Below are 144,179 nucleotides of genomic sequence, written 5' to 3' on the forward strand. Positions count from 1 at the left end.
TTTACTGATAAAATGGATACAGGATGTGTTGTTTTCAAGGAATCTAACGAGTCCTGACCTATCTCATAGTCATTTATAAAATGTTTTTATTTATTTGCTGTTACACCAACAATATTAATGTCTGACCTTATTTACATCTACATGTATAAGTTCAATAAAAAGATCTACCTACCTTTCCTAAATATCTTTAGTAATACCCTAAACACCTAATTTATTTTTTCACAAAGCAAACAAAAACAGAGCTGTGCCAATAGTGTGACATCACAATTAATGAATGTAGATTTTTAAAAGACAGAGAGAATAACAATAATAAGCAAATTTTTAATATTATCCTCAATCTCTTTATCAGGTTTCATACAAAAATACTTTGTACTTTTCAAGTTAAGGATCCTTAAAATTTTATGGGGCAAATAAACTAACTGAGCTTCTGACTGATGCAGAAAACCCTACCATACCCTCTGGTGACACAATGGCAGGGTAGGGGACTAATAAAATATCACACAAATGAAGCTCCTGCAGACATCTTAACATTGTACAAAGTTTCAGCAGCATAAATACATAGTAAATCTGTAGAGACTGAATAGTTAGCACTCTTAACTCTAAAAATCGGACAAAATATGGGCTGTGGGCCTACCTGTATAACTGAGATAAATCTTTTTCAATAATAATTTGCAGCAAATTCTTGCATTTTTATAAAACTCTTCTCTAAAAACACCTTCCATTTCCATAGATAAAAATGAGATCAACATAAAAATACAAAATGTATAACTACATGCAAAAACTGAGGTCACTAGATTTTGTATTGAAATAATTGGTCCATCAAATAGAATCAAACTGTCACTCTCTATCAACTGTAGTCATTGATGGCATTTTTTAGGATAAAGTTTGACTAGGCTGGGAAAATACCCAATGTCGAAGTAACTACACAATGCAAATAAGAAAATGAATCCAAATTTGGTTGTGATATTGTTCATTAACAGTGCAAACTTATAAAACTGTGAAGATTATTCCTACAAAACTTATACACTTCCTTGTTTAAGGGACATGCCTCCAGATCTACATCATATCAATTTTGTTTTAAAAAAAGAGACGGCAATATCTACAACTTAAAATCAGACCTGTATAATATTACTTATGTTCTGTTGGGTTTGACGTCACACCAATCCAAGTATATGTCATATAGAGACTTTTTAGCTTTTAATTGTAGAGGAAGCCCACTGGTGCCCCTCTGTGCATTATTCCATCATGGTCAGGCCCCTGGGTAGAACTACCAGCCTTCCTTAAGCCAGCTGGATGGCTTCCTCACATGACAAGTTGAACTAAATTCCTTCTACTGTACCTTTAATTGTGAGGTGCTTTTCCTGATAAATTAACAGAGACATGACCTAACAAAATCACTAAAAGAGTTTACTTTTCTCTTATTATAACAAACAAATTGAACTTCTCTTACTATATCTGAGACAGATCTGAAGTAGTCCCTTTTAACGAAGACACATTCACTTTGTACTATACAAACATATTCTTGATTATGTAGCTACACAATAAATTTTAAATATGTGACATTTCAGCCATTGCAAAAATTGGTATAAGCCAATGCGTGTATGCTTCAATGACATGTGAATTATGATCACCGTTGTGCAAATGCCCAGGTGACATTAAGAAAATTGTGAAAGTTTACCCTTATCATGCTGGACATGATTGATTCTGTCTTTGTGGCCAGTGTAGATCATGATCAGCATGCACATCCATGCAGTCTGATCAAGATCTGCACTGTTTGCCATTCAGTCAGTATCTTTTTGGTAAGCACCCCCTTTTAACAGTTAATGGTACTGTCCAAATTGAAAGGTGAACAAGTTCATTACAGAAATCAAGCTGGGTAAGGGTTAAGAAAATGGTGACAGTTAAAGAAGTTATGGTTGTGAATCTGCAATGATAATCAGCAATTTCCGTTCTATTACATATTCTATGTATGCAATTAGACTTCTCATGTCGATATAGAAATTCTCATGTAATAGAAAGTCAAGTGTTACATAACAGAGTACAAGACACTGTAAAATCATTAATATTCGTGGGGGACTAATTTTCGTAGATTTCGTGGTTGAGTCAATCCACGAAATTTAATCCCAACAAACAAGTAAAATTCCCATTCATTATATGTTCAAATGTTGAAATCCATGAATTCATATCTCCACTAAATTGCTGTTTTGACCAAAACCACAAAATTTCATGCACACGAAATTAAATGATTTTACAGTAAATCACTGGCTAAAGCTGCATAAAGTAACACAAACAAGAGCTGTGCGTAAGACAGCACGCTCGACTTTTCTCAATGCTTGACTCTGAATTAGAGCTTTGCCAGTAAAAAAAATTTTAAGTTAAAAAGGGACATAACTCTGTCAAAATTCAAATCAGAGTTATGGGAATTGTGTCTCCTGGTGTAGACTTTGATAGTAAATAACTATTTTGAATTACACGTCAAAAGCTTTAACAGTAACAGAGATATTTGACTTTTAACAAAAAAAAAGTTAAAAAGGGTCAATATTCTGTCAAAATTCAAAACAGAGTTATGTTGATTGTTTCTCCTGGTGTAGACTTTGATGGTAAATAAGTATTTTAAGTTTCAAGTCAAACGCTTTGATATTAACAGAGATATTTGACTATCAAAATTAAAAAAAAAAAATCTAAGTTAAAAAGGGGCATAATTCTGTCAAAATTCAAATCAGAGTTATGGGGATTGTTTCTTCTGGTGTAGACTTTGATGGTAAATAAGTATTTTAAGTTTCAAGTCAATAGCTTTGATAGTAACAGAGATATTTGACTTTATCAAAAACTTTAACCAAAAATTCTAAGTTAAAAAGGGGCATAATTCTGTCAAAATTCACATCAGAGTTATGAGGATTGTTTCTCCTGGTGTAGACTTTGATAGTAAATAACTATTTTAAGTTTCTTTTGTTTGTTTTGGGTTTAACGCCGTTTTTCAACAGTATTTCAGTCATGTAACAGTGGGCAGTTAACCTAATCAGTGTTCCTGGATTCTGTACCAGTACAAACCTGTTCTCCGCAAGTAACTGCCAACTTCCCCACATGAATTATCAGAGGTGGAGGACTAATGATTTCAGACATAATGTCGTTTATCAAATAGTCACGGAGAACATACGCCTCGCCCGAGGATCGAACTCGCGACCCTGCGATCCGTAGACCAACGCTCTTACCTACTGAGCTAAGCGGGTGGGCTTATTTTTTAAGTTTCACATCAATAGCTTTGATAGTAACAGAGATATTTGACTTTATCAAAAACTTTAACCAACACCGACGCCGATGCCGGGGCGAGTGCAATAGCTGTACTTTTTCTTCGAAAAGTCTAGCTAAAAAGCAAAGGAAATTACGCATTATCATTACAGATATATCAGTGTAATTTACAGTTACAAAACACACACAGTGTGAAATAAGAGTCTATTTACCTTGTGACTATATTTAGAATAAATATATATTTACTATATAATACTCATAACATTTATGTACACATCTATCTTTAACAAAAACAACAATAACTCCTGTCCAACAAATGAACTGCTAGATTTTCAATGGTTTTTCTATTCTTTGGGTATAAATGTAACATAACAAATGTCTTCCCTTAAAAAATCATTCACCAAGGCTTAACAACTTCTGTCAATACCCTGTAATTTACTTAAAATACAGTTGCTATAGAAGTGCCAAACTTAAAAGAGCATTTAAGAAAAAAGAGTTGCATTTCAAATACAGAAATTACATCTGAAATACAATGTCATAAAATTTAAGTACCACTTTCAAAGAGGCTGATCAGGAACACATTACTTGCCAAAAAAGTTATTGTTAAACAAGAGCTGTCACTAATGGTGACAAATACCCCCCCATGAATAGTTATGGCCGATGTTAGAGTTTAGGACCTTTGACCTACGGACCTGGGTCTTGCGCGCGACACGTCGTCTTACTGTGGTACACATTCATGCCCAATAATTTTAAAATCCATGCATGAATGACAAAGATATGGACCGGACACGCCCATCAATGCACTATCATGAAATATGACCTTTAACGTCTAAGTGTGACCTTGACCTTTGAGCTACGGACCTGGGTCTTGCGCGCGACACGTTGTCTTACTGTGGTACACATTCATGCCAAGTTATTTGAAAATCCATCCATGGATGACAAAGATATGGACCGAACACGAATGCACTATCATGAAAAATGACCTTTAATGTCTAAGTGTGACCTTGACCTTTGAGCTACGGACTTGGGTCATGGGCATGACACGTCGTCTTACTGTGGTACACATTCATGCCAAGTTATTTGAAAATCCATCCATGGATGACAAAGATATGGACCGGACACGAATGCACTATCATGAAAAATGACCTTTAACGTCTAAGTGTGACCTTGACCTTTGAGCTACGGACCTGGGTCTTGCGCGCGACATGTCGTCTTACTGCGGTACACATTCATGCCAAGTTATTTGAAAATCCATCTATGGATGACAAAGATATGGACCGAACACGAATGCACTATCATGAAAAATGACCTTTAACGTCTAAGTGTGACCTTGACCTTTGAGCTACGGACCTGGGTCTTGCGCGCGACACGTCGTCTTACTGTGGTACACATTCATGCCAAGTTATTTGAAAATCCATCCATGGATGACAAAGATATGGACCGGACACGAATGCACTATCATGAAAAATGACCTTTAACGTCTAAGTGTGACCTTGACCTTTGAGCTACGGACCTGGGTCTTGCGCGCGACACGTCGTCTTACTGTGGTACACATTCATGCAAAGTTATTTGAAAATCTATCCATCGATGACAAAGGTATGGACCGGACACGAAAATTGCGAACATACAGACAGACCGACAGACGGTTCAAAAACTATATGCCTCCCTTCAGGGGCATAAAAATCTTACCTTCTGTTTATTTCACTGATTGTCATACTAAGAGGTGTGACAGACCTATACTATACTTTAGAAATAATTTACAGAAAAAGAGTGCTTTAACACTATTTATGTACGGAGGGTGGTTATACGTCTGGCTGCGTCCTTGTGAAATTATTTGTATGACATTTTACCACCTGAGTGTATAAATAGTGTTAAAACATGATTTTGCTATAAATCATTTCAATTATAAAATGCCTTCAATCTAAAAGCAGTAGGTGAAATATAGTAGCGCTCTTTCTTGGTCGCAACAAAAACTTTGACCTTACTGCACGTTAGTTAAATCATTCTAGCGAAAGCATGTTTTAACAGAAAGCGTATTAGAATTCTTCACTTTTTACTATCAACCTAAGTTCCATTTGAAAGCTGATCACGTTTGCATATGATCTTTTTTACAAAACTGAAAACAGAATTTGTAACACTGAGGAAATTTGTCCACAAAAATCTAAATTTGTATTGCATATTTTTTCCATCTTGAATTGCAAAATATACACCAAACTGATTTGTAGTAAATTCAATGAGATAAAGCCGGCTATCTCTTCTGACTGCACTAATATTTAAGGAAATTTTTTAAAGGAAATAAAATACTGGAGCTGTGTAAGAATGAACCAAAGAAAATCTAACAATAAATTGCTTAGTAAGTTCAATAATACATTTTAACAAACATTTGACTTCAGTATTAACAATATCAAGAATCACCACCCGCATGATTCTGCTTGCCACTTTTTCTGTCTACCAACGGAGTAAACTCCCCTGATGTAAACTCATCCTCATGGTACTGAGAACTATCACATTGCTTACTATATTCACACTAACATCATCTGTGGTTCTCTTACCTCCATTTCTAGTTCTTTCATGATCAGAACTTTTATGATTTTTATCTGAACTAGAAGAATCAACTTTCTCGGTCAATTTTTCTTCATCTTCCTTTGGCGTTAACTCTACTTGCTCCAGATCACTTTCCGAAGTATCCGCCGGTTTTTCCGAGGTTGAAAAATTCCAGCCAGAGTCTTTACTCTCTGTTCTTTTCAACACACTGATGCTGCTTTTACTAGAAAAGGAGCGGTTTAAGTTATCTTCTGTCTTTGCATCCTCTATCTTATTATCGGTTGCATTGTGGATGTCGGCGGAAAATGTGTTCTTAGCATTGTTACACTGGTTGATTTTAGACAGATGTGTCCATTCCTTTGTGAACGCTTCGTCATCCATCATGGCAATCTGCTGTGACCGACCCATCATCGTGGCTCTGCGTGCTACAATGTACTGAGGGCGCGTAATTCGCAGGAATAGAAGGTTGTCTGTGGCCTTCAGAGTGAAATCTGGTATGTATGGTTCGTGTTTGACATACATACTGTCAGTGCTAGATGATGGTGACAACACCTTGTCACTTATATCTGGAAATACAGAATGGTAAAATACATGAATAGTAAAGTTGTGTATCACCTGAAATCAATGACATCTGTCCTGGCTTAGAGTTTAGATCCTAAATTTTCTAGATCCAAAACTTTTAACTGAGCCTGGTAAAGTGCCATGATGGTCTTTCAACAACCTAAATTTTTCAAGGATGGAAGAAAAAAGATTATTCTCTCAATGAACTTGAAAGAACACCCGGTACAACAAACCTCACCCAGTACAACAACCTCACCCAGTACAACAAACCTCACCCTGTACAACAAACCTCACCCAGTACAACAAACCTCACCCAGTACAACAAACCTCACCCTGTACAACAAACCTCACCCAGTACAACAAACCTCACCCAGTACAACAAACCTCACCCAGTACAACAAACCTCACCCTGTACAACAAACCTCACCCAGTACAACAAACCTCACCCAGTACAACAAACCTCACCCTGTACAACAAACCTCACCCAGTACAACAAACCTCACCCAGTACAACAAACCTCACCCAGTACAACAAACCTCACCCTGTACAACAAACCTCACCCAGTACAACAAACCTCACCCAGTACAACAAACCTCACCCTGTACAACAAACATCACCCAGTACAACAAACCTCAGATTTTTTGCAAATACAATATGAAAATGCATTGTTTATTACCAGTTCAATGATCTATAATATATCATGTGATGCATATCTGTTGTAACTTTATCTATTTTGCAGAAAGTACATGTTTACAACCCACTTTGTTAAATCACATGAAATCCCTTACCTAACTGACATGTATGCCTCTTATAATTATGCAACATACGCCTGGCTTGTTAGTGACATATATGCTGCTTATAAGTCATATATAAATCACATAACATCTTGTGTAAGTCAGTTGTATGTATAAGCTGTCATTTTTGTTCTCTCTGTCTTTAACATACAGGCCACTTATAAGCTACATGTATGTCTTCTTGCATTTCGCTACCTCTAACCCTATCAAGTACTGATAAAATTTCAAAACAAGGACTATTTTGTGCTGGCTTGTCTGATACTAGAAATTAACCAATGCAAATAAAAGATGTAATTCAAAACAAAAAGTAATCCAAAACTTTCCTGCTTTTTTTTCAAGTTTTATTTCAGTGGTTATTGCAAATTGTACAAGTAACTAAATGGATAAGTTTTCCACAGTACATTTTTTGTTTTACAAATATTTTAGATGTTAAATTTCAAAGTAAAATTGCATAATTATGTGATAAAAGATTGCCCATGAATATCAACTAGAATGTGTCTGTAGGACACAGGGTGTGCCCCCCACTGGTACATTTGTCATTAATGAGGGCCAATAATTCAAATGTTTGCAGTCGTAATGGGGTATAGCCTCAACAAACATTTTATGAAAAGGACTCATTATTCTAGGCCCTTTACTTTTTGAGCTATGAGCATCACAAACAAAAAATCCATTATTTTGGTTATTTCACGGGCCATAACTCTGTAATAAGAGCTAAGATTCTCAAGAGGAATGCCAAGTGTGCAAGTTCACATCACGATAAAGACACCAGCAAGGTTTCCTGAATTTACATCTGATACTTTTTGAGCTAGGCACATAATTAGGTGAAAAAGTGCATTTTTTTACTATTTCAGGGGCCATAACTTTAAAAATAGGGGGTGGAGCCAGCCAAAAAATTAGAGGTGCGCAAGTTTATATCATGATAAAGACTTATGCAAGTTTTCAACCATTTATATTAAATACTTTTTGAGCTAGGTGCATCACAAGGTGAAAATGTGTATTTTTGACTATTTCAGTGGCCATAACTCTAAAAATAGGGGGCGGACCCAAATGAAAAATAGGAGGTGCGAAAGTTCATATCATGATTAAGACTCATGCAAGTTTTTGAGCTAGGCGTGTCACAAGGTGAAAATGTGCATTTTTTACTATTTCAGGGGCCATAACTCTGAAAATAGGGGGCAAAGCCAGATGAAAAATAGGAGGTGCGCAAGTTCGTATCATATTCAAGACTCATGCAAGGTTTCATGTATCTATATCAAATACTTTTTGAGCTAGGCATGTCACAAGGTGAAAATGTGCATTTTTGACTATCTCAGGGGCCATAACTCTAAAAATAGGGGGCAGAGCCAGATGAAAAATAGGAGGTGTGCAAGTTCATATCATGATTAAGACTCATGCAAGGTTTCATTAATTTATATCAAATACTTTTTGAGCTAGGCGTGTCACAAGGTGAAAATGTGCATTTTTGACTATTTCAGGGGCCATGACTCTGAAAACAGGGGGCGAGAGCCAGACTAAAAATAGGAGGTGCGCAAGTTCATATTATGATAAACACTCATGCAAGGTTTCATCAATTTGTATCAAATACTTTTCGAGCTAGGCCGGTCACGAACTTCGGACAGACAGACGGACAAGACCAAATCTATATGCCCCCACCACTCACGGGGGAGCACAAATTTTCAAATTTAAACAGGAAGTGCTTTGTTGGAGCCAATTTTTATTCCACAGAATGGAGTCATGAATGGAGATACAATATATTGTCACTGAAACATTTAGCTGCCGTATGTTTAACATATCATACATAGTTTTCATGTTGTGCTGAGTTTTGCTTCTGGGGCTTAAATTATTGCTGGTGTGATCAGACATTTATCTTTATAGATATAAAACAAAAATATCTATAACAATCCTGGGAAGATTTTTACAAGAGAAGTTTACATTTTCAATAAAATGTTATAATCAAATTTAAGGATGAATTTCATGCAGTTTATAAGTGTAAATGAACATGTTATATAAAGATTGTTAGTTTTACATTGAGAGTTATACACCCTTTCTTTCAATAAGTAATATTTTATTTCTTGTGTTGCAAAATATCTCTGCTGCAGAACTCATGCATATTTCTCCAAACAAATCTAAGAACCTATAATACAAACTCCTGCCAGACTAACTAGGTGTCAAATATGATCTTACCTTGACCTCATGACCCCAAGAATAATAAGGGTCATCTACTGAGCACAAATAATCATCTTATGAAATGTGATTGTCATATCTATAAATGTTCACCAGCCATTTCAGTCTCAAGGTCACTGCAACCTTGACCTTTGATCTCCTTACCTCTGAGCCTATGAAGTTTGACCATTGTAGGTTCATGCGATCTTCAATTATTGGTCAGAAATGGTTTTTGCTCTCAAGATCATCTTGACCTTTGACCTTCTGACCTCTAACACAATTAAGATTATTCATCTGCTGACCAGAGAGAATCATCATATGAAGTTTAGCTGTTGCAGGCCAAAATGTTCTCTACTGACCAGAAAACAAGTGTCTGCAGACAGACAGACTAACATGAGCAAAACAGTGCTGGGAGAGGGAGCATTTAGCTGCACACTGTGCTTATGAAACTTACTCAGAGCTTTGATTCCATAGTAGGAGAATGGTCCACCTTGGAAAATCAAGTTCTCTCTACCAATATAAACTTCAACATGACCTGAAATATTGTAATTTGTACAATGTACATTTATCTTTTTTAAAATGAATCATCACCCAGTAGGATATAATTGTATGTAGAAACAGTTAATACAAAAGATTTGCACTGACATAATGCAATGCACATACAGTTATGATCATAATAAAATTAAGTTACATTTAGGTTCATAAACTAAAAGCAGTAAAATTTATATATACTCTACATAAATTTGCCTGAAATTTGTCTTTATTGTCAATACAGTAATCTGCCAAACATTCATAATATGTAAATGAACCAGCAATTAAAGGTTATTCTTTCTGATCAACATAGTTGTAACAAACCTTGGAGGATAAGTACAAAGTAGTCACATGGGACTCCTTCCTTGATGATGCAGTTGTTTTCACCACAATTAGGATTCAGTTCCACCACAATATTCTGTTTGATCAGTTTTCGCAGGACAGTCTCAGATATAAACTTTGGCAGGAACGATTCCACAGCTGAAAGAAAATCATAGACAGTGTCAGATATAAACTTTGGCAGGAACGATTCCACAGCTGAAAGAAAATCACAGACAGTCTCAGATATAAACTTTGGCAGGAACGATTCCACAGCTGCAAAAAAATCACAGACAGTCTCAGATTTAAACTTTAGCTGCCAAAATAATCACAGACAGTCTCAGATATATACTTTGGCAGGAACGATTCCACAGCTGCAAAAGAAAATCATGGACAAGATACCTGAGAAGGATATATGTTTAGCTGCAAGAGAGTTATAGACAAGTCTCAGATATAAACTTTGGCAGGAATGACTCCACAGCTGCAAGAAAATCATAGACAGTCTAAAATATATAACTGAGAATTACAGACAGGTTCAGATATAAACTTTGGCAGGAAAGACTCCACAGCTGCAAGAGAATTATAGACAGGTTCAGATATAAACTTGGACAGGAAAGACTCCACAGCTGCAAGAGAATTATAGACAGGTTCAGATATAAACTTTGGCAGGAAAGACTCCACAGCTGCAAGAGAATTACAGACAGGTTCAGATATAAACTTGGACAGGAAAGACTCCACAGCTGCAAGAGAATTACAGACAGGTTCAGATATACAATTGGCAGGAAAGGCTCCACAGCTGCAAGAGAATTACAGACAGAGTCAGATATAAACTTGGGCAGGAAAGACTCCACAGCTGCAAGAGAATTACAGACAGGTTCAGATATAAACTTTGACAGGAAAGACTCCACAGCTGCAAGAGAATTACAGACAGATTCAGATATAAACTTTGGCAGGAAAGACTATCAGCTGCAAGAGAATTACAAAGAGAATTACAGACGGGTTCAGATATAAACTTCGACAGGAAAGACTCCACAGCTGCAAGAGAATTACAGACAGGTTCAGATATAAACTTTTACAGGACAGACTACCAGCTGTAAGAGAATTACAGACAGATTCAGATATACACTTTGGCAGGAAAGACTACCAGCTGCAAGAGAATTACAGACAGGTTCAGATATACACTTTGGCAGGAAGACTACCAGCTGTAAGAGAATTACAGACAGGTTCAGATATACACTTTGGCAGGAAGACTACCAGCTGTAAGAGAATTACAGACAGGTTCAGATATACACTTTGGCAGGAAGACTACCAGCTGTAAGAGAATTACAGACAGGTTCAGATATACACTTCGGCAGGAAAGGCTCCACAGCTGCTAGAGAATTAGAGACAGGTTCAGATATAATCTTTTCCAGGACAGACTACCAGCTGTAAGAGAATTACAGACAGGTTCAGATATACACTTTGGCAGGAAAGGCTCCACAACTGCAAGAGAATTACAGACTGGTTCAGATATACACTTAGGCAGGAAAGGCTCCATCATGCATAATAAGCATAAACAAGAGGGCCGTGAAGGCCCTGTATTGCTCACCTGACCTATTGACCTACAGATCATCAAGATTAATATTCTGACCAGGTTTCATTAAGATATGGTCATAGATGTGGTCTCTTAAAGTGTTAACTAGCTTTTTGTTTGATTTGACCCAGTGACCTAGTTTTTGACCCCACATGACCCAGATTCGAACCTTACCTAAAAATCATCAAGATTAATATTCTGACTAAGTTTCATGAAGATAACATTCTGACTAAGTTTCATGAAGATATAGTCATAAATGTGGCATATAGAGCGTTAACAAGCTTTTCCTTTGATTTGACCTTGTTTTTGACCCCACCTGACCCAGATCTAAACTTGCCCTATAGATCATCAAGATCAACATTCTGACCAAGTTTCATTAAGATATGGTCATAAATGTGGCCTCTACAGTGTTAACTAGTTTTTCCTTTGATTAGTTCTGGTGACCTAGTTATTTATCCTACATGACCCAGATTTAATCTGGACCTTTAGACCATCAAGATTAACATTCTGACAAAGTTTTATTAAGATTAGGCCAAAATTGTGACCTCTAGAGTGTTAACAAGCTTTTCCTTTGATTTGACCTGGTGACCTAGTTTTTGACCCCAGATGACCCAATATTAAACTCGTACAAAATTTTATAGAGAGTAACATTCTGACCGAGTTTCCCTTAGATTGGGCCAAAATTGTGACCTCTAGTGTTAACAAGCTTTTCCTTTGATTTGACCTGGTGACCTACTTTTTGACCCAACATGACCCAATATTGAAATCGTCCAAGATTTTATTAAGGGTAACATTCTGACCAAGTTTCATTAAGATTCGGCCCAAATCGTGACCTCTAGAGTGTTAACAGTCAAATTGTTGACGACGGACGAATGACGACGGATACGGACGACGGACACAGGGCGATCACAAAAGCTCACCTTTGAGCACTTCGTTCTTAGGTGAGCTAAAAAGCTTAAAGAGCTGACCTTAAATAAACCTTTGACCTCTGTGACCTTTTTGTTGAATGTAAGGGTATAGGTCTTTCAATCTGACTCAAATACTTGATCTTCTAAACGAAGATCTGAGAACGACCCATTCACATACGTCTTCTGTATATTTTGGATTTCCAGTATTGCTATATTTACTTTAACCAATCAGACGACTTGTTCGAATGTCAAAGAGTAAGAAAAATGTGTAGTTCTTCCAGGGCTCGAACTAGGGACCCCTCGCTTACAAAGCGAGTGGCCTACCGACTGCGCTAACCGGCTATCTGACACACTACCATATAAGAATTGTAAATATCAAAAGTCAAGGCTACAGGTAGATTTGCAAAATGTTGTAAGTTAGGCTCTGATTTGCTAGCGAAAGGGTCGCCAGAACAAGGCTATGAATAGGTCGTTCTCAGATCCTATGCGTAGCGTAATAGGAGATGTACTTCAGTCAGATTGTAGGTCTTTGACATGATCTGTCCTGCTATTGTGATCATTTGTGACAAGTTGTTTCAAAGTGTGACATACACAACAAAGTAATAGACCAGACAGGATTTTGTCCACAGAAGAAAGGATGATGGACAGGAATATCGCTATATTACAACCCTCCACCCAAATTTTGATGATCGGGCCATAAAAATTAAAGTCAATGTACTTACCAGCAATTTTATCAAAACCACAGATATTTTTTCCAAAATTCATTTGAGATCTACTCCTACCCGAGATTACAGCTTTGCAATTTGTCTTACTGATTCCAAGGGATCTCTCAGATGTTTATTTTACCATTACTACATGTAATTAATACCAGCAAATCGATAACATAACAAAAATATCAGAAAAATCTAAATGTAACAGCATTATATAATATTGATTAAATTTAACAAGAGGATATACCTTAGAACTGAGACATGGATAGCTAAATTTAATTTGACTGCATATCATATAAAGACGTAAAGAGTGATCAATACTGCATCTATAATGAAATATTCTATTCCTGAGTGAAATCATTATCATTTCATAGAGCAATATATCACACAGCATGAATATACAAAACTGAAAGAAGTGCAGGCGTTGACATAAGTTTTTTGTTTGTTTAAATTCACATAACTAGTTGTTTAGAAAAAGAAATTGAGAAACTTCTGAATCAGTATCCTCTGTTGAATATGTATTTGTCAGTTGAGTGTGATCAGGTGTAAGAGAAAGTATTTTCCATGAACAGCCTGAAGGAACGAGGTTTTTCATAAATGACATTATTTTTATTTCCCTCACAAGAGTGAGCAGTGGATTTAAACCTTGAAAGAACAACTAGAGCTATCACTTATAAAAGATAAAAGGTAAGGGTAGATTTCCTGGAAGCACAATGCACCCAAAACATAGCCATAGACACAATTAATACTCCAAGATACACTCTGATACAGGGAAAGTAAAATTTTGTGACCATGACCTTTGACCTTCCAAGTATGGCCTTGATCTTGGCCCTGGTAATGTAGGCAGTACACTGAGCAAATCACCCTGATTGATGCTAACCTTTCAGAGGTTTAGAATTAAAGCTATCTGATCTCTGACCTCTGTGACTGTAACAGTGAATTCAGTGACCTGTTTTAGACAATATGGAATCTACACAAAGTTAAGCTACCTGACATCTGACCTTCAAGTGTGACCTTGACATTAGACCTAATAATCTGGGTTGTATGCTTTTCATGTCATTATGAAGTAAATAACTGATGCTTGTTATATGAAAATCTTTCCAGCAACCTTGATCTTGACCTAGTTACATGGATTTAACAGGGATGAGAATGGCTTTCATCAAAATCTCTGAAAATTTATGCTGGGGGTTTGGGGGCCACATAGGCCCCCAGTCAGGGTCCAGGGGTGAAACCCCGGTGGGGAACCAGGTGGCGAAGCCCCCTACAACTATAGGGGTTAAGGTCTTTTCAACGCATTTAAATGCTTCTCCTGGCATTTACAACTCTTTCACCATATGCAATTAAGCTGTCACACAATGTACACAGAGCTTTGCCAGGTATGTCAATTTTACTAACGATGTCCAAAATTTTGAATTTTTTCCCACAATTGTTCACAACAATAACAATTTCTCTATCCATCCAACCCCATACAAATTTGTTTTTAACACTGCTTTCCACATCCTTGATCCGAACTTCGTCACTTAGTCAATATTTTGTACGACATTTTGGTGGATTGTTTATTTGTTCTTTTTGTTCTTCATGTTTTCGATTTGTTGAAAATTTTCACTTCCGTAAGATATCTGACTGGTTTACAACATTGTAGTTATTTTCAATCAATCTGTGGGTTCAAAGGTACTCAAACGCAAACCAGTTAAGCACCTGCTCAAAGGGTAACAACTATTAACATAACAAGTTGTTTCCCTTTGAGCAGGTGCTCAACTGCCGGAAAATACGACTTCGGCAAAGGAAATATTGCTAATCCTTTATCGACTAGGGGGTACCCCCCACACACACACCCAAATTTTCTCCTTGGATTTATACTGATCTCAAAAATGGTTTAGGGCTTCATAAAAACCATGGAAATCCGCATGTCCGCTGAAAATTCTTATCGCTGATTTAACCCTGAGACTGCATGTCTTCTTGATGAGGTAAATAACTGATATTAGTTTTATAAAAAATTTTCCAAGTGGTTTTATCAATATGGAGATGTCAGGAAGTTAAGCTGACTGACCTCTAACCTTCAAGTGTGACTCTGACCTTGGACCTAGTGACCTGTGCTGTGCAAGTCACCTAAATGAAATTAACTATTGATGCTAGTTATCTGAACATTTTGCCAGCAGTTAAGATGATACAGAGTGGACAAAACAGATGGATTGCAAGACCAGAGAAATCCAATACTGCCCCCATATACTTTGTACCTTGGGGTATAATAACCAACTTGTTTCAGATACCAGAAAAAAAATCCACTTTCAGTTGTTCTGCAAAATAGGAACATAAGTTCTGCACATTGTCTTGATTGGATAACATTCCATCGGGACACAGTCTATCTTCCAATAGGGAAATCTGGTAACTATAACATTTAACCTTTTTGTTAAGGTTTTTTATGGTGCAGAATATCTGAATATTTAATATAATCTAAATTTTAATATTGCCAGTTATTTATGGCAGTCATTGTGCTGTAGTCTTTTGTTCAAATTTTTTAATGTACTTATCCATACCCTTCCTCCAGCATTTAATTGGATCAATAATGTGATATCTTAACAAGCCCGCCTCATGCTGTGATCATGACTGCAACTTTGGTTGAAAAACCGTTAAAGTCGGGTGAATGAAAGTATGTTTTATAAAGCTGACCTAAAAATAACTTGAAGCAAGTCCAAGAATTCCTTCCTGGTTGCAAGATTATAAGGATCTTACATGCCTGCCTGTATAAGACCGGCTTTTCCCTACCCGAGGCACAGTGTGGAATGAAAAACCAAGCGAGTTAGCGAGGTATTTTATCCAAACTGTCCCGAGGGTTGGGAACACGGCTGTCTTACACAGACAGACATGTAAGATCATTTTTCTTGCCTATCACGTTTAAGATAGATCATGGTGACAAATAGATCTGAGTATTTTCTTGCATTATTTTTGTAGTTAATGACATCATAATAGTGCTAGTACTATGTGAAGTCACCAAAATGCACGCTATTTTAGACAAGGTTTTTCCCTATGGAAAGACAGGAATATCTATCCCTGGAACGTGCTCAGACAAATGTATACTTTCCCCCGCTAGGTAGGCAAGAAATACATACCTGACTGTATTGTACTCAGTCTCTAATTGGCTGGCTGACACATCCCAATGTCTTTTGTCAGCATACGGGCCAATACACATTGATAGCTTGATGAAGTTAGAGAATATACTAAAATTGAGAACTGACAACTGTGCCATTAATCTATCATCTTTAATTAATTGGCACAGCATCTCCAAGCCAGATATCAATATTTTTTTATAATTTGAGCTACAAATTATTGAATATCAATATGTTTATTTCCGTCTTTTATCTATAATTCTAACAACAATGTATGATTGTAGAATAAATACTTACAAGTTGACAGAAACTGGAAAGCAGCAACAGTCAACTGAGGGGATAAAACATGTTTGTTATCATCATCTGGTTGATTGAACACACTGAAGTCCTGCCTTGGTAACTTTCTTGGGGCTTTCTTTATATTGTCCGCTGAAAAACAAGGAAACAAATGTTTATAAAAACCCTTTGAATTATTTCCTTTAGTATAGTGCATCTTAATCGACCTGGCGGGGCGTTGTTTCACGACAGTCCACTGCATAATATTATTGTGCAGGATGTGTAGTATAATCGGCAACCTGATTTCACTGGCCTTCTACCTTACACAGTGTAACCATGTAGCGCTACCTATTTTGCTTGTTTTTTTAGATTACCATTATTTGCAGAGAATAACTCCGCCCTGCCAAGTTGAATAAAATGCATTAGAACAGACATTAAAGTCAAGAGATCAGTATCTCTGATCTTCCTCAATAACTCTCTTTATCTATATTCTGTTTCTTCTATTTGAATAAGGAACTGTTTGTACAAACATCACTGAAGCTATTTTACTGGACACACTCTAAATTTGGCCATAGACAAATTAATGGGATAATGTTGAAGAAAGTACTGAAGCTTCCACTTGGCATAGCTCCCATCTTAGACAATACAGATCCACAGGGACAGACATTCCATAAATAATATATACACCATTAATGACTTTCTTAAAAGTGCTGACAATGGTAACATAAGGCAAACAACCTGGTCAGATTTGGGCAAATGATCTCAGTTACTGTGAAATACTGTCATATATCACGTAGGATCTCAGCCACAGTGAAATTCAGTCATATATCATGCAGGAATTCAGCCACTGTAAAAATTCAGTCATATATCACGTCTATGATCTCAGTTATTGTGAAATTCAGTCAAACATCACATAATTATGATCTCACTTACTGTGAAATTAAGTCATATATTATGCAGGATCTCAACCACTGAGAAATTCAGTCATATATCACGTATGATCTCAGTTACTGTGAAATTCAGTAATACATCACATATGCGTAATCTCAATTACAGTGAAATTCAGTCAAATATCGCATACGATCTCATTACTGTGTAATCCAGTCATATAGGATTTCAATCACTATGTAATTCAGTCATATATAACATAGGAACTAACAATAGGAACTCTTTTACTATGAAATTTAGTCATATATCATACAGGGTCTCAATTACAGCAAGATTTAGTCATATATTACATAGGAGCTCTTTTACTATAAAATTTAGTCATATATCATACAGGGTCTCAATTACAGCAAAATTCAGTCATATGTCACACAGGATTTCATTTTTGTTAAAATCCAGTCATATAATTATCACCTATGACCTCAGCTTCTGTGAAATCTAGCCATAAGTTACACAAGAACACAGTTATAAATCCAGTCATATGTAACACTGGATATCAAGTCATAAATCACATAGCAGATACTATGAAAGCTTGACACTGCTATTATTGTGTTGTCTGTACAACAGTTTGCTAATTCAGTGGGGTTTTTGATCTACTTGGGCCAACCCAATGATAAATAGTATGTTTTTTCCCCCAAATTTACGTTTAAAATTCCCAACTGAAAGTTGATAAAAATGCCTGAAAATTTTAACATGACACGAAAATTGGGGTCCAAAATTCATTACGTTTATGTTGATATTACTGTATGGTTTTGGTTCTGCAAACAGGAAATTATAATTATCTGTTTATAACATAAGCGTCTGTTGATTGTAAGCATGCCGTCTACAGTATTTTTAAAGAATTATACAAAGAAAATCAATAAAAATGAAGCTAATAGTACAGCAAAAAATGATGTTTTGTTCGTCAAACTGACTGATGGACTCAGACAGATTCATCTACTGCCTAAAACGGCTATGGCTAGTCAGAAGAAATTGAAAGTAAAAATATAGAAAAGCTAACAGTAACAGCGTCAATGGCTGGAATCTGCATAAATGATTCAGACAACGATGTAAGTGATAATGAAACACAAGACACAGTTATGTCTATTGCGAATGTCTATACATATCTCAGAGAATTATGTGTTTGCTTGAAGAATAATAATACAGCTGTATGTACGATAAGTCTGCTAATAGTGTTGTGTGTACGATAGTCTGCTAATAGTGTTGTGTGTACAATAGTCTGCTAATAGTGTTGTGTGTATGACAGTCTGCTTATTGTGTTGTGTGTACAATAGTCTGCTAATAGTGTTGTGTTTACAATTATAAGTCTGCTTGTTGTGCTGTGAATATCATAGTCTGCTAATAGTGTTGTGTGAACAATAGTCTGCTAATAGTGGTGTGTGTACAATTATAAGTCTGCTTGTTGTGCTGTGAATATCATTGTCTGCTAATAGTGCTGTATGTATGATAGTCTGATTATGGTGTTGTGTGTATAATGATCTGCTAATTGTGCTGTGTGTAAGATAGTCTACTTATTGTGCTGTGAATATTATAATCTGCTAATAGTGTTGTGTGTACAATAGTCTGCTAATTGTGCTGTGTGTATGATAGTCTGCTAATGATGTTGTGTGTATGATAGTCTGCTAATAGTGTTGTGTGTACAATAGTCTGCTAATAGTGTTATGTGTACAATAGTCTACTAATAGTGTTGTGTGTACAATAGTCTGCTAATAGTGTTGTGTGTACAATAGTCTTCTAATAGTGTTTGTGTGTACAATAGTCTGCTAATAGTGCTGTATGTACGATAGTCTGCTAATTGTGCTTTGTGTATGATAGTATCTATTTATTTATTTATTCATTTGGGTTTTACGGCGCACCAACACAGTATAGGTTATATGGCGCCAAACAGGACTACAAATTTTGGTTTCACATCTCATCTACATTGAAATAAAAACATAAGTCGCCTCTTACGATGCAAGGGTAAGGCAGTGGTTCCAATTATAGTCTGCTAATTGTGTTGTGCGTATGATTGTCTGCTAACAGTGTTGTGTGAACAATAGTCTGCTAATAGTGTTATGTGTACACAAGTCTGCTAATAGTGCTGTATGTACGATAGGCTGCTAATTGTGTTTAGTGTACGATAGGCTGCTAATTGTGCTTAGTGTATGATAGTCTGCTAATAGTGTTGTACGTACAATAGTGTTGTGTGTACAATAGTCTGCTTATAGTGCTGTATGTACGATAGTCTGCTAATTGTGTTGTGTGTATGATAGTCTGCTAATAGTGTTGTTTGTACAATAGTCTGCTAATAGAGTTGTGTGTACAAAAGTCTGCTTACAGTGTTGTGTATACAATAGTCTTCTAATAGTGTTGCGAGAATGACAGTCTGCTAATTGTGCTGTGTGTATGATTACATCTGCTAATTATGGTGTGTGTATAGTAGTCTGTTAATTGTGTTGTGTGTATAATAGTCTGCTAATAGTGCTGGGTGTATGAATGTCTGCTAATTATGCTGTGTGTATGATTACATCTGCTAATTGTGCTGTGTGTACAATAGCCTGCTAATTGTGCTGTGTGTAAGATAGACTGCTAATAGTGTTGTATGAATGATTGTCTGGTGATTGTGCTGTGTGTATGATAGTTTGGTAATTGTGCTGTGTGTATGATTAAGTCTGCTAATTGTGTTGTGTGTATGATTAAGTCTGCTAATTGTGTTGTGTGTACGTTAGTCTGCTGATTGTATTATCTATATTATTGTCAGCTAATTATGTTGTCTGTATGACTGTCAGCTAATTATGCTGTCGGTATGAGTGTCAGCTAATTATAGTGTCTGTATGTTTGTCAGCTAACTATGTTGTCTGTATGATTGTGCTCACCTTCTTATTGGTATGATTGTAAGCTAATTATGTTGTCTTAGCTAATTGTGTAATCTGTATGATTGTCAGCTAATTGCGTTGTCTGTATAACTGTCAGCTAATTGTGTTATCTGCATGATTGTCAGTTAAGTGTGGTATCTGTAGGACTGCTAATTGTGTTATCTGTATGACTGTCATTTAAGTGTGGTATCTGTAGGACTGCTAATTGTGTTATCTGTATGATTGTCAGTTAAGTGTGGTATCTGTAGGACTGCTAATTGTGTTATCTGCATGATTGTCAGTTAAGTGTGGTATCTGTAGGACTGCTAATTGTGTTATCTGCATGACTGTCAGTTAAGTGTGGTATCTGTAGGACTGCTAATTGTGTTATCTGTATGACTGTCAGTTAAGTGTGGTATCTGTAGGACTGCTAATTGTGTTATCTGCATGATTGTATGACTGTCAGTTAAGTGTGGTATCTGTAGGACTGCTAATTGTGATTTCTATAGGACTGTCAGTTAATAATTTCATCTGTATAGTTGCTAATTCTGTTGTCTGTATAATGTTCTGCAAACTGTGTTGTCTGAAACAAAAATGTTGTTTTTCTTTGGTAAATGTTTACAGTTGTAAGGCACAATAAGCTATCAGCAAATGATTAGACTTCAAATTGGAAATTTTAACTTCTCTGCTTTTTTACTTTAACCAGGTATCACTTCAAACCAACCTTTCTTGTTAACTAATTAGTTTTTAATCTATTGAGACATGAACCCATAATTGTATTAATATGACATAATAAAAAAATTATGTAACTTAAACATAACAAAAGTTTTTAAAAGACCTGATATCTAGAAAACAAAAATACACTATAACCTTTAGCCATCTCTTTCCCTTTGTATGAACAAGCTATCTGGGAAGGGAGAAAGTTGACAGCTCTAATGAAACACAGTTGGCCAGTTGAGAGACCAATAAGACAGAAACTTGGCACACTGATCCCAAACTCAAGTAAACTGATCCATAACTAAATGAGCCACTGTAAACATTGATTTCCTATAGCTGAACTATCAGGCACAAGTCTATGACCTTTAGTAGATTTCCAATGGAAGTAGATAGAGCAAAAATAATCACAGTTCCTATTTTTCTAATTTTGTATTTTCAGTTATACAGAAAACATGAAATAGACAAAAAAGGTTCATTACAAAGCCTCAGCAGGAATTGCATCTAAGGTATCAATCCCGCATCTGCATAAGTTTTGGAGTAACTTGCAAGCAAAACTTTAACCAGGTTCTTCCAAGTCCAATAGGGGGCATAATTTGCCCAAAATACATGTCAAGAGTTATGGGACTTCATCCGGTGAGGTTGGTAATTGATCTAGAAAACAAAAAATAAGTTTCAGAGCTATATGCCTTTAAATGATAACCATACGCTATAATAATATCTATATGTACTTGCATGCAAAACTTTAACCAGGATTTTCAAAGTTCAAATGCAGGCATAATTTGACCAAAATAAATGTCAAGAGTTTTATGACTTGACCCTGGGACGTTGGTTATTGACCAAGAAAAAGGAAAATAAGTTTCAAAGCTATATACCTTTAAATGATATCTATATGCAAAAAAGTCCATGAAATAATTCATATTTCTATCTCATATGATACTTTCTGTCTGCAAAAATGACATCTTCAGATGTGGGTAGGAAAAGAATGCAGTATATACATTTCTTTAGTTTTTCTAATATATTCCACTCTTAAAATTTTCAGATGCTTACAAATTATATAAGGCTTAGAAACTTTTGCTTCTTAAGTGAATCTATGATAATAATAAGGCAATAATTTTTTTATTCTTCATTTTACAAACCCTCCTACGACAAAATAAATTGGGGAATTTTATTTTTCTGTCAATTTATTTTTATATTTCCTCCTGAGTCTGTCATTATTCTTTATTTTTTACTCTATACTCCTTTCCTACAGTAAAAAAAACATTGGGATCTGAAATTTAATTTTTTAATTTTATTCCCTCGATTTGAAATTTTATTTTTAATTTTATTCCCTCCTCCTACGATACTTGGGCAATTCTACGGTTTGTAAAACTAACAATCAAAAAATTAAGGCCTAATTACAACTTTATTTATAGTGACCCGATAACATATTTGGCTGAACCAATTTACAATATGGTCCTATAATAACCACAAGTGGCCTCCCTTCATCAATGTTGACAATAAATAAATTATCCACAATATTCTATAAATTTCTCAGACATTTCCTGCTCAGGAGTCATGCAATCATGGACAAATATAGCGTGTAAACACAAGGTTCAATAATACTGGTAATCCCAAGGATATAAAGATAGATATGAGAACAATAAGTAGCTATTTCCTTTTTTCTAGAGCTCTTCAAGTTTGCTCTAAGGAATATATATATAGCATTGCTATGTAGACTGTGACCACTGAATAATGTAACAGATGAGACAAGCTGTGTATCAACCTTAGCACATGTATAGTGATATGAAAAATTACAGATGTTCTAAGAACAGACAGAAAATAGTGTAAAACAGCAGTAAAATGCATGTAAAACAATCATGTATTCTATATAAACAACAGGATGAACTTTACAGCCGAGAGCTGTTTGTAAAAAAAAATCAAGAGCTGTCCATAAGGCAGCAAATGCTCAACTATTCGAATTATTGTCCCAGAAGCAGGAAAATGTTACCCTAAATGTTAAAATATTTTTAAAGTTTCAATCCAGTATCTGCATTAGTTTTGGAGATAGTAACTTGCATGTTAAACTTTATCCAGGATTTTCTAAGTCCAAAAGGGGACATAATTTGCCCAAAATACATGTCAGAGTTATGGGACTTGACCCAGTGAGGTTGGTAATTGATCTAGAAAATGAAAAAATAAGTTTCAAAGCTATATGCCTTTTAGAAATAGCTGTATGTACTTGCACACAAAACTTTAACCAGGATTTTCTAAGTCCAAAGGGGGCATAATCTGGCCAAAATGCAGGTCAGAGTTATGGGACTTGATGCTATCAACTAGTTTTATAACCCCAAAGACACATGTAAAGTTTCGATTCAATATCTGCATTAGTTTTGGAGATAGTAACTTGCATGTAAATCTTTAACTAGGATTTTTTAAGTCTAAAGGGGGGCATAATTGGCCCAAAATACATCTCAGAGTTATGGGACATGACCCAATTAGGTTGGTAATTGACCTAGAAAATGAAAAAATAAGTTTCAAAGCTATATGCCTTTTAGTAATAGCTGTATGTTCTTGCATGTAAAACTTCAACCAGGATTTTCTAACTCCAAAGGGGGCATAATCTGGCCAAAATGCAGGTCAGAGTTATGGGACTTGATGCTATCAACTAGTTTTATAACCCCAAAGACACATGTGAAGTTTCAATTCAATATCTGCATTAGTTTTGGAGATAGTAGCTTGCATGTAAATCTTTAACTATGATTTTTTAAGTCTAAAGGGGGTATAATTTGCCCAAAATACATCTCAGAGTTATGGGACTTGACCCAGTGAGGTTGGTAATTGACCTAGAAAATGAAAAAGTAAGTTTCAAAGCTATATGCCTTTTAGTAATAGCTGTATGTACTTGCATGTAAAACTTCAACCAGGATTTTGTAAGTCCAAAGGGGGCATAATTTGGCCAAAATGCAGGTCAGAGTTATGGGACTTGATGCTATCAACTAGTTTTATAACCCCAAAGACACATGTGAAGTTTCAATTCAATATCTGCATTAGTTTTGGAGATAGTAACTTGCATGTAAATCTTTAACTATGATTTTTTAAGTCTAAAGGGGGTATAATTTGCCCAAAATACATCTCAGAGTTATGGGACTTGACCCAGTGAGGTTGGTAATTGACCTCGAAAATGAAAAAGTAAGTTTCAAAGCTATATGACTTTAAATGATGGCTGTATGTACTTGCATGTAAAACTTCAACCAAGGTGAGATGCCGACGCCAGGGTGAGTAGAATAGCTAGACTAATAAGACTAGACTTCAAAAAGTCGAGCTAAAAAACATTTGCCATTGTTTGCTTTTATGAGACTGGCTTTTGATTCATTGACATTAGGTATTATACTGCTGACTACATGCAACCATCTTATAAAGCTGAAGGTCATTGGACCAAGCTGCCCACAGACATTAGGTCTGCAACAGTCTCTAGATCACTTATGACATCTGACGTAATTATTACCTACCTCTGATAATCATCCTAATATGAAGACTGACCATACTCTAGTGATTGGTCAAAATCCAAACTAATGTTCAACAAACTGACTGGCTTACCTACCATTTAGTAAGAAACCAACTGTTCTATTCTGATACCGTATAGTATTCCACAGCAAATATAACATCTCATTTCTATTAAAAGTAGATATTTTGACAAATTGAAAATGTGATAAGCAGTATACTGGCTGCTGCTGTCATGTGAATTACTGACAACAGAATAATTATTCAGATAAATAAAATATTTACAACAAGAAATGACATAATTTCTTGAGAATCATTTACATAAATTATGAATGACCAACTGCTCAGTTGCAAGCAAACAATTACCTGTCTGAATTAGTTTTACCTGCAGACTGTGTACCTGGCCAGCAAGTATTTCAGGGCATTCTTTGGTGTTTCAAGCTTGCTAACTTGTTAAAACAATAAAATACTTATGCTTCAAACCTTAAATCACACTTTCTAAAGATTAAAACACACTTAAAACATTAAACCTTAAAACATACTTAAGATCATTTTGACAACATTTCATTATTTCAATAAACTTTTATTCATCAATCTGTAAGAAGATCCTATAGGTCACAGAAGAAACAAGAAACAAGAGCTCGTCGAACACGAAATGCCCCCACTTGATGCATTCAGTAATTACACAAGGAACCGAAATTATTTGCTCACTGTAAAAAAAAGGTTCTACTGTTCTGGTTCAATGTGACATTGACCTTCAACCTATTGACCTCAAAATCAACAGGGGTCATCTGCTGGTCATGATCAACCTCCCTATTAAGTTTAGTGATCCTAAGCCCAAGTGTTCTCAAGGTATCATCCGGAAAGGGTTTAACTGTTTCGGGTCAATGTGACCTTGACCTTTAGCATACAGACCTCAAAATCTATAGGGGTCATCTACAGGACATGATCAATCTCCCTATCAAGTTTCATGATCTTAGGCCCAAGTGTTTTCAAGTTATTGTCTTGAAACGGTTTGAATGTTCCGGTCACTGTAACCTTGACCTTTGACCTACTGACCTTAAAATCAATAGGAGTCATCTGCTGGTCATGATGAACCTCTAAATCATCTTTCATGACCCTTGGCCCAAGCGTTTTCAAGTTACTGTCCAGAAACCGTTTAAATGTTCCTGGCCAATCTAACCTTGAACTTTGACCAAATGACCTCAAAATCAATAGGGGTCATCTGCTGGTCATGATCACTCTCCCTATCAATTTTCCTGATCCTAGGCCCAAGCGTTCTTGAGTTATCACCCAGAAACCGTTTTACTGTTCCTGGTTACTGTGACCTTGACCTTTGAACTACTGACCTCAAAATCAATAGGGGTCATCTGCTGGTCATGACCAACCTCCCTATCAACTTTCATGATCCTAGGCCCAAGCAATGTTTAGTTATTATCCGGAAACCGTTTAACTGTTCCGGGTCACTGTGACCTTGAACTTTGACATACTGACCCCAAAATCAATAGGGGTCATCTGCTGGTTATGACCAACCTCTCTATCAACTTTTATGATCCTAGGCTCAAGTGTTCTTGAGTTCTCATCCGGAAACCGTTTAACTGTTCAGGGTCACTGTGACCTTGAACTTTGACATACAGATCTCAAAATCAATAGGGGTCATCTGCAGGTGATGACCAACCTTCCTATCAACTTTCATGATCCTAGGCCCAAGCATTCTTGAGTTATCATCCAGAAACAGATTGGTCTACATACAGACCGACCGACCGAAATCTGCAAAACAATATACTCCTCCTTCTTCGAAGGGGGGATAATAAAACAAGAGGGCCATGATGGCACTATATCGCTCACCTGTTATCATTGCACTTGAGGACAAGAAGGTCCTCAGAAAAAATATCTAAGTCAAAAGGACAGGAACAACAAAGTAAGAAATTTAACCAAACAGAAAAACAAAATTCTTACAAGGTACAGATATGTCAAAATACACCTAAAAATTGAAGGTACCATCCATGTTGTACCACAGAAAAGTGGTCTCGGGTTTTCCCTACGGCCAATAATAAAAAAGTTACTAAAAATAAGCTATTTATAGTAACATAAAAGTGAAGTAATCAAAAAGAAAATTATTGTAAGTGAACATAAGAAGGATCTGCCAAATAAATCTGTTGACATAAATGAAATTTCAGATCAGTATCTTCATTAGTTACGGAGATATACCCATTTTAATTTGAAATAAAGGGAGGTAATTTGACATAAAATCAGTCCATAGTTATCTACCCTGATTGGCTCAGTCCAGCTAATGACAATAATGAAATTTCAAATAAATCCTATAAGTACTTACTGATATAAATCCATTTTCACTACAATCAGGGGAGGTAATCAGATATAAAATAACTATGACTGGATCTGATTTGTCATGGAATCCAAGATTTATTGTTGTTAAAGATATTTTAGAAGTTTGTATCAAATAAAACCATAAATGAAGTCTCTATATGGCTGCAAAAGCCAAAATAGCCAATTTTGGACCTTTAAGGGGCCATAACTCTGGAACCCATGATGGAATCTGGCCAGTTCAAGAAAGGAACCAAGATCTTGTGGTGATACAAGTTGTGTGCAAGTTTGGTTAAAATCAAATCATAAATGAAGCTTCTATTGTGCAGACAAGGTCAAAATAGCTGATTTTGGTCCTTTCAGGGGCCACAACTCTGGAACCCATTAGGGGATCTGGCTGGTTCAACAAAGGAACTGAGATCTTATGGCAACACAAGTTTTGTGCAAGTTTGATTAAATTTAAATCATAAATGAAGCTGCTATTGTGCAGAAAAGGTCAAAATAGCTAATTCTGGCCCTTTCTGGGCCCATAACTCTGGAACCCATAATGGAATCTGGCCAGTTGAAGAAAGAAAGCAAGATCTTATGGTGATACAAGTTGTGTGCAAGTTTGGTAAAAATCAAATCATAAATAAAGCTGCTATTGTGCAGACAAGGTCAAAATAGCTTATTCTGGCCCTTTCAGGGCCATAACTCTGGAACCCATAATGGAATCTGACCAGTTGAAGAAAGGAACCAAGATCTTATGGTGATACAAGTTGTGTGCCAGTTTGGTAAAAATCAAATCATAAATAAAGCTGCTATTGTGCAGACAAGGTCAAAATAGCTAATTTTGGCCCTTTCAGGGGCCATAACTCTGGAACCCATAATGGGATCTGGCCAGTTCAAGAAAGGAACCGAGATCTTATGGTGATACAAGTTGTGTGCAAGTTTGGTTAAAATAAAATCATAAATGAAACCACTATCGTGCAGACAAGAAATTGTTGACGGACGGACAGACGCACGCACGCACAGACTGATGACGGACGAAGGGTGATCACAAAAGCTCACCTTGTCACTATGTGACAGGTGAGCTAAAAATAGCAGGATCTGTTCATGAGAGGTGATGGAAAGTGAAATACCCTCCTAGCAGTGGTAACATGAAAGTACATTAAATGGACTCTATGATAGCAATTTAATTAGTCTTTCATTTAACAAGTTTAAAACTGAGAGAGAGAAAAAACACCAGCTAAAAAATTTCCTGTATTAAACACCAGTGAGATCATATCCTGTCAGTTACTGTTCAGCTATATGCCACTTAAGAGGTGTCAGTTTAATTAAGAGACCGCAATCACCAGCTCAGTATAATATGAATAATTCATGAAACGTGTGTCATTCTCTAGTCAAAATCCACAGTTTATTATAACTTCTATGTTTTAAAGAGACTTGTTCAAGCCTTTTAGGTAAAAATGATTTCTCTCAACAAAAAAAACCCATAAAATTTCCAAAAACAGGTTGCTTGAAACTGCTTATTTTAGGAAATACAAATTACATGCATAGTATCACTCATATGAACCACTTTATAATTTCCTTATATGACAGCATAGAGTTAGTGGAACATGTGCACTGCAAATCAGTAAATCAGACTGCGTGAGTGTGTGAAGTTTCAATCCATTCCCATTAGCATGACTACTGGATCTTACATCCACAAACTTAACAAAATCAGGATGCCAGCAAAAGGGGGAGTGCAGCTCTACCTGTTCTTCGAATAGTGGAGCTAAAAATTGCTTTCTGGTAACTGTGACTTACCATCTTTAATGTTAAATATCTGAACGAACATGCCTACCTCTTTTTTATATAGGACAGTGATAAATCTTAAAGAATGGAAGATATGCATAATGTGACATTTTCTACATACTGTGACATTTTCTAGAGTACACAGAAAAACAATCTTAGTTTACTTCTTCCCAGTTTACAAAATGAAATGTTTCCATGCATTGCTAGTACATGTATTAACCAGAGAGCTGTCTGTCTCAATATCTCAATATATGTGCCAAAAATACTTGTGAATAATATATCAAACATGACAGAAAGCAACTCATCAGTAAAGTAAAACTATGTATAGGCAGCTGGAATGTGGTAGGACTGGACTGGGATCTAAAGTATACCACCTTCTTCAGGTTTTTTTCCCCTTCTATAAAAGAGGCTGTTAACAGACCCCTTCCTCTCAGAAAAATCCTTTATATCATGCAGTTTTCCCCAAAAATTGACCTTACATCAGGTTTTTTATTCCCCTTTGTCCAGACACCGAGCTTTGTTCTTCACCCCCATATGACATGCCTGGGCCCCTTCCCTCTTGGTAAACCCCACTCCCCTGTTCTTAACAATGGTAGTGATATCCATTTAAGTTTTCAACCAAGACAGTATGAAAACATTACATTTTGAATACTGTGAGCATTCAAAACTCTATACATGGTAGAACAGAGACAAGCTTATCTTACTTAGAGTGTCTGTTTCATCAATGATCTCTGACTGAATGATTTCTTCAATAACATCTTCCAATGTTACAACTCCAAGTGTCTCGTAATATGGATCCCCGTCACCCTCGTTGTTCACTCTCCTCACAATTGCCATGTGGGAATGACCTACAACATGCAACACAATGCTTGTTACAATATATATATATACAACAATTAAACTTATTCAAGAAACAGCTATCCCCATCTGTCCAAAACACCACTAGCCCAAATCATCAGAGTCGTAAATTTTTAATCAGACTAGTATTTAAGTAAAGTTTTACTTGCCAAAAATAACAAGATTGCTAAACTGTCACAATATATGACCATCAAAGCAAATAACTTTTGGACTTTTAAAATACTCTACTATTGAGCCGACTAGTTCTCAGTTTTGTCCAATTCAAGACCAAGAACAATTAGAACATTCCACATTGCCCTGATAATATGACTATAAACAAGTCCTGACTAAGTTTGATGAACATTGAATTAGAACTGCTTTGAGCTGACACAGTCAATTTTTGCTATTTTAGGTACATCGTAATTCAAGAACCCTAACTCAAGAATGACTTGGCTCATCCAGCTGGTTATCAAAATGTCTAAGTTGTTACAGTTGCCCATAAATACTGTGGCCAAGTCTGGTGAATATAATATAAAAACTACAGTAGTAAGAGTGCAGACACTTTCAATTTTTGCAATTTTTAATAATCAAGGGCCATAATTCTAGAGCCTCTAGACTGCCCAGGACAATCTGGATGGTTATCAAACCTAGCTAAAATATGCCTTCAAACACTGCCGCGTTGAATAAGAACTGCTCAAGTAAGTGCTGACAACTGAATGCTGCCCTGGTAAAAAATACTCTCTATTGGGACTTTTGCCCATATTAGAATATTTTTCTTGAGCTTTTAAAACGTTCTATATGTACAGGTATGTAGCTATGCACTGCATAAAGACAGATTAAGCAATGTTTTTATCCTTTATGATGTAACTTTCACAAATAATATGTATAATGCAGCACTTAACACACTTCATTATTAATTTCAATCAATTTCACACTTAACAAAGCTGTTTCTTTATCAACATTTTGAACAACATCCAGACACAAACTTTTCAAAGAAATTCAGACAAAACTAAAAATGTTTAAAACATATCTTAAGGGAAAGCTATCAAAAAGCTTGTTTAATTAAGAAATAATAAATATGTGCCTATATTTTATCAGTTAATAAAATATGGGCAGGAGTTCGGATGCGTAATAATTAAATCACGAGTGCGTAGCACGAGTGATTTAATATTCGCGTCCGAACGACTGCCCATATTTTATCAACTGATAAAATTATTGGAACATATTTATTATTTCGATTCTAACCACGCAAATTCTTCGCATTTTACAGCACTACATTTTAGCGCGATATGTCATTCGGTTGGCCATATGCTATTATAAAAACCTTCCCACGAATGGAAAGCGTTACATCAAACGGAATTTTCCGATATTCAATAAATTTTAATTAAATTATTAAGTAGTTATTGCCGTGAAAATGTTATTTTTAATAACATCTAAGGTCGGATATAGAAATCAGAGATAAATACTTAATGCAGAGTTTATATATGCAGTTTCTAAAAATAGTACACGTCACCTACATGATGGCACTGAAACATACACGCTAGGACATTGCGGCGGCATATAAACACGTAAACACTTGAGTCTGGAAGATTGGAACATGAATTATGATTTATTTACTGTCAAAGTAGAATCTAGTTGACATTTGTGGTGCCTAGCTACAACGCAGGAATTGTACACTACACACACGACCAGACATAGATGCACTGGTGTTGAAGTTGAAACTTACCGGGCTGAAACATTTTCTTACGGTAAAAATATCAACAAATAAATTCATCAGTTAGAAATTGTTTGTTTCAGAAAATTTGATGTACTTTTTATTACTACTAGCACTGAAAAATCGAATATTTAGTCGGTATTATACTGTATATAATGGAAGCAGAGTAGAATTTCACAGTCATGTTACAATCGTAGGGCGGAATGGAAGAGCTATATTTTATCGTAGATTCATGTATAGGCGATTTCGCTATATGTTTATATAGCAGCTGCTGCGGATCGTGTTAGAATTTAAATTAATTTACAACCACCTCACCTATAGATGTCATAAATCTAAATTCACTGTAATAAAACTAAATTCACTGTAATAAAACTAAAAAAAATCAGTTTTTGGAATCAATAAATAAACTTTTTATACATGTATGCACATGTCACATGTGTCAAGCTGACAAACTAAGCTTGTTATACAATATTATAAGAATCATTCACTGGTTGAAGGTGCAAATAGAAATATCTGGCTCGAGGGTAACTGTTTAGGCAGTAATGAGGCTCTGTCGAGTTACCACAAAAAAGTTACCCAAGAGCCAGATATTTCCATCCAGGCATCCACACCTCCAGCTAGATTGTTTTTCTTGCAAGTCGTAGTCTTTAATTTATAGAAGAAATGAAGTGAAATCAATGCTTTTCTTTTAAGCACTATTTTATTATAGTAGCGTATGAATTTACGTATGAATTTACGCATTCAGTCATAAAATGCAGCATGTGAGTCATCTAACACCCTAGTGTGTAAGATGCCTTAGACATCAGATACTTCAGTATTTGTGAACTGCTGACCTAGACATTTCACCAATATTCTCAAAATGAATTTCATGTGATAAATGTTGATTCTACAGAAGCTTGAAAGGGTCTGGCATCAAAAGCTAATATATCTATAGGTTAGAAAATAGAAAAAAACAGTGCAACAACACGCACTGAATTACGTCACACACCCGATATGAAATTCAGGCGTCAGTGTATCGAAAAATATTGACGTTTCCAGTACCAGTGTAACTTAACGGGGAATAGAAACGTGTATGTAATAAGTTTTATTATGTTACATGTGTGGGAAGGATACATCCCCTTTGTTTGGTAGGGGTATAAAACTCAGTAGTATATAATTATGTAAACTTACACTATGATCACAAATGTTGTTGTAAAATTTCAATCAAATGCATGAAAAGGTTGCAGATATATTGAAAAAAAAATTAATTTTGGGAAATTTTCCATGTGATAAGGACAGATAAATGCTTGTAATAAAAGTCAGAGTTATGGGACCTGGCATGTGATTTTGTTCCATGATCCTACAAATATATGTTTCAACTTGATATCTGGCCTTGTAGGGACAGGAGGGGACAAGGACAGTGATTCCTATAGAGTCCCCCACAAACAAAGTCTGGGGGTGGCATGAGTAAAATGTTTCTAGGTTTCTATTCAATAATGCTTATTAAAACTTACTAACTTAATAGCTGACTTTTATATTTTTTATTAAGTTCAACTTTTACAAAATACAAAGATATGCCTGTAATACTATAATGTACTGACCTAATTTTGTGTATATATATCTACTACAATTAATTATGTATATGTTATGCAAATTCATGTAAACAAGAGCTCAATTTCATCATGAAATTATTGTTAAAAGTATCCTTTGGGCCATACCAAATTGATATGTCGTTCGTCGGAACTACCGCATCAATAATTCCATTCCCGAGAAAAAAAAATAAAAATTACCCGCCCGCACGTACATAAAAATCTCCGAAAAAAAATTTTTTTTTTCGATTATGCGGTCCAGAATAATAACGGCAAAACAGGTTTTATCGCTGTTTTAATGCGTCAAAGTGATATTGATCGGATTTCATGCGTCCGTAATACATGTAGCTGATGATCCAAACTCAAAAAAGTCAGGAATTATGGTGTTGTTCATCATCTGTTTTAAATCTGGAGTGTCTGTGCTAGTGCCACACATGGCCTTCGATGTGCCGGTAGGTAATGAAATAGGCACATTCTACTTTTGTTCAATACAGTGAAAAGAACGAAGCCCGACTTGTAAGACGTGCACGGGGATGCAGTTAAAATATTTGGAAATATTGTTCAGATATAAGTTTTCAAACCATTTGTTATCAGTTGTTTAATTCAGCATGTTAGATCTAGAGCCCAAAGCTGAGGCCAACTACTAGCTTAAAAAAATATTTGTTCACAAATCCTGACCGACCTATCACATTGTCTCGACCCAAATCTTTTTGAATGTAACTCCTTTAAATAGTACATCAGTCAGATATTCTATCAAAAAGCATTTAGTTAATTTAAAAATTGTTTAGCTTTTCAAATAAGTAGTGTTGATATGAAAATAATTTCTAACAAAATCTGTCCTTTTGTAACCACAGTTTTGCCTGTTTGTACACATGATGCCAGGATATATTTAAAATTGGCTGTAAATTGATTGAACGAAAGAAACTGAAAAAAAAAAACAGACTTCCCCAACTCTAAATTTCTAGTTCAGTCAAAGCACAACAAACAACACTTTTAAGGGAGGTCATATTGGAATCGTTCTTTGTCCGTCTGTTATTATTTTTGCCTGAAATGAATCTCTACCACAAAAGCTTAAGCTAGCCTGATCATGATCTGTTAAAAGATTATTCCAAAGGGATTCGAGCAATGTCTAAGCATCTGTATGCCCAATTCTGTCAGGTCTCACTGGTCAAGTGGTTTATTACTTCCCCTGTCACCTCTATGGGTTGGAGTTCCACTAGGGGCACAAATTTGTTCATGTGTCAAAGCCATCTAACTGTGTTTCAGAAGAAATGTTATTCCACACAATCATGTGCCTGTTTTGTCTTAAATATTCCTCATCCTGTGCCATTAAATAGGCGCGTCTTCAGATTAATGTAGAAAAATCAAAATTAAAAATAAGACACTCATTCCTTAGTAATTAAAATTACAAAATAAAAAAAAGTGATTCAGTGAGTTCTGGCAAGAATTTATTTGCAAAATCATTCATGTAGTCTTTAAAACATATAGAAAAGCTATATACTGTGTTACCCACACTGTAAATATTTGATTTCTGTGTTATTTCTAAAGAAATGTTAACTTTATATATAATCATAACCGCCTCCTCAAGGGTTCAAGCTGGAAAAAAAAAATAAAAAAAGCCCGCTCGCTCCATGTAAAATCTACCCGCCTCTGAAAAAATCAAAATTGAGAAAAAAAAAATAAAATAAAAATTTCGCTTGCCCGCTCCTATTTTTTTTGAAAATTTTCCGAAGAACTATTAATCAATTTGGTATGGCCTTATCTGCTACTAAATACTGAATGGTAAAATCAAATTCAGAAATTGTTTTCTATTAAAATCCCTTTTAAAAGTTAAAAAAAGGCCTGCACTTGCAAACGCCAAAATTCTTTAGTTCAATTTAAAATATCGTTGAAAATGCTTTATCAACATCTCAAGGTACATGTAGCCTTTAATATTGAAAAAAATATTAACAACACATAAATTCTCATAATAAATTCAAACTTTTATTACATAATAAAATGACATTTAATGTTGTCTTAGTATTTCAGGAATTTATATGACATTAAGTGCCTTTAGAAAAGTCCACCCACAGGAGTCTGAAATTTTATCAATAAGACCATAGATGTCTATCTTTACAAAAAAATACCCCTTATATTTTATATATATAGAGCGTATTTTTTGTAAAGATAGACTTCTATGGTCTCATTGATAGAATTTCAGACTCCTGTGGTCCACCTGAAGAACACATTGAAGAAATACTGTTCTCCAATCCTTATTAAGCCAAAATGTAGTATGTACACAATAGCCATATCTTAATATCATAACTACAATATATATACCTGTTGACATTTACAAGACACTTGCATTAATTATGCAGACTTTCATAATTGTGTCTCTTAACCATGTAAGGCTTAATCATATTTCATAGTCCAATGCAGTCAACACTTAAGGCCAAGTGTACACTTGGCTATTTCATCAAAAACATGTTTGAATGAAAGTTATATTTGTTAATTCAATTACAATTAAAGTAATGTTACAGTTATCAGTGCAGCTTTAAATTGTTCAAGTACCCAAACACACAATTTGAACAAATTTTAAGAAACCATAAATTTATGAAATGCCCAAATGACAACATAGTAAAAACCTTTTACCTGTTGCAGATACTTTGGTAAAACAGAACAATATTGTACATGAGGCCTATCATAAAATGATCAAACACTTTTAACTGTATTTCTAAATGTACATTGTATATACAGCTTGTTTCAAAGAATTTTATAATAAAATTTTATTTTGATAGCCAATGTGTCAATTACTAACCATGATACTTTAAACATGCTAAATTTTAGTGTTTACTCTTTTTGAGGAAGTTTATATTGAATTTTAAAGTACAGGCTCTTAATACAAGGCATGAAAATGTTGTTTGTTTAGGGTAACCCAACTCTACCAAGCTTGAACTACCTAAACCAGAGAATTTCTTTCAGTTTCAGGACATTAAGAAATCATTTCATGGGAATGCCATCAACACTAGTGAAATTGGGAAAATGTCTTCTGGCATTGTCAAAATTGGTAAAAACAAGAGCACCGCCTTGCGGGTGCTGACGCTCATCTGATTTTTTTTGTATAATAGAAATATTGTCCTACCCATGATTTTCTAAGTCTAAAAAGGGCCATCACTCTTGCAAAAAGCAGGATAGAGTTATGTTTCTTGATGTACAGTGTCCACTTATGATGGTGAAAAACTGTTGCAAGTTTTAAAGCAATAGCTTTGATAGTTTATGAGAAAAGTTGACTTTAACATAATAGTTAATACTCAACCAAGAAAATGATTTTCTAAGTCCAAAAGGGGCAATAATTATTGCAAAAAGCAGGATGGAGTTATGTTGCTTGCTGTACAGGGTCAGCTTATGATGGTGAACAAGAGTTGCAAGTTTTAAAGCAATAGCTTTGATAGTTTAAGAGAAAAAGTAGACCTAAACATAAAACTTAACCAAGAAATCTGATATTTTCTAAGTCCAAAAGGGGCCATAAATCTTGCAAAAAGCAGGATGGAGTTATGTTTCTTGCTGTACAGGGTCAGCTTATGATGGTGAACAAGTGTTGCAAGTTTTAAAGGAATAGCTTTGATAGTTTAGGATAAAAGCTGACCTAAACATAAAACTTAACCAAGAAAACTGATTTTCTAAGTCCAAAAGGGGCAATAATTCTTGCAAAAAGCAAGATGGAGTTATGTTTCTTGATGTACAGGGTCTGCTTATGATGGTGAACAAGTATTCCAAGTTTCAAAGCAAAAGCTTTGATAGTTTAGGAGAAAAGTTGACCTAAACATAAAACTTAACCAAGAAATCTGATATTTTCTAAGTACAAAAGGGGCCATAAATCTTGCAAAAAGCAAGATGGAGTTATGTTTCTTGCTATACAGGGTCAGCTTATGATGGTGAACAAGTATTCCAAGTTTCAAAGCAATAGCTTTGATAGTTTAGGAGAAAAGCTGACCTAAACATAAAACTTAACCAGGCAACGCCGACGCCGACAACCGCTCAAGTGATGACAATAACTCATCATTTTTTTTTCAAAAAATCAGATGAGCTAAAAATGAAAAATATGTTAGTGTTACATATAATTTATAATTAATTAATAGTAAAAAGACATCTTTTTCGAACAGTATTTGCAAATGTGGGATGGCATTTTTATAATTGTAGTAGGAAAACTATTACTAACTTTGCAAAGTAATTGTTAAAGTTGAAAATCTATAACAAAATTTTTATTTTCAATTCTGACTTGGGGAAAATTATACTTTTGCTTTTGGTCTGCTTTCTTTGACCAGAAGTGACGTAATTTATAACAAGAGCACCGCCTTGCGGGTGCTGACGCTCATCTGATTTTTTTTGTGTAACAGAACTATTGTCCTACCCATGATTTTCTAAGTCTAAAAAGGGCCATCATTCTTGCAAAAAGCAGGACAGAGTTATGTTTCTTGATGTTCAGTGTCCACTTATGATGGTGAAAAACTGTTGCAAGTTTTAAAGCAATAGCTTTGATAGTTTATGAGAAAAGTTGACTTTAACATAATAGTTAATACTCAACCAAGAAAATGATTTTCTAAGTCCAAAAGGGGCAATAATTATTGCAAAAAGCAGGATGGAGTTATGTTGCTTGCTGTACAGGGTCAGCTTATGATGGTGAACAAGTGTTGCAAGTTTCAAAGCAATAGCTTTGATAGTTTAAGAGAAAAAGTTGACCTAAACATAAAACTTAACCAAGAAATCTGATATTTTCTAAGTCCAAAAGGGGCCATAAATCTTGCAAAAAGCAGGATGGAGTTATGTTTCTTGCTGTACAGGGTCAACTTATGATGGTGAACAAGTGTTGCAAGTTTTAAAGCAATAGCTTTGATAGTTTAGGAGAAAAGCTGACCTAAACATAAAACTTAACCAAGAAAACTGATTTTCTAAGTCCAAAAGGGGCAATAAATCTTGCAAAAGGCAAGATGGAGTTATGTTTCTTGATGTACAGGGTCTGCTTATGATGGTGAACAAGTATTCCAAGTTTCAAAGCAATAGCTTTGATAGTTTAGGAGAAAAGTTGACCTAAACATAAAACTTAACCAAGAAATCTGATATTTTCTAAGTACAAAAAGGGCCATAAATCTTGCAAAAAGCAAGATGGAGTTATGTTGCTTGCTGTACAGGGTCAGCTTATGATGGTGAACAAGTATTCCAAGTTTCAAAGCAATAGCTTTGATAGTTTAGGAGAAAAGCTGACCTAAACATAAAACTTAACCAGACAATGCTGACGCCGACAACCGCTCAAGTGATGACAATAACTCATCATTTTTTCAAAAAATCAGATGAGCTAAAAAACGCAATTTTTGAAGCAAAATTTTCTAAAGTTTACAGTATAAAACAACAGATTTAAAGGGTAATAAAATGGATACAGGATGTGTTGTTTTCAAGGAATCTGTCGAGTCCTGACCTATCTCATAGTCATTTATAAAATGTTTTTTATTTATTTGCTGTTACACCAACAATATTAATGTCTGACCTAATTTACATGTACATGTATAAGTTCAATAAACAAGAGGACCATGATGGTCCTGAATCGCTCACCTCTTCCCACATGACCCAGTTTTCAGTATGACGTCGTTTTTTCTATTATTTGACATAGTGACCTAGTTTTTGAGCTCATGTGACCCAGTTTTGAACTTGACCTAGATATTATCAAGATAAAAATTCTGACCAATTTTCAAGAAGATCCATTGAAAAATATGGTCTCTAGAGAGGTCACAAGGTTTTTCTATTATTTGACCTATTGACCTAGTTTTCAAAGGTACGTGACCCTGTTTTAAACTTTACCTAGATATCATCAAGGTGAACATTCTCACTAATTTTCATGAAGATCTCATGAAATATATGGCCTCTAGAAAATTAATTATCACACTGCTTCCAAACGATAAAGTCCATAAGTTCCTAATGAAGTCAGCTGCTGGAAGTACCTTGATACAGTTGTCAGGAAAGAAAAAGGCATTTCAAATATGGGACCGATTAACCAGTTTGATACATTTCATACAAATGATTAACCGGTTTAAAATTTTGAAATCGTCCCAGCCCTAATCAAACTGGCAGTATGGTAGTAAAACTGAACGTTCTCCAAAACCCTGAAGGACCAGGTATACAGGGTTTTTTTCGGCCATTTTTATAGCCGTTATTCGGCTATATTAATATTCCCAGTGCCAAAAAGTATGTATTTTTCCCAAAATCAGTGCAAAAATTCCCAATCTACATTCTGAAAAAAAAATCATCAAAATTGCACAATCACTGACCAAATTATGGACAATTTTGTAATGGAAGTATGTAAAAGAGTTAGTACAATGTGAAACAAGTGTATGAGAAAGTGCTTTTAAAAACACATCCTTACTATATCCTATGGGACTAAATATTTCCCAATTTGGAACATTAATAATAATAATAATAATAATAATAATAACTTTATTTTAAGAAGGCGACATATTAAGAGTACATTGTACATAGTATATATACAACTTATTTCCAATATGGCCTTCTACATTAATTTTTACGCATCAAAATTCCCAATTTTGGAGGTTACAGGTATAGGATATGTTCCCAAATTAGCTAAAAAAACCTGATATAACAACACTAAATCACAATAAACACAAGGCAGGAAGCATTAAAAGGAAATTCACTGACATTTAATTTAGTCCCTGTAATGAACAGAAATAAAGCTGCTCAAGAGTTATGATGATACAAACAGGCCTTTAGCATTGTTTTGAAACTACATTGTCACCTATGACCTTCATTAGCAGCATTTTACATTTTCAAATCAGAGAGCTCAACATTTCAAAAAAAAATAATTAAATAAATAAAATTAGTACCAAACTTCATACCTTGGCGAAAGTCTTGCAACATCTGGTCCAGTTTATGGTCATCAAAAACAAAGATCAGATGATGTTGGTAAAACTTACAGACGGTCTTCAGTGGGGTATTGTCATCAGGATCAATCAATGCTAGATCTTTTATATTTAGTAAAGCCACAATGTTACTCTTTTCATTCTCATAAACTGGAATCCTACTGTAGCCTCTTTTCATTATGTCCGACATTGTCTCAAAGCTGAGATGATCATTATAATCAAGCACAAAAACGTCATCTATACGTGTCATAATATCTTTCACTGTTTTCTTAGTCAAAGACAATGCACCTGATATAATATTTACTTCATCTTCATCAAGAGCACTGAAATCTTTTGTAACACGTATTAATTCCTGTAGTTTCTCTCTGTTGTATACCTGGCCTATTTCCTCTCCAAGAATCTTATCCAATAACAAGCTAATTGGAAATGACAGAGGAAAAGTTAATACCATAAAAAAGTATGTAACAAATCTTGTCCTTGCTCCAACTGCTAATCCATGACGGGAACAAATGGCTTGTGGAATAATTTCACCAAAAATAACAATGAAAGCTGTTGCTGCAATGACAGCAATTAATCCATTGCTAACATTATCAAGTAAAATGGTCAAACTGTTGTTAACAAGGACATTTCCAAGAAGTAATGTACAAAGTAAAAAATTTCCTCTTTTACGAAGTGGTGAGATAACTTTTGCATATTTCTTCTCAGCTGGTTTGCCACATCTTTCAATAATTTTTAATTCTGTTTTATCCAATGCCATCAAGCCAAGATTCAAACCACTGAAAAGGCCAGAAAGGCAAAGCAGGCCTACAATAAATGTGATCTGGAGCCATAGGGGCAAAAATGTTGAGTCTGCTTTTACAACAGTAAAGCGTAAATAAGGGTCCTTCCCTTGATGAATCCAAGAAATATCCTCACCTATCCTTTCCTTGACACAAATATACAGATACTCTCCTTCAGCAGTAATTTTATCAAACTGCACTTTCAGAAATGCTCTGTGATTGGTGGTATCTGACGAATTTTCAACGTTATATCCTGATGTCATTTGCCCATGTTTTTCACAATGTACCCCCCTCTCTGCACCCCTTGATGTGAAAGCTACAGACGTTTCGACGGAAAAATTCCGACCAACTAATAAAATCGTCTGTTCCGATCCTGTCACGAAAATCGCCGATCCAGTAGTGTCCCTTTTATTCTCAGTTTCAGAAGTAACAATCGCCTCAATTTCAGCGGATATAATGTCTGCATTAATGGCGTGTGTCGATAAAATTACGCAAAAGAAAAATAAACAAAATGTTAGGCGTCCATGATCGGCCATTTCTAGTGTAACGTAATTTTTACTTCGCGTGTAATTTACAACAGCTCACTGGATTTACCCTGCTAAATATATTCTCAAATGCCCATAGGGGCGTTGGGGAGTACATCATTGAAAAAGATGTCAAATGATTTGTTATTATCTAAACAGGTTTAAAATAAAACTTAAACACCGGAAATTTAAAGTGATTTAAACAAAAATTGATGAATATTGGCATTTTACTGACTTTCCAAAAAATTCCTTTTTTTCTGGTGGCGTATTTTTTCTCTTTTATAGTGAATGGGATATGATAATGCATATATTTATTAACAGAGCACTGAACAATGGGCTATACAATAAAAAACCTCTGTGCATTGACCTAACTCGATCACTTCAAGTTAACTTAAACACTCTTAGCGCTGTCTAATGACAATGCGCTCGACTATTCGAAGCCCCTCTACCAGATAATACTTCACACACAAAAAACTTTTGCAAACTTTCCTAAGTTGAAAAAGGACATACTTCTGTAAAAACGTAAATCATCGTTATAAAAAGTGGCACGTGAGGACATTCTATTATACCAAAGAGGTATGAAGAATCTAAAACATTTGGTCAAGTAATTCCTGAGAAACATATGCTTTCATGCAAAATTGTCACAAACCCTAACCCTTAAAAAGGGATATAATTATGACAAAATAAAAACTAGAGTTATGTAACTTGTCCCGGGAGTTCAAATCATGGTGCCAAAGACATGAGCGAAGTTTAAAAGTGGACTAATTTGGCCTAGAAGTTTCTGAGAAACCTGCTTCCTTGCAAAACTTTAACCTGAAATTCTAACTTATAAAGCTACATAATTTTGACAAAATATAAGATAGAGTTAAATAACTTGTCTTGAAATGTCATCTAACAATGTCCAAGACCAGTGTGAAGTTTGAAAGCATTTGACAAAGTAGTTGTTGAGAAACTGACTTACATGTAAAACTTTTGTGACGCGGACGCCAGCTCCGGCGAAAGCTCTACAGTTTCAAAAAAAATATACAGTCGACCTAAAAATAACTGACTAGCTTTGAGTTCATAACAATTTAAATTCACTCAGTTTGTGTGCACTATCCATGAACTTGCTCTCCCTTAACTCACTTGCTTTAGACTTGGTGAGTTCGAGCTTTACTTTAAAATATCACTTTAATCATAAAAAAATTAGACTAAGCAAAAACATCACCACAGAGAGCTGAGTGTAAATACAAATTACAGTTCGAACTTATTCCAACCTTGTGTATTCATAATAAAGAAAATTAGCTATGTGTAGCTATTTACCGACATACTGCGCTGATGGAAATATTTGGCTCTCGGGTAACTGTTTTGCGGCAACTCCATACAGAGCTGGCAAAATTTCACTGGCGAGTATAATACAGTATAAATGGTGCACCAAGGCTAGTAACCACACTCACGGCACCAATGTAATAGGAGCGGGAAAATGTGCAGCTCGATACAGGACTCGAACCTGCGACCTTCTGCTTGCAAGTCAGATGCTTTACCAACTGAGCTAATCGGACAATCGATATCATAGACTAATTATATACATTATATACACACACTGCTACAATCCAATAACACTGCTTGCACATTTGTTATATACAAGATCGAAATTCAGTTTCTACCTAGCTTTAAATTCCATGTCAGCTCGAAGATGGAAATTAAAATGTTCAGAATGATGCGGGGGCATTTAATTTCGAGCAAACGAAAGTTCTCGTTTTCCAAAAGCCGTATTGGACTACCTGGTACTGATTAACCGGAACCTGTAGACTGGATTTCAATCTTTTTAAAACTGGCATTGGATGTTAGGACAGCTTGAAAATCGAACTTCGTATTCTTAAAATGTCGAATATTGAGCATGCATTGAATGTCGAGGTAGTTCGAAAATTTAATTTCAAAGTTTGAAAATAGCATTTCCAGCCAGTCCGAAGATGAAAGCACAAACTACTTTTAGAATGAGGAATATCGAGCTGGTAATGAATTTCGAGCCTGCATGTTTTATATTATACTAGATTTATAATATTATACCAGATTTATATAGCGCTCTTTTCATGATAAATGCGTTAAAAGGCGCTTTACATAGCGCAAAGGCAGCCAAATACCTCTACAAGTACAGTAGCAGAGAGATCTGACCTGAGGGACAGAATGAGTCAGAGAAAAGTCTTTTTAGATACAGGTCTGTCCGGCTAACTTAGTCTAGTTTTTTGCGAATAGACAGTATGGTTCTTTAACGCGCCCGGTGTATAGCCCGATACACGCGAAGTCGTCTTTTCTGGGGAAGAACCACTATTGGCCTCTTAGTTAGATGGGAGACACCCCAGAGCATCCCAGAATTTTCCAATGCCTGGACCGGGATTCGAACCCCGGACCTTTGGATTGACAGTTAAGCGTGCTACTACTAGAACATCGGGCTACCTACAGAGAAGATCGAAACTCTAATATTTAGAGCTGTTAAAGTTTAAAATTTTGGAGCTTCGAATTCTATAATGTTTAAATTCAGATATTAAAAAAATCTGTTTAGCACTGAAGTTCAAGCCAGAGCTCTGGAATATCGAAATGTCAAGTTTTCAAGGAGCGGAATTTCATAAAATAGTTTTACAATTATTAATTAAATAAAATCTTAATAAATCAACGTTTGATTATTTGATGTCCTTCTACGTAAAAAGTACCCTATTGTGCAAAGTGTCGAACATTTCAATATACATTTAAAATCTTTTGTTGACAAAAAGGGAATTTCTTCTGTAAGCACATGTGTTTTGAAAAAAAACTACCCAGAAAGCTAAAATTCTAATTTCATTTTTATGTACTTCTAAAAAGTAACAAATTCTATAAGGAAAGTTCAAACTATGACCCAGACTGACCTAGGACAAATTACATACATTTTTATAGGTGTTGTCAGAAAACAACCTGAGGGGATCATAGTACGTCACATGTACATCGTCCAGACATCAAACAAATATTTATACACAGCATACATTAGGCCTAAAAAATTCTTTGTTTCCGGTAACATGCTAAAAAAGATCAGGGTAGGTAGGTCGGAAATTATTTTTGGGGGGAATTTTGTAAGGAAGACTTTTCGAAAGTTATTTTTGTGTCAAAAATGAATACAAATAAGGGGTTTTGCCTTAAGAGCATACATATGTTGATTTCTAACATCACTGGCCATGTTTTAAGCATAAAACGTGCAGTTTTGCAACTTTTTGTTAAGAAGTTGAAAAACAATATTCTCCAAGGCCATAAAACATTTAGGGTCGGGCCAAAAAATTTAGGGTAAGTCGGGATACCGGAAACAAACAATTTTTTACACCTTAGTAAAGTGGAGACCCTCAGCTAATTGATATATTATGACAGAAACTCATCCTAGTAATTTATCATAAAAATCATGACAGGTATAGTATTATCGAACGAATTGCAAATGCACCGTTGACATGGAAGTTCGTTCCTTTTCGAACGCTTATGTCCGTTCAATGAACTTAATTGATTAATATGCTTATTGACTAGGACAGTCAATTTAATATTTATTTTTAGCGCCAGCCGATTCTTGATCGATTGATTGTTTGATATTACATTGCTTTAGATATAAGATAATAGTTAGATGATTATCAATACATGAAGGGTAAACCTAATTCGACAATAGAATAACGATTATTTAAGCTACGTGTACCAATGACTCTTATTTAATAACAAAAAAGTAAGCCTTCCTTCTCACACTGGATAACCGGCTATCCCAACGCCCGTGGACAAATAACCCCAAAGAATAATCAAAGTACTGAAAGTACAGAAAGGCTGGCTACCACAAAACACTGGATGAAAACTGTGCGGGAAAGATGTTTGCAAAACCTTAAATATTACGGGTTTCCATATCAAAGTAAGGCGAGCATAGGATACTGTTGTGATGAATCATCTTGAATAACTTGAGAAGGTAGTGTAAGGATATTACAGACTATAGATGGTGAAAAAAATACACTGTGTTTGCTCCATTGGGGATAACATAATTAGTGAGCAAAACAGCACATAACTCTCACTTGGGAACCTGGAAGACAAAATATCAACTTCTAACAAAAAAGTCAGGTTCCGAGAACGCAATGCAAACCACAACCCCGTAACAGTGTATGTATTGATTTGTACAAATAAACATATCATGAAAATATAAATGAAGTAAAAAGTATAGACAAACGAGGGCAAAATGAACAATGAAAGGAACACAGTCGGACATCGTCTTGTAAATGTCAGTTCAGTTGCAAACACGTCTCAGGGTAATTTAAACAGGTTTATGCTACGTTTGTAACCTTATCATTGGCCTACCATGGTTTCAAAGTTAACACTAAAAAGCCAAGTTGATTCATTGACTTTAATATAGCATGGACTTGCATATAAATAAGTAGAATCTCATATCAATATACCGTGTTTAGGAGACTATCCTAAGGATAATGAAATTGCTTACAATGTGTAAGTTTTAAGGGGTACAAACAAGAGCAATACAAGACTTTCGTCTGGTTAGGAACATTGTAAACAAAATTGCAGTATTATAAAGAACAATTACAAGAAATGGAGTAACTAAAAAGGAAGAAGTAAAGAATGTGAAAAATATCCTACGTTGCCAAATTAAACCTTTATGAATAAGCTTTCAGCTTTTATTTTATGCTAACTAATGAAATACTGTATTCTATCAGTTAAATATTTTTATATCTCATCACTCACACTGTGAAAATATGAAACCTATATTTTCACACTGTGAGAAATATAGCTCCGCCCCCTCATACATTGTGTATGAATTTAAATCATTTGCTTAAAACAGGATGAAAATTGTAGTCGCACTTTGTTCTATATTTTCTCGATTCAAATTATTTTAATTAATGAGAATTTCATAACGTTACGCAGCAAAAAATAAAATAAAATGAACCTTATGTTATAGATTTATTCTTATTCACTCAAAACAAACAAATATCCTGTATATATTCTGCGATAAACAACTGCTGACGCGCGGACTGGTAAGAGAGCATTATGACGTCAATTATGACGTCAAATTGCCACATGGCGTTCGATACATTACTCCTCGGGTAAATGAAGTCCAACATAATTAAGAAATAATTTACAGCAAAAGAGTGCTTTAACACTATTTATGCACGATGGGCGGTTATACCTCGGGCGTAATAATTTCACGACTTATTACCGCCCGAGTGTATAAATACGGTTTTGCTATAAATTATTTTAATTCTAATAGAAGTCTATGCCTTTAATATAAAACAGTAGTAAAATTATAATAGCGCTCTTTTAAGGTCACAACAAAAACTTTGACTTCACCGCACGTTCACGTGACGTCATTCTAGCGTAAGTGTGTTTTAACAGAGACAAGCATATTATTAGAATATTAAAAATTAAAACATGTCAATTAGCATATCAGAATGAAAACAATCAAGGCCTTCTTGTGATTAATCGTCTAATATTCCACGGTTCATCGTTCAGATGCTTCGGTATCTTACGTCCTCGTGCTTCAATCCTACGCATCTGAACTCTGAACCGTGATAAATTAGACGATAAACCTCTCGAAGGCCTTGATTATTTGTTAAATGATTCCAAGTAATAATTTCATCTGGTACAATTAATGTTTTGTCAATTGATTTCACAACATATTTAAACAACAGCGCTCAGCAAAAACGCTATAGTGTTACCAGTTCCTAGAGTGCACCCTGTGATATGGAAATCAATTCTTGCTCCTGCGCTGAAAATACCGGGTATAAATGTAGTCCAGGCTTCGTGTTTTGGAACTGCAATTGCAGCCTGAAATTAAAGAGGTATTATCAGAAGTCGTCGCAGCCTGAAATTAAAGGGGTAGGTAATCAGAATTCTTCAAACATCTTATCAGCAGTTTCCAACTGACTAAAACTAATGATAAGTCTGTCTGCTTTTATACAATTATATAACAAATAAATAAGATAAAATGGATAGTATTAAATTTGAAATCACAATCAATATTACCGAACCGATGCCTCTATGTTTATAACACGTTAATTTATTCACACGGATCCAATTTCTTATATTTGATTTCATACCCAATGCAATGAAACAGGCCTCCTTTTATATACTAGTACGTGTATGATGTGAAATATAAATTGAGGATTTAGGATCTTGTCCTCAAAGTACGAAAAATAGTACCGGTGGCTCAAATGTTGCTTCCATGCTCATTTTCGTCATATATCCATACCCATCTTTTATTGTTTGATTCTGTCCCCAAGAATGGGACAAACCCACGCACTCAGAAAAACGTCTCGGTACAGTGAATGAGACATGGAAATATTTCAATGATAACTCTCAATAATACACCAATTACCGTAACATAAAGTATTTGCAGCTAAAACATATTGCAATTAGTGATAATTTGTTTTGTTCGGTATGTGTAAAGAGAGGCCCCATTGCCCTACTCTCATAAGTAAAGTTCAGATATTGACAAGCACACAAAAGGAAGAAAAATGTGTTAATAAAATATTCAGACAATCGATACAAGAAAATAGAGGATATTTCTTTGCTGTGTGATATCGAAATATGTCGTCAGCGATACGGGAGACAATTGAATATTTTTACGAAGGCGGAGCCTGAGTGAAAATATCAGAATTGTCTCCCTTATTGATGAAGATATATTTCGATATCTGACTGAAAACGAACAAATTTATTTTTATTTTATGCTAATTGGTAAAGATCAACGAATTTTTTATTTATTACATGCTTACATGTTCAAATACGAAACACTCTTGAGGTACCAACAGTAAGCACAACCACGCACGGTAAGAAGAGTTTTCGCTTTGGTGCCACACAAGTCTGGAACAGTCTTCCAAACAAAGCTAGGTGTACCACAGATTACATGGAATTCAAGCAACTGATCCAGGCTTTGAGTGGTCACAAGTGTGCTTGTTCCATGTATTAATGAATCATACCCAAACTGCTTAGTATTTTCTTTTGCTTTGAAACCCTGCTGTGCATCCTTTTTGATTTTGCTCTATCTTATTTATGTTTAGTTTGTCTTAGCTACATGTTTTAGCGAATGTCCTTGTTATTTTTAGTTTTTGTTATTTTGCATGTATGTATTTTTGTTTGTTTAATATAATACTTTCCTGTTTAAATTCACCCTGAATAGTAGCGCTGATCGTTTAACCTAAACTGTTTTATACAAGAGCATTTTTGTGTTTTACTTTACATGCCTTCTGTTGCCTTTACGTTAGATTTCACCTGACAGGGACAACTTTTACTTACAATGTCTTATGACTTTGGAACAGGGTGGGGATAAGAGTGAGGTTAAGTGCACCATAAACCGGTTTAAACTCCCCAATGGTGGTTTTGTCACTGACCGTTCCAAGGCGGTGCCCCAAATGTGTTCCTGTATTTGTTTGTTTTATCCTTGTGTGTTTGTTTTGTCTGTGTGTTTGGGTGGTGTGCGAGTGTTGTTCGTGTGTGCCTTTGGGGAGGCTGCGTATTTTTGAACGTGGCTTTTCCTGTTGGATATTTTTCTTAGTTTTTTCGTTTTTTGTATAAAAATGTCTTAATTTTCACTGTTTTATAAGTATCTTCTTTAGTACTGATTTTTTAAGTACTTTTATGTGCTTATCTCTATCACTGCAATATTATGTCTTTCAATAACAGTTTTAGGTTTGATACAAAGGTTTAATCTTTAGAACTTATATAATTATGTCTTAATTCTATATTCTTTCTTTATTATAGTCTCATTCTTGCATATACATTCATAAAAACAGCAGTATTTATACAATTGAAATTTGCAAGACCATTCTAAGATAGAATTATAAGAGACTGTTACAATAGTATTTACAACAATATTGCATAGCCTATCTAACTAAAGTTAAAACTAACCTTAATAAGCCTAAAATCTGCAACAAGAAAATAAAATGAAATATGAAGGCAATATTGGCACAAAGGTGCACGCTTTAAGAAATGGTTCTAAAAATCAATTATTACACCAGATCAGATCAGGCGTAAACTGATTAGCACCACCATCTCAAATTATATACTTTAGTTACCAAGATGGTTATAATATTTACAATACAGTATTACAGAAAAAGGTAACCAAAAGAAATGATATTTCATAAAAACCACAGACTGTCCAAAGACAGCGCAACTTGACTTCTTGAAACCCTCCATTATAATAATGCATGAAACATTTCAAAAAGTCAAGCTAAAGAGGTCAGAAATAAAGAAAACTAGAAATGTGTCCATGGGACACAGATGCCCCCACTACATGACAAAGGACACAATCTTTTTCCTAGGTCAGGGGCCATAACTCCTACAATACTGAATGAATCTGGACGTGAAACCCCAGGTGCACATCTTCACATGCTGACCAACATTCCTGTAAACTTTGGTGACTCTAGGTCAAATACTTTTGGAGCTACACGCTACACAACATTAAAATGACAATTTTTAACTAAGTCAGGGGCCATAACTCCTACATGACTGAATGAATTCGGACGCGAAACCCCAGGTGCACAAATGCACATGCTGACCAACATTCCTGTAAACTTTGGTGACTCTAGGTCAAATACTTTTGGAGCTAGGCGCGACACAACATCAAAATAACCAATTTTTAACTAAATCAGGGGCCATAACTCCTACACGACTGAATGAATCCGGACGCGAAACCCAAGGTGCACAACTACACATGCTGACCAACATTCCTGTAAAGTTTTGTGACTGTACGTCAAATACTTTTGGAGCTAGGCGCGACACAACACTAAAATGACAAATTTTTACAAAGTCAGGGATCATAACTCCTAAATGACTGAATAAATCCGGACGCGAAACCCCAGTTGCACAACTACACATGCTGACCAAATTCCTGTAAGGTTTTGTGACTCTAGGTCAAATACTTTTGGAGCTAGGCGCGACACAACATTCTCGGAAGGACGGACGGACGGAGGACGGACGGACAAGGGCAAATCTATATGCCCCCCCCCCCCCCCCCCCCCCCCCCCCCCCCGCAAACCATAAACCTATAGAAGGAACTGTTATTGTTACTACATACACAACAAGTCTTGTAGCAAGAAAGTAGTATACTCATTCAAAATCAGACCTTGTAGACATGATTACTTAAAATGAACAGAAAAAGACCCCAAAATAAGTCCCCAAAAGAAATGACAACCCACCCAATCCGTGTTATTAACTAATTGCAATGTACCCATAATAACGTGTATAAACCATCAGTACGCCTTTTGAGAATAAGAGAGCAGGATTTTGCTGTCAATTTTACCATATCTGGGCTAGAAAGAATAAAATTAAACTTACTGTCATCTGATAGGTTCCGAAACTGATCATCAATCGATAATGCTTTATCAAATGAATCCTTCCTTATAGAATCATAGTTATCTCAAGGTAACAAGACATGTTTTCCATCTTCAACTCCTACTACTCACACGGGACATACTCTTTTGCTAACCTCGAGCCATTCAAATCTGCCTGTTTCCAGTTCACACCTAAATTTCGATAATGCAGACCTATGTTTATATGATAGATTCATTTTAACCGCTCTGTTTCAAAGCTGAATTTAAAATTACGGAAAGTCCTTAATTTGTTACGTCCACTAGCACTGCTGCCATTAATAACATGCAAAGACTCAATCCACTCATCTAAATAATCATTCATTGCATTTTATGTTAACTTCTTACAAATAGAACTTTTACTTAATTTAGATTCAGCATTCAAAAAGTCTAAACAATCATATTTATAAAACAGTTCTTTAATTCTATGATGCCAATTTTTACAACTTCTTCCTGCTTGTCTTAAGCTATAATTAAACACAATACTATTCAAACGAGAAGAGCCCATCTCTGAAAATCTACAACATGTACATGTATTAACAATACATCTTAGTTGTTTAATGAAAACTGGCTCCCAACCCATGTCACCCGCCACAGCAGTATTAGGAGTATATCTTCCCGTCCCTGAGTAAAACCGCATAGCTCGGTTCTGAATGGCTTCAATGCATGAGAAATTTCTAGTTCCCCAAATATCCGCTCCATAACCAATAACTGGCCAAACAAGGCTATTGTACAGTTTAGTGAAAACTTGAAAAGGCATTCCACCTAAAGACTTAATTTTAGCTAAAGCTTTGCCCGCAGCTTGAGACACAAATTTAGCTGATACATTATAATCTAAGTGTTCTTGTAATACTAGACCTAAATATTTATCTGTTATATCTGTCTTACTTTCCTTCGGGATCATTGATTTCAACTCATTTAGATTCGAAGATTGAATACTGCTTAAACCGGTGCTAGGGGGCGTGGGCAGTGTTGCATTTTCCATTACTGCTCATGAACAGACTCAATCAAACCGAGTCTGCAATTTTCACTGTTTGCCTTGTTCTCGGTGCTTCCGAGGGATCTACTTTCCAGATTTTATTTACTTCACAACAGCGGGTGTTAAGTGCTGTGTGGCGGCCGTAAAAAGTCGCCCCGACTTCATCTCAGTGTTGTTATATTTTCTGGTCCTTCGGGATCATTGATTTCAACTCATTTAGATTCGAAGATTGAATACTGCTTAAGCCGGTGCTAGGGGGCGTGGGCAGTGTTGCATTTTCCATTACTGCTCATGAACAGACTCAATCAAACCGAGTCTGCAATTTTCACTGTTTGCCTTGTTCTCGGTGCTTCCGAGGGATCTACTTTCCAGATTTTATTTACTTCACAACAGCGGGTGTTAAGTGCTGTGTGGCGGCCGTAAAAAGTCGCCCCGACTTCATCTCAGTGTTGTTATATTTTCTGGTCCTTCGGGATCATTGATTTCAACTCATTTAGATTCGAAGATTGAATACTGCTTAAGCCGGTGCTAGGGGGCGTGGGCAGTGTTGCATTTTCCATTACTACTCATGAACAGACTCAATCAAACCGAGTCTGCAATTTTCACTGTTTGCCTTGTTCTCGGTGCTTCCGAGGGATCTACTTTCCAGATTTTATTTACTTCACAACAGCGGGTGTTAAGTGCTGTGTGGCGGCCGTAAAAAGTCGCCCCGACTTCATCTCAGTGTTGTTATATTTTCTGGTCCTTCGGGATCATTGATTTCAACTCATTTAGATTCGAAGATTGAATACTGCTTAAGCCGGTGCTAGGGGGCGTGGGCAGTGTTGCATTTTCCATTACTGCTCATGAACAGACTCAATCAAACCGAGTCTGCAATTTTCACTGTTTGCCTTGTTCTCGGTGCTTCCGAGGGATCTACTTTCCAGATTTTATTTACTGTTGCTTTTATTTACAGTTTGTTTGTTTGTATGTTATAGAATAATATGTTTATGTCGGATACAAGCTTAAACCTTCTGTTGTAATTTTTGTTTATAACCAACGTTAAATAAATATTATCTTATCTTAGCGGACCTCAGACTCATTAAACATGACCTGGGGTGAAGCTAAGAGAGCAGCCCAAGGCAGAGGGAGATGGAGAGCAACAGTGTGGGCCCTATATTCCGATCGGAGCGAAGAGGAATAAGTTAAGAAGTAAGTCAAGTATCTTATCTTAAATAAGAACAATACTTCATGATGAAATTCGGATTTATTTAGGCAACAGTATTACACATGATCCATCCTCTAAATTACCATGGACATTTAGGCACATAGATATCAAATATTGGTGATTAGATCCGTGAAGGCATACAGACACTTATTAGGAAAATGGCGCGGAAAAAGGGTACTCGCATAATGGCGGATACAAAAAGTCCTCGGTTTTTTTGCTCTGTAGAGCTATTTTCCTTCTTTTCTTTGCGCTTTTGTTTGCTAAAATCACATGGCAGATCTATGTTTGACATGTAGGTAGCATTTTCATAATGAAATAACAACATGACAAAAGTTTTCATGGAAACTTAGACCATACACCACCACAATAATTTGGGGTCTCATTTTTTAGCTGATTTTGCAGTGTGTGTGTTTGACTGAAAATATTTTTTCTTGTATCAAACATGGTCCCCACTTTTCTTTTGATTTTTATTCAGCACTGACAATATTCTTCAAGTGTATGTATGTGGAAATATGTCAATTTTATATAGAATAAAGAACAGCTATTTAGTGTGTTGTAAACTATAAGGTGACATTGGTAAAAATTGAACTCTGGCTAGATGAGGATGGAAATGCAAATTTGATTAGAATTTGTTAGAAAATGACAAATTAATTTCAGTTTTGTTGTAAATGAGGATAAACCCCCAAAATACCACATTTTCACTGTTTTGAGTGTATTTTTTCCAAAAGCTGTATATTTATAGCCTAAAGATTGCTAATTTCTGTCAATAAGAGGTAAAAATGAACATAATTGTCAGTTTAAATGTGTAATATGTATGCATATCAGAGTAGAAAGTATTAACACAGGGCAAAACAAGGCTACGGTTAGGGTAACTGCTTAAATATTATGTCACAACAGCTATATTTGGCAAAATCTAATGCGTTGTCTTATATTACTGATAACGCCGTAAAACCTTAGAAACTGTTGATATCAAGAGAAAACTTGTATTTTTTCATGCCTTTGGGTTGTTTGTACATTTGATATGCAACTGGCACAATATCAGAGAAAAAAGTTTTTCTTATAGGCATACACACATTGTAGAGCTATTTTCCTTCTTTTTGCATTTGTTTGCTAAAATCACATGACAGATCTATGCTAAAAACACTTTAAAAAATCTGTTAAATCTTATTTACAAGAAATGCACAAGAGAGAGTTTGAAGACCCATTTCTGTATTACTGAATGTGATGTTATCTTTGTTGATCAGTATTAATAATGTAATATTATTTTATTGTCTAGTCATTTTAAGCATGCATACTGAGCCTACTTTGACTCCCGTTTTAAACCAAAATCTTGACAAAGGACTTCAATTTTTTATTTAAGTATAATTATTCATTTTCTTTATAGCGAGCTCGAAGAACAGGCCCGAAGGGCCTGCTCGAGAATCGAGCTTTACGGTAACGCAAGTATACTTCCACACTTGGTGATGGATTTGAAAAGTTTCGTCGGAAGTTCTTAAAAAGCGCACCCTAACGGATAGGTGCTCACAGGAAGTACTTCTTTCCGGAGTGAATACAGAACTTCATTCAATTGCTAAAAAAGTATTCATCACTCAATAATAATGAAAGAATGCTTTCCAGTTGTTTGAAAAAAAAATATTATTTTCATTTAAAAGATCAAGCATCGGCCAGAAAATGGAAAAAATGTCATTAATAAGCAGAAAGAAAACGGGAACGCGGTAATGACGTCACCGTGACACCGGCTTCCCATAATTTTTGCAACGTATGATATTCACTGTTACAGGTATGGTGACACTAAATGTAGACTTTTTCAAGTGAATGGGTTCTCCTGAATTCTTGTGAGTAGGGGATAGTTTCTTTGTGACAAATAAATGATGCATATTATTTTTAGCTAAATCCGATTTCTTTGAGCTCGCTTTGAGGCTTTGCCTTATTTCATATTATAAACTTTGGACATGTCAGTTTTACCCGTTGACCCAATTTGAAATAAACTTTTAGCTTAATGGGTTATCCATAGGAACATAGTACAATTTTTCTTAACTTTGTAACGTAGCACTGAGTCTGTGTACCTGAAGCTTGTCTTGAACACAACACATTACAACAGTTCTAACATTTATTTTCTACGAAGAGCGATGCACAGTAACTTATAAATGTTCAGTCTAATTTCATGAATATAATCAATTTCAATAAGTCTTTTAAAACAGTTCTGTTTACTGATCTATTTAACAACATTTCTTAATTATAAATATATTTCAAACTAGCTCTTAACAAAGCTTATTAAGTTTCAGCTCATGAGAGCGGGACGACATGTCCCTTGCCCGTACCTGGGCACCTCCCTGATCGCAGAGTGTATTGAGTTTATAAAGGATTATACAGGAAAACACAGCAGACACATTATGTCTGACTTGTCAATTTATGAAATGTACAGTTTTCATCTTCTATAATTTTTTAAAATCTTAAACTTCTGAAAGAAATACCCGAAATAAAATACAAAACACCTGAGCATTACAGTACAAATTCCTTCCTTTCTTCACGAAAAAAAAAACAATTAAAAAAAGGTTGAAATGTCTGAATTGAAATGTCTTAATGATCAAAATAAACAGTAAAATTATAGAAGTCTTAAAGATCCAACTAATATGGACTAGCTATTATGTTGTATATTGGGGAATTGAATAATGTGTCAATATAACAGGGCACGCCAATCAAGGAGACAGGAGATGTTCCTTTAATTGTTCGTTCCCTTGCATACATCAATGAAATCAAATAAACAGGAATCCCTACTTGTTTAGGTTTCAGAAATTAAATCATATGATAGATTAACATAGCTTAAACATGCAAATAAGTTATAACTTGAACACAGAATTCATCATAAAAGTTACACAGTAAACATCATTTCATATGTGTATGTAACATTCATTATTCGATATAGTCCTATTCGCAGTCACACATTTGTACGAAATGAAAGTCATTTCCATTCTTCGTATTTAGGAAGTGCCACTTTGCGTAGGGATTCCATTCAAAGTCTGTGTTTTCACGGATATTCTGAATCAATAGGTACAAATACATCAAATTCTGAAATTAGAAAGCACAATTAAAATTCTATTTAACATTGCATGAAACTCAGATATAATGAAAGTTCATTAGTTTGTATGTTAACACATTTTTCTGCACTATGACATGTTTAGATTAACATTTTCTGAAATATTATATTAAGACGTATAAATATATAGTTTCTCAATCATATGCAATGTACTAGTCTAGGATGGAAAAATTCAATTGATAAAATATAACAATTTGTTGATAAAAATAAGTGATAAAAGAAATAAAGTTAAACAAATGCAATGAGAAATTTTCCATTTTGGTGTTCCCAGTTGGCTGGTGGAATTGACATCTACTGCACATAACCATTGATTCGACCATAGTTTGACGTTAAACGACCATGGAATCAGGAGACGGTGGTTCTCAATCCGTAGCTTAAACAAGTCCACTGCCATTGTTCTTTGTTTTGTCAAAAGGTGTCCTTCAAGGAGATGTTATCATGATCGTTGAATCGCCAAAACTTCATCGTAGCATATCCAACTCCATAATCGTGGTTTTCATTCTTCCGTTCACTAAAATTTTCTAAAGTTCTGCGTATTAATTTCATGTAAACTTTCAATTGCTTCAGCTTGTCATTCGATAATTACGTTAATTTTAATATTTATGGTACTGTGCATGCTATGTCCATTTATTACGTTTTAATCTGAATCGCAGTAAAATAACTTCATAGTAAGAAATGCAGTGAAATGTGTCTCCTTTTTTATCAATTTTAAATGTGAATGTTACGTTTATTTATCACTGTTTTATCTGAATTGCCAAGTTCTTGTTATTTCGTAGAAAGCCACTGTTAACGAATGTTGTGTTAGAACTGTCTTTATTTCTAAATCCTTCACCGGAATATTCATATGAACATGTGAGCATAAGCTATCACGCCTTTTTAATCTTCATAGTTCTTAATATTAAGTACAAGCTTGTATCAATTTCTTTAAAGTCTATAGTCTAAAATAGACAACGGAAAAAATCAGTATTTCACACAAGAGAAGAAACGCTAGCAAAACGTCAAATATTATACCGTATGACACCTTACATAGAAATAAACAAATTTGAAAGCAAACAAAACACATAGTAAAAATCAATATTTACACAAATTAATGACAATAATCAGTTATGATTCTACATGCATAACAACGATGGAGTACAGCATCTCTTTTACTTCACGAACAGCTGAATATTTATACCCATGAATGACCACAAACTGTTGTTTTCAATAAAACAGTCTACATACTGAACCTAGTATAGTGGCGATTTTTAACATTCATAACAAACCCCTGAGCCTATTTGTATTAATATTACAAATTAACATGTACTACATGTACAACATAGAGCAAATCAACTCTACACCTAAAGGGATTTTTATATTATATCACAACACAACGTCATCTCTAGACGAGGTTGACAAGCCTGCCTTGAGGCTACGAAACAAATATATCAATTCAGCTTTATAATTAATTTTAAATACTCAAATCGATATAACTGTACTCCGATAAATTTATATACTAGCAATAAATAGTCAATAAAATTGCTACCAAAAGTGCGTTAAATAAACGTGTTCTTAAACGTTCAACTTGTGCGAAAGCACAACATCTCTATAATTTTAATTATTAGTATCCATATCGAAAATGGACACATTATAGAGGATACACCATTTAATACTATTAAAATGGTTTCAAGGAATTTAAGCTTCCATAGCTTTTCTTTTACAATTACAATATAATAATGCACCATTGGGTATCAATAAAATGACTATTTACAGAATGAAATATGCATAAACAACAAAAAATAGGATCTTTATATCATACAAATATATACATTTGAGGTTCCCTTGCGTTTCTTTTATCATTTTGCTATTTTCAGCATTTTTCAGCTAAATAATCGTATCCTAATAAAATTTCTCCATGATTCCTTACGAATCTCAGCTGAATATAAAAGTTTGTCATGTACATTTTTGTTTAATTTCATCTCAAACTCCAAAAGGTGAATAAGTTTAATTTCTTGTTTTTAAAACCGAAAAAGCTTGTATTTTGTAAGAACTATGTATGAAAATAAAGGTCTTACTGTTAGCGGCATCACATCATTTTCAGCGTGTCTTGTATAGTTCGTGGCAGTACTTGCATATTGATCTCGCGACAACCCATTGTAGAAGTCCGACATCCTGGTCACGGCACCATAAAAGCGCTTGTAACGTAGCACTGGGTCTGTGTACCTGAAGCTTGTCTTGAACACAACACATTACAACAGTTCTAACATTTATTTTCTACGACAGCAATGCACAGTAACTTATAAATGTTCAGTCTAATTTCATGAATATAATCAATTTCAATAAGTCTTTTAAAACAGTTCTGTTTACTGATCTATTTAACAACATTTCTTAATTATAAATATATTTCAAACTAGCTCTTAACAAAGCTTATTAAGTTTCAGCTCATGAGAGCGGGACGACATGTCCCTTGCCCGTACCTGGGCACCTCCCTGATCGCAGAGTGTATTGAGTTTATAAAGGATTATACAGGAAAACACAGCAGACACATTATCTAATTTCCCGATCACTTAAGGATACCTACAAGTTCAACAAGCCTTAAGCTACTGAAGATTGTCAAATCTTGTCTGACTTGTCAATTTATGAAATGTACAGTTTTCATCTTCTATAATTTTTTAAAATCTTAAACTTCTGAAAGAAATACCCGAAATAAAATACAAAACACCTGAGCATTACAGTACAACTTTTAGTAGTCATCTCCCTTTTGGTCAGAAGTAAAAGTACGTTATGAACTTAGGGGTTATATGCAAACTGTCTAACTCGTTTTTATTTTTATGATATCTTGTTTAAATGGTGATTCTTGATATTTGCAGCTTTTGTCTGTGATACCTAATTTAATTGTTTGTCTTGTTTGTATTGTATATCGTGTACTATGTCCTAAAATAAATAATGATAATAATAATTTTCTTTTGATTTCTATTCAGCAGGGGTGTCAGACGTTTCACCCCCAAGACTGTTCCTCCCAAGACTTTTCCTCCCAAGACTTTTCACCCCCAATTTGGGGGTGAAAAGTCTGATGTTTTATAGCATATGAAGACTTTTCACCCCCAATTTTTATTATTAAATATGATTATAATGTTTTTTTGCGGGAGGGGGTTGTATAGTTATGAATAATTTCATATGTATTATAATACATACATTAATACATTAAAAAAAATTTTTTTTATGTTTGTTAATAAGGATGACCATAAACTTTAAACATAAGTTATTTACAAGGTTATCTTTTAATCCATTTGTTTGTTCAATGATTGAAAATGTGACTTTGATGATTAAAGGTACTTTTGATAATAGTTACAAAACTTAAAAAATATTTTGATCCCTTTGTTTGATGTAAATAAAAGTACATTTGATAATAATAACTACAAAGTAAAATATTTTATTGATGTTAAAATTAGCCTTGTTGTTCAAGGTTTGAACGTTTGCTATCAATTAACAATGTTGTAACATAAAAAAAAAATACATTGCTAAAAGCCGCTATCAAATAATTTACATCATAGTATAGAAATATATAAATATTTGCAAATTTTGTACAATAAATTATCAATGGTAAAAAATAAGATTGAATAAAAAATTGACCCATTTGTCTTGTTTGTTATATTGTGAGAAAATAAATTATATAAGTCAATCAGGTGTTGATTTGGCTGATTAAAACAAAGTTTGGGGATTTTCGGACTTTAATTAATTTTGTCCAAATATTACGCTGAATTACGATAGACTCTGTAGATTTTGTAACATGAACCAAGTAGAATCTGAATATCATTTTCTTTTGATATGCTCTAAATACAGTGTCTTACGAGTAAAATATTTATCTATTTATTAGCCAGTTAATCCATTTATATTTTAACACTTATTCCTGTCAATCAAAAGGTGTTGATTAAATCACAACACCTATGAAGAGTTTAAAATATTGACTATTTCTGTCAATCAAAAGGTGTTGATTAAACACAACACATGCGATGAGTTTAAAATATTGACCTACAATGAAATGAATGACTTTCAAATTGTAATATTAGTTTATGTATAATACATAAATAATTTATTATTTCAGTCTCATCAGCATACATAAATAACATCACAGTACATACATGTATTACATATAATAACATTAATTAACATATCGAATGCTGCCACTCAATACTGAGTTACCTGAGACTATTTATCTTGTTAAATATATAAAAATATATCATAAAAATAAATTCCACATCATATTGCTTAAAAAATAAAAATATACCCTCTAATTCTAACCTCTAGTTAATATTTACATCTACTATTGTAATCTAAGGCTACTCATATTTTTCATAATTATATTACATAATTAAAACTTTAATCCATTTGAATAACATAGAAAAAAATATAATCATTTAGTAGTCTCAACAATCTGACATTAAGGGTGGCCGATTATTTAGTGTGATCATGCTTCTGGCCAATTTGCTGGAATTAGTGGTATAAAACCTAATTTTCAAATTATCTCCCCTATTTCCTGTCAAGAGTCTAGTATGAAAAACTGTTTAAAAGAAAAAATGAGCGATAATTTGCAATCAGATGATATGCAAGAAGCTGATCTTGGTCTTGGCGATGGACTCAAACCAGGAGGACTCACAATTTTATCAAATGAACCTCACAACCCTTCTGAAGACCGTTTGTTGTCAAAAGTGTCAAATAATTCGGATAGGAACAGTCACTCAGGCTGCAGTTGTTCAGAGGATTCCGAGGAAGAATTTGAGCTCTCATTAATGCCTATACAACAAATACATGATCTCAAAACACAGTATTCTCACTTAGTGCCAAAATCTAGTCGTTGCAGTGAAACTTTTAGTGGAAAGGATGAAGAAATTCTGATTTATGATGAAAGATATTTTTGCGAGAAACCAAAAACTTCGAATTGTCAGGACCAAGGCTCTGAAAAAGAAAGCAAAGCAGAGGAAAAGGGCTCTGACTTTCCATCATATGCAGATGTAACATATGGGACATCTATTCGGCAACAGAAAGAATTGTTTAATCGAAACATTGAAGAAATAAGAAAAAAGATGAATGTCTCAATACCAAATTCAAATATGTCTCCAGAGCAAGATAAAATGAAAGGTTTAGGATTTCATATTGTATTTCATTAATAAGTCTGAGTCATAGATGTATAGTAATAAGATGCACAGAGTAATATTGTCAGTTATACGGGGATATAAGTTAGGCAGTAGCTAGAGAACCGGAATCGGTTCCCTAGACAGTGAACTTATTCGTCCGGAACCGGTTCTCTAGCTGAAGTACCTTGCGTAGGCTAGGGAACCGGAATTTTACTTTTATGCATAAAGCTGCCAAAATTCACTGAGTTTCTTTTGGTAAGTATTATGCATGTTATTATCTTATTAAATTTAACATTTCAATTTTCAGCAAGCAATGCACTTTCATTTATCTGTGTTTACCGTGTCTCCAAAAGTGTACTCGCCGCATACTGTACGCCATATTGGAATGATAAAATTAACTAGTACGAATGAATGCGGAAATAGTCAGCATTGGAGCAAGCCAAAATAAACTTGAAATGTAAAATTAAAAGGTTTAAAACAATAAAACTTCATTAAAAGAAACATTTAAAACAAATTATGTTATTTCTGTTAATTAGTATTGATCACATATCTTTGAACATGAAATGCCGAAGTGTTACAAACTGATCAAAGAATCTACATGGAGTTTTAATGACAGTTAAATTAGTTTGTACATCTATAAACACGTAATGACACAAATACAAATCAGTATTATTTTATATTCAAATAATTTTTACATAGTACATGTTGAAAGCAAATAAAATTTAAAAACCGGAAAGTGAGTTTTCCCGCATTTATTCATATACTAGTTTTTATCATTCTAATATGGCAGACAGTAATCGCAGATAAACGCAAGGACACGGTAAAATTAATTAAGATAACAACATGCATGACATTTACCAAGAAACAAAGTGGATTTTGGCAGCATTATGCATAGAAATAAAATTCCGGTTCCCTAGCCTATGCACGCTATTTTGGTTAGAATACCGGTTCCGGACGAATAAGTTCGCTGTCTAGGGAACCGATTCCGGTTCTCTAGCCAATGCCTATAAGTTAATGCACATAGATTGAGTTTTAAGTTGAATAAGTATCAGTCTTCAAAGTCATTTGCCAAGTTAGCAAACTAAAATCTATTGGGATTTCTGATACTTTTTTTGTCAAGCATGTTGTAGTGGACCATTTACAGCATTCCCATTCTTGCTAAAACTCGGGTAATTCCCACATTAATGTAACTTGTACACAAGTTTTTAAAATCCCCGGGTACAATGTATGTGTAAAAATCTGACAGAAAATACATTGTTGATCAGTTATTCAGTAAAGAACCGAAATTCAAGCAACCCAACTTTTTTTATCCACACACGCAAATTACAGCAATTCAGACTGTTGACAATGTGTTAGGTGTCAAGACAAGTTGAATTTACATGCTGATTGTATAATTTACCACTTCAGGTACTTTTGAGATTTTTGTGAGAACTGTGAGTCTGACTGTGAATCAAATTTTTCATAAAACTAGATGTAATAGTATTCGGCCAATCAGCGATGCGGTTACATCTTTGACACTTTCTGATAATTGTGATGTGTGAGTTTGTAAACAAGATGTTGAATAATTAAGTGGTCAGCTGGCATTACTACACAATTATTTGGTCTCCATTATAAAAGAAAGACTAGTAAGCTGTTAAGATAAGATTAAGATAAATTTTATTTTAAGTCGGCAAGACAGAGAAACAATACAACATAAGCGACAAGCGCTTTTTAACCGACTATATATAACAAAGATAAACAGTTGAAACATATAGTAAGCAAGCTGTAAAATAAGTGATAGGGTTATACAAAATTACATGTAACAGTACAACATAAAGTTAAACCTGTGAAAGATCTGCTGCTTTTGACCAAAAGCCTAAGAAGTACTTAAGATAAACATGAAATAAAAAACTGACAGGCAAAACTGGTGCAAAAAGCTAAATAAAAAATATGCTAAACGAGAATATCACCTTACATCAGATCTGAAATGAACTGAGCAGCAGCTCCTTCACAGTAGCACATAAAACATAGCATGAAAATAAGATGCAATAATGACAATAGCACATAGAGAACATAAAATGCATGCAAATTATTACATAAAAATAATAGAAAAGAAAAGTGTGCAACTAAAGCAACAAAACAAAGAAACCAACTAAAGCAGCTAAACATGGAGAACAAGGCATAGATCTATGTTGACTATACAGGGAAACAAGGTATACAGAAAGTAGGTAAAGCATGCTAAGCAAGACAAGTATTGACAACACAATGCAAAAAGCACAGCAAGTAACTAAAGCAAATAAACATGGAGAAAAAAGCATAAAACTATGTCAACTACACAAGGAAAGCAAGGTACACATACTAATTGTAGCAAACTATGAGGAACAAGGCAAAAACTACCAAGCAAATAAAAATAAAAATATCAAAAATAAAAAAGCAAAAGACCACAATGAGAGTACAAGCATCTCAGAGTTCTGCCGAGGCTGCGTTTTTGCGCCATTGGCGCGAGAAAAATATGAATGGCGCAGCAAATTTCGCGTCGGTGGGCCTTTGGCGCGCCAGAAAATCTGAAACTCGAACCCGATAACAATCGCTAGTTTGCCGGTCTTGCACGGTAGATAGACATACCTCCAGGGGAGATCACTGTGATGGATTTGAAAAAATAATGTGTCGTGATAATTGCACCATGACTGTATCAAAATGGAAGTGTCTAGCCGTCCGGTAACCGGACGCCTAGCCAGCGTTCTAGTCGTCCGGTTACCGGACGGCTAGCAAATCCTCAGGGGATTTTGTAGTCGTCCGGTAACTGATTTCCTAATGAATAAGACATGATTTTATATAGTTTTAATGTTATTTACTTAAGATATCTATACTTATCTGCAAACAAAATTTTGTGTAAATACATACTATAAACATTTACAATAAATCACTGCATTATTCAGCCGATAAAATGGAAGTTTGCCGAACTTAATAATGGCGAGATCGACGTGGCGTCTCTTACTAAAATCTGTTCATCTGGAGGCTTTTATGGGATCGGAATTTTTAAATTTTAACAACTTTTTCACTGGATTTTTCAAAATTAAAACAGTTTTGAAGTACTTTCAATTTTCATATTTTAGTATTCAAGTATTTTTTAATGAATAACTGTTTTAAATGACATCTAATTTCAAAAGCGGCAGCGTGATGTTCAAAACTTTAAGAAAAACCGGAAAACGGGATTTATCCTTAATGTCGATATGGTCAATAGTTAAGCGTTCATAATTAATCCATTTTATTTTGAAATAATTATATTCAAAATTAATGAATGAATTACTTTTTTTAAGCTTTCCATTCTTCAAAAAGTTTGTGTTTTAATAATTAAAGTTTAGGCCTTTAGAAAAAAACATCACTTTTTACAAAATAGCATATGGACGTTCGGCGATCAATGTTTTATCATTTCTAAAAATAGAATATCAACGGATTTGTAAACAAACACCATCTCTTGCGTTTAATCGACTGAAAAATCAGATAAGTATTGATATTTTAAGTAAATAACATTTAAAACTATATAAAATCATTACTTATTCATTAAGAAATCAATTACCGGACGACTAGAAAATCCCCTGATGATTTGCTAGACGTCCGGTAACCGGACGACTAGAACGCAGGCTAGGCGTCCGGTTACCGGATGGCTAGACACTTCCTATCAAAATGGCGGCTGCACCGAAAGGAAAAGCGATTTTGCACAAATTTTTCAGTCCTCCTGCCTCTAAGAAAATAAACCAGACTTTAGTTACACTGGGGAAAGATACAAATAGAAATGATACATTGAACAAAAGCGACGATTCAACTACAAATGTCGCTGAACATTAAACAACAACCCCAGAATCACAGAGTGATCCGACCCCCACCCAGTCAAGTAATTTGAGTAGAGCGAAAAAGTAAGAGTAAAACATCTGACAAACAGAGCTTTCAGAAGAAGTTATTGGTTGAGTATACATGGTTAAGTTATAAGGAAAAGAGAATAAATGGCATGAACTTTGTGTATAATTTTACATTTAAAAAAAAAAATACACTTCTTAAATGCATAAGAAATGTAAAGTCTTTTTAATGTAAAATTGGTTCTTTTTGAATGGCCCCAAAAGTTTCAGAATGGCCCCATGTTTTCAGGGTAGATGGGCCATGGGCCCATCATGTTGAAATCCTCGGCAGAACTCTGGAATCTATATATAAAATTAAACTGGTTGGGTGTAATGGAAAGATGCCATCTGGTCCTGCAGAACAAGCTGCTAAGTATGTTTGCACATTGAACATTTGCAGTCTTGACCATTCCAGTGTGAAATTAAGCTTTTAAATTTATGAAAACTAAAACTTTTAATTGATAAACTTTGTTTATAAATTTTTACAGTCAAAATGACCAGTTGCAGACTGACTTTCATTGGGCAATTTTCTACAAATTACTTTTCATTTTTATGAGTCTGATACAGTTCATGCTAAATTGATGACTTTATGCAAGATACAGCAGCAAAAGATGTAGCGCGCATGTTTCGGATGGTTTGCTTCAAGGTCAAAGATCAAACCTTTGGGCATATATTGCTTTGCATTTATGTGAACAAAAATTCTGTATGAGAGATAATGAACGCTGATTCTGGATTTTCATGAGGCGTAGAAAAGAAGTTGTTTGTTTCCGGTGACCCGACCTACCCTATTTTTTTACCGCCGATCCTAAACTTTTTTAGCGGTAAAATCGGGCCACATATTTTTGCAAATAAGTATATTATTATTTTTATAGCTCTTTGCACGAATGGACTACTCCACCGATCGGGCGAGTGGTTTTTTCTTGGTAACTTTACCAAATTGAGAAATTACATCAGGCAAAATTACCTGGATTGACTGGAATTTACCTGCAAATCGTAAAAATATCAAAACGTCGTGCTGGTAATTTTCCATTCCACAAGCACGTGCACGCTATCGTAATATCTAATTTACATTGCGGTTACTTTACGCACAAAAAACGCGCATAGTGCATTCATTTTTTATATAATCGCTTCAAATTTTCAACACTGCTTGAGAACTAATACAGTTTGAGTTCTATAACAATTTTAATAAGATATCCACAGGAATGTAGGCAAAATTCTTTAAAAACGATCAAATTTTCATATAATGCTTTGTAAAATTTCTAACAGTGCGATCTTGATTATTTACTTCTTTCTTAAAGTAAATAAACGGTACATACTATGGTAATAAAATTCAGACTTTTGACCAGAATGTACAAAAAACACAATTAAAAAATCTTAAATAATGAAAAAGCGGCAGCAATTTAAATACATGGAGTAAAACGATTTTTGGCAAACAGATTTCTGTAAGCACGGCAGAATAGGTTACGTGACCTCGTGAACGTAAATAGAAATGTGGTTTTAAAATAAAGCAGTATGATGTTGTTGCGGATTTTAATAAGTTTTAAATTATTCATTGTACATGTATTTTTTGACACAACACTTCGTTAGATATTCTTTTCAAACAATAATGTAAATTCCTTGAGGGCAAATAGGTAGCAGAGGTAGGCTATCCACTATCATCGTTCACGGTTTGACACATTTACATGTCAGTTTATTCGGGATATTGCACATTCGCTTTAAAAAAAAGATAAAGAAAAAACTTTTTTATTGATTTCTTCTCAACAATTTAAGGAATCGAGAAAGTATGATTAGACAGTGATGTGTCACATGGCGCGAAAACATGACGTAATGCCATGACAATCTCGGGCAACTATACCGCTTTGATCTCCACTTCAGATGCCATAATAACCGACACACTTCTTTTAGCTCTTTGAGGGGGTGTTAATTGATGATGAAAACAAGGCTAATTACTTAGTTTATCATCAGAATAATTACCGATAATTGTTAATTTTTTTTTTTCACTTTCAACACGGGTCGACGTCGGGTGGATGATGATTATTGTGTCCATATTTTGGGACACGTTACAAAATAATCATTTTTCGGGATAACAGATCGCTAGTCTTCCATTTTTAATTATTTTAGAAATAAGCCCTGTTTCTTTGAGTCAATTCAAGTTATGACGTTTGGAGGTCCACTAAAGTATGAGCAGGTCTACTAGATCTCAGCAGTTGGTGGACCTGCTGAAAAAAGTTAAGGTCGAGGCCTGCAGAGGCTTGAAAAGTCAGGTTTTAGATGGGATTTATAGTAGTAGTAAGACGTTGAACAACCACTTGCAGCTTTTATAATTCACAATTTGGGCATACCAGTCAAAACTTCATTGTCTGGCATTTCCAGTTAATCCAGAATTTTAGATTGGGGTAGGGGGTGATGGTATAAATCTCAATGCAGATCAAAGATGCAAATCATATTCCTGGCCAGTGTGCTTTTACTTGGTTTTAGTTTGAAATATAAATGTTGGTTGTTGAATAATATTCAATATTAAAATTATATTATTTAAAGAGAGAATCCACAGCAAGATTTCATTCAAGTTTCACGTTTAATTAAATATAAACCATGTTCTCTGCAAGTAATTGCCAACTTCTCCACATGAATTAGCAGCGGAGAATGAATGATATAGGATACAACGATCCTATGACCACTTGATCCGTAGATCGTCTGCTCTACCTTGAGCTAATCGGATGGGCTTATAAATCTGGAAATGAAAAAAAAAACAACAACAACAAAACGCAAACATGTAAAGCAAATATTTATTTCATAATATTTAAATACACAATCAAATGGCATTTTATATTGCTAAAACATCATCAAAGTCATTGTACATCCGGGTGTAAATCAAACATAACAATAGGATGCATGTTTATAAGGTTTATAATCTCCCTGTTTGAAACTACAATAGTGTTAGGTTAAAAAAAAAAAAAAAAAAAAAAAGTGCCTACCTACCTACTCTATTTTTTTTGGCCATGCCACTGGAAACAAACCATTTTTTTTTATGCCTGAGTTTGTTAATATTTAGAAAACCTACATTGTTATCATGGTTGTAACTTTTGTTTTGTGATGTCGGGCCTTTTGCAATGTAGTTTCAGTTAGACGTTGGTAGTTACAATCCCAGGTGGATAATATCTGCTGAGTGTTAACTTCTATCCCTGTAGAATATAGTTTTAAAAAATAATCACAGGCATGCATGTGTCACCATGGAATAAGTCAGATATCTGTCTACTTACATATGACATATATATGTATACTGTGTAACTATATTAAAAGGGAATTAAATATCAAACCCTTATTTCAAAGTCTTCATTTTTGCCTGACATTGAATAAAAAGAGTGTAACATTTTTAACCATTATTTGTAAGGAGACACATATTTGAAATCATACAGTATGGACAAAGACTTTTTCTGTTCTTGGTCCGATACCGCTGCCTGCAGGAAAAGTCAATTATCAGTTATTTATAATTAGCAATTAAATAAAAAATTCTTTACACTCAGTTGCAGTTTAGTAACTTAGAAAAAAATGAGATGCTTCAAAACAGACATAACATCAAGTTACTTTCTGTTTCAATATCTAATACCAGAGAGAAAAGAAATAGAAATATCTTTGTTAAATGTTAGTTTTACATCTTATTCTGCGCTCTTTTAACACTGATGTTTTTGAATACTTGTCTACATCACAGTTTTGTTTATGAAATTTATGCTGTATTTTTTAGCTGAAAATCACAAATCCAGAAAGAAAAGAACATGTGAGGAAATTGCCATGAAGTTAGCTGAAACCTTGCAGGTTTATGTTTTACATTTATCTATAGTATTGACAGGGCATCTTTGATTTTGCCCCCTTATTTTTATGCCCCGAAGGGAGGCATATAGTTTTTGAACGGTCTGTCGGTCTGTCTGTCAGTCTTTCCGCAATTTTCGTGTCTGGTCCATATCTTTGTCATCGATGGATGGATTTTCAAATAACTTGGCATGAATGTGAACCACAGTTAGACGACGTGCCGCGCGCAAGACCCATGTCCGTAGCTCAAAGGTCAAGGTCACACTTAGACGTTCAAGGTCATTTTTCATGATGGTGCATTCGTGTCCGGTCCATATCTTTGTCATCCATGGATGGATTTTCAAATAACTTGGCATGAATGTGTACCACAGTAAGATGACCTGTCGCGTGCAAGACCCAGGTCCATAGCTCAAAGGTCAAGGTCACACTTAGACGTTAAAGGTCATTTTTCATGATAGTGCATTCGTGTCCGGTCCATATCTTTGTCATCCATGGATGGATTTTCAAATAACTTGGCATGAATGTGTACCACAGTAAGATGACGTGTCATGCGCAAGATCCAGGTCCGTAGCTCAAAGGTCAAGGTCACACTTAGACGTTAAAGGTCATATTTCATGATAGTGCATTGATGGGCGTGTCCGGTCCATATCTTTGTCATTCATGCATGGATTTTAAAATTATTGGGCATGAATGTGTACCACAGTAAGACGACGTGTCGCGCGCAAGACCCAGGTCCGTAGGTCAAAGGTTCTAAACTCTAACATCGGCCATAACTATTCATTCAAAGTGCCATGGGGGGCATGTGTCATCCTATGGAGACAGCTCTTGTTTTCACCAGATTTTTTTTTTGTGATCCTTTTATTTCAGTTTAGACATATTTGTAAAAAGTGATTGAATAATAGAAAAGTCATCTTAGAATGTAAAACTTACGTTACCAAGATCTATAATGAGAGTTGAGATTTTCGACTTTCCTAGTTCAGTTTTTTTTTTTTTTTTTTTTTTGTCAGTGTTAACAGATCAGTATGTTTTCTTTGCAGGAGGTCGAAGACTTGAAAATAGAGCTGGAGACATGTGAACAAAGGCTTGATTCAAAATACAAGGCCATCAATATTCTTAGAAAACAGGTATCATTAGCCAACTGTTTACAGCAATTTTATGCATATATATGACTGTGCATGCTGCCTCAGAAATAATATATCTCATTTAGTGATTTTTCGCTGAATAAATCATTGTTTGGAGTTCAGATGCGAAGGAATTATATCACGAGGGCACAGCGGGAGTGATATAATTATACGCATCTGAACGACAAACAATGATTTATTCAAGAGCAAATCACTAAATGAGATATATTATTTTGATTCTAACACGTTACCAAGGATTTTTAAGTACATCCTTGATGACATTCATTAAATATTTGCCCGTTTTCAATCGGTTTCTTTTCCAGAAAGCCGCTATGCCGTTTGATGCCATGACGTAATAAATGTGACGTCAGAACAGTGATTTGTTGTATAATAATTCACTGTTTTCAGCCTTCTTTGTTTAATGGAACAATGAACGGATCGTGTTAGAATTATGGATAATTTATAAGTTCTCAACTGTTGTTTGATATGTTGACATTGATTTAGGAAAAAGTTACTGAAAACAAAATACATGTAAGCTTGATGGAATAAATAATTATTTAAATACATATGGAAGGAACATTTATAGGTAATTTGTGGGTTTGTTTTTTTTGCAAGTCATATTTTTACTATTCGCTTAATGCACTTTGATCCATAATAATTTGCCTAGTCTTGTGAATCCAAAAGTCCCCGTTTGCTCATATTTGCACTATCATAAATAGTTTATAAACTTTATAGGTTAACAGAAAAAATAACTGTAATTTATATGAATATGTTTGGCAAAACTATACTTGTTGTTAAACATATAAATAGTATGTTAATGTTACTGATTAAATCTGTTACTAAACTGTGGGATCAAGTTTTAATACAAAATTGTTTGTTTAGGCAGAAGAAGCACAAAAACAACTGAAGTTTACAGAGATGTCTTCAAAGGAAACTACTTTAAAATTGTCCCAGGTAAGAATAACTGTCTTAAAGAGAACGATTTCAATCTGTCCAGTGACAGGTTAACACTATACTACTTTAGTAATACTAGATTAGATATTTTAGATTCAGACCTTTGTCACTTCACAATTGAATCATGTAGTACTTACTTATAATTGTTTTGCCCTTGTGGTATTGGTTTAGAGTTTTGTGGGGATTACACTGTTTACACTTGATATCACCCTCCACCCCAACCTCCACCCCCTGCATACTTCCACTATATACACTGATCATTTGTAGTGGCATGATGGAAATTTCTGACAAATGTTTATCTAGGTGCTTACCAGCCATGTAAATTATGCAGGCATTTGAGGTATGACATGCATGTTTTAACATGGACAAAGCCTTGCTAATACACATGATTACAGGCAGCAAGTTAGCTCAAAATTACTGGGAAATATTATACCCTAATGTAAAGTTTTATGAATGATAGCATTTACATGCTAATTAGAAGAAAACACCAACAGTCCTGCTCTTTATGTCAGATAGTTCTCTTCAGTCCTCAAGTGGCCTTGACTGGGTTTGATTTGGCTACTGTAAAAATTTGGTTACGGTTTCTTCACAAGGCTTTAAGTTGGCTAGTTTTTAACTTCACTATTCAAGCAATAAGTCAAGCTGTTGTTCAGATACATTCATCCATTTGTCAACCAACGTCAGTGTCTGTGTCCCAATTTGGTTAAGTTTTTGTTTTGTAAGCTGGTTACTATGTATTGACTAAGGATGGATTTAAACTTCACACACTTGTTCACTGTAATAATCTTACTGTGCACAGGTTTCATTTATTTGACTCTTGTTTTGATTTTTTCTAAACTTAGGTCCTTTTTACAACTTAGCAATTTTGGTTAAGTGTTTGCTTTTAATATCTCATTAACTGCTAGTGCGAAAGGATTGAAACTTCATACATGTGTCAACAGTGATGACATAACAATTTGCAGGTTCTATAACACTATATTTCTTTCTCTTTTTTTTTTACTAAGTTATGCCCCTGTTTCAACGAAGTAATTTTTTGTGTGTAATGTGTTATCTCAATAAGCATCTTAAGAAGAGAAAGTTCTATGACTCAGTATATTTGCCCTGCTTGTACTTGTTTAATATGTCTGTGCTATCATTACTTTAAGTTTGTTTAATGGCAAGACTTGAATACCGGTAGTGAGGCGTTGCTGTCATTCCACAGCTGTTGTTTAGGTAGAAGTAGGTCATATGAGGTAAATTTGTTGTAATGTATGACCAACTTGTGGAATATATAGGACTAAATATAACGGTAACAAAGGGAATGTAGCAAAAATAAATCTTTCACAAAATCTTCTGATTTAACAGTAGTACTGTTATGTTTGTTTTTTATGAAAATCTGTGTGTCATTAAAATTTTGAGACGAGTTCTGCCAGAATGTTTGTAGTGTTACACTAGAAGTGGAATGACTTGCTCATAGCTGTAATCTACTAAGTAAGGAATGACTTACTCATAGCTGTAATCTACTAAGTAAGGAAAATCACTGAAGAATATGCTCCTTTTCTGTCTTACAACATCACTAATATTTCTTCTTCGAACTTCATCATTTCCTCTGTATTTTCTTTCTTTGAAATCACAAGTAGTTATTTGGGCACTACCTTTTGTGGATTTCCCGGTTGAGTCAATCCACAAATTTTAATCCCAATGAACAAGTATAGTTCCCACTAATTTTGTGTTCAAAAGTTGATATCCAAAACCATTTCAATGATTTCGTCAGCTATTTTGGCTCTAACCACCAAGTCTCATACCTGCGAAATTAAATGGTTTCATCTTATATATATATATGTTAATTGAACTGCTGATTTATTCTTGTAAACAATCTTTATTTCCTGTTTGAACTAACATGTTAGAGAATTGAAATAAATTAGTCATAAATCTTTACTGTGATAATGCTCTGTTCAGCTTTTCTAAACTTCTACTATGGTAGAAGTATAGTCAGTATGTACGTGAATGTATATTTGCAACTTACATCCTGTATGTTTACTTGAATGCGCAGTGATCTCTATATTGCATGTTGCATGGTATCAGGAGATATGTGAGTTGCAGTTTGAAGTTGAACGTCAAGAGAATACACTGTTGGATAGCCAGGAAGTGTGGGCTCAAAGATTTGATAGGTAAGATTATTAACAGCTTAGAATCAGTATTGATGTAAGGTAGCTTGAAGCATAGAAAATGTAAGGAAAGCAGCCAAAATAAGCTTAATCTAGTACCATTCACTAATTGGTACAGTTAACAGCTTCTGAGCAGTGTTTTTAAAATGACCAAAGTTACTGAAATCATGTAGTTGCCCAGAATTGAAAACTTCAGTTTTTGATCTGATTTTGGCTAGAATGATTACATCTGATTTTCATCATGGTTAATCAGGGGTCAGGCATTTTTTGATGCAGAAATTTTGACTGTTTCCCAGCACTATATCATGTATATATATATATCAGAGAAACCTTATTGGGCATTTCATCCTTGTTATTTACTGAGAGTATGGGAAGGTGTTTTAGACAAAGCTTTTTATGTCTTGAAATCACAAAATCATTGCAAATAGGGAAATATTTTTATGCCCCCGGCGGGAGGCATATAGTGATTGTCCTGTCTGTTTGTTCGTCCGTCCGTCCGGTTAAACCAAATGGGACCGTTTGTCTAGCGTCAATACCCCTTACTAGAATGACATGATACTAATGCAGATGTAACCTGTGACTATTCCTCATCTTAAGACATCACCTGACCTCATTTTGGACTTAGGTTGCTTTATATGGGCCATCTCTTGGTTAACCAAATGGGACCGTTTTGTGTAACCTGTGACCATTCCTCATCTTCACACATCACCATACCTCAGTTTGACCTTGACCTTGACCTCATTTTGGACTTAGGTTGCTTTATATGGGCCATCTCTTGGTTAACCAAATGGGACTGTTTCGTCTAGCATTAATACCCCTTACTAGAATGAACTGATACTAATGCAGATGTAACCTGTGACCATTCCTCATCTTCACACATCACCTGACCTCATTTTGACCTTGAACTTGACCTCGTTTTGGACTTTGGTTGCTTTGTATCGACAAGGATGCCACCGGGGGCATCAAGCGTTCATTGAACGCAGCTTCTTGTTAATATAGGTGTTTGTTTATACATGTAACTGTACACTAGCTTCATTTTTAAAGCTGTATGATGATATAAACAGTTTTGATTTGAAAATAGAATAATCTACCTAGCTGGTGTCTCATATTGTAGTCAGTTTCTAGGATATATAATAATATCAGGCTTTCAAGTGGCCCTAAAATTCCTAAAAAAGTCCTATTTTTTTAGGCCTCCCTAAAATTCCTAAAAAAACACTCAAAAAGGGCCAAATTCCTAAAAAAGCCCTTACTTTTTAGCTCACCTGTCACATAGTGACAAGGTGAGCTTTTGTGATCACCCTTTGTCCGTCGTCTGTGCATCCGTCCGTGCGTCAACAATTTTGTGTCTGCACGATAGTGGTTTCGTTTATGATTTTATTTTAACCAAACTTGCACACAACTTGTATCACCATAAGATCTTGGATCCTTTCTTGAACTGGCTAGATCCCATTATGGGTTCCAGAGTTATGGCCCCTGAAAGGGCCAGAATTAGCTATTTTGACCTTGTCTGCACAATAGAAGCTTCATTTATGATTTGAATTTAATCAAACTTACACAAAACTTGTGTCACCATAAGATCTTGGATCCTTTCTTGAACCAGCCAGATCCCATAATGGGTTCCAGAGTTATGGCCCCTGAAAGGGCCAAAAATAGCTATTTTGACCTTGTCTGCACAATAGCAGCTTCATTTATGATTTGATTTTAACCAAACTTGCACAAAACTTGTGTCACCATAAGATCTTGGATCCTTTCTTGAACCAGCCAGATCCCATAATGGGTTCCAGAGTTATGGCCCCTGAAAGGGCCAAAATTAGCTATTTTGACCTTGTCTGCACAATAGCAGCTTCATTTATGATTTGATTTTAACCAAACTTGCATAAAACTTGTGTCACCATAAGATCTTGGTTCCTTTCTTGAACCAGCCAGGTCCCATTATGGGTTCCAGAGTTATGGCTCCTGAAAGGGCCAGAATTAGCTATTTTGACCTTGTCTGCACAATAGCAGCTTCATTTATAATTTGAATTTAATCAAACTTGCAGAAAACTTGTGTCACCATAAGATCTGGGTTCCTTCCTTGAACCGGCCAGATCTCATAATGGGTTTCAGAGTTATGGCCCCTGAAAGGGCCAAAATTAGCTATTTTGACCTTGTCTGCACAATAGCAGCTTCATTTATGATTTGATTTTAACCAAACTTGCACACAACTTGTATCACCACAAGGTCTTGGTTCCTTTCTTCAACTGGCCAGATTCCATCATGGGTTCCAGAGTTATGGCCCCTTAAAGGTCCAAAATTGGCTTTTTTGGCTTTTGCAGCCATATAGAGACTTCATTTATGGTTTTATTTGATACAAACTTCCAAAATATCTTCAACAACAAAAAATCTTGGATTCCATGACAAATCAGATCTAATCGTAGGTTCCAGAGTTATTTTTATATCTGATTACCTCCCCTGATTGTAATCAAAATGGATTTATATCAGTAAGTACTTATAGGACTTATTTGAAATTTCATTATTGTTATTAGTTGGACTGAGACAATCAGGGTAGATAACTATGGACTGATTTTATGTCAAATTACCTCCCTTTATTTCAAATTAAAATGGTTATATCTCCATAACTAATGAAGATACTGATCTGAAATTTCATTTATGTCAACAGATTTATTTGGCAGATCCTTCTTTTGTTTACTTACAATATTTATTTATTTTCAATTACTTCCCTTTAACGTTACTATAAATAGCTTATTTTTAGTAACTTTTTTATTATTGGCCGTAGGGAAAAACCGAGACCACTTTTCTGTGGTACAACATGGATGGTACCTCCAATTTTTAGGTGTATTTTGACATATCTATACCTTGTAAGAATTTTTTTTTCTTTTTGGTTAAATTTCTTCCCTTTGTTGTTCCTGTCCTTTCGACGTAGATATTTTTTTCTGAGAACCTTCTTGTCCTCAAGTGCAATGATAACAGGTGAGCGATATAGGGCCATCATGGCCCTCTTGTTTTTAATTTTTCCTAATTTTTTGTATTTTTCTGTCTCAACTTAAAAAAAATTGCACAAAGTCATGCATATAATGAACCAATTAAGTTATTGAAGTTAATATTCTTTAAGATTCATTTACAGAGGATGCTTCTTTCGGTTTCCATGAATTCCTAGGCAACAGCTTCATGAAACATAGATATACTTCACTGAATGATGATGAAAAACAACTGTATATATGGTCAAAGGGCAGGTACTGATCAAAGGTGGACCCTACTGTTTTGGCAAAGGAATAATATTTTCTCAAAATTTACAGCCAGAAACGCACCAAAGGCCACCATTTTATACCAGTATTGCAAAATTTTCCAGATCATCCTTAAGAAGGAGTAACTGTCACCCTCCCCATTATCTCAGAATTTAGACCTAAAAATGCACCAGAGGCCACCATTTCATGCCTGTAATTCAAAAATTTATCGGGGGAGAGCCCCCAGTCCCCCCTAAAATGAGGAGAGTACACCCACCAGTAAATGTACCAGAGCCACCATTTCATACCTGTATTTCAAAATATTACAGGGAGTCAGCCCTCTGACCCCACCATCCCTCCAAATCAAGAGGGAAGTACCCCCTCCATTACCTCAAAATTTAGACATAAAAATGCACCAGAGGCCACCCGTTTAAGCCTGTACTTCAAAAATTTCCAGGGGAGAGCCCCCTGACACCCCTAAAATGAGCGGAGTACCCCCACCAGTAAATGTACCAGAGCCACCATTTCATACCTGTATATCCCCCCTCCTATACCTACCCACTCTTTGGCTGTAGTGCCTCAGCAGTGACGTCTTTGCCCGGACCGTGCCCCAGTCAAATATTTCTGGATCTGGTGGCCTGCTAATTTGGCCCTTATTTTTGGCAAAAATAACCCTAATTTTTTGAAAAAAAAATAGCCCTAATTTTTTGACAAATAGTGCTTCAAGCCTGCAATATGTGTTCAGTCTAGCTGGTGTCTCATGTTATAGTCAGTTTCTAGGTTAAACAATATGTGTTCAGTTTCATATGTAGTAAAGGGAAACAGAGAGGCCACAGTAAAAACTTACTGCTTGAACAAGGGGGATTGACAAAAAGCTTGAGTAACCAGAGTTTTAGACTTTGCAAACACGGGCTATAAGGAAAAGGACCGGGAATTGCTCGGTCAACCCAGGTGTTTGAGTCATTAATGGTTAAGCGAAGGGTGATTCTCTTTCATTCACAGTCTGTACTGTAGATCATCTGGGCTGAGTTAGGATCTTCAAAAATTTTGCATTTTGTTGAATGTCTGTGCCAATAATTAATGTTATGCTTTGTTGAACTTACTACAAGATAATTTAAAAATGTAATACTAACAATTGTAATGTAGATCAATATAACTTGCCAAAAGTTGTATTATTTACTAAATGCAGCCCCTTATTTGGGAACTAAATGTTTATGTTGTCTCCGTCCGTCTAGTATTCTGTTACTTATCTTCTTGTGCATCAATAAGTTTTTTTGAGAAAATCTACACATTGTTAAATATTAAATGTGTCATGCTTGTACATAAACTTTGATGGTCAGTCTTTTCAGGATATAGTTCATGTCTAAAAACATGAACTTATTACTTTAGATTAAAATATGAATTGTGAAAGCTCTTTTATTGAACTTTGCTTGTTCCTATTTACCTCGTTATAGCTAGCCTGGCTTATTCTTTCAAACTTTTATTCTGTACTTTTATCAGTTACTTTACCATATTTATTATGAAAAAATGGAACTTCCTGTTTTTTAAACAAGAACAGATTATTAAGTATACTTAAATACTTTATTTCATTATTTGATGTTCTGTATGATATATTTATTGTTTAAATGTTAACAAGGATCTGTTTAAACAGGGAAAATATCTAATACATTATGATACCAATTTATTTGAATAAATATGGTATTTTAATTTTTTCCCCCTTCTAACAACATGTATTTTTTCTGTTTCAGCTCTGTTATATTATATTCTGTTCTAAATTTATTGGGGGTAAAATCCTTTTTTGCTTACAGACATGATCAAACAAAACAAAGAGTGTCTGTTTTGTCAATATTTGCTTTATAAACAAACATTTATAAATTAACATATATTTATACTGTATTTAATACATTTATCCTGTTAAAGGGTACTTCTTTAGCCATAAAAGCAGAGATTATTGCTTGTCTGCACTTTGTGACCTTTCCATGAAACACATATTTTCCTCGTATTATGATAGAAAGCAGAGTCGAAATCAGTATATTTTACATGGTATTTTTATTACCTCCACTGAGTTAAATATATGTTATTATATACATGTATGCTGTAACCCAGTTTCAACATGTGTTAAAACCCTGGTTTATGTATTTTTCTTGCCCAACTGAGGATATGTACTATTTCACTGTAGTAATTATTTGTTTTGGTGTATTATTTATTTTACTGAGCCAAATGATAAAAAAATAAAACCTTTTTTATCCCCGAAGGAGGCATATAGTTTTTGAACCGTCTGTCGGTCTGTCCCTAATTTTCGTGTCCGGTCCATATCTTTGTCATCCATGGATGGATTATCAAATAACTTGGCATGAATGTGTACCACAGTAAGACACGTGTCGCGCGCAGCCCCCAAGGCCCGTAGCTCAAAGGTCAAGGTCACACTTAGACGTTAAAGGTCATTTTTCATGATAGTGCATTCGTGTCTGGTCCATATCTTTGTCATCCATGGATGGATTTTTTTTAAATAACTTGGCATGAATTGTGTACCACAGTAAGAGGGACGTGTCGCGTGCAAGACCCGGGTCCGTAGCTCAAAGGTCACAGGTCACACTTAGACGTTAAATGTCATTTTTCATGATAGTGCATTCGTGTCCGGCCATATCTTTGTCATCCATGGATGGATTTTCAAATAACTTGGCATAAATGTGTACCACAGTAAGATGACATTTGGGGCGCAAGACCCAGGTCCGTAGCTCAAAGGTCAAGGTCACACTTAGACGTTAAAGGTCATATTTCATGATAGTGCATTGATGGGCCTGTCCGGTCCATATCTTTGTCATTCATGCATGGATTTTAAAATTATTGGGCATGAATGTGTACCACAGTAAGACAACATGTCGCGTGCAAGACCCAGGTCCATAGGTCAAAGGTCCTAAACTCTAACATCGGCCATAACTATTCATTCAAAGTGCCATGGGGGGCATGTGTCATCCTATGGAGACAGCTCTTGTTATTCATCATGTTATGTTTAAATACCAACATATGCACACATGCAGTGGCCAGGATATATTTGGGGAGCATACATCAATTCACTGATTGCTCTTCTTTTGTTTGTGTAAAAGTGATCAGCAGTAAACATACCTACTGTAAAAGCCATAATTTTGCTGGTAAAAATTTCGCGAATTTGAAATTTTGAGTATGTTTATGAGGGTTAATATTCTCGAAACTGGGATCCTTCTTGAATTTGAAATATACTAATAGTGAATATTTATGCGAAGATTAATTTTCGCGAGATGTAGGGCCTTGCTAATATTGTGAAAATTAAACACTTGCGAAAATTTCTACTTTGACAGTATATTAGTGTTGTTTGCCAAACATGGGGGAAGTAAATTTGCCAAAAAATAAGGATAAGCACGGGGTTGCAGCATTTGGAAATCCTGTAGTTTTTTTGTAAGCCTCCCTGTATTCACACTTGTATAGGTGAAATGTAGCTGGGGGTTTGGTAATAGTGATAGAGTACCTCCCTTGTTGTGCAACCAGACCAGGATCTCGGTGCCCTCTCCACACAACTTCTCAAGCAGGGCGGCACACAGACAGAGTTAAAGACGATTCTAAACAAAAACTGTTCCCATAGAAAAATATACAAGGTACCTTTGTAGAATATAGAACAGGGATATTGCATGGACAGTGCATGGTTTTAAAAAAAGCAAAAGAGTCTGATGAAAAAAAAAAATGTGTAAAATACAAAAAATTAACAGTCAAGATAAAAAATATGAAAAGTAACAAAAAGTAACTGTACATTCTTTCATATGGAAAGCATAAATGTTGTCCTAAAAACCCCAATTTGTGTACTGTTTTGTTCTTTAGGAAGTTTGTTCTGATTTATATAGCTAGATAACAAATTTAACTGTATTTGTTAAAAATGTTGGGGGTTTTTCCAATGCCCAACAGCTCGGGCATGCTCTGGTATAAGTTATTTACCTGATATTAAGAGATCTTTTGACTGCTAATTTATGACTACTGAAATTATGTATCATAAAGTCTCAACTTATATAGGAATTAGATGAAGTTATCTTTGGTGGTGGGAAGAATTATTCGTCACATCTTTTATATTGGCAGCTTCCAAATAGGTCTTTGCACTTACTTTTAACATAGTCTCTACATCTGCATTAAAAAAACTTAATTTCATCCTCTGTTCATATAATTGTAAATATTTTACTGAATTCCAACACAATTTATTTTTTCCTAATGAAGTTAGGTTTCCAATTAAGATAGAGATACAAAGTCTGTATGTAACAGCATACTGGTAAGTACTGGCTGTTTTGCCATATTTTAGCTGTTCTTTATCTAATGTTTATAACCCCTGTAGAATTTCCCAAGAAAACAAGTCCCTGAGAAGACGTTAGAGTTGAAGATGGAAGACCTACGAAAAGTTACAGCTCAGAAGATGGGTATGCATAAAGCTTTGCATGAGTTTATTTAAATTAAAAGAAAAGTTGATATTTCATACTTGTCAGAGTATGCATACATTTAGGATTATATACATTTTTGGCTCGACTGTTTAAAATGTTTCAAACAGACCTTTTGTTGTCATCCTTTAGTGGACCTCTGTGTCAATGTCACAAGATTTAACTGACCTCTGTGTCAATGTCAAAGATTTAGCCGACCTCTGTGTCAGTGTCACAAAATTTAGCCGACCCCCTGTGTCCGTGTCACAAGATTAGCCGGGCTCTGTGTCAGTGTCACAAGATTTAGCCGACCTCTGTGTCAGTGTCACAAGATTTAGCCGACCTCTGTGTCAGTGTCACAAGATTTAGCCGACCTCTGTGTCAGTGTCACAAGATTTAGCCGACCTCTGTGTCAATGTCACAAGTTTTCATGTAAGCAGGTATGTCTTACTCTACTAAGCCTAATGCTTTCAGACATCACACTTAAATTTGGCAGTATAAAGTGACCTCACAGGATAAGTTACATAGCTCTATCTTTCATGCTGTAAAATTAGCCCCTTTATTACTTAAAATTTCATGTTAAAGTTTGGCATGTAGGCAGGTTTCTCCACAGACTAATAGGCAAAATGCTTTTCAACTTCATACTGTCTTCAGCATTATGAGTTGGCCTTACGGGCGAGTTACATAACTGTAGCTCTTATTTGTCATACTGGTAATTATCCTTTTTTTAACAAGGAAAATTTTGGTTTTTAAAATTTTGCATGTAAGCAGGTTTCCCCAATCTACTTAACCTAATGCTTTCAAACTTCCCCACATGGCTTGGGCTTATGGATGATCTCCTGATTTGGCAAGTTCATATCTCTAGCTTTTAGAAGTCATGCCCTTTTTCACATGGAATGTGTGACAGTTTTGCATTCAATGATATACATAATTACAATTATGCCTTGGCATTAAGCTTTAATCAGACAGTGCAGACAATGACCCGCAAACAGAAAATAAAACTTTTCTTCCTCCAAATACCACCATTTAGTTGTTCCACAGTGAGGATATGATGCACACATTCACATTCTGACATAATATGTTTTGTAGCTGTAGACAGAGAGAAGATGAGCGTTAGCATTGTTAGATATACAGGAGAGAGCTAAATATGAGAAGACAAGAAGTGTTTCCTCGGAGGAAAATTACTGTTCGTTCTCCAGTACTGAGGTATGTATTTCATAGTCATCACAGTAATACTGATGTTTAGCAAACGCTTTTGTTTAGAAGGAACCTCTGTGGCAGAGTGTTACTGTCATATGTCAACTGTTGGTTGATCACTGCCCGGGTTTACATTAGGAAGCTAAACCCCCTGGGAGCAGGTCTTGGTTTTACCGTGGTGCAGGGCCCCCCGATTTAGCTCAGTAGGGGGAGTGCCGCTCTACAGATCGTGGGGTCGTGAGTTTTATCCCTGCGAGGCTTATGTTCTCTGTGACCAATTTGATAAAAGACTTGTGGCTGAAATCATTTGTCCTCCACCTCAGGTTTATATGGGGAAGAATGGGTGGGTGTGACTGAAAACTTTACAAACCCCCAAAAAAAACCCAACCCAAAACTGGTTTATCAAGAAATGAAGTTACTTAATGTCATTGATAGTGTGAATCTACTCACACTTTTGAAAATAATAAGTGAGGTGAAATAATGGAAAATATTTAGAAATAAAAATAAATTAAGTATACTTAGCAATGTTAAATGTAATTTCAGCTTGCTGTCTTGGAGCATGTAGAGTAGAATTTCTAGTCCCGAGCCTGTGGCTGTGCCCACGCTGCTGCGAAATCTCAAAAAGGAAATTGTCAAAATGAAAGAAGAGGTAGGTTTTCTTTACAGTGCAAATTGTTTGCTGTCTTGCTTATCTTGGAATTCCAGCTATTTCGAAGAAAGTCCAGAAAACACCCTGCACAAAATACACTAAACCCATTCCAATATCCAGAAGCAAAACGCTTGATACCTTGGAATTCGAGATATCAGGTTTCATCTGTACTTCGTCAGGATAGTTTTTGTCGAGCCCGCTTGTGGAAGCGAAGACATAGTTGTCCAAATGGCTGTTCGGTGTATGTGTGTGCGTTTCCCTTCGTGCGTCCGTCCGGATTTGTTTGTCCGGACCATAACTTTGACATTCCTGGAGCAATCTTGTTTATACTTGGCATGAATGTAAACCTCAGTGAGACGGAGTGTCCCTGCGCAAACCCAGGTTCCTATCTCAAAGGTCAAGGTCACACTTAGGATCAAAGGTCAAATTCAATAATGACTGTCCGTAGCATTTCTTCTTCATGCTGGAGGGATTTTAATGTAACTTGGCACAATTGTTCACCATCATGAGACGGAGTGTCCCTGCGCAAAAATCAGGTCCCTAGGTCTAAGGTCCAAGGTCAAAGGATACAAAAATGACAACCCTTTGTCCGGAGCATTTCTTCTTCATGCATGGAGGGATTTTGATTTTAACTTGGCACAGTTTTTCACCATCATGAGACGGAGTGTCATTTGCAAAAATCTAGAATTACTTCCCTTTGTTGTTTACTATAAATAGCTTATATTGAACTTTTTCATTACTGGTCATAGAGAAAAATCAAGACCACTTTTCTGTAGTACAACATGCATGTTACATCCAATTTAAGGTGTATTGACCTATCTCTACTGGTAAGGATTTTTGTGTGGACTTAGAATTTTTTTTTTTTTAACATTTACTTTTCCCTTTTTTGTTTAGATCTGCTACAAATAACTTATATTGTAACTTTTGCAATCTTTTTTTTATTTGGCATAAAAATTTGCCTCAATGAGACAGAGTGTCGTGTGCAACTCCCAGTCCTTTTGACAGCTGACGGGCTCGACATGTTTGCCCGTGGGGATCTAGTTGTTGAATAAAAAAGACTAGTTATATTTTTTGATTTGGGGTTTTAAAATTTCAGATAATATCTGTAGTTATCGCCTTTCTGATTTTCAATGTTATATACAAAACAAAGTTGCTGTTGCATAAAGTAGTCAAGGTCAAAAGCAATCAAACTTTTATTAGCACATGATATTATGTCTGCTTTATAATTAGATTTAACGTCATGTTTATTGGAGATTTTAAGGTGTGATCAACAATTTCTTGCTGGCAAGGGGTCATGTATTGAGATATCAACCAAATTTTTCAGTGGGTAAAAATGCGTGACGCTTTAAGGAGAATATTTATCAGAAATCTAGAACTTTTACTAGCATATTGGTAAAATGACAGTAGAGGATTGTCTAACAATGATTAAGACAAATGAATGATTTTAGATTTAATGAATGAATTGTATTCAGTTTTCTGTAACTTTGCATTTTTGTTTTGATTTCTCTTACCAAAATTATTTGTTCTTACCTACAGCTACATCTTTACAAGAGTCGAGAGACGAGGCGTACCATACAGTAGATGCATATAGGAAAGCCTTTGAAGAACAGTTACAGCGTAAAAAATCCTCACCTCCAACTGGCCCAAAAATCAGTACAGGCAGGAACAGCACAGGCAACCTTTCTGGAACATCTAAGGCTAAACTAGCTCTCAATGGTTAATTGGAAGTTTAAATGATGAAGGTATGTCAAATTTACAGAAAGAATCAGGGCCCGTATTCATTACATTTAGGTCCATTTCAGGCTTAAAATTTCCAAAAGTGCACTTTGTTTAAAAAGTTTGCAGAGCATTTGAAACCGTTTTGAAATTCTTTAAAAGTATGTACATAAGGAAAAATGTGTAATTTTCATGAGTGGAGCCTATTAAGAAATTCTGGGAGGTGATTACAAGGAGTGATTTTGTCTGCACTTTTTTAAACCCAGAACCTGTTTTATAGATGTTCCCCGATGATGCGTCAAGTATGGTGCCAGGGCCTGCCATTCAGAATATGAACTTATCACCTACCTCACAGAAAATGGTAAGTTCAATAGGAGTAGAGGATTTCATAAGTTTAAAGGAAAGAGGTTGTGAAAAATGGGCAAAGAGGGTTATCAAATGTTTTTCCCTATTTATTGGAAAATTTGTTGGGTGAAAAAATCTGTTTTCCAAATTTAAACCCATAAATTTGCTTTTGTCAAAACAAATTTGTGTTGTAGTGAAAGGGTTAATTTATTATTTTGCTCTTCTGATATCTTTGTCATGCATTCCTGTAAAGTACCCCCCAAAAAAATGAGTCTGTAAAAAAATCCCTTTATTTTTGATTGTAGTCATATCATGATTGTCAGTTAAAAAAAATTACGAAATAAAAACTGGGTTCTTACGAATTTTTGGGGAATCATGAAAAACATACTATTAAAAGCGTTTCCAATAATTTTCCCAGACCTTTGTATACGAGGTTGGGTTTAGACAGTAGCATCCGTGGTTGTGACAGAACCTAAACAAGCATTTTTTTCCCAAGTACAGTATATTTTTTTGCAGAGTGAAAAATTTGGAAATTTCCTATAGTTTATGTGGGGAAAATCCCAACATATCTTGTTAGAATACTTCGTAACTAAGGTTTTATTTAAAATTGTAAGTCTTCGCAGGTTAATTTTTTTCTTTACAAAACTAATGACAAAAATTAAGCATATATTCATTTTATCTATATTTATGGTATTTTTTCATTGAATGGAAAAGGAGGTATAGCCCACCAAAAACTTCCCTTCAGACCCGGCTGACAGGGTGAAGGTACTGGAGGAAAATTGTCTTGCTATAAAAAAGAAGACTCGAAGTTTCACCTAACCACGGAGAAAAACTTAAAAGAAAAAAGAGGAAACCCAATGATTGCCTGAAATGGGTTATTCAATACTGCTGATTACTTTTGTGCCCCAGGATTAATCCATGCTGTACCTGATGTCTGTTTTTAGGCCGGAAAATAATTATGCTGCGCTGATGCTTTTTTTTGGTCAGGTTTAAATCCATGCTGCACCCTGATGTTTTTTTTTGTGATCAGGATTAATCCATGCTGCGCCTGTGTTTTTTTTTGTGACGGATTAATCCATGCTGCAGTGATGCTGTTTTTGTAAAGGGTTTAACCCATGTGCAGCCTGATGTCTTTTTTTGTGACGGGTTTACCCAGCTGCAGCCGTTCTGTTTTTAGCCCGGGTTAATCCTGCTGCAGCCTGATGTCTGTTTTGTGACCCTGCCCCCTGGTCTGTTTTTTGTGCCAGGTTTAAAATCCATGCTGAGCCGATTTTGTTTTTGTGATCAGGATTAATCCATGCTGCGCTGTGTCTTTTTTTGTGCCGGATTAACCAGCTGCAGCCTGATGTCTTTTTTTTGTGATCAGGATTAATCCAGCTGCGCCTGATGGGGGGTTTTGGACAAGGATTAATCCATGCTGCACCCTGGTCTGTTTTTGTGACCAGGTTAAATCCATGCTGCACCCTGATGTCGTTTTTGTGACCGGGATTAACCCAGCGCAGCCTGATTTTGTTTTTATGCCCAGGTTTAATCCATGCTGCAGCCTGATGTTTTTTTTGTGACCAGCTGCAGCCTGTTTCTGTTTTTGTGCCAGCTGCACCCTGATGTTGGTTTTGACCAGGTTTAACCCAGCTGCACCTGATGTCTGTTTTTTTTACCAGGTTAAATCTTGCTGCCGACAGATGTCTTTTTTTTTGCCCGGGATTAATCCATGGTGGCCTGGTCTGTTTTTTGACCGGATTAATCCATGTGCAGCGAGTCTTTTTTGGGGCCCGGGATTACTATGCTGCAGCCGATTATTTTTTAGCTCGACTATTCAAAAAAATGGGGGAGTTTCCCCTCTGCCCGGCGTGAGCGTTAGCGTGAACGTACACAAATTTAAATTTTGCTTCTACCCCAAAAATTTCAAAGCCATTGAGATTTGTTTTTCATATTTTCCCACTTGTTTACCCTCATACCCCAGTCTGTGAAAAGGGGGGGTAACCTATCAAGTTTGACTGATTAGGCCCTTTTTGACTTGAATAATGTTAAAGTTTTGGTACCCCCCCAAATTTTTTCAAAGCCATTGGATATTGTTTTTTATTTTTTTGCATACTTGTTCCCCTCAGCCCAGTCTGTAAAAGGAGGGGGCCTTACCATTTTGATGTTAGGGCCCCCTTTTCGACTTAGAATATGCTTTTGTTTTTTAAAAGTTTTACCCTTTATTGCTTTATTATAATAAACACTGGAATAGTGGAGCCGTGTCCCCAACAGCTTTTGTTGTGCCGGATTAATCTATGATGAGTTATTTTGTGAACTGGATAAATCCATTCGGTTTATTTTTTTCGGTTTAATCCAGGTCTAGTTTATCTACAATAAACCTCACAGAATTGTGTTCACTGGAAACCCTTGTCTTTATAGAAAATTTATTAATTTCTTTTTCACGACCTGTGCTACGAGTTGATTTTACTCAAAGCAATTTTGAAGGTTGAGGGGATTTTTTAATTTTTATTAAAAATTTCCTGTACTTTTGTTATAAGTGGGTGGGAGGGTGTTAGAAAGGGTTGGGTTCAAAGTCAAAGAATGAACTTCACAGCATTATTTACTAAAAAATATTACTAGATTACTAAAATGGCCTTTTCTTAAAAAAAAAAAATGAAAATTATTTTTTTTAAAAAAAAACATGATTTTCGAAAATTTTAAAAGTTAAGTTTAAAATAAAATATGGGGCTAGGGGAAAAAACTTTTATTTAAAATTTCAGAAAACACTAATAAAAGATAAAAAAATGTGTTGTAATTGTTTCTTTTTTTGTTTTTTTTCAAAAAACCTCGTAAAGGTTTTAAAAAAATATGTATAGAAGTTATTTACTGCAATAGTAATGCAGAAGAAAATTGTTTGAAAAAGAATTTTTCTGTACTTTTTGATACAGAAAGCAAAGTTTTTTACTTTTTGCTACCCTGCTTAAAATTTATTGTTGATATGTAAAAATATACAAATTTGTCTGATACAGGAAAAGGGCAAAATGTGTAACCTATAAATTATAGAATGTCTGGGATGATTGATTCCACTGTTTTTTTACAAATTTTTATAAATTTTATTCTTTCACAACTTGGAATAGGGATTGTTTTTTTCAAATCCAAAAATTTTTTAAAAAAACCTTTTTAAACCCAGTTGATAGTAAAGTGTTCAAAAATTCTCTAAGCCAAAATGAGGGCACAAAAAAGAGCTGCATAACTTTTTGTGTCGTGTAATTTTAACATGACCAAAAATGGGTCAAAAATTTTTGTTTAATTTTGTAAAAAAAATTAATAGTAATTAGATAAAAGAAAATATAGAAAACTTCCTATTTTAACCAAAGGTTTTATTTTTGGGATGCCTTTTCCTTTACCTTAAACCCAATACAAAAGGGAGGTTTTGTCTCAGTGAAAAATTTTCATTTGGTAACTCCCCTTTTTTAAAACTGTTATTGCAAAAATTATTGTAGCAACAGTTAGTTTTTTTTTATAAATTAACAAGCCCAATGCCCTATTGGCCACCTCTTGATTTTTCACGTTCACTTATATTTTAAATTATTTTTAATTTTTCAAATTTTGGTACATAAAGAAGTGTTTAAATATGTAAAAATTATGTGTGCAAGGTGCCCCAAAAAATTTTTTCTTTGTCCCATACTTGAGTTTGATTATCAAAATTGTCATAATTTGGTCAATGGGGATCCTTAGTGATTTGAGTAGGGTCAGTTCTCTGAGAAGTGTTTGAGGGGTTGGTTTTAGATTAGTAATTTACAATAGTTTAGTGTCAAAAAAAGGCTTTCCCGATAACGCTGTTAGGTTATCTTGTAGGTATTTTTTTACAAGAACTGTTGACCATTAGCCACAGGTTTTGAGATTTAGGGGCCTTTCCCCCAAGATTAAGTCTATTGTTCAATTTTATAAGTGTTCATGTTAAAAAAATTTTCTAGATTAAAATTTAATCCTCTAAACAAAAACAGAATCTTTGTAGTTTTCCAGTTGTTTGCTATGATCAAAAATTTTTGAGTGGCTTGCTGGAAAGAAGACTACCAAAAAGGCAAATTTGGTGGGTTTCGTCCCAAAAAAATAGATAAAAAATTTTGATTATGTTTTTAAAAGAAACAATATATCCATACAATAATATTTTCTAATTGCACTGGGTCAAAAAAAGATATTCAAAAAGTGATTTCCCTTTTAATAAAAACTGCCGCCCCGCGTTTTAAATTCCCTTTCCCTCTGAAAAGCATAACCTTTTATTGGAAAAAATACGTTTTTAGATATTTATTTTTTAAATAAATTTAAAAAGGTAATTTATGAGTTCTTTTTCGTATTTTTACAAAAACTAATTGCGTCTGAAATATGTACAAATTAAACCACTTGCGTCTTGCAGTAAAAAAAGGGCAAATTTTGAGTTGCCCCTTTAAAAAATAAGTTTTGTAACAGGAATTTAGCCTATACTTGTGCTTGGGGGTTTCTTTTTCATTAGGGGGTTTTCTAGATTTGACTGTTCTTGAATGCTGGCAAAATTTTTTTTGTGAAAAGGGTTTTTAATCTGATAATTTGCGCCCTCTTTCTATTTCAATTTTTTGAAACGATCAAATAGACATCTTTTCCCTTTTTGTAAAAAATGATTATTTTTATACATGAATTTACGACCAAATAAGGGAATTGGTTAATGTCGCTTAAAATCCCAAAATTTCTTGTGAGACATGTTGGCAGTCAATTTTGGGCAACTTTGGAAGGCTTGATGGATTTATTCAGACATCCACCATGTTTGGAATTTTGAATTTTCCACCTGGGTTTTCATTGAAAACTTCGTAAAAAACCTGTTTGACAAAAAATACCAGTTTTTAAAACCTTAAAAAAAAAATTAGGGTTTAATACATTTTTAAATGATACAAAAGGTATTTAAAAAAAAAGAAAGGGAAAAGGCTAAATTTCCAAAAAATACTAGAAAAGTTTCCCGTTTTGAAATTTATTTTTTCTTTTGTTTCTTATTATATAACTTACGGATCTCTGGCCCAAGGCATCTAAATGGAAGATGTTAAAGGTTCCAAATGAAAAATGATTTATCTTACCTTATGTTAAACATTTTAGCTGATCACACAATGTTCTGTGACTGTATTTCATGAAGCATATTTCTATAGAGAAATGACCTTGATTTTGTAATGGTAACTTTTCTAGGAAGGGTAATTCTTTTTCTCGGTCTGCTGTTTTTCATTGGGCTATGTTAAAATTGTTCATAAGAATGGAAACAAAAAAAGGCTTATAGTGACTTAGTTTAAAAAGTATACTAGTATAAATGAAAAGAGGGGTTTAAAATAAATTGTTTCTTTATCAAAAGGTTTGGTAAAGTTTGTTCCCCCTTAGATTTCTTCTTTAATTTCATAGTCTTTAAGAATCATACTGATTACAAACTGTTACATTTTGGAAGGGCAATACCATTTAATATTCATTCATGACTTAATTGAATATGTAGAACAGTCCATAAATATTAGTGAAAATGAAACAGTCTGGAATTTTATCAAATCTTCAGTAATTTGTTGATAATTTTTGGTTACCTCCCTTTAGTTGGTATAAATAATGTCATTCAAATGTTTTTCTGACTGCAAATTTATAATATTTGTTTTGGTTGAGAATAGCTTTGCCTTTTTAGAAGATGAATTTAAGCACAATTAAACATCTTCATAGGTGATAAATCTGTATTTGAATACCGGATACTTGTTTGATCCAAAAAATAAAGCATGAAAAAAGTAGAACATTTTAATTCGTAATCTTTTTTGTTTGAACTATGTTTGCCACTTGTGCCAAAAATAAATATAATATGTAAATTTTCTTATGTGCAAGGATATAAAATTGTTTGTGTGTCAAATAAATTTTAAAAACCATATCATTTTGTTTCAATTTTATGTTGTATAATAAAAAGAATATTTTGCACAAAGTTTACACGGCAAGCTATTGTGATTGCCCTGTGTCCATCCGTATCAAAAATCTAGAGGTTCCAACTTTAGCCAGATCTTAATGAAACTTAGTCAGAATGTTACTCTCAATAAAGTCTTGGACAATTTATTTGGTCATTTTGGATAAAAGACTAAGTCACACAGTCAAGTAATAGGAAATGTTGTTAACACTGTGACAGTAGAGGTCTCATTTTCTACTTCGTCTTCATAAAACTCTGTTTGTCTCTATTAACTTGTTCAGCTTTGAAACTGAGTATGAGATCACAAGATCAAATTATAGAAAAAAACTTTGTTAAAACACCAAAGACCACACTTTTACTTGATGTTCCTAAAACTTTATCTTAGTGTTTATCCTTATGAAATCTAGGTCAAGTTCAAAACTGAGATACCTGAGGCCGTAAACTGGGAAGCTGTGTTAAATCATGGAAAAATTCTGGAGGTTGCATTTTCTTCTTGATCGTTGGTACCTGAGGTAAAAATAAGTCGCCAGATTGAATTATGAAAACAATTTATAGCAGTGTAGAGGCCACACCTTTCCATGTGATCTTCACAAAACTTTATCTAAGAAATGTAGGCTAAGTCTGAAACTTTAAAAGTCTTATTCTTAGAAACAGCTAGCATGATTTTGAAATAATTTCACAGAAATAGTAGTGTAGTGATCTTCTACCAATCTCATTCAGTTAATACTGTTACACTAAAAAAAGGCCAGAAGGGAAGGGGCACATCTTTTGTGCCATCCCATTTTTTTGTGGGAATGGGTACTGAGTTGTCCTTGTCTGTCCATCTGTTCATCCTTGTGAATTTGTGTTGCTCATATCTCAGAAAGTATTTGAAGCAGAGTCATCAAACCTTACATCATTGTTATTTAGCATGTGAAGCTGTGCACCCAGTGCTTAAGCTGTGCACCTGGTGTTTTAATTAGAAATTTACACCGCCAGACCAGAGCTCTGGTCCTTTACTTAGTCAAAAACATGTCTGCCTGTCTGAGTTGTGTCGCATGTATCAAAAAAACGAGTTATGGCCCTCGACTTGTCGAAAATATGCATTAAGAGAATAAATGTTTGTGTCCTATGTACCTCAAAAGGATTTTTGATTTTTGACCCTAGAGTCATAAAACATCAGAAGGCTGTTGCACGTCATGTGAAGTTGTGCATCTTGTGTTCTGTTTAAGATTTCACTCGGCCAGACGAATGTTATTGTCCTTGACTTAGTGAAAAAATACACAATTTGCTTAAACATTTGAATCTGGACTCCTTCAAACTTAAAATAGTTGTTCCTCATCATCACCCTCATCATATGGCACAAGGGTCATAACTCTGGCACCAATATTTTATTAATTATCCCCCCATTTTACTTAAAATTTCAGGTTAAAGTTTGGTGCACTTTCACTTTATCCCAGTTATTACTATGGGTTTGATTCAGACTTAAAGTAGTTGTTCCACATCATCACCCATATCATATGACACAGGGTTCGTAACTCTGGCACCAATTTTTCATGAATTATCTCCCCTTTTAACTTAGAATTTTATGGTAATTTTAATGCATTATCACTAGATCTTTGTTATTTCACAAGGGATTTGATTCAAACTTAAAATAATTGTTCATCATCACCACCTACATCATTTGACACAAGGGTCATAACTGTGACACCTGTATTTTATGAGTTATCGCCTACTTAAAATTTCAGGTTAAAATTTTGATGCACTTTCACTTTATCTCTGTTATTACCAAATGGATTTGATTCAAACTTAGAATAGTTGTACTACATCATACATACAAGGGCCGTAACTCTTGTACCAATATTTAATGAATTATCTCCCCTTTTAACTTAGAATTTTATGGTAATTTTAATGCATTATCACTAGATCTTTGTTATTTCACAAGGGATTTGATTCAAACTTAAAATAATTGTTCATCATCACCACCTACATCATTTGACACAAGGGTCATAACTGTGACACCTGTATTTTATGAGTTATCGCCTACTTAAAATTTCAGGTTAAAATTTTGATGCACTTTCACTTTATCTCTGTTATTACCAAATGGATTTGATTCAAACTTAGAATAGTTGTACTACATCATACATACAAGGGCCGTAACTCTTGTACCAATATTTCATGAATTATCTCCCCTTTTAACTTAGAATTTTATGGTAATTTTAATGCATTATCACTAGATCTTTGTTATTTCACAAGGGATTTGATTCAAACTTAAAATAATTGTTCATCATCACCACCTACATCATTTGACACAAGGGTCATAACTGTGACACCTGTATTTTATGAGTTATCGCCTACTTAAAATTTCAGGTTAAAATTTTGTTGCACTTTCACTTTATCTCTGTTATTACCAAATGGATTTGATTCAAACTTAAAATAGTTGTACTGCATCATCATCCACATCATATGATACAAAGACCATAACTCTTCCACCAATATTTTATGAATTATGCCCCCTTTTTACTTAGAATTTCAGGTTAATTGTGGTGCACTTTCACTATATCCTGGTCATTGCTCAATGAATTTGATTAAAACTTAAATTTTTCAGATCGTCATCCTCATCATATGACACAAGGTCAGTCACTCTGGCACAAATGTTTTATGAGTTTTATGATTTTATCCCCTTTTTACTTAGAATTAGTATAATTTTGATGCTTTTTATATCTCTGCTGTTATACTTAAAATGGTTGTTCCACATCATCACTCACATCATACAACACAAGTTTGATAATGCCGGCACCAGTACGTTCTGCGTTATTCCCTCTGTTTACTAATAGAATTTCTGGTTCAAGTTGTGATGCACTTCTGCTGTATCTCCAGTATTACTAAATAGATTTGATTAAAACTTAAAATAGTTGTCCCGAATTATTAGCCGCATGTTTTGACACATGGTGCATTACTTTTGCAGAAATTTTCCATGAATTATGTTCCTTTCATACTGATTTAATTTTTTGAGACTTAAGCTATTGTCCAATATCCTCATCCACCTTGGAGTCAATAAACACTCCAGTGACAGCTCCAGCTTCCTCAGATACCCAATTTTACTATCCAGATACAAATACAAATACAAATACATGGCATTTATATAGCGCAAAAATTATAAAATATTCTATTGCGCTTTACAATTACATAATACACATTTAACATAATATACATACAAAATATGAACAGGATTCTAGAACTTAGATTTAAAGATTTGGACATATATAGATACTATTTTACACCACTTCTGAATATTTTGTATTTTAACAAGACTACACTCATTGTTCATAAAACTGCCTAAATAAATGTGTTTTCAGTTTTGATCTAAAGCTGGCTTCAGACTGAATGTTTTTCAGATAGCTAGGCAGATCGTTCCACCATTTGGGACCAACGACTGCCATAGATCTGTCTGCTAGTTTTGTTCGCCGTCTAGGGATGTTAAAGTTAGTGTCACTTTGTGAGCGAAGTCGGTATCGTTGTCGAGTAGGTACAAACATTTCCCTCAGATATACTGGAGCTGTACCGTTGATGACACGGAAGACTATTACTAAAACTTTGAACATGACTCTAGCCTTAACTGGAAGCCAGTGTAATTCTTTCAGAAGTTCGGTACTTGGTTTTTCATAGGAAACATTCTTGACTACTCTAGCGGCATGATTTTGGACTCGCTGTAGTTTATTGATTTGGTAGGCTGGAATTTCTGTAAATAAACTGTTGCAGAAGTCAATGTGAGAATGAACCAATCCATGCACTAATGATTCAGTTGACTTCTGTGTAAGATGTTTCCGTATAGCCCTAAGGTTTCGTAACTGTACATGAGCTATCTGACACTTTTTCTGAATGTGATGGTCAAGGTTGAGTGTATTGGTCATAGTTACACCTAGGTCTCTGACGTGATCGACGCATTTTACGCCACACCCACCAACGTTTACACTTGTGATGTCCAATTTCGCTAACTGTTGTCTTGTTCCATACATAATAATTTCAGTTTTAGACTGATTCATTTTCAGTTTTGTCATCCATTTTATGATTTCATTTAGACAACTGTCGGGTTGTTGAAGAACAGTTGTCTCATTTTGAGAATTTCCCGCTTGAATTTTTAACGCAATCTTGTGGTCGTCTGCGTATCCATAGAGATCAGCTGGATATTTCTGCACCACTCGGTTAAGAGCCGATATATACAGGGTAAAGATCACAGGTCCGGCACAAGAACCCTGCGGGACACCAAACCTTAGTGGCTCCGTGTCAGATGCTGACTGTTCGACTAAAACTTTCATTGTTCTGTTCGTGAGATAAGATTCTATCCATTTCAAGGGAGTGCTATGTATACCAAAGTCATCTTGAAGGATTTGAATCAGTATCGGGATATCGATGGTATCGAACGCTGCACTCAAGTCGATCATGACCACGATTGTTATTTGATTTTCATCTATGGTTTCCAAAAGATCATTATACATTTTGACCATTGCTGTTTCAACCCCATGATATGTTCTATAGGCACTTTGGTAAGCTGGGAGGAGATTGTTAGCTTCAATATGCTTGTTGATTTGATTTAGTGCAGCTTTTTCAAGAATTTTGGAGAGGAATGTTAAATTTGACACCGGGCGATAGTTTTGCAGTTCAAGTGGGAGACCTTTCTTCTTCAACAAAGGTTTTATCACAGCACTTTTCCATTCATCAGGGAACACACCAGATAGCAGTGATCGATTTACAATTTCTGTCACAACGGGAACAAGTTGTGAAAAATGCTCCTTTAATTTCTTAGTTGGTATCACATCAAGTTCACAAGTTGTAGATTTTGATGCATATACAAGTTTCAAAATATCGTTTTCGGAAAGTGGTTTGAACGCAGTAAATGTATTCATAGTCACAGGTGGATTTGAGTAGGAAGAATTACCATTGCTGGGTGTTTCAGTTGATATGTTGTCAAGATCATTTCTCAACTTGATTATTTTATCAGCAAAGTATCGTAGAAAGTCATTTGCCAAAGATACTGCACTTGTGTGTAATGGAAGCGGATTGTCTTTCGACCTTCCCAGTAAATCGAAATGGTCGAGAACGCTGTCTCCTTTGACAGCTCTTGTTGTTGTATATATCTTAAAGATATTTCATCTATAGTTGTGAAACCATGTACAGTGTCCGGAAGTGGTGGCACCCGTGTCCAATGGACACATATCTAGTCTAACATTTGGCTCTAGTAGAAACTTTAAAAATCTTACCAGAATTTTCTGAATTTCACACAAATGTTCCTTAGTTGACCATCAACCAAATATATTCAAACCAGCTGTGAAATTCAGGTGAGCGATTTAGCACCGTCATGACCCTTTTGTTATAAAAGGTCTCGAGTTCATATTTATTCTAATAGTTCCTTTCTGTATTCTAAACTGAAGCAGAGATATCTGTGTGTTTCTTATTGTATTTTGAATTTTATTGATTATCTTTCAAACTAAAATTAAGATATTGTCTAACCTAATTAACATTGCCTCCAACAGAGATCTCGGAGTTTCGAACAGAACTAGTTGCAAGTGATTGAATTTACTGACAGTATTCTCAAAAAATTAATGAAAATAATAATCATCATTATTGTAAGACACAGAAAGGGGACAATATAATTATGATAGAAGAGAAAGTATGAGTCGGTAAATAGATTTGTGAGTAGATATTGCAGAGATAGAATAAGTCGCGGATAGAAGTAGCGAAAGAAAGAAGGATGAAATGAGACTGTCTCAGGGTAGCTAAAGAATCTCTTACTTTCGGATATGTATGTCTGTACATGAATAAGGTTAAAACTTTTAAAAAATTTCTTGCCAGAAACTACTGGCCCTACTTACCATAATTTTACGCAAATGTTCCAAACAAGCCAACACGCAGGAACATTGTCAATATACTGTTCTAGTAAGGGAAGTCGGAGTTCGAAATATTTCTTTGATGACCCTTTCCAAGAATTCATCGTAGTAATTCATCAAAGCAAAATTTCGGTTGCTGCTGGTTCGATTTTAAGATAGAAAAATCTTCAAATAGCATTTGCTCCTAAACCAGTGGTCTCATTTTTGCAAATGAAATAATTGCACTAATATTTATGTTCCTTGCGTAACCTCCTACTAAAACGGTTAAAATTCATCTTGATTTACCAGGAAAACAACTTCGTGACTATCAGGAGCAGGTCTAGTTTTCCTATATGACTGTAGTCAATTGAAAATTTTTACACTGTTGTGTGTGACCGTTTTCAAAGTGATTTGATAGAAATGTTATAAACGATTAAGCTATAAAACTGTCGAGCGATATAACGCCATCATAGCTCTTTATTATAAATTCATCCGCACAAATAATTCTTAACTACTAAAGAGAATTACAAAATTCTGGTTATACTGACAGACGACATTTGAAGAAAGTGCACCACTTGTCTTTATACATGTTTTTCATAATCTATGTTTTGCAGTACACAGGACCGCAACTACTTCCATTGGTATCTTTTGGAAGTCAAAGGTCAACAGGATCCTATTTATGCGCGTCAATGATTTTTTTTTTTATATTAGAGCTACTCAGTGCATTTTTTCCCATGACGAGAGGATGTGCTGCGCACCATACCCAAACAGATTTCAGCCATTAAGTCCATAGCGTGCAAAATGTCCCCGGGGTGGAGGACATCGGTAAATCTGTAAAAGTTCTTGTCATTACTTTAAAATTGAGGTACACACATATCTTCCCACTCGGAATCTGATGTGACTTGTAGCAACTCTACTGTCTGCTATGAGAGAGCGCTTACGAAAACATACTAAAAATAAAATAGAATGTTTGTCGCAGCCAATCAGGTAGTTTCTTTCAGCGGTTTGTATATCTTCGTCTATATATTCTTAAACTTTAATCCGATTTATTGCATAATAAAATTTTATTCAAAGGGAATTACAAATGTTATAAACTCTTTCCTCTTTTATGGTAAATGTTAACACTTTACTAAACCGGATTTTACCATATTTTGGAATGTTTGCTTTTACATATATTAAGATAATTTTCTTGTTTGATGTACCTAACTTTATGGAATAAATAAACGTACTTACACAATTTAGCATGGAAGTCTGGGACATAAAATTTAAGCACCGCTCAGACATACGATATAAAATTAAATATTTGCTAGAAGAAAAAAAAATAGTTTCCTTTGACGTTGATCCAATAAATTAGGCCGGACAAGAGATTTACTCATTAACCATTGTATACTAAATCCGTCCGTGAATGGATAACTTTTTTGGTCAGCTCTATTCTTTCTAAAAACGATAGAGTACAGTATGTAATGTTTAATACATTTAATTTAGAAAATAACCACATGACATTAATGTTTAAAACATTTGATTGTAATACATTTAATTTAGAAAATAACCGCATGACTTTAATGGATAGGTAGTGTATGGCGACCATACAAAGAAATCATAAATTTTGTATTTTCTTGAATATGCTATGACCTAGCTTTCCTGTTATGACTTGGCTTATTTATAGGTAATTTCTTAACGCTGCAAGGGCTTTAACTCTGGGGTATACTTATATATCTACATGGAAATCATACTGTGGCTGGGCCATATAATTTAGATTATATAGACATATATTGTGAAGATTGTGTTTATGACGGAAGTCTCTATATGTGTTTTCAAGCTCCTTGGCGTGTTCTAGTTGATCCTTTCACTGACAACAAAATGAGTTAAGCGCTCTTTCTTCTTTATGTATACTGTGGACATATGAAGTGTGTATATGTGAGACAATTACTATAACATTTTCTCTCAGTTTGAAAAAAAAATGACACACCACATAAGGTGTACAACAGATGACCAACTGGCTTATGCGGTCAGAAACGAAACAGACAACATACTAATATATATATATATATTTTATAATTTTCACCTGTTTTTTTTTCCTTCAATGAATATTGGAGGAGCGCACCTGTCTATTCCTGTCAGTGATTAATATCCCAAAGTAAATACATACTTACAATGGTGGGAAAAGAAAATATTTTTTATAAATATCTTCAGTTCCTGATCAAATAAGTAAATAAACTGATAAATGTTTATTAACAGAATTAACAAAGTCGTGGAAAATACGATGTAAACACCAGCAGTGTGGCACCTTGTTTACGGTTGTGATAATTAGACCGCATGCTGAAATTTTATCCCGTCGTATTGATTTTACCTTAAGACGCACTACCTCCTTATTTAAAAAAGAAACCTTTTTAACCATCTTGTTTGCCTTTTTCATGTCATTACAAATCTAACAAGCGTGTTTAACTGTAGAAACTTGTATTTTACACTATGCAAGACTAACGCTATTATTGTTGGATTTTACTGGCTATTAAAGGTAAGTTTTTTTTCTTCTTCACAACTTAACATGCTCTTTCTTCAATGCAATGGTGCGCTAATTTGATTGAATAACTTCTATTAAGAATCTGAATATTTCACTATGCTATTTGCATATAAACATTATTTAAATGTAATCCAGATGCATTGACATGTTAATGTCATGAATTACTTAATAACGTAAGCAAAAGTAAACTATAAAGGAAAAAAGAAGACTCGTATAAAACCTATGAAAACGTATTTGTACGAGATGTCACAATTTCAAGTTACGTGTCGCAATGTCGGGCGACCTATATTCTCGAATTAAACAATCCTTTTATTTGGATGTTTATCGAACATTTTCAAGGAATAGTGACAAAATACTTTTTGTAAATGTGCATTTAAACTCGTAAGCTGAGTTTACAGATAAATTAACCACCACGAACCTTCCGTAGTTGAAAATGAGTATCACTTTATTCTAACTTTTCCCTTTTATCCATGTTTAAGAGAAATGAATAAGTTTTATATATTGATATGATTTAGACATGAACAAATCATAAAACAATCTTGACATGTTCTGTCACTATGCTTCCAAGAAAACATCTTCTGTTATGTGAGATCTCGTAATTTTGTAAATGTATACAAAATACATGACATTAATGTTTTGTACAACGAGGTACCTGTGTATGTGTACAAGTCGAATATACTATATTCTGTTCTGTTCTGTTAATATATTATATGATTCAGTTTTTGGTATATGTAATATAATGGATCGGTTGCCTAAATTATCATAATACAGAAATGAACTTATATGACTACTGGCTAGCTTATCGGGCTAAAGTGATCAGAGAAATTTAAATAATATCTTATAACAATAAAACTGCAAACTTTGCCGAAAGGAGAAGGGGTGCAGTTCGCAACTTTCTAATCATCCTTGCTACGCCAGTTTGATTTTAAACGGTTTTAAAGGCAGATTCACTCATACGTAAACTGTGTAAAGTAATGCATGTTATACAATGTTAATTGTCTTTCTGTCAATACCTGAGAGTCTCGTTCAAACAGACGAATATACGTAGAGGTTTATTTGATATCATTTTTTGTTGACTGAATGGATATGATTTCATTCTATGTTACTTTATAATTTATAGTGTTGAAAGATGGAGGAAACCAAAGTTAAGGACAGTACAAACGGCAGTGCAAATTCCGCGACAGAACCGGGGTCCGTTCTATATGGTGTGGAAGATGTGCCGTCGCCTCCATTATGTTTCCTTTTCGGTTTACAGGTAACTATTCCAACTATATTGTTAGTACCTCTCGTTTCAGTTTTATCATATATTCTTTATTGTTATACCACAATAATAATAATAATAATAATAATAATAATAATAATAATAATAATAATAATGATGATAAGGATGATGATGATGATGATGATGATGATGATGTTGCTGCTGCTGCTGATGATGATGTGGATGATGATAATAGAAAAAACAGGCTGTCAGCTTTTTTTTAGGATCATAATGGCTTTTTATAGCGTGGTTACCACATTTTATTTATGAACATTAAATATAATGATTTCTTATTAAATCTTTTTTTTTTCGGTACTGTTTACTCATTTATATTTCTAAGTATCATTAAATCCATTGTTCTATTACCTCCCTTTATAGTTCTAACTGTATAAGTTCATGAGGAGTATTGAAAGAAGTGCTTTTAACGTGCATACATTCAAAAGGACAGCTGTTTTATTGATTTTACCATAAATTTAAAAGTCTTATTGGACTTCAATATAAATCACTTACTTTTTCCAGTGTGAATATGCATACTGCAGCAGTTAAAAATGTTTATAGAGCAAAATATACAATCAAATGTCGTGTGTTACAGTCATTTGTTAAGAAAAAAATTCCAGTTTTAGTGGGAGTTCACATTTATAATGTGCTTAGCTATACTTGTATTAGGTATGTACTACGTTTTCATTTCAAACCTAACAATTAGTAATACATTTGTTTATACATACAAACGTGTCAATTTTATGTTAATATAAACACTATAAAGTAATTGTTCATATTTTCAAATATAAATTTGTGTTTTGTATATCATTAATGCCATACTCCTATGACACCCTGATGGCCCACTATTGAAATAGTACATAGGTCTAAATTGATTCTAAGTTTAGCCATTAGAAAGTGTGGCATAAGCCACATGATAATGGCACACCCTTAAAAAGCCCATCAGTCTTAGGGCTCCGAAAAAAAAACCCACAGTAACCCTACAAATTAATTGATAATCATACTGTATAGCAGATTTAAAAAACAAATTTTGAACTTACAAGCTGCCCTCAAGTTAAAGAATGCTGTCAACATCTCAATGATTTTCAAATAATAATAAAAAGACAGATAATGTTATTTTGATGCGTTTTATCAAAATCTCTCAGAAGAGTGGCAAAAACTTTTGCAACAATTACACAGACCTGTGTAAGTGACATGGACATTTCACACACATACTATCACATCACCCTCCTGCGTGCATAGTTAGGCTGCTTGCTGGATATTAATGAAAATGGCAGATAAAAAGTGGGACAAGTATATATTTCCAGTAATAGTGTGATAAGATAAAATCATAGGCTGTGTTTTTTCAAATGAGAGGACAAAAATAATATAGGAAGTTCAGTTCAAATGTGAATTTGAAGAAAAAAGTTTTTGTTCATTATAGCATTATACCTTTTGAAATGGTCAGTCATTTTGACTTATTGTGTGCCATCTATCTGCCGAATCCTTTCAGCCGATATCATTAGGACCATGATGCACGGTTAAAATTTAGTGACACAATGTATAATAATACAAGAATTTCTCTCTTTTCTGTAGCAAGCTATTATGTGTATTGGAGGAACATTGTCGATTCCGTTTATTTTGTCTGGACTGATTTGTGTGGGAGACAATAATGATGTGAAATCTACACTGCTGAGTATAACAATGTTCATGTGTGGCATTGCAACCATCCTCCAGACGATATTTGGAATCAGGTAAACATGTGCCGACGTTACCATCCTCCAGAAAGTATTCGAAATTAGGTAAACATGTGCCCCGTAGTTACCATACTGAGAAAATGTTTGGAATCAGGTAAACATGTGTCCTGACGTTACTGTCCTTCAGACAAAATTTGGAATTAGGTAAACATGTGTGCCATAGCTACCATCCTCTGACAATGTATGGAATAAGGTAAACACGTGTTCCATAGCTACCTTTCTTAGAAAATGTTTTGAATCAGGTAAATACGTGTACCATAGCTGTCATCCTCTGACAATGTATGGAATAAAGTAAACACGTGTCCCATAGCTACCTTCTTTAGAAAGTGTTTTGAATCGGGTAAATACGGGTACCATAGCTACCATCCTCTGACAATGTATGGAATAAGGTAAACACGTGTCCAATAGCAACCTTCCTTACTAAATATTTTAAATAGGGTAAACAAGTGTACTATTGCTACAATTCGAAAATATTTTTAATCAAGTAGACCGAGCTAGTAGCAAAACCGACTAAATTCATAATGGATTATTTATCGTCACGTTGTGTGAACAGATTGTTCTTACGGACCTTGTGAAATTTTAAATGCCTATATAAAGTTTGGCCGAATAACTGTTTTGCACTTGTAAATATGTTACGCTGTATGCGATTTTATCATGTATCAGTTCATTAACTTCACTCAATTTGTTCATAATAGACGAAACAAACTTTTCTTCTGCATGCATTTGTAGTAATTTGAGCCGCGCCATGAGAAAACCAACATATAGTGCATTTGCGACCAGCATGGATCCAGACCAGCCCGCGCATCCGCACAGTCTGGTCAGGATCCATGCTGTTCACTAACAGTATCTCTAATTGCCATAGGCTTTGAAAGCAAACAGCATGGATCCTGACTAGACTGCGCGGATGCGCAGGCTGGTCTGGATCCATGCTGGTCGCAAATGCACTATGTTGGTTTTCACATGGCACGGTTCATTTGTACATTTTCAATATCGTAATCTAGTGGTTTCCATGAATGAACACCTGTTTATTAAATGTGTAACGTTCGTACTATTTCAGACTGGGTATCATACAGGGAGGCTCCCATGCTTTTGTCGCACCTATTGTCGCAATGATGGCTGTAGACAGATGGAGATGTCCAGGTACTCGCATATACTATATAGTATAGCCAAACATATATAGCCAAACATATATAAAAAGGCATTAAAAGGAATTGCAACACTATGTATGTCTCCCGCCACACAGTGGTGTGAGAGACATTGATTTACTCCTGTCCGTGTGTGTGTGTCTGTCTGTCACAAATCTTGTCAGCGCTCTAAGTCGAATATTTCTCACCCGATCTTTACCAAACTTGAACAAAATTTGTTTGCCAATAAGTCCTCGGCCTAGTTCGATAACTAGCCAAGTCGGCCTATGCACCCGAATTTATACCGAAAATCGGTCTGTATACACTTGTCCGCACTCTTAAGTCGAAATTTCTCATCCGATCTGTACACAGATGCCAGTGATACATGTATTAGTGCATGGTTGACTCAGCTACATTTCTATTCAGACGATTAGGCAGTTGTGGGAAACATGCGCTTTTCTCAAAAGCAGCTCTGGTTTTTATTTAGTATGCTTGGTGCTTTTAGAGTAATGAAGGCCTTGAAAGAATTTTGAAAATCGAATTAAAATGAGAACGTCATTAACATTGTAATATTTGATCAAATTGGTATACGTGCTTCGTTTCCAAGGTAATGTTCAACATAATGGCAAATTAAATTTTTAGATACTAGTATCTATGTAAGCATTATGTCTTAAATCAATAGACAGTCTCGCGTTAAAATTTGTGACTTTTTGACAAATATTACACGTAAAGTGTACAATGATCAGGTGAGGTTACGTTTTTGTAACATAGACAGGAATATATAATTTTGAAAATGAGAAATAGCTGTTGAAAATATAACTATTCTAAAAGCAGCAGCGACCATAAAGGGACCTATGGCACTGTCATTCTTTTCTGATAATGGATATCGTGTAAAGTAGTTTGGTCCAAATAATGAAAACCTTCATTCAGATGTAAAAGAACAGGCACACCAAATACACATCAAATCCTATATTTAATATTAGCTAGATAATTTTGAAACTCTGTCATAGGTCATCCCACAGTTCGATTAGGCTTGCAGTGTCCCAAATCACGCATCAAGCATACATACAATTGACAGTGCCCTTAATGTTTGCTTTCCAGTTTTCATAATTATTTTCATCCTTTTTAATCATAAAACACCAATCAGTTTCTAAAAATATATAAACTGATACATTCCCTCTTAGTTTTAAATAATCATATTTCTGGCAATATCTAAGATGTGAGTTATTGTCTTGCTGTTTATTTATCAAAATATGATTGTGTTCAGGGGACAGTGCGACATCAAATGGCACAGACAGTGACGAAATTTGGAAAAGCAGAATGAGAGAGGTAACTTGTTGAAATATATATTTTAGTATCAATTAAGTACATTACCATGATTAAGGAGAGATCAAAAATCGGGGCCTATATATTTGTAGAAGAACCTTCATTTCAGCGAAGAATGGCATTGTTTAAAAGACACATTCGCGAGTATGCTCTTGCTATAAAATATTCCGAATTGTCAAGTCAAACACTATTTATCAGAAACAGCATGAAAAACATTGATTTACTATAATCAAATACTTATAAGAACAATAGAAAATAGAAGGTGAAGATGCATGTTCGTTCATAACAAAAACACACTTATCTAATACTTGTCAAGAAATCAGTGTTATTCGGATATTCATTTTCATTTTTTATTGGAAGCATTTAATCATACAGACAATGACGCATTATTTTGACCTTATACAATTGAAAGTGAAGTTTGCCTGTTGTGAACAATGGCAAGTTTTTTTTTTTTTCATTTTTCTTACTTTGTTTTCAAACTGGATATCCCGAATAACAATTTACTCTTAACTTTATGTTACAGTGAATATTTGAGGAGAGAAGAATGCAGCTGTTATCTGTTGCAACAGAACACCTGTCCATTTCATTTCACGTATCTAATTCAGATTTTGTACTCCATGTGTGTGCAAGCTAACTTGCGAAGACAGCGACATGTTTTCTCACCGTTTTCAGATCCAAGGCAATTTAGTCATCGCGTAAATCACACAGCTCGTGCTTGGTTGTACTGGGATGATAGGTATCTTGCTGCAGTTTATTGGACCTCTGACCATTGCTCCTACAATATCGCTGATTGGCTTATCACTTACCAGTGTTGTCATTGATTTCAATAAAATTCACTGGGGTGTTGCATTTTTGTAAGTGAGAAATAATGTCATATTTTCTTTCCTTTAAACATTCATCGGACATAGGTTATTGCGTTTAAGTTTCTATCAAATTCCATTTGTACAAAACTTTTGACAACAATATAAGTGTCTTATGGAGTTGATAAAATTAAAGGTAATTGATAACTTTCAACGAGTATTTATATGTTATGTTCATGAGGAAGGGTTGTATAATATTCACCGAATTATTTCAGGATGTTTGGATATGAAGTACATATATATATACATTTCTTACCGTCTCGTTTACAAGTTCAATGGGGGCAAATATAACATGCACTGAATTTATGATACATGTTATTATTTTATTTGAACATGGGCATTAAAGTAGATGCACAGCGAGGAACATTGAAAACTGACGTGTCATGCTCACACTTTGTATCTAGGTAAAATAGACTGAGGAGCCTAGGGGAAATAAATGTAATTTAGCACAATATACGTATCTTTATTTTTTCAGTGCAATGTGTTTGACACTATTGTTCACACTGTATCTTGGCAAGTTAAAACTGCCCCTCCCAGCATGGTCGGCAAAGCGTCATTTTCATATAGTTGGGTATCCAATATTTCAGCTATTTCCGGTAATTGTATATTTTACTGGTTTATCAGAAGTTCATTGCAATTTAGAATAAATTTAGACAAAATACTAAATATGGTAGCAGTATGTATATGTTTTAAAATATTGTAACTGGTCTGGACACAATTTTATCCCAAATTATAGACTTGGTTTTTGCTTGATTTATCATATTGTTTTATATTAGGGTACTTTAACTGTAGCATAAGTGCAGCAAGACAAATCAGGCTTTCGTCACACGTGTACCATGACTGCTCAACTGATAAACTGTATTGATAACATGCGATCTTCCTTGTTCAAGTAATACTTCTATAGGCATACTTTCTTTATGTTTTTTTCTCGGACATGTATTTGAGAGTATCAATGTATTGTCACGCTGTTCATCGATTAAACTAGAAGGATCTCATAAGTAGCTAACCTACAAAAGTCGGCGAATGGTCACACACTCTTTTCATGCTTTCTCGATGAGATTTAGCCATATGAGACTGTGTGTATGTTTTGTGCTGCACAAAATAGTTATGATGTATTTTTCATATTTACTTACAGGTGATACTGAGTATATGCGTGAGTTGGTTGTTCTGCTTAGTACTAACTGTTACTGATGTCTTTCCAAATAATTCAACAGAACTCAGTTACATGGCGCGGACAGACGCACGCATTGACGTACTAGAACGAGCACCGTGGTTTTATTGGCCATATCCACGTACGTATGATATAAAAATATTATTTCTAACATTGCCGTGGACTTTCTACGGTTTAATCCGCGGAACCCGCAAATGAGTATTTTGAAGAATATTGTACATGTATTTTATTAGTGTGTTTAAAAGGAAACTATCAATAAACAGGACACACTCTTCCGTAAGAGGTAAATAAAACAATGATAAAGCAATATTTATAACCTAAATAAACATTTTGTTTTGGTTTAACACTGACACAGTTGAAGGTTGTAAAGCGACTTCAAAGCTTTTAATGGTGAAGGAAGGCCCAATGTGCACCTGCGGGTGGAGGAAGACCCAAGGTGCACCTACGGGTGGAGGAAGACCCAAGGTGCACCTACGGGTGGAAGAAGACCCAAGGTGCACCTACGGGTGGAAGAAGACCCAAGGTGCACCTACGGGTGGAAGAAGACCCAAGGTGCACCTACGGGTGGAAGAAGACCCAAGGTGCACCTACGGGTGGAAGAAGACCCAAGGTGCACCTACGGATGGAGGAAGACCCAAGGTGCACCTACGGGTGGAGGAAGACCCAAGGTGCACTTACGGATGGAGGAAGACCCAAAGTGCACCTACGGGTAGAAGAAGACCCAAGGTGCACCTACAGGTGTAGGAAGACCCAAGGTGCACCTACGGATGGAGGAAGACCCAAGGTGCAACTACGGGCGTAGGAAGACAAAAGGTGAACCTACGGATGAAAGAAGACCCAAGGTGCACCTACGGGTGGAGGAAGACCCAAGGTGCACCTACGGATGGAGGAAGACCCAAGGTGCAACTACGGGCGTAGGAAGACAAAAGGTGAACCTACGGATGAAGGAAGACCCAAGATGCACCTACGGGTGAAGGAAGACCCAAGGTGCACCTACGGATGGAAGAAGACCCAAGGTGCACCTACGGGTGTAGGAAGACCCAATGTGCACCTACGGATGGAGGAAGACCCAAGGTGCATCTACGGGTGAAGGAAGACCCAAGGTGCACCTACAGATGGAAGAAGGCCCAAGGTGCACCTACGGGTGTAGGAAGACCCAATGTGCACCTACGGATGGAGAAAGACCCAAGGTGCATCTACGGGTGAAGGAAGACCCAAGGTGCACCTACGGATGGAAGAAGGCCCAAGGTGTCCTTACGGATGTAGAAACCCACAAGGTGCACCTACGGGTGGAGTAAGACCCAAGGTGCATCTACGGGTGGAGGAAGACCCAAGATACACCTACAGACCTTGTTTCAGACACGGACGGACAGTTGGATAGAACCACCGATCTTCCATAAGCCAGCTTGATGGTTTCCTCATTTTAACTAACAAACAAACAGGTCTCCATACCCGGTACAGTATTGTCCAACAGACAACCCACAAACCCACCAGCACAGCTGGGAGGGATAAGTGATTCGAACTACTCGCAAAAAGAGGCCCGATAAATAACCTATGTGCATATAATTGACTTAATGACGCTTTATATCATACATTATGTCGGGAAAGTTGACCATCAATTTACCTTTTGTATACTTCAGTTCAGTTTGGAACACCAACTGTTAGTGCCGCCGGTTATGTTGCTTTCCTGGCAGCTACCATATCCTCCATTATAGAGTCAATCGGAGATTATTACGCCGCGGCTCGTATCTCTGGGGCACCTCCTCCACCTCCACATGCAATAAACCGCGGTATAGCCATGGAGGGCCTCTCCAGTATAGTGTCAGGATTGGTAGGGGCCGGCCATGGTACGACCTCATACAGTGGAAACATTGGAGCTATAGGAATAACAAAGGTATTATGTAGACCACAGCTCAGTAGATTTCAGATTAATATGCTTCTAAGTAATGCACGAAGGAAAGGCTTTATCTTCATTACTTACGCTTACATTTTTCAGTACTTTGACCGGTATCCAAAAAAAGTAACGTACGTCAGTGTAATAATCATTGCCCGATATGCAAATTTACTGCCAATAGTTAGCTGTAAGCATATTTTGTTTTGACTATGCTTTTTATAGGTTTTTGCTTTTAACAGTCCTTTTATGATATTTATATTCTTTTAAGGTGGCGAGTCGGGCAGTTTTTCTGACAGCTGGGGTGATACTATTAATCTGCGGTGTGATTGGGAAGTTTGGGGCCGTGTTAACTTTGATACCAGATCCTATTATTGGAGGAACACTGACTGTTCTGTTCGGTATGGTGAGTGCTGTGGGCATATCGACGTTAAAATTCATAGACCTGGATTCTACAAGGAACCTCACTATTTTGGGAGTATCACTTATTCTGGGTTTGATGGTCCCCCAGTACATAAACAGTCCAGCAAATGCGGATATAATCAACACAGGTAATGTCAACATTTGATGTGATGATATTCTTTCTTATATACATGAGAAAATACTTATTACATGTAAAACTATTTTAAATGTGAACCCTTACCGCATTGAGTTAATCCTAAACCGGAAGCAGTACCAGTTGAAAAAAAAGCAAATGTGCTGAAATTTATACACAGAAGGCAAAAGTGGAAAACTAAATCTTGTGATCTTGGGGTTTTAAAGTTTAGCTGTTCCTTGTGAAGTTTTGTACTCGTTCAAGATTAGTACGCGTTCCTTGCAATGTTTATTACATTACACTTTACTATTAAAATCTATGTTTCTTCAGGTAATGAGGAACTGAATCAAGTAATAAAAGTTCTACTGGGCACTGCAATGTTTGTGGGTGGATTTGTGGGTTGTCTGTTGGACAATACTGTACCGGGTATGACAATTTCAGCTTATCTTGGAGACCTGTTTGTTTGTTTGTTATTTTGCATTATTGCTATTTTACTCTGTGTATCCCAGTTTAACAAGTGAACCTGGATCTCAGCTATCTTGTTCTATATAAGCACCTACCATATTCCTCACATGAATAATAGAAACTAATAAATGTTTTGGCGAAAGTCGAGCATAGTGAAACAAAATGATTATAAGTAATATATCTTACATTCTAAAACACACATGGCATTCGATTAGTTTCAAGGGTGTATCGCAAAACGGACACAACATTTAATTGTCTCCAAGTTCAAAATTTTCGTATCTACCTGTTTCTGTTCTCATAAGTGAAACTGTATCTGAGTTCTGCCAAACATGAAATCTGAATGAAACTTAGTTAATGCTACAGCGAATTCAAAAAATAATAATAAAATAATATGAATTTTATGAAAATATTGGATTGCTCCTTTAAATAAACGTATTATTATTGTCCCGTATTAAGCTATGTTCAGTACTCACATACCTTAGACTCGACAGTCCTTAGCTTGCATCATTTAACCGAAAGACAATAGTTGCTATTTTTATACAAAAACAACTGTGCTTACAGGGACAGATGAAGAAAGAGGGATATTGTCATGGCGTAAGAATCTCCTTATCAGGTCAGATGGTATAGATCCAAATCAATCTATTGAAATGTACGAGTACCCGTACGTTACTAAGTGTTTTAGACGTGTGAAATGCTGTTCATATATACCGGTGTCGCCAGCGTTTAATAAAGAGATCACAGCCAGTTGTTCTTGTTGCTGTTCAAACAAAAATCAGAAAAATCTAATGAAAACTGGATACGACAACCAGGCAGCCACAGAAGATATAGAAATTGAAGTAACTTACAATAAAGAGGAAGCTAAACTGTGATATGTATATATTTTTCAAGTAATCTTCGTCGTGTTCTAGAATTTACAGTTGCCGTATACATATAGGGTAACGACGTGAACATTATGCACATCATTCTGTAGAGCTGAAGCTCAGTCTGAAGTTAGTTGACTATTGATAAAAAGCTGAAAATACTCTGCGGTTGGCGGACTAAAACAGTAGTGTTTTTGCAAGAAAAGAAATCACCCAAAACATGTGACAAACGTTTTTACATCCACACAATATAAATACATACTACATCGTCTGTAAAGACAGAAATGCACTGTGCAGACCTTATTTGAAAATGTATGCTAAATTGTAATAATATTACAAACTTGTACAAAAAATGTTTTTACAACTACTAATAACCATCTCCTCCCAACGTGCTCCATCTTTAACAACTATTGACCATCATATTGACGGGCTCCACTACAATAACTACTGACCACCAGTGCGATATAACAACAATTGACAATCAGTTTCACCTTAAAAACTTCAATCAGCCCACCTACAACAGCTGCTGACAATCAGCCCACCTACAACAGCTGCTGACGATCAGCCCACCTACAACAGCGGCTGATAATCGGCTCCACCTACAACAACTTATGACAATCAGTTCGATCTGCAACAGCTGCTGACAACCAGCTACACCTACAACAGCTTATGACAATCAGTTCGATCTGCAACAGTTACTGACAACCAGCTACACCTACAACAGCTATAGACAATGACCTGCACCTAAAACAAATATTAAGCACTACCAGCTCTTCTTACAAAGAAGTCCCAGAACATGAAACACCTGATTTTGTGTTGTTTTCAAATATATGAAGATTCGTCATAATTTGCACTGGTTGTGAAGGAAGTCATGGCGTTTCTATATGAATAGTTAAGAACTGTAATAAAGATAAAAAGCAAGAACAAAAGGGATCTATACCCTCGGACTGAGCCTAATCGCGTTCAGTTACCTCGATACCGTCTACTGAGAACGGTTCGTGCACTTTAATTATGAATCGTAACAAGCAAACACTTAACATTAAGGCAGGCAACTGACTACGGCTGAGAGAGGATATCAACACAACATGGCTAACCCAGATATGCAATGTAAAGTTTTGTTTTCTGTAACATTCTTGGAACGTTCGTCAGTTATGAGTTTTTCTTATTTCTTGTGTATTTTAGGACTCGTATTGTGCCTTTATGATAACTGGAATGTGCGTTCTTGGATATGACTTAGTGTCAATGGTAAATCAGGTGTATAATGTTTTCATCAATAATTTACCTCTTAATATAATGCAGTAACTTCTTCTTGATAGGACACGTGGTGCAGTTGGTAGACCTATCATTTTTTTTGCCTGCGATTGTATACATAGCTGCCGTTCCAAATCATGGCTGGGATTTTTTTTTATTTCAGATCTCTTTCAGCCTCAAGTGTTTAACTACGTCACTGTCAACGTCCTTCAGGAAAAAGAGACGTATACCAGTCCCTCCTTGTTCTTTGATCTGTTGTCGTCTTTTTCAGAAATCTATTTGTATAGTCTCAATAGAATAATAGGCTAAATTAACATCATATCTTTGTTTATGTAATTAAAACGTTGACATAAAAAAGAAATGATATAAATCAGATTTTATCTAACATCAAGCTTGTATTTCAATGGCAGGTATATATGATTTTGTTGCAAACAATGCGCCAGAGAAACCTATTTGTATTACTGCGCCACTAGGGTGTCGTCATCTCGTGTTGTGCATTGCACAATTCAAGCCCGGTAACGATGTGTTATACTAGTATAATAGAACAATCTATAGTGTTGTGTTATGTTATGTGTTTGATGATATATTTGCTTAAATAAAAGAGAATCTCATGAAACCAGTCTAGACTATAAACTACATCATTTGTATAGAACAGAACAGTACAGTACAGAACAGAAATTGTATCTTGCATTTAACAGCATATGTACATCTACTTCTAGACAATAAAAATGTATACAATTGCACAGTGTGTGAAAAAGATGGATGAACGCGCTAAAATATCACATATACGCAAAACAAGTTTACCGAGAAATTAGCTACGTGTTCGAACCTCATGCATAGGAAAATAAAGAAAAATGAAAAAGTAAGTTCTTTTTTTTAATTGCAAAATATAAAAATATATAGAAAGATTGCATAAATCCTTCCATTTTTCGCTTGACATTAATGTTTCAAATTTTCTTATATTCGGCCATCTGCAATAATATGCTTTGAAATATTTTCGTTTCATGTCATTGTACTTCTGACAAATTAGTAAAAGCTGGAATTCATTTTCTATGACATTCATTGTACAGTTTGGACATATCTGTTCTTCCTGAGGAATTCCATGATGTCTGTCTGTCTCGATCGCAATGTTGTGAGAAGAGAGTCTAACTTTGGTCAGTTATATTCTAAATTTCTTTTCATTTATTCAGTATCTGGTAGTTTAGATATTGTTCCTGTTTAAATTCATGTTTATATTATATTTACTACATAAGGATAATCTGCTGGAGCCATTGATATTTGAATACCAGTGTTGTTTATAGATGTCTTACTGTCTGGTTTTGATAACATAGAAATGATTTCTGGGGGCAATGCCCCCAGATTTAACAAACCGTCTTTCAATTTTCTTGTCGAGCTTATGACCAAACTGACAACACACAGAAAACAAGTTCCAAAGTATTTACCAAACATAACTTTCATATTGCATTTTGCAATTATATTTTCGATCCAGATATGATTAAATAAATCTACACAGTTTATATCAACAACAGTATGTGAACTGCATTATAAATATAAATTATAATAGATCTTCTTAAGCGTAAGAATAATAAAGACGCTTGATTTGATCACGTGATCGATTCTGAAACCGACACTTGTTTTGATCATGTGACCTATTCTTGAATCCAATAACTAGGTTCAATACGCTCAAAAAAAATGTGTTCATGATTCTGCGTGAAAATAGCAACTACTAAGGAATTGCAACGCCACTGATAAGTCGATAGATTATTGACTTTTTCATCACCGTGCCTCGACACTATTGTGGATGTGTATTACGGAGAAACTTTATCAGTTTGCGGCGATCAGTACCGTTTATCAGTAGGTGAATCTATAAATATGCGGCAACATCCTATAGATCCCGATTCTAGTCTGTTTCACTGATTTTTTAATATTTAGTATCTAACGCGTGGAAGAGTCTAATCCCGATTCGCAATCTGTTAAAATAACTTTTCTGTGCAGGTGTTATTTCTAAAATATTATTTCAGAAAATAGAGTGCTGAAATGAAATACTTTTCGCGTGTCTAAGAAATATTTTCAAGAGATATGTTATTTTTAAAAATTAATACTATATAAAAGATAACAATAATAAAAATAAAATAAAAAACAGTGGAATAGGTAGAAAAAAAATCATTACTTTTTCGTCAGTTTGAATTTATGACTTATTTGGTTCGTTGGGGGGGATTAATTTGACAGTTTGATTTTTTTTGTAATTATTATCTAATCTAATAATCGTCAGTAGATTTTTTTCGCTCATTGTTCGAATTTGTAAAATCAACTATAAACAGATTACTTCTGCTTCCACTCTCACCTCTTTTGTTTATTTTTTTCGTAAATGACATGTATGAAAATTTGCAAAATGATAATAATGAGGCCTTCACCTTGGATGAATTACAAATATACCTCTTATTGTTTGCAGACGATACTGCTTTATTTTCATATTCTAAGGAAGGCCTACAATTGTTACTTAACCAACTGCATACTTATTGTAACAAATGGGGCATAACTGTAAATGTTGATAAAACAGTCGTTATGGTGTTTAAGTCTGGTAACAGATTAGAGAATGTAGAATTGTATTTTAATAATGAACAATTGAAAGTTGTTAAGGTATTTACATATTTAGGTGTTACGTTGTCGTCGAATGGAAACTATTTTCAAGCTCAAAAATCATTGTCTAACCAAGCATTGAAGGCGTTATATTCTTTGAATACATTGTTTGATAAAGTTTCTTTGAATGTTGAAGAAAAGGTAAAACTTTTTGATTGCATGATTTTACCAATTCTGTCTTACGGATCAGAGATTTGGGGATTTCATAAAGCACCTGATATAGAAAAAATTCACCTCAAATTTTTGAAACAGATTCTCGGTGTACGACAACAGACAACGACTTCAGCAGTTTTTGGTGAATTTGGCAGATTTCCTTTGTCAGTCCTGCGTAAAGTTAGAATTATTAAGTATTGGTACAGGATTACGAAATCTCAAAACTCTTTATTACATAAATTGATGTTTTTAACCAATGCTAATGGAATATTAGTGAATAGTTGGTCAAAAAATGTGAAAAGTTTGCTGTCTGATCTAGGATTTTCCTACTTATGGAATCATAATAATATTAGTATTGTTCAAATAAATGCAGTAATACAAAGAATATTTGATCATTATTTACAGCAGTGGCATTCAGAACTTAGTACATTTTCAAAATTAGAAAGTTATAATGTCTTTAAAAATGATTTTTGTCAAGAAAAATACTTATCATATATTGATAACATAAAATATAGAACAGCTTTATCTAGATTCAGATGCTCTGCGCATAAGTTGGCAGTTGAAGAAGGAAGATACAGAAATATTGAGAGGAGTCAGCGATTATGTACAAAATGTAATATGCAACAAATTGAAAATGAATATCATTTCGTATTGGTTTGTCCTTTTTATTATGATTTAAGGAAACAGTATTTGCCAAAATATTACTGTGTATGGCCTAGTGTTCATAAATTCAAATCTATTATGAGCTTAACTCAAAGAAGTAAGCTTCTAAATTTAGGAAAATACATTTACTTCGCAACGCTTAAAAGAAATGAAGCAGTTGGGTAGCTACTTTTTTGCTAATAGTATTGTAATGAATGAAATGTTCTTGCTTGTTTGTATATTTATTCATAATGCTTAATATGTTTATAATTGATTGTACATTCCACTCATACCATATATGACTCATACTTTTCTGTAATATGTGTATGTACCGCCATATTGTAACTGGCGATGAACATGTATATGTTTTTGCCGAATAAACTTTGACTTGACTTGACTTTACACCAACTGTTAAGAACATTATAAAGCTTAAAGGCATATTTATGTACTTGGTCGGACCGTCCTTATACGTAATTGTTTATTATGTATAATTATATATTCTGATCTCGAAATCAGCTGTAAATCGTTAATCAAAATGTCTTGTCCACAGAAGTTGCATAAAAATTAATTGAATTTCAAATAGTTACTAAAATCTAATACACAATTGCACGGTGCATATCCATATTGGCGGACTCTTTGCGAATATGCGTCGGAACCGGCGGTTCTTTGCTATAAACGGGTTGACAGTTATTAAAAGTCAGATAAACACACCAAATTAAATACTCTATAATGTTTCCAGATAGTCATTAGCCTAGAGACTCTCTGTGTGTAATGCAGAGAGCCTGCCTGTGCATCAAAAAAAAAAAAAAAAAAAAAAAAAAAAAAAAAAATGGTATGCAGAGAGACCGCCTATGCCACGACAAAACCGAAAGTAAGTTGTTTTGAAAAATTCCATTTGCATTTCGCCTATTTACCTTTATTATCCGGAAGAATATTGATAAATGAATACAAATAGTGCGCTTGATATGTATGATATCAAAGCAAAAACTTGTTAAAGACTGTGGAAAAAGTCGGGCTAGTGTTCCATGCCAGTACACCATCAACAAATTTCATCGAGTTGCGAGCAAAATCCTGATAATTAAAATGTAAACACTATAAAATATAGAAAAGACAATCTTATGTTCCGTGCTCTACTTATTTTGAGCAGTATACCTATGATCATGGATGGCAGCTAGATTTTTCGCCTCCTATACCAACCTGGACACTGTTTATAGCAAAAAATAGCCGGTGCCGACGCAAAGAAACCGCCGACATAGCAGATTTCGCAAAGAGTGCGTCGATATGGATATGTACTGTGAACTGGAGAGAGCATCCTGAATATACATGTCATCTAGGGAAGGTTTGAATCCATGGAGATGTTGTCAAAAGTGATGGCATCAGAATCTTGCGGGCATGCAGTAATTTCAATTGGAACTACCACGCCACCGCAAATCAGGAGAGATATTTTTTTTTACTTTTTCCTGAAATCCGACCTCACAATAGGGCCAATAGAAACGCGCTTATTCTGGAAAAGTACAGCATTTCCCAAACTGAACATGTGCCCGATTCTTTAGTCTAAAGATCAGAACATTATGTATATGACGTGTTTAACATAATTATAATGTTCGGGAAATCCTTGAAAAAGGACCGAAGAAAACATTCATTCCCATATTTTTATTTAAAAAAAAATAGCCATATACGCTGATCAAACTGGTATTTATTTATCTGCAGGAAAATTATCGTTTAACGTAAAAAGTGCGCTAAATACTGTTATAATTGCGCGTACATATACGTATTTCATCATTTTTCAGACCGAGTAATTTTTGCTATGGGAGGTAATCCACTACTCCGCGATGATAACTTGCCACAGGTGCCCGTTATATTTTGGCCTCATTTTCTTGGTAATTATCCCTGCAGATATACATTTATGTTACCAGTGAAATGTATTTCATCGATCTGAGGGTGCAAATGGTTTCTGATGGTGATATTCGAAGGCAGAACCACCAGAAATCTTGTTCTTTTTCCACGGGCGTTTCGTATCCTAATTTACTCGAACCTAGCTGTATACGCCAATTTGGTAGGTTCATTGATATGACGAATCACGCGGTTTTCATAGTGTTTAATGTATTTCCTATATCATGATATTGATTGTTTGAAATACAGGTGTACATTAAATAACCTAGAATTGAAAAAGACAATGTTATTTTGATCAACAAACATAACAAACAATATGAATAATAATATAATTATATATCATGTATGTTTTTAAGAAAACAGTTACTGAATTTTAGCAATAGTTGGAATAGAAAAAAAGTAGATCAATAAAAATATTTTTACAGGTGTTTGTGTGTTAACTAATGATGACTCCTTATTAAAATGATGCTTATTTGTAACAAAAAACATTCCTGACTCTTTTAATTGATAAGTATTGTACACATTAGAAAACATAGCCTAGATTTTTTCAATGTCAGTTCAAGGAAATCCTGTTCCTTTAAACTTTCACATATTGGAATATTTTGACATTCTCTCCAAACTTTCATAAAGTATTACAAAGTTTGCTGTCAAGAACACATGACGTCAGGACATAGAGTGCAAACAGAAGTATTGAAGAAATTGAAATACATTGTATAGCTTTATCTTTTTCATTTTATCAAACCTGGCAATGAAAGGTTTTTGTTTGTCGATGAACAACTGCTATTGAACAAGACTAGATTTTTTATCTTTACCTTTTGAACAAAATATAGAAGTGTATTGAACACAAAGTTAATAAATTTAATTGTTGTGCACTCCTAAAGTTGTGACCACTCCATTTATTGCCACGCACAAGTGCATTACATAATGCCTGCATGTACTTCCCTGATATGAATGGGTTACATCAAGTCTTGAAACTGCAAAACATTGCCCCCATCAGTCCTCTCAGAACTTTGATTAAAATTTGCATTTTGGTGTAAATATATATTTGACATTGCTGTTTCAACTAAATAACATGACAACGTGTTATGTATGAATATATACTAAATATAATTTGCCTAAATTTGTTACATAACTGACTAAACACATTACAAAGTATAGAATAACATTACACTGAGTTTATGAAAGCGGAAAAATAGGATGTCTATTGAAACTCGCCAAACCTGTCATCATTACAATTTCACATCCAGACTAGCGGAATGAGCAAAACTTTCTGTGTTATCAAATGCATATTGATTCAAGTTTGCTTCTCCAGACATATTATTACGTTTCGTTTTCGGGCGGCAGCAAGCACGAGAGCACGTGACATTCATGCCTTTATCGAACGTTGGTGACACCGGTATGTAGGAACAAACCCGCAAGCGTCTTAAATACTTTGTTACATACGGGTACTCGTACATGGATAAGGACGCATCTCTTCCAGAGGCGTCGAATGTTGTAATGTTTCTTTTCCGCCACGATAATATTCCGCGTTCTTCATCCGTCCCTATAAACAAATGAAATAGCATTTCTAAATATTTTATGTTTTTAAAAGAAATTTATACGTTTGTTCCTTTTCATCATTTTATAAATTCTTAAAATCCGCATATCCATTTTATAAAGTGTAGTCTCAACGAAAGAGTGGTATGTCTAGCAACTCAAACTGCACCGATATCAATTTAGATTGGACAAGAATATAAGTAAAAATAATGTGTTTTAAACTAAAGACCTTTTTGTTGGGTTTTAATGTCGCACCGACACAATTATAGGCCATATGGCGAGTTTCTAGCTTTGATGGTGGAGGAAGACCCTAGGTGCCCCTCCGTGCATTATTTCATCACGTAGAACCATCGACCTTCCTCACATGAAGAAGTCAACGCCTCGGGTGAGACTCGAACCCACATCGGTGATGGAAAGTGATTCGAAGCCACTGTCAATGACCTTAACCACTTGGCCACTAAAGACTAAAGACCTTTTTCTCCAAAATAAAACAGAAAAAAACATTATTAGAATCCTTGAAAACTTCTTTTGTACACATAAATAGTATAAAAAAAATTTCCCACAGAGATTAATTCTATACCTGAAACAGTGTTATCTAACAAGCAACCGACGAATCCACCAACAAACATTGACGTTCCCAACAAGACTTTGATAACTTGATCTAACTCCTCGTTACCTGTAGTATATAACATGCATACTCTTACCAGTATCAAATCATGGGTTGCAAATATTTCTTTATTACATGCCTTTTTCAAAATATTAGAGTGAAATATATCTATATAGTATGTTCAAAGTCAAAAATATCAAATATATTTTTCACTGGAAAGAAATTAAAGAACTTGATAAATTTAGTCAAAACATGATATAAATAGAAAATGTGTTTGTTTCACATGAAAAATCTAGATATATATCACTCGTGAACAACATAATTTACATTTTCACTCGTGGCTGCGCCACTCGTAAAAAATATTGCATATGGTGTTCACGTGACCACATCATGAAATATATTTTGATCAGATTACTACCAAATAAACTGTAAGCCTCCACAAGTATTCCAAATATAAAAAGTGCTAATCTTTCTCCCTTTCCTTGTGCCCTTACTAAAAGCATCGTGTTTTCTTTTACGCTACCGCGTTTCAGTATGTATCACTTAGCATTCTGTCGAAATCGGCATGTTCCTATCACATGCTAGGTAAAAATGGCAGCGTAAGAATTTAATGTTTTGAAAAGAGAAGTTATAAGAAGCGAAAAGGAGTAAATTCAGCGGGTTGTATTTAACGGACTGTGATTTTCTTATATAAAAATTAACACCCCCTTTTCTTTTTGTTTTTCTAAAGTAGAGACATGATTCTTTATGGGAATTAAGTCCCCGAAAATCTGATATGCTAGAAATTGTCGAAAAACCGTTATAAAGTAAGTGGATTTTATATGAAATAAAGAACAGCCGGAATTAGTGGTGTTCTGTCTACAATAATTCACTGGAGCAAACTGCTTGTCTTCATGTCAACCTAGTACGGTGTGTAGTCACTGGCCAACAATCGGCAACAGTCGTCATCGTGACCATTTCGACTTCATCCTGACGGATTTATTACTTGGGATCATAGGCGGATAATGTACTTGTATTCTGCTAGTCAACTGGGGAAAACTTCTGTAACCTGCTATATACCAGTAAAATAAATTTTCTTTCTTTCATATGAAATTAGATTCTTTCAGGATATACACTCTACACTTTCACTGAGTCCTAGACCTATTTAAGACAGGACATCTATTCATTTGCTTCAAAAAATCGAAAAGAAAAAGAGGTGCTCAATATCATGCAGTAAAATACAAGCCAGTTGTAGTCACAGACTGTCGACCAGTTACTCCTCTATTGCCTAAAGCTTAAAGCGCAAAGTAAATTTAAGCATGAAAAGTGTCCTTTCTTCTGTGAAATACATTCGAGGACTGTAATTGATATAATCTCTTGATCCCAGTTTGCAAGCATATGTCATACAATAAAGATAGGACTTATTTATCGGGGCCTTTTTACACCATTTTTGGCTGAATTACTGTTATTATGACGTCCGATACGTATTATGAGAAAATGCTCAGATCTCGCGAAAAGAGCCTTCCAGATATTATTGCACCAGTGTTGTTTATACGAAAATAATAATATATTTTCCTTTCTGTACAAAGCTCATACTGAATCTAAATATATATTGAGAATTATTCATGAATAGACAAAACTAAACCATTGACTCAGGAAGTATTGACTGTAATATGAAATTGATCTAAAAGGCAATAAATAAATATCTTGTGAAAATATGAAAATATGAAATTAACCAAATAAATCAAAATGACTTAAATACAAGAACAAATATTATTTCAAACGAAAATTGTTTCGAAAATGTGATACATTACTTTGATGGTCACGGTAATTTGAGATTTATTCAATCTGCGGATTTAATAAGGGTATTTATTACTAGTACTTGATTCTGCTGGAATCTGCTAAAAAGCTACAGTCACACATACGGATATGTCCGTGCGTTGATGTACGGTGCGGATGGATTGGTCTGTGGGGGCGGACACTGATAAGTACGGATCAGTACGTCTTAGTACGGGTAAAAATGGTTAGAAACTAGGGACAAAAAATACAGAACGCGAATAAGCACTACGTTGAACTTCTTTTTTACTGCGCCTGGCAACTTGCCTAGAGCGTGGACGGGTCTGCGGTGAATAACGTTGGACTACGCTTAAGTATGGGCAGCTTCGGATAACTACGTTCAGCTACGGATCAATGCGGCAAGGTACGTTTCAGTATGGATAACTACGTTTTAGTAAGTTCAACTACGGATGAATAATTGGGGTATTACTTTATATTGAAGGTGGAACAAGTTTTTCTTTCAATTATTTACGGCGATAAACATTTATGTTTATGCAGCCCTCAAAAAACTGCAATTTGCCACGTTGACAAATTTCAGTTCAGAAACATGTATTACTGCTGATTATTTGTACATCCGTGATTATTCGGCGTATAAGTAAGTCTGTCTCCCAAAACGACAGAAAGCTAGCCAATCGTCTCACTATTTACGGAGGAAGAGAAAAAAGTAATCTTGGGTGTCCGACGATGACAATCTGTATGAAGCGCTGAGATGTATATTGTTTTGATTTTCAATCTATTGTAATTTCGTAAAAAAATGGCATCAAGATATTTTAATAGTGGAGATGATAATTGTAATGTTTTGTAACACATACTTAAAATGAACAAAATAGTACCTGTATCAATGACATTGGCATTTTCGGGATCATTTATATACTGTGGTATCATCAAACCCAGAAAGATTGACGTCCCGAAGACTGTAAGATTTCTTGTCGATTCCAAGTCTATAAATTTCAAAGTGGATATACCCACGGCGACCACCATACCAACAGGTACAATGACAGCTCCACCAACCACCGGATATGGAATTGATGTGAGAAAAGCCCCAAACTTCCCGACAACACCGCAGATTACCATTACAAACCCTGCTGTCATAAACACAACTCTGCTTGCAACCTTTAGAATAGATGGTAATATGTCACAATTAATACTTATAATGTAAATGTATATGGGGCCCGTCTTATCAAGATACTTACGAGAATATTTCTCGTATCTTTCTCGTAAGTTTCTCGTAAAGTTACGATATTGATAAGACGGCCCCATGATTCGCATAGTGGCTGATTTCATTTCTAACACTTAGGAACAAATTCATAGTATAAGATATTGTAAAGGAGAGAAAATGTTTTATTTTGTTAGAAATCTTTGATTACACATGAATTCTTAAATTGAAACTGATTTAAAAGATGCGTCTGCATTTCATTTCAACCAGTCTAGATTATAATGTTGGTGCAGATAGGAATATCCATCTCCATGATTATTGTCTAGTCTTAAGATTTTTATCCTCACCTACGGCCAGTGACAGATTTTTTTTCTTGCAGGCATAAATATAATAAAACAGTTTATAGCACTATTTTTGCTTATGTGAAATCAACGTTTTCAACGGTACACCACATCTGTTAGTTCAAGCGCAGATACGTTATGTGCTTTTGCTAAAATAACTTTTTCTGAATCAAGAAATGTTGTACAAGGAACAGAGAGAAACTATCACGGTGTTTGATATTTTTCTGAATTTACGTAAACACATCATTTACTTCTGGCGTTTCAGCACCAGTAAAAACATCCGCTATATCAGAAATTGATTTTAGTTTATGATGCGTCCGTCGTATTTCGTCACTGACACATAAAATTTTCTTCTTGCCTGACATAAAAGTGACTTTTTAATACATTTCTGCTTTCAAATTTTCATTTGCCAATTGTTATATCTGAAATTCATACAAAATGGAATGTACTCTATTGACGTCTTGTAAATCTTGTAAAGATGCAAGTGTCAGTGGGAACTCTTGATGGAAATTTAGTGACACTTTGGTGACTTTAATTTACAAATCTTTTGTGACATCACTTACTTTAAGTAAAGTCATTATCATAAACAGGCTGAAGATTTCCTAAGGCGTTTATGGCACTGATTGTGCACTTTTAGTTTAAGGAGGCTGCATTACTGGAACGTGGTCTTATCTTGATAGAGTTATTCTTATGTATGTTACCTTTGTTATTCCGATAGCACCGATTACCCCACTGTAAGTTGTTGTGCCAGTTCCTGCCCCGATCATACCAGATATTATACTGGAGAAACCTTCAACAGCTACACCACGATTTATAGCGTGTGGAGGTGGTGGTGGGACACCACCAATTCGGGCAGCGGCATGGTAATCTCCAACTGATTCTATAATGGATGCTACGGTGGCTGCCAGGAACCCAACATATCCCGCTGCACTAAAGGTAGGCATACCAAACTGAACTACAATAAGAAATGTATGAAACATAATATATAGACCGTTAGTAATCTTAAATATAGTGTTTAACTTTGAATATTTCAACTATTGTTATAATGTTTGCATTACATACGCTGTTGCTTTTGTTTTATCATTTTCATATGTTTAATTACAGGCAGACTTTGAGTTTATCGGCCTTGTTAAAATTATCTGTTGATTATGTATGTTTATAAACACTTTGTTTTATTCTTTCTATTGTTTTATGGCAATAATAATATGTTTTTACAAATAGAAGACAAATACCCCGCTTTGGTTTTTTACCTTAATTCTGTTTGGAATTTGCTTTTTCTTATACAAGTAATTACAAATTCAGTATTCTTAAAAATATTGTCTCAGTCGCATGTTATCTTAACAACAATAATTTTGCATTTTAGTCCTCGCGCAGTACTTTGTGGGCGAATGATTATGAATACTGACAATTCCACTTTCAAAGAAAAAAACGTACACGGGTATGGCCAGTAAAAGCATGGAGCTGTCTTCAGAACCTCTACCCTTGCGTCTGTTCGTGCCATATAACTTGGTTTCTCAGGATCATTAGGGAAGACTTCGGTCACAGTTAGAATGTAGCAAATCAACCAACTGACGCCAACGCTTAATAATATCTACGAATGAAGAAGATAATTTTATAAGAGGCATTCAATCATTTGATTAAACAAATAATGAAGGAATTGGCGTTGTTTATCGACAGATTTACCATGAGTCAGGGCCAAGATTCATAATAATTGAACCACAAAGGCGTTCGCCTGAGTGGTGTAATATTTTAGCATCTGAACAAATAATCGCGGTAAATCAAACGATAAACGATAAAGCCACAATTCCTTTTAACATGCTAAGCAAAACAAGATAATAAAATTTTTGCTTTGTCCATTTAGAGGACTTCTTGCGGTTATTTTACGTCATAACTAATATCATAATATTCTCTAACCAGTCCGCGCATTAACTGTTCGCAGAATATACGACACTTGACCTTGACTTTCTTCGTTTAACTGACAGAAAAGTCGAGCCGTGCAAGGCAAGAATCGAAAATAACACGTATACGCCTTTTTAAGGTGTCCTTAATATGGAAAAAAAGAACTGATTGGTTTAGAAAATTGAGGATATGTTGTTACTTATCCATCATTTTTAAACATTCAGAACTATTTCAGCTGACTATCAATTTACACGCTTGTTTAAAGTAGAAACATAAATAAAATAAGCAATTATCACAAGTTGAAAAGCAGAATATACCGAAATCTTTATCTTTCAAAGATAGACTGCCATTTTGGAATATTGTTCACTGATCTACGTTTTTTAATGTGCGTATTTTTAGTCTGAAAAAAAGTACTGTGACAGATCACTTCTAAAAATGAATTGCTTAAGCCGAAAATAAATAAATTTGAGCCGCACCATGAGAAAACAAACATAGTGCGTTTGCGACCAGCATGGATCCAGACCAGCCTGCGCATCTGCGCAGTCTGTTCAGGATCCATGCCGTCAGTCGCTTTCAAAGCCTATTGCAATTAGAGAAACCATTAGCGAACAGCATGGATCCTGACCAGACTGCGCAGAAGCACAGGCTGGTCTGGATCCATACTGGTCGCAAACGCACTATGTTGGTTTTCTCATGGCGAGGTTCATTTGCATAAATTTTGGGGACTCCTGTAAACTTTTATTGTAGACATCTTCACAGACCTTTTCCACTGATGACTCTCTACTATCCTTCTCCATTTTTGTATTGTTTTATGAAAGGTATGACACGTTTTGTCAATAATTTTGTTTAATGTAAAGCGCAAAGATCAAAATTGTATTTCTGACAAAGCTATTTCCTGCCCTTCAGCCAATAGTTCATATTGAATATAAAGTTTAGCTGAACTGGAAAGTTTTAGTATATCTAGAAGGTATCATACAAGAGATAAACCAGTGATACCAAAAAAAGATCCTAACTTGTGTATTTTGCACCATCATAACACAAAAGTTAAAAGGAACTGATGCCATATTTCGTTAAATGTCACTTTTGGCAGTATATATTGAAGAAGATTTTTTTGTACTGATATATGATTTCTGATATGTTACACATAATTTTTTTTTATAATTATATCTAAATTTTAGCATAAACCTTAGATTTAAATAGTCAGGAAATTGATTCCTGCACTAATCCAGTTATAACTGGGGATTAAATATGTACAAATGGCTTGATAGGTCAGGTTGTTTGCAAGAAATAATCAAATAAACAATTTAGCATTGTACATGATCTTGACCTTAAATCTCTTATATTAACACTCAATATTAGTGTTTTGTAATTTAAAAATATAGACACTGTCCCTACATTCACATTTGCTAAAAGTAATACCGTAAACACTTGAAACACTGGAAAACGAACTACATAACAATGTTCTTTCTTTGACCATGCAGGCAGCGGAAGTTTTAGTTTGCCAATGTAAAGACCAAACGTAAGAGTCAAGCACATCGTCCTGAAAAATAAAACAGAAATTTTCATCTTTTAAGTGTGGCCACGACACTGGGATCGTTTTTTACTGTGCAGGCAGCATAAGTTTGCGTTGAATGATGTAAAGAACAAATAACCCTTGTTGATCTAAACATTTTTGTCGCAGTTCTAACATTTGTATTATGTTTCTAAACAAAATGTAAGAAAGTCATAAAATGATATAAGCATAATGACAGGTGGGTTCGCTCTTTTAATAATTCTATGTAAAACTCATCGGCCTGGGAAATTAGAAAAATAGATACGTGTTCTTATTTCAGTAGAGTTCTTTCAAAACCAATAACGATTCATGCATTTTCTTTTAGAAGAAATTAGCAATAAGGGTAAAACAAATGCATCATCTAATACATTGCAAAACCGTCAGCATTAAGTTTTTTTGGATAATAACTTACATGAAAGAAATACCCCAATGTGGTTTACAAAGATCGATCAAAGAACCTGTAAGTGAAATCCCTATGAGGGCAATAGTAGGTGCTATAGTAAGGGGTCCAGTGTACCGCAGTAAGAATCCTACCACTCCAGTGCAGCCAAGAACAATTTGTGTAATGGAGGCAAGAATAAGGTTTCCCTGGATCTTTGAAAATAAAAAAGCAGAAAGTTTTAAATCACAAATGTAAATATCTAATTAAATATAATTTGAAAATTCCAGTATCCTTAATACTTGTCATTACCTTTTAGCAGGTGTTAAAGTCAGTTTAAGTAATGACATGCTGAATATTAATCAAGCCTTCTCAAGGTTCTGCTCTCTTAATCATTCTGGAACCTTAACTGATTTTATTACTCCTAAATATTAAGTCCTTAATATTACGAAAAACGACTGCAAAACTGTCTTTGAAATAGTAAATGGAAAGGTATATATGTGCAAACGACGCAGAAGTATTCACATTAGGCATACTAAGCAAACATAGAAGTAAATACGGATAATCCATGTTTAAAATTGCATTCAGACAGCGTGAAGTGCTATTAAAGAAATCATTTGATGACATAAACCTGCATAATCTGGAGATTAGCTTTGAGCTAGAGGTCTTTAGCAATAAAAAAGTCTGTGACAAGTCCCATGTGTGTATTTCAGTGTTATTATATTTTCCTGTCCTTAGGGATCGTGCTGTTTTTGCTTGGTTTCAAATGATGTTTTTGAGATTTTATTACCTGGCATTAATGATGTAAAGGACCTTAATAGAGCGACATTGAGATTAAAGCGTAATATACTTCTCTCATTCTGATTTTCCAGATTTCGTCTTCGTCCATCTTCAGTTTAGTGGTATTTAGTCCTGTGATTTCTTTATCTGTATATATGGAGAAAGATTAAACAGAGTTTAAACTAATAATCAATGCAAGCATAACACAAAAAGGGCTTTCTTTCAACTAAACCCGTAATAAGACCGTTCCAATATATTATTATTAGAACAAATATATTGACATTATAGATAAAAATACTGAATTATGCATTGGAATTACAGTGATATACAACATATATTAGTGTTATCTAAATTATGTCCCATAAGTGGAGCATTTTACGTCTAAACATGCAGTCAATTAATATTCAATAAAAATGTACTTAATATCTTTATTTTGTTTGAAATTCTATACTTGTCTAGATACTTGTTAATAACAAAACAGCCAATAAAAACAGACAACTGTATTGTAAGGAAAACTGCACCATATAAACATATATTTCTTTGACACATTATATAGCACTTTTACCACTCCCGCGACGTTATTCTTATTTGACCAAGTACAGAAACATAAAAATGAATGTCATTATGTACGAACCATGATTTGGACAGCTCCATTTGTCTAGTGTCATCATTGCAACAATAGGAGCAACAAATGAAAACGATGAGGATTGAATAACACCAAGTCTAAAAATACACATTAATATTTTATGTAATTTGAAATTCTCATTACGTACTTATTATATACATAACCTACGAACATTTACTTTAACTCATTTATATAGCACCTGTAATATGTCGATATAAATTGCACACCACGAGCATTTTCTAACGGCGTACATATAACAACCAGATAAAGTAATGTTAAAAATGGATTTTTTACGAAAGTGATAAAATATAAATGTGTTTGTTATCTTTTTGTAACAATACATTTAATTTTTATATGGTACTTAGGCTAATCAAAAATGCTAGGTTTTTACATTATATACCACGAATATTGAACATCATAGCCTTGCAAATATAAAGACAACTGTCCGTGCTCTATGATATTTAAACTGTTGAAATTCGGTGTTTGCTTCTATTTTCTGTTTACATATAACAATTGCAGATTTAATCATCCATGTTCCTAACTAATCTTGTACCTGAACTATTTCAAAAGAAATCATCCCAAGAACAAAGAAAAATTCAAAACATGTTTACCGTACGCCAAACATGCTCTGTACAATTGTGGCTAACCCAGCCATAAACATGTTGATACTTAGTAGTGTATATGTGACGTCATCTTGACCACTTGCACACAGAAGTCCAGACAATATGAAGGACATTGCTAATGGTCCATCAAGGCACTGAATTACTTGCTGCAAAATAAAGGAAGCAATATACACCACAGAGAACGCATGCATTTTCATCCAATGTAAGTGGAATCATTTTTTAGAAAGTGATTTTTAAAGCCACTCTACCATGTATTTGCAAATAGTGGATCAGATACAACTTTATTCATCAGGCAGACAGCTCGTTTCTAAAGTACCCATACCTTGCACTGGCCATGTTAATACAGTGTTTACTAGCTCATTTACTTCGTCAAATAATGTAGTTGAACCTATATGAATTTAAGTTTTCTTTTGGTCTCTTTGTCTTGAATGTGCGAAGTTGGCTATTTGTCGTATATTTCAATTCTTAAAAGCTTTACCAAACCATTTCGGTTAATGATTAACTTTACATTTCGTCTTCTTTTGGCAACATTGTCCACATGTATACAATAACTTATTAACGTTTGGCATCAATTCTTTTAAGCTTTACCACCTAATTCTAATTAATATTAAATGGCTTTTAAAATCAGAGGACAAAATGGATGACAATTATCCAATTAACAATTTTATTTTCTGTAAAATTGTAATTACCAGCTAAAGCATTAACAAATTAGCTTTGTGTAAAAGCTAGCCAGTGACGCTTTTATCATTCTAATGTTCCGAATAACTGAGACTGAAAGACCTGTCAAGTACTTGTACTGGTATACCATCAAACAGTTATTCAAAAAAGGAAACAGCTTCTTTTACAAAGCGTCTCTTTGGGTTTAATGATTACAATAGCTGGTTCTCAGCTTCTCAATGCATTTGCAATTGCTCGCGCACATATAGCAAGGTGAAAAAACCTCCATGGGGTTCTTTTCGTTGTTTTTAAACAAAACTCCTATCGCAATGCGGGCCGGAATAAGTTGTTTATGTACCTCGCTAGCCACATACTGACATTCAATATTAGAGCTTAGCGGCAAATGTGAGTATTTAAATCTAAATGATTATTCAATATCAAAATTTGCAATGAATTTTAATATTCAGTCGTAAATAACAAAACATATGTATCACACTACAACCTTGATGACTAATAAATGTGTAATCACCCTATGTCTATGTTCTACTGCTTAGTAATCGTTAATGATTATGACTGGCAGGAATAGCTGTTAAAAATAGAGGAAAAACACAGAATTGTGTGCATCACAAAGATAGAGTAAAGGAACAATTTCACAGACCAGGTCAAAAATAAAAGCGGGAAGTTGAATTAGAACAGATAGAAGGGTGTTAGCTGCCCAGCAAATATTTCTAAGCTAGGACTAGCTTGGAATGACACAGGGAGACAGTTCCACAGACGTATACTTCTGGAAAAAAGGAGTTTGCATGATAGTGTGTCTTTGAATACGGTTTCAAATAGTTCAGGTTTCTAGTTATTCTAGGGTGACTATGGTCAACAAAAACAAGGTGTTGCTCGATCTTATACAACATTGTAACTGCACTGATCTTACGGCGTTGTTCTAGGGTTTGCCAGTTTAGTTTATAATTTTAACATTTTGGAAACACTACTGGTGTAACTGTAGTCTTCATAAACATACCTTGATGCTGATCTTTGAACATGCTCTATTTTGAGGGTTAGATATTTTGCCACGAATGCCATATGGTGGAACAGTACTCTAACTGGGGTCTAACATAAGTTTTATATGCAACCTCTTTGTCTCTTTTGTTTGGGGTTTTGACATTTCGTTTGATGAATCTTAGGGAATTTTTTGCTTTGGATGTTATGTCATTGATGTCGATTTTAAATCGATGTCATGCAGCTTATAGGAGAAGATTACACGGGATTTTGCGACTGATTTTGAGGACTTCAGATTTGTCTGGACCAATCAGACTCCCATATAAATATCTTCAAATAAAAGTAGCACTACGTTTGCGATACGTTATATTATTATTATACCAGATTTATATAGCTTCCTTTTCATGATAAACACGTTCAAAGGCGCTTTACATATAGCAAACGCATCCACACAGGGCGCGAAATTCATCCTCTACTAGTACAGACACAGAGCGATCTGACCAGAGGGACAGAGTGAGATAAAGCCCCAAGAACAGATAGAGAGAATCCTAAGATACAGACTGTCCGGCTAACTTAGCCTAGCTCTTTGCGAATAGACAGTCTGGTACTTTACCGTGCTCGGTATATGTAACTGATATATTTCACTTAGTTTTAATACTTTCAAAATTCTAGGACCAATATTAATTTAATCGAAAATTGCAGGGTAAGCATCTATTTCAACAGGATATGGTTGAAAAAGTACACACTCTTTTCTTTCCTTAAGCATTAATGTATTCAGTTAACACTAAATTAGAATTGTAAATATCTTCTCCATTGATGTTCCCCATTATATGAAATTTTCTTATCTAACATCAAAATGCACCAAAGTCACAATCAAATAATACACAAGTAATAAATTTGCTAATGTTCTGCTGTATGAAATTCGCTTTACCTGTAATTGCTCTTCCGTGCAATGAACATTTAATATCTGGATCAAAATGAAAATCATAGTCTGGAAAAACTGAGTCGATACTTAACACGGTCTGTCAACCAAGTTTCTACTAAAGCTACAGTGTCAAACTATTTCAAATCAGTTGTTAAATCAGTATCAATGTTTTGTCACTAAAATCAGTTTTGTTTCAGCACAAACAGTTTAAAGACGCTTTGTCACATGGCCCTCGGCTACTTTCCTATAAATGAATGAGACATAAATAGATAAATAAATATACATAGCACGGACCTTGGCTACTTTCCTATACATAGCACAGACCTCGGCCGTTTCCTATAAATTAACATCATCCTTTACACACGCTGTAGAAAGAATTTCGTTTGTCTGAGTTGAAACTTTTGATGGGCATGCATAAGACTCACAGTTTACACACTTATTATTCGAACCAAGTCGTTTGTTCCTTTTGATAATAAGTCGCCGCGTTCGTGGCCGCCTTCTGTAATTTTGTTTTTGTTATCACGGTTTTTATAAAACAGTTGTAATTTACCTTTGTAGATTTAACTTGTTTTGACTTGACTTTTTTAATTTATTACGGCTCTATCACTTTTGTCTAATTAAACGGCCACTGACTCTGATCCTTTACTTCTAAGAATATCTTAATATCTATATATTTTACACTTGGTCATGATCAAACCCGAAAGTAACAAACATCATACTACAATAATCCTATAACTTTTCCTCTTTGCTTTTAATATGTTTTACATGTTTTATATCATTAGTTATCATCTTTTCTGTAGGTCAACCTATTTTTATCTTTTTTAATTACATTTGGCTTTTAAACGACTTTGGATTCATTACTTAGGGGTTCGTTTTGAGGAGGCTGCGCTTTTGGTGCGTGGCACTCCCTGTTTGAGATTTTTCTTTGTTTTTAAACCAAAAAATCTTAGATTTTATTTCTTTGCATCGCGTTCAAAACAGATCAGTGTCACTTTCCATCTCCTAACAATATTGTCACTAAGATACTGTACATCCAGCTGTTTTTTCTCTAGTATTTTATAACATTTCGGCGTCATTTTTTATTGAACAATTTGACTCAAGTCGACGAAGATCTTGCTTTAATTAAGAAAGTTCTTTCCTATCTATTGTCAAGACAATCGTTCTTCATCAAGTCGATAATTTTTTCACTGATATCATCTCTATAGCTCTTACATAAGATGGTTGTCAAGCGCATTTAATGATTCTAAAATTCTTGTTTCACTGTCATCAGAAACGTGATCTCTATTTCTTTCTACATGACTGGAAAGAATAAGTTCAGTTTTCGCTGCTACTCTGGACAAACTGTCCAAAGCGTAACTGGGCTAGAGCAAGTACCAAAGCGTACCTCTGCAGCATGAGACTAACTCATGCATTGTGATTTATGATTAAAAAAAAAAATAACCGAAAGGTAAAATGCCGCCACTGTTTCATATATTTACATGAAACTTAGTGGTTGATCAGTTTCTAGTTTCAAGAATTACGGAAACATTCAAGTGTTTGCAGTTTTCTCATGCACTTTTATAAACCGTTGCAGCGGTTTATTTTTTTTGTAAACATTGATAAAGATAGAACGAGAAGCGAAACTATTTTTAGACACTATCAACACTAATTATAGAGCGCACATGTAAGTATAGGTATCGAACAGTATAATGTCGTTTTTATTTACCGTACGTTCGCTTGCTTTAAATTCTCTGAAGTAAAAAATTGACCTTTCTGTATAGAATCTTAAAACTTCTAGTCAAACAACAATTAAAAAAGCGAGGTCGGTCACTGGCGGTCATTTTAGGCAACGGAAGACTAAAAATGTCGTTTGACAAGTTTTGTAAACTGTAGTATAGTAAACTGCACTTTGCTTTCTGTCTACAGAAGAGGAACCGGTGTACAAAACAAGATGACAGTCTTTTACAGGAGCTGTCAATATTGCGTTTCTTTTCAAAATTCATGATGGAGCTGCAGAAAAGGTAACTACATGTATTATATACCTATTATTTCTATCGAAACAGAATATTACTTGACATGCACATGGCCTTACTTTTATCCAGCTGGCTTACGGTAGGTCGGTGGTTCTACCCATGCATATTGCACATGTAGGTTTCATTTTGCTTACATTTCGTTGTGCTGTGTTTAAATGTACATTGAAACAATTTTTGTAAAATGACCATTTTCCCAACTTTTGATGGGGTGTAGCATCATCACAAGCGGGCACCTTGGTAGAACTAAGTACCTTCCATAATTCAGCTGGATGGCATCTTCAAATGAAAGAATTCTAGAATCGGGCGAGGTTTCAAACCCTCATTGGTCAGAAACATGTAGTTTGAATCCAGCGTACTTAGCCACACAGTTACGCAGACATCATGTGTGTTATCTCGAGTAATGGCGTTATATCTTAAAATGAAGTGTTATTAGCCCTTTGCGATTTGACTTGCGATTTACAAGACCATTTAAAACACTACACTACTCTTGCTTGCATTGTTAGACCATTTCTACCGACTACTCCAAAAGGCCGCACTATATATATGCGTGCTTCCGCCAAATGTTGTTACTTCTTCCATCGAAAGGTAAATATTTTGGACTTATACAACAATGTCATGCAATTTCATTGAGTGCATTAAGATTTAATCCATTATTAGTTGGAAGCAAGACCAGATCGGTTGTTTTTGATTACCAAACTGTAGTTTGTACTTAAATAATTGCTGTGCGTTTATGAGGAATACACAATAATAATTTACAGAGGTAATAGCTTAAAAAAGAGAATCATTTACTTCAAACAACTTTACAGTTGCTACAGATATTTCAGTTTTATAAAACATAAAAAAAGAATCATTGTGTTTTCATCAAAATTCACATAAGCAAATATTTCTGTGGCTATGCCTATTACATCGTCTTGTACTTCTACTGTTAAACCATTAACTGACATTGCGAAAAACTGATGACAAGAAGCTAAATTATTACTACATTTTGCGTATTTGATATTACTTTCATAGTGCATATTCCTGTCACAATGTAATAACACGAAGGCTGACGTAAAGTCAAGTTGAATGATTTTTTGAAATCAATACAGTTTTGCAAATTAAATACTAAAAGAGGTAACTTAAATGGAATACAGTAGTGAAATATTTACTAAGAAATAGCTACAGTATCAGCATTGCTTACGCAAAAAGAACAAAGTAAACTGTAATAAATACCGGCAATGTATGCAATAATATTTAATCATTTACAATTTTGCTAGTATAGCAGTGCAGTAACTATCTACAGGTTACGCTTAAGTACGCGTTCATAATGCTTAAAGATCTGCACAATGCAAATTTATATAATTTCATATCAATACCAATGGACTAAAGCAAACATATCAACAGATTCTAATTTAAAAGATTCAACCAAATTTAATTCTAACGTTAAAATATAGAGGTTTGTTTTGAAAACAATGCATGCCTCCCCAAAAAGCTTGATATAAATGTAAGAGTGACTGATGCTGAATATTTGGGCATAGCTGAAAGAGGTGTGTTGGTATTTCATTTGATAGATATACTCCTATCTGACTGATTTCACCATGCAAGAGTGACCTTGAATAAGAATTTGGTTAACAACTACTTTCTATTCTGTGATCCAGGTTTTGTCTAATAGATACGAACAGCCGGATTGATGACCTGATGGACAAATGGATGAAACAAAACAGCGTGCATATTCTCCAGTTGCCTTCTACATACTTACCAAAGGAGACGATTTCATTATGTCCAGAAATGGCCTAAAATCTGAAATTCTTAAAGTCTACAAATGGAGTAAATACCAGTTTTCTTTCATCAAGAAGTATTGTGTTATTTAAAAATAGCTGTCGAAAATGAAAATACTTTTAACATTACACTCATGGGAAGCGTTCATTTTTAACCCATTATTTTTAAACGAATCTAAAATGTTCAACATGAGCACAGCTGTCGACCAAAATAAAGAATGACTGTAAATTCTGTGAAAGATGCTGGATCTGTGTACAGTCAAAATAAATATTTTTGTGTTCCTTGAGTGTGAGTGTGCTTACCACTAAAACACTCCTATGTGACCTAAGTATTCTTAAAAACTGAACTCTCTATATGAAACAAACATTCTAGTAGCAAACAATATATATGTTGTAAACTGATAGGCATATTGCCTTTTGTTTTAATAATACCTCTCTCTCACTCTCTCTCCCTCTCCCCCTCTCTCTCTCTCCAGAATTGTGTAAACCATATTAGAACTTGTTCTTCCATGAATAAGTCTCCTTTACATTAAGTTATCGCAAAACCAGGTTTTGTGATATATTTTGACAATTTGTTATCAAAGGATCCCACTTTCTGTGATTGACGATGCGGGGGAGCAAACTATAAGTCCCCTACGGCAAAACACTGGTAGGGGACTAATACCCCTACCGCTCTAATTCAGTGTGGTAAACGGTTACAGATTTTACACAAACTAAGACTAGAAAAAAGTTATTCTCCCAGTTGTTCCGGTTATTGTTGTTGTTGTTTTTATCAGACCTAATGAAAACCGGAAATATATCCGCCCATATCAAAAACTATTTAGCAGTAAACTATAAATTATATAGCGTGTGTGGAAAATGTTACCTGAACTCCGAAGAGCAAACATAGCGGTAGTGAAGGCACGTCTTCTACTCCGTATAAAACAGACCCTGCTTTCGGAACAGGATTTTCATTATTGGTATCGTCTTCCGAATCGTTTGTTTTCATTTCTAATTTTGTATATAATCACTTTTGAATTAAACCAAATATCATATACTAATAAGTAAGTAAGGAAGTAGATAGTTGAATATACACAAACTGAATTGATATGAAGTCGTGCATTACGCGATGAAAGTGAATGATAAAATGAAATTAGCATTTAATTATTATTTAATAACCATCTCAGCGCGAAAGGAGACATAAAGAACCAATTATCAACATTATGCCCTTAGGTAACGATATAATGGAAATATAGCTGCCTGATCAAACATTTAAATTAATGTTATTGAAAAATGCTTTTATTTCATTCTAATTGATGAAATGTCTATCATGATAGTCTCTACTTTATGATATGTTAAAAATATATACATATACCTGTATTATGTATATGTGTATATGTGTGTGTATGTCCTGGTCATATTCAAGTTGTATTTATGTTATTCGACCAAAGGCATTGATTTGCTGATTTGCCAAATAAAACTGTTTATCTGTGATAAAATATTGTTAAATAAAGTTCCATTATTGGGATGTTCTATTGTATAGTTGTTTTAGATTCCCTCCCTTTATGGCGCTAATTGTAATTGAAAGTAGTGTTTATCATATGTAACCATGTCCATGCAGACTCTCTATATGGACAGCTGCGTTATCTGATTGTAACATAAAATCAAAAGCCATAAAGGATTTAAACCTACATTATATTATTAACCGGATATTTAAAATTATTTTCACACTGACCTTCGTGGTACCATCTGTCATGAGAATTTCTTTCTATTGCAGATACATTAAACCATGCAGAAAACAGATCTACAAACAATATAAAGTTTTGTCTTCTGAAGCCATCAACGAATACTAACTCTAAAGAATTTATTGTCGGCCTTTCTCGGCCAATAGCTATACATAGCTAATGTTCTCTATTCATGTATTTGATTTATGGAAGGCCGTACACGCCATAATATTAATGAAGTCTATAACCCTATACGTTTCTAACCTATAGTGAATTATTAATTTTATGTAATGAATTTATTTCACTCCCATAACGTCAAACATATGATAATCCAGCCAGCATGACTATATCGGCCCGATATAGGTATAATGTCGGAATGTCGGCAAAATGTGCCGATGTAGGGCCGACGTCGGGCCGTTGTGAGTGAGTGAGTTAGGTTTTACGGCAAATCGACACAAAATGATCATATATCGCCGAGATCGGACCGTTGAACTGCCGCAAAATATTGAAATCGGTAGATTGACATCAATCAGTGTAACTATTTCGTAAGTCGGATTGCCATCGGGCCGATATTGGATTCTCTAATATAGCTATATTTTTCAAAATATTATTGTATATAACGTGATAAAGTAATCTAATTGTTTATGTGTGCTAATTATGATGTATGCCAGAATTAATCAAACTAGGTTCCAAACAAAATTTGTAGACGGTATTTATCAAAATTTTATATGTAATAAAGGGAGGTTATAATTAAAATGCATTTGTATATGTAGAATGCCGCCATAGATATACTTATATTTACAAAAAAATAAAACATAAATATGTTTAAAATCCTAATTGAACAATTTTAATAGTGTTCAGAATATACAGAAAACTTACGTAACTGTATAAAAGATGTAGTATATAGTTGTGAAAAATATTATATCAATAAAATCTAATAACCATCATACACATGATGCGAGACGCATCTGTTCTCAAGTAAATTACTCTGAGAATTTATAAAGTGTATATTTGAAGAAAATTTTGATGAAGTGTCACACTATTTCACGACAACGATATGATCTGCCAATATCGGGCCGATATCATTTTGATGTTGGCCAAATATCGTTTGCCAATGTCGGACCGATGTCATTATGATGTCGGCTTGATACCGTCTGCCGACATCGGGCCGACATCATTCATATTTGCAGCCGAAATTGAAGCCGATATCGGGCCGTTATAGACAACGACGTCGGTTTGATATCGGGCCGATATAGAATGGCTGGGAAACTACTGAACCTAAAGACGTCACTTTGAATAACTGCCACCGTAACTAATATATGCGCTTATGTTAAAATGTTATCAGTTATGATTGTTGCAGAGTACCACGGAGAAGTACACGTGGGATTTATTTTTGTTTGTGTCATCCATTGGTAGTAGCAGCCACTATACATTACCTCCTAATATCCAAATACAATTTGTGCATATAAAACAAACAATGATATGCGGGAAATGATAACAAAACATATTGTAGACAAAAAATTATGTTATTTTCAGTTTTAAGCGGCTCAGTTCTATTTTAACACATGATTGCAAAGGTTTAAAATGATGGAAAGGTAAACAATGTTGTGACCTTAATTGAAAACCTCAGTTACTTTCATTAACATACACATAAGAAACATTTGTCTGCAATATTTGACAGTTTGCAAATACCTGACTCAAAAAAAAAAAACTGCATTTCTTTATAATTCTATTACGTAAATTTAGAACAATATGCTTTCTCTAACATATTGCAATTTCAGTAATTCGAAACAAAAGGTAATGACAATATCAATATTTCATAATATAAATAATATTCAATAGTTTATCAAAGTCAAAGCATTTGAGTAACTTTATGAAAATAATATAAGGTCATGGAAGAAGATCAACAAATGAAGTGTTTGCTTATTTCAATTCATGTCGGTTAGATTCATTGCATAAGATCTGAAATCCAATCATATTACACTTAATATCTTTGATGTGGCACAAATATTTCGCCCATGAACTTGCGGTTTTGCGAAACTTTACAGGAAGCGCCGACAGTCCTAGAAATTCGCCGGAGTGTACTTCCACTGCTCAACCGTTGTCCAGGCGTAATGGGTGTATTTTGTAACTTGGCATTTATTTTTAAAGAGTATGACTTGTAATTAAATTATCTTTAGATTTAAATAATTTTGACTTTGAGGCTGTTGCACGAGTCGAGATTTGAAGCAGCCACTTACATATAACATAAAAACCCAAGTGTAAATCAATGAATATAAAACATACTTCATCAGGGGATAAAGTAATACATATCGTCTTCACAACAGCCTAATAATTTCTTCATTAACAAGCTTAATATCATGCACAGGTATGATCACTAGTGAGCGCTGTACTGTTTACTCTTTTTTATTGTACTATCTCAGTTTAATGCAAACGTTATCTCAGCTATAGTTTCATATGTATAATATATTTATAGATATGAAGATGTTTGCTTAAAGTAAAATCTTTATTCGTTATCTCAGTTAAAGTTTCATATGTATAATATATTTATAGATATGAAGATGTTTGCTTAATTAAAGTAAAATCTTTATTCGACGAGTACACAGCGAACAGGGAAGTTATCGCTTTAGAATCAATTAACGAAATGCGTTACGCTGTAGTCTTGCTGTTAACCTTAGCAGGAGGGTACTGTTATTGCCAAGAGGAAACTACCACAGTAGAATCTCCACAAGGAAGGTTTAAAGGATACATACGCTTATTCGAATCATTCGGCAATAAATATCGCGTAAGAAGGTTTCTCGGGATACCTTATGCAGAGCCACCAACTGGTAGTCGTCGGTTTAAAAAACCCGCGAAGAAGGCAGCTCACACAGGAGTACTTGATGCAACTGCAAGAGGAGCAGCATGTCACCAATTAGAAATTCATATGGGCGGGAAAAGAAACGATAAACTGCACGTAAACTTTTCAGAAGATTGTTTATTTTTGAATATATTCACACCGGATGTTCCAGTATCCACACACAAGCTGCCAGTGATGATATTCATTCACGGGGGTGGTTTTAACGTTGGGTTCTCGGACTACAGTGTCGGTGATACATTAAGCGTGTATGGCGATGTTGTAGTGGTAACATTAAATTACCGACTGAACATCTGGGGATTTCTAAGCACCGGAGATAAACATTTACCCGGCAATTATGGACTTTGGGATCAGCAAATGGCAATTAATTGGGTACATGATAACATAGCGTCTTTTGGTGGTGATCCAGAACTTGTTACACTTTTCGGACACTCTGCAGGGGCAGCAAGTGTAATTTATCAAAGTATGTTTCCAGGCAATAAAGGATTATTCAAACGAATTATAGCTCTGAGTGGAAGTATAACGTGTCCCTGGGCTTATAATGAAAATCCTTTAATTTCAGCAAGAAAATATGGCGCCTTACTAGGCTGTATACAGGATGATACAGGAAGTCTCTCTAAATGCATCGCATCAAAATCTACTGCAGAACTTCATAATGCATTGAATAACAATAATGGTTTCAATACATTTCCTCTAGATTTTATATCAGTAATTGACAATGAATTCGTGCCGCTTCCACCGAAAGAGATATTTCATGGAACATCTGAAGTCGCCGAGGAGAGGCGTCAGCTATTTGCAGATATAGAGTTTATGACTGGTGTTGTGTCAGAGGAAGGGTTGTTAATGATAAATCCATGGGCTGGTTTAACAAACGATACTGAAAAGTTTAGACTGGATAGAGCTTTGCTCGAAGCTAAATATGTGCCAGATATTGCACGAATTATGTTTGGCACAAAATACTCTGACGCGGTTAAGAACTTACTAGTTGCGGAATACACGGACTGGAGTAATCCTGACGATGAAAAAAATTCAATGTCATCTTTCTTGAAAATAAGTGCTGATTACACTTTCAATATTCAAGCCGTTGAAACACTAAGACTCCATACCCAAACTAGCAAAACAAGGACATATGCGTATATTATAGACGCGTTTCCGTCACAACACATACTTTGGACACCAACTTGGGCTACTAAACCAAATCATGGCGACGAGCTTACGTTCATATTTGGACACGATTCAGAAAACGGCTTCACTAGCTGGACGGAGCCGTTTGGGGAAGGTCCGCCGGCTGATTGGGAATATAGACTTTCCAAAGCAATAATGACCATGTGGACAAATTTTGCCAAATCTGGGTAAACATTTCCTTTTAATTTTAAATCTTTAAAGAAGTCCTGATTAATATAATTTCCTAAAGCATGACGCAGTACAATTGCGTACACACGAAGCGAAATGGAGGGAAAAAAATGAATCTTTCAGAGAGTTTGGTTTTTCTTAAGCTGTGGTAATCATTAAAGTTATTAAGATATCAATTTAAACGTTTTAATTAAAGAACGCTTAATATCTGATATTAATGATATTCGCGTTTAGTGTTCCCTAATAGATATTAATGGTATCAAAGATTAGTGTTCCCTAACAAGAACCTCACAACTGAAATTGGGATCATAATATAAAATGAGTTATCGTGTGTCAAGGTTAAAATTCACACAGTAGACTGATTGATAACAAAAGTTAAACAAAGGTTTTTGTCCCTGAATCTAAAATACCTAACTATGATTATAGAATTGACATATAAGAAGAGCGTTAACAACAAAAATCATTACACATGTGTTTATTATTTCCTAACAGCTAAGAAAAAACATGTTTTATCATGTTTTAAAACATGCTAAACAATGCGACCTGCAATATATTCAAACCTGTTTGGTATGGATAAACATTCATACCGTGAACTACGTCAAAAAGTAGGTTATCAGTTAATTAAAAGGCATCTTTCATTAACTTGAGCCAGTTTGTGATTTTGTCCATAGCAGTTTAAAAAGATAAATTTATTAAATAAGTTTATTTTTATTTAATACATGTAGGAAACTAAAATTGAAGAACCCAAAACAAAATTTTGTGTACAATATACAATGTAAATTTCATTGTTAGGCATATTGTTTTGTCCGGGCTGTAAGACCACCCGTCATTTGCAATTACTTTATAAGTTATTTAACAAATAATCAAGGCCTTCGAGTGGTTTAGCGAAAATTACTTTTATAAAACATTCACCAAAACACACTATGTGCAGTTAGATGCGCATTATGCCACTTTAATTAAGTATCTTAAATACACTTAAGGACATTAAAGTTCTATAATGCTTCTAATTTCATGTCAAAAATAGGAAGCGCAGCTATCCAAAAAGAGAATATGCACGATAACATAGTTAGAAAAGTACGACTTTCAATAAGTCACATGAACTTGCCCAGTTACAGTCATAAAGGGAAGTAATAGGAAACAATGCTTTCAGCCCTTCTTTCTACATTTTACAAAATCCACAGCTTGCATTTACAAAATCAAAAGTTATTACGCTGAATGGCCTTCAGTAATAATAGGTCTATGTCACCTACAAAAGCTTGTTAGTGAAATAGATAATGGAAATTCAGATAAATCTATATATCATTGATATGTGTTATGACTTACGGATATTCCTTACCGACGATATAATATTTGTATAGCCGGATAAAGTCAAATCCTAAGACGATTTTCACATTTCCAAAAGTACTATTGATAACTGTATTCTTATTCAAATAAGATAAATACGCTTAGTAGAAAAATCTTTCCATAATTATATGCGGCGTTCTTAAATTTCTCAAGTGTTTGTCTTATTAACTGAACTGAACTGCAATGTTTATTGTAGAGATCCAAATACTCCCACGCCGCTGAAACCATTGATAGGTACTGATTGGCCAATCTATGTGAAGGATACCGAGGAGTACTTGAACATGTCCAGTAACGATATGTACTCTACTGGTCAGCGCCTTTTCGCTCGGAGCTACAACTATTGGATGGAAGCCCTGCCTAGGGTCATTTCCGATATAAGTCAGGCGGCTACCATTCAATCAACACACGGACTATTTTGTGATAAGGAAGATTCTTGTGCACCATGAAGGTGATGTATCTTCAAAACAGTTGTGATTATATTATTGTTACACGTTGTCGTGAAATGTGATTAGTGCATGTAGTAAGTCTAAATCTTGAAATAGAAATGTAAATGCGTTAAAATAATTTGACAATTCAACATTAATGAAAAGTTAAAGGTTTAGTTTGAAGGAGAAAATGTGTACTAGCACTTCACTTATTTCAAGTGGTTTTGTAGCATAAGAGCTCGAAAAATCCTATGCCACCAAAACTTCAAATGGCCGACGCTTTATAAATTAATAAGTATGTTGAAACTTTCAGTGATCGTAATAAAATCAATCCGTATGCTCCTACAACTAGTGAAAAGAAAATTTTTGCTTACAATATTCAACAAATGATAGTGAAAATCAAATCAAATAATGAACTTTCTTATCATACACTTGTCTAATAGTTGTGTTGTGCTTGTCTTATAGTTGTGATGTGCTTGTCTAATAGTTGTGTTGTGCTTGTCTTATAGTTGTGTTGTGCTTGTCTTATAGTTGTGTTGTGCTTGTATAATAGTTGTGTTGTGCTTGACTTATAGTTGTGTTGAGCTTGTCTAATAGTTGTGTTGTGCTTGTCTTATAGTTGTGTTGTGCTTGTCTTATAGTTATGTTGTGCTTGTCTAATAGTTGTGTTGTGCTTGTCTAATAGCTGTGTTGTGCTTGTATAATAGTTGTGCTGAGCTTGTCTTATAGTTATGTTGAGCTTATCTTATAGTTATGTTGTGCTTGTCTAATAGTTATGTTGAGCTTGTCTAATAGTTGTTTTGTGCTTGTCTAATAGTTGTGTTGTGCTTGTCTTATAGTTGTGTTGAGCTTGTCTTATAGTTATGTTGTGCTTGTATAATAGTTGTGTTGTGCTTGTCTTATAGTTGTGTTGAGCTTGTCTAATAGTTGTGTTGTGCTTGTCTTATAGTTGTGTTGAGCTTGTCTTATAGTTGTGTTGTGCTTTTATAGTTGTGTTGTGCTTGTCTTATAGTTGTGTTGTGCTTGTCTTATAGTTATGGTGTTGTGCTTGACTTATAGTGCTTGTCTTATAGTTGTGTTGTGCTTGTCTTATAGTTGTGTTGTGCTTGTCTTTTAGTTGTGTTGTGCTTGCCTTATAATTGTGTTGTGAGCAAAGCACGGGAGAAAGGAATTTTGGCAGTTTTAAAATCGACTAAAAATGGCTTGATATTGTGCTGTTTAAGTTCAAAATGATAGAATAGTATTTGTGAATAAATGTAGTTCGGATAGCACTGTACACAACTCAATAAAATACATGATATGCTTGTACATTAACGTTTCATTAATTAAGACAAGCACTGATACCGGTCTAAGGAAAGTAGATCTACTACTTTCACCGTTAATGCGCATACACAGGATTATGCAGCAATTGACGTAATCCTCAGCAATTGACGTATATACTGTATATGAATTTAATGTTTCAGTTGCTTTATAAAATACTATAATGTTCTAGTAGCTCCTATTTGATATATAACTCATAAATTGCAGCCTGTCTTATATATAGCATGTGTTAAGAGAGTAACATTTTCTTGCCGGCATTTTACGACCCGCTTTGTCTCATACTACATCTCTGAAGATATTCACCAAATATTTGCCAGTTTTGTGTGGTTTCCAGCCTGTAGCTGTGACGCTATGACATAATAATTATGACGTATAAACGGTGTTCGTTTTGCATAATAACACAACGTTTCGGTCTTCTTTGTTGAATAGGGAATTAAAGCCGTGTTAGAATAACATGAAGGTTTATTATGAAATATACTTATTTCAAAACGTTATATGTGCATCATTGTCAAATATTTTAATTATGTTTAATAGTATTGCCAAATGATTAATGGGTATTGTCAAATTCTTTAGTTGTTTAAGCTAAGGCATATATCATTTTATCTGGAAATAATCCCTTTAAAATTCTGATCTGTAACAGAACTCATGTTCTATTGGTTATCGGAACATCGGACAGTTTTAAGAGTTAAAGTTGTATAAGAAGAGAAAATGATCGTTCATAGGATGCATCCATCCATTTTATTTGAATATACGCGCAGCAATAAGTATTTGGCATTTCTTGTTTCACCTTTCACATTTTACAATTTTCATTCACAATACAACAATTTTCATTGGCAGTGATTATCCGACATTAAAATATTTGGCAGTTTGCATTTGATTTTATCTCGCATTTAGCATTGGACAATTACAATTATCCGCCCTTCTTGACTGAAAAAAGTTTATTGAGATAAGGAAACATTTAATACAATGTGTTTCCTTTTACATACAGTTTATGGACAGTCGGACACCAATATTTTCTTCGAAAACACCTTTAAGAGAAGATGTAAAAATATCTGTGTTATTAAAGAGGATATCACAGCGGTGAGATTTTTGCACT

The 144,179-nt window shown here is 34.8% G+C and overlaps 4 protein-coding genes and 1 pseudogene across 4 annotated transcripts; 3 read left to right on the forward strand and 2 right to left on the reverse strand.

The window, feature by feature from the left end:
• Positions 1-307: 307 nt before the first annotated feature.
• On the reverse strand, positions 308-41,171 carry LOC123546359 (metal transporter CNNM4-like). The gene is made up of 6 exons (XM_053550715.1): positions 39,812-41,171; positions 29,516-29,659; positions 16,756-16,887; positions 10,167-10,322; positions 9,766-9,846; positions 308-6,359 (listed from the first exon to the last, which is right to left on the reverse strand). The coding sequence occupies exons 1-6, from the start codon at positions 41,148-41,150 to the stop codon at positions 5,698-5,700; spliced, it is 2,514 nt and encodes an 837-aa protein (XP_053406690.1). The 5' UTR covers positions 41,151-41,171; the 3' UTR covers positions 308-5,697.
• A 19,106-nt stretch (positions 41,172-60,277) lies between these two features.
• LOC128559371 (uncharacterized) lies at positions 60,278-72,842 on the forward strand. Its single transcript, XM_053550716.1, has 5 exons — positions 60,278-60,880; positions 68,494-68,564; positions 69,596-69,682; positions 70,562-70,633; positions 72,698-72,842. The coding sequence occupies exons 1-5, from the start codon at positions 60,295-60,297 to the stop codon at positions 72,785-72,787; spliced, it is 906 nt and encodes a 301-aa protein (XP_053406691.1). The 5' UTR covers positions 60,278-60,294; the 3' UTR covers positions 72,788-72,842.
• A 26,660-nt stretch (positions 72,843-99,502) lies between these two features.
• On the forward strand, positions 99,503-109,864 carry LOC123546356 (solute carrier family 23 member 2-like; annotated as a pseudogene).
• Positions 109,865-117,265: 7,401 nt separating this feature from the next.
• LOC123547692 (solute carrier family 23 member 2-like) lies at positions 117,266-135,171 on the reverse strand. Its single transcript, XM_045334957.2, has 11 exons — positions 134,947-135,171; positions 127,726-127,883; positions 127,124-127,212; positions 126,560-126,636; positions 125,743-125,924; positions 125,198-125,318; positions 123,314-123,470; positions 122,581-122,834; positions 121,216-121,495; positions 118,541-118,636; positions 117,266-117,967 (listed from the first exon to the last, which is right to left on the reverse strand). The coding sequence occupies exons 1-11, from the start codon at positions 135,067-135,069 to the stop codon at positions 117,654-117,656; spliced, it is 1,851 nt and encodes a 616-aa protein (XP_045190892.2). The 5' UTR covers positions 135,070-135,171; the 3' UTR covers positions 117,266-117,653.
• A 3,152-nt stretch (positions 135,172-138,323) lies between these two features.
• Positions 138,324-143,071, forward strand: LOC123546355 (liver carboxylesterase 1F-like). The gene is made up of 2 exons (XM_045332559.2): positions 138,324-139,993; positions 141,535-143,071. The coding sequence occupies exons 1-2, from the start codon at positions 138,429-138,431 to the stop codon at positions 141,782-141,784; spliced, it is 1,815 nt and encodes a 604-aa protein (XP_045188494.2). The 5' UTR covers positions 138,324-138,428; the 3' UTR covers positions 141,785-143,071.
• The last annotated feature ends 1,108 nt before the right edge of the window (positions 143,072-144,179 follow it).

The sequence above is a fragment of the Mercenaria mercenaria genome, chromosome 9 (genome assembly GCF_021730395.1).
Source record: "Mercenaria mercenaria strain notata chromosome 9, MADL_Memer_1, whole genome shotgun sequence".
Classification (NCBI taxonomy): Eukaryota; Metazoa; Mollusca; class Bivalvia; order Venerida; family Veneridae; genus Mercenaria; species Mercenaria mercenaria.

What these genes read in the sequence shown, in the direction of transcription:
- LOC123546359 (XM_053550715.1), bottom strand. Translation starts at nt 41,150, where the DNA reads ATGGCCGATCATGGACGCCTAACATTTTGTTTATTTTTCTTTTGCGTA. An exon ending in GTTGCAAGACTTTCGCCAAG is followed by an intron (nt 29,660 to 39,811) that starts GTATGAAGTTTG and finishes TGCATGTTGTAG; the next exon opens with GTCATTCCCACATGGCAATT. An exon ending in TGATGAAACAGACACTCTAA is followed by an intron (nt 16,888 to 29,515) that starts GTAAGATAAGCT and finishes CTTGTTTTTCAG; the next exon opens with CGGACAATATAAAGAAAGCC.
- LOC128559371 (XM_053550716.1), top strand. Translation starts at nt 60,295, where the DNA reads ATGAAAAACTGTTTAAAAGAAAAAATGAGCGATAATTTGCAATCAGAT. An exon ending in AGTTAGCTGAAACCTTGCAG is followed by an intron (nt 68,565 to 69,595) that starts GTTTATGTTTTA and finishes TTTTCTTTGCAG; the next exon opens with GAGGTCGAAGACTTGAAAAT. An exon ending in TCAATATTCTTAGAAAACAG is followed by an intron (nt 69,683 to 70,561) that starts GTATCATTAGCC and finishes TTGTTTGTTTAG; the next exon opens with GCAGAAGAAGCACAAAAACA.
- LOC123547692 (XM_045334957.2), bottom strand. Translation starts at nt 135,069, where the DNA reads ATGAAAACAAACGATTCGGAAGACGATACCAATAATGAAAATCCTGTT. An exon ending in CAGTGTTTCAAGTGTTTACG is followed by an intron (nt 123,471 to 125,197) that starts GTATTACTTTTA and finishes CTTCATTCGTAG; the next exon opens with ATATTATTAAGCGTTGGCGT. An exon ending in GTTAGATAACACTGTTTCAG is followed by an intron (nt 117,968 to 118,540) that starts GTATAGAATTAA and finishes ATTTGTTTATAG; the next exon opens with GGACGGATGAAGAACGCGGA.
- LOC123546355 (XM_045332559.2), top strand. Translation starts at nt 138,429, where the DNA reads ATGCGTTACGCTGTAGTCTTGCTGTTAACCTTAGCAGGAGGGTACTGT. An exon ending in ACAAATTTTGCCAAATCTGG is followed by an intron (nt 139,994 to 141,534) that starts GTAAACATTTCC and finishes TGTTTATTGTAG; the next exon opens with AGATCCAAATACTCCCACGC.